This window comes from Mustela lutreola, chromosome 2, assembly GCF_030435805.1.
Source record: "Mustela lutreola isolate mMusLut2 chromosome 2, mMusLut2.pri, whole genome shotgun sequence".
Classification (NCBI taxonomy): domain Eukaryota; kingdom Metazoa; phylum Chordata; class Mammalia; order Carnivora; family Mustelidae; genus Mustela; species Mustela lutreola.
The window spans coordinates 2,118,659-2,220,678 of record NC_081291.1 but is presented as its reverse complement, the minus strand read 5'-3'; the positions used below and the strand labels follow the sequence as shown (position 1 = coordinate 2,220,678).

The 102,020-nt window shown below is 61.4% G+C and overlaps 4 protein-coding genes, 2 long non-coding RNA genes and 1 other non-coding gene across 31 annotated transcripts; 4 read left to right on the top strand and 3 right to left on the bottom strand.

Moving 5' to 3' along the window:
* Positions 1 to 238: 238 nt before the first annotated feature.
* On the top strand, positions 239 to 3,631 carry LOC131823278 (uncharacterized). 2 transcript variants are annotated; one of them, XR_009350543.1, is made up of 2 exons: positions 239 to 339; positions 2,718 to 3,631. It is a non-coding gene; the product is annotated as an uncharacterized LOC131823278 (long non-coding RNA). The 2 variants fall into 2 exon arrangements; XR_009350544.1 differs by lacking the exon at positions 239 to 339 and adding an exon at positions 608 to 853.
* GNA11 (G protein subunit alpha 11) lies at positions 3,412 to 24,237 on the bottom strand. The gene is made up of 7 exons (XM_059159421.1): positions 24,034 to 24,237; positions 12,897 to 13,081; positions 10,667 to 10,821; positions 10,103 to 10,231; positions 7,189 to 7,318; positions 6,958 to 7,111; positions 3,412 to 5,867 (listed from the first exon to the last, which is right to left on the bottom strand). Exons 1-7 carry the CDS (start codon positions 24,167 to 24,169, stop codon positions 5,677 to 5,679), a joined length of 1,080 nt encoding a protein of 359 aa, XP_059015404.1. The 5' UTR covers positions 24,170 to 24,237; the 3' UTR covers positions 3,412 to 5,676.
* Positions 24,238 to 29,521: 5,284 nt separating this feature from the next.
* Positions 29,522 to 34,219, bottom strand: LOC131823275 (uncharacterized). Of its 2 annotated transcripts, none has more exons than XR_009350542.1 (4): positions 33,925 to 34,219; positions 33,548 to 33,707; positions 31,482 to 31,654; positions 29,522 to 30,365 (listed from the first exon to the last, which is right to left on the bottom strand). It is a non-coding gene; the product is annotated as an uncharacterized LOC131823275 (long non-coding RNA). The 2 variants fall into 2 exon arrangements; XR_009350541.1 differs by having other exon boundaries at positions 33,993 to 34,215.
* A 5,794-nt stretch (positions 34,220 to 40,013) lies between these two features.
* LOC131826228 (U6 spliceosomal RNA) lies at positions 40,014 to 40,120 on the top strand. The gene has a single exon (XR_009351483.1). It is a non-coding gene; the product is annotated as a U6 spliceosomal RNA (small nuclear RNA).
* Positions 40,121 to 43,448: 3,328 nt separating this feature from the next.
* TLE5 (TLE family member 5, transcriptional modulator) lies at positions 43,449 to 55,282 on the top strand. Of its 3 annotated transcripts, none has more exons than XM_059159419.1 (7): positions 43,449 to 43,517; positions 47,932 to 48,029; positions 50,758 to 50,821; positions 52,107 to 52,151; positions 52,659 to 52,721; positions 53,985 to 54,059; positions 54,144 to 55,282. In XM_059159419.1, the coding sequence occupies exons 1-7, from the start codon at positions 43,464 to 43,466 to the stop codon at positions 54,363 to 54,365; spliced, it is 621 nt and encodes a 206-aa protein (XP_059015402.1). In that variant the 5' UTR covers positions 43,449 to 43,463; the 3' UTR covers positions 54,366 to 55,282. The 3 variants fall into 3 exon arrangements, with proteins under 3 accessions (XP_059015402.1, XP_059015401.1, XP_059015403.1); XM_059159418.1 differs by lacking the exon at positions 43,449 to 43,517 and adding an exon at positions 46,171 to 46,206; XM_059159420.1 differs by lacking the exon at positions 43,449 to 43,517 and adding an exon at positions 46,646 to 46,844.
* Positions 55,283 to 68,185: 12,903 nt separating this feature from the next.
* Positions 68,186 to 88,438, top strand: TLE2 (TLE family member 2, transcriptional corepressor). 6 transcript variants are annotated; one of them, XR_009350539.1, is made up of 22 exons: positions 68,186 to 68,502; positions 68,577 to 68,674; positions 69,114 to 69,177; positions 69,579 to 69,623; positions 71,703 to 71,765; positions 73,301 to 73,375; positions 73,869 to 73,943; positions 74,173 to 74,356; positions 74,711 to 74,730; positions 77,275 to 77,382; positions 78,554 to 78,598; positions 79,166 to 79,315; positions 80,737 to 80,875; positions 81,953 to 82,113; positions 82,624 to 82,700; positions 83,407 to 83,656; positions 83,895 to 84,142; positions 84,264 to 84,411; positions 85,485 to 85,576; positions 86,107 to 86,257; positions 86,778 to 86,854; positions 88,129 to 88,438. XR_009350539.1 is itself a non-coding variant. In XM_059159398.1 (21 exons), the coding sequence occupies exons 1-21, from the start codon at positions 68,479 to 68,481 to the stop codon at positions 88,234 to 88,236; spliced, it is 2,274 nt and encodes a 757-aa protein (XP_059015381.1). In that variant the 5' UTR covers positions 68,188 to 68,478; the 3' UTR covers positions 88,237 to 88,438. The 6 variants fall into 6 exon arrangements, 5 of the variants coding, with proteins under 5 accessions (XP_059015381.1, XP_059015378.1, XP_059015379.1 ...); XM_059159398.1 differs by lacking the exon at positions 85,485 to 85,576 and having other exon boundaries at positions 68,188 to 68,502; positions 81,953 to 82,077; XM_059159395.1 differs by lacking the exon at positions 85,485 to 85,576 and having other exon boundaries at positions 68,188 to 68,502.
* A 1,550-nt stretch (positions 88,439 to 89,988) lies between these two features.
* Positions 89,989 to 100,378, bottom strand: TLE6 (TLE family member 6, subcortical maternal complex member). Of its 16 annotated transcripts, XM_059159402.1 has the most exons (19): positions 100,249 to 100,338; positions 99,859 to 99,977; positions 99,563 to 99,655; positions 98,980 to 99,038; positions 98,585 to 98,630; positions 97,518 to 97,559; positions 94,106 to 94,168; positions 93,764 to 94,019; positions 93,645 to 93,673; positions 93,134 to 93,194; positions 92,920 to 93,035; positions 92,787 to 92,824; positions 91,968 to 92,220; positions 91,623 to 91,873; positions 91,228 to 91,369; positions 90,930 to 90,998; positions 90,688 to 90,838; positions 90,382 to 90,458; positions 89,989 to 90,233 (listed from the first exon to the last, which is right to left on the bottom strand). In XM_059159402.1, the coding sequence occupies exons 2-19, from the start codon at positions 99,925 to 99,927 to the stop codon at positions 90,129 to 90,131; spliced, it is 1,920 nt and encodes a 639-aa protein (XP_059015385.1). In that variant the 5' UTR covers positions 99,928 to 99,977; positions 100,249 to 100,338; the 3' UTR covers positions 89,989 to 90,128. The 16 variants fall into 16 exon arrangements, 15 of the variants coding, with proteins under 15 accessions (XP_059015385.1, XP_059015388.1, XP_059015384.1 ...); XM_059159405.1 differs by lacking the exon at positions 99,859 to 99,977 and having other exon boundaries at positions 100,249 to 100,378; XM_059159401.1 differs by lacking the exon at positions 100,249 to 100,338 and having other exon boundaries at positions 99,859 to 100,036.
* Positions 100,379 to 102,020: the final 1,642 nt, after the last annotated feature.

Here is a 102,020-nt window from a genome sequence, read left to right as displayed (position 1 = left end):
ACTTGACCCACTGAGCCACCCAGGTGCCCCTACAGGTGACATTTGGATCTATGATCCTCCTGCTCATTTTTGTGTAGGTCAAGGTTCTTCCTGCTTCCCTCCTCTCCTTCCTCCCACACCCCCTCCCCCAGCCCTGCCCTGCCTGTTGTCCCTCCTCTGCCCTCCCCCCACTCCTCCTTCCCCTCCCCCCCCACCTCTTTCTATACCACTTCTTCTTTTCCTCCTCCTCCTCCTCCCCTTCCTCCTGGTTAAATTCCAGCTTGGGGCTGCCCTGAGGAACCAGTCGTGGGCACTCGGCACACACCGTCTGATGACCGTCCTCCATCTGACTTTCTGGGGGTAAATATCTACGTGTGGCAGGGCTAGGTTATGAGATATTTCCCAGATACTATCTTTTCTTTTAAGATTTTTTTTTTAAAGATTTTATTTATTTATTTGACAAAGAGAAATCACAAGTAGATGGAGAGGCAGGCAGAGAGAGAGAGAGGGAGGCAGGCTCTCTGCTGAGCAGAGAGCCTGATGCGGGACTCGATCCCAGGACTCTGAGATCATGACCTGAGCTGAAGGCAGCGGCTTAACCCACTGAGCCACCCAGGCGCCCTCTTTTAAGATTTTTTTAAAAATTTATTTGTCAGATATATAGAGAGCGAGCACAGGCAGAGCGGCAGGCAGAGGCCGAGGGAGAAGCAGGCTCCCTGCCGAGCAAGAAGCTCCATGTGGGACTCGATCCCAGAACACCGGGATCATGACCCAAGCCAAAGGCAGCTGCTTAACCCACTGAGCCCCCTGCCGCCCTCCCAGATACTATCTTTTGCCAAAGTGCATGCACCGATTTGCACTCCCACTGGCTCTGGTGAGTTTTCTTGGGCTGCACTTACTTACTCCCTCTCTCTCTTATTCATAGACAACATACTCCTCGCTGCTTCTCTGGTATTAAAAATGTCCTTTTTGCTTGGGGCACATGGGTGGCTCGGTTGGGCGGCCAACTCTTGGTTTCGGCTCAGGTCATGATCTCAGGGTCCTGGAATCGAGGCCCTGGGACTCTGTACTCAGTAGAGAGTCCGCTTGGGATTCTCTCTCCCTCTCCTTCTGCCCCCCCACCCCGTGCTCCCTCTCCCTCTCAAATAAATAATCTTTTTCAAATGTCTTTTCTGGGGGTGCCTGGGTGGCTCAGTGGGTTAAGCCTCTGCCTTCTGCTCAGGTCATGATCTCAGGGTTCTGGGATTGAGCCCCACATCGGGCTCTCTGCTCAGCAGGGAGCCTGCTTCCCCCTCTCTCTCTGCCTGCCTCTGCCTACTTGTGATCTCTGATTCTGTGTCAAAAAAAATAAATAAAATCTTAAAAAAAAAAAAAAAGTCTTGGGACGCCTGGGTGGCTCAGTTGGTTAAGCAGCTGCCTTCGGCTCAGGTCATGATCCCAGCATCCTGGGATCGAGTCCCACATCAGGCTCCTTGCTCGGCAGGGAGCGTACTTCTCCCTCTGCCTCTGCCTGCCATTCTGTCTGCCTGTGCTCGCTCTCTCTCCCTCTCTCTCTCTCTGATAAATAAATAAAATCTTTGAAGGAAAAAAAAAGTCTTTTCCGCTTAATGAGGAATGAGATATTTACATCATTTCCAAGTACCTCCCACTCCTCGGATGCTGGGTGTATGGCCCCTGAGGGCCATGGCTGTCCGTCCCTGGACCCTGTCCTTGGCCACAGCTGAGGTCATGCGCCGCCAAGGTGGCCCAGAGGCAACCTGGGATACCAGGTTTTCAGTGGATGAATCATTTCTTTGGAGGAGACAAGAAGTCCTCATCCAGTGGCCCCACTGCTAGTTTTACACTTTAAAGACAGGTTCTCGCACACCTGTGCTCCTGGAAGCATCCTTCCCAGCTGCCCAGGTGTCCGTCCACCGGCCGGCAGGGCAGGCTTCGGGGGCGTGGGAACGCGGCTCTGCAGGCCTCCCGCCTTGAAATTCTCCTGATGGCTCGACAAAGGCCCCGCGCGGCCCTTGAGCCCCGACCTGCGCCAGGCGGGACAGCCGCGGCTGGTGCGCAAGTCCCGCAACCGCGGGCCCGCCGTCGGGGCAGGCGGCTGGCCCCTCCGTGCCTCGGTTTCCCTGCTGGAGCGGAGGAGAGGCCCTCACCGGAAAGACGCGGTCAGGCTGCAGGAGGGCGGGGAAGACCAGAGGCTGGCGAGCGGCGCCTGCCGGCCGCGGGGGACATGACGTCCAGGTGCGCGGACGCCGGGGCAGGGCCTCCCCCGCCTCCCCGCCGCCCACTGCCCGGATCCTGCCCCGTCCTCTGCCTGCACCGGGCCAGCCCCCACCGCGCCCTCCAGGACCGGCGCGGTCCCCTTCGCCCGGGATCGCCGGCTCCCGCCCTCGCCCCCGGTCCGGCTTCCCCGCAGCAGCCACCAGAGGGCGCCCACGAGCTCCCGAGTCAGGTTTCCTGCACCTGGCTCTGCCCACACCCAAGGCTCCCCACCTCCTGGGGCCCAAGTCCTTCCCCTGTGATCCCCTAGGCTCTGCACGACCTGACCCTGCCCTCTCCGTCCGCCCTCCCCTCCTCCCTCTCTAGCCCTCGCTCACTCTGCTCCAGACACACAGGGCCCCTGGCTGTGTAAGCCCAATGTTGCCCCAGGACCTTTGCATAGGTTATGCCCTCTCCCTGGAATGCCCTGTCCTCATGTCACTATTGTTGCCCACCCTGCCCTGCTACTCTACTTTTCTTCATAGATTAACCCCTGGTGATAAGTGCCTGCCACGACACGAAGGGACCCAAGGACACTGTTGAGAGGACCCAGACACAGGACACATCCCACTGGACCCCACTCCCAGGAGGGCCCCAGAGGAGTCCCATTCGCAGAGAAGAGACGGTGGGTGCCGGGACTCAGGCAGGGGTGGGGAGTCCGGGCTTCGTGGGGACAGAGTCTCCATGAGGGGAGATGGAAGGTTCTGGAGACGGAGGGTGGGGGTGTGGGAGTGCTTCACACCGCTGGGCAGTGCACTTGGGAGACGGTTAAGGTGGTGAATTCTGTTATGTGTACTCACCATTTTTTAAGAAGGAAAAAGGTCTGAGAGAAGATCACCGAGACAGACCCAACCTCCTCAGTTTACATAAGTAAATACAGAATGTCCAGGACGCAGGCTCCTCGGTCCCCGACCCCCAGTCAGGAGGCACGTCTGGCCAGATGCTCCAGCCCCCCAGTCTAGACGAATGAAGCGGAAGTCGGGGCCAAGTCACAGAACCTCAGAGCAGGGGGCCCTGGAGCCCAAGCAGGGCCGCTGTGGCCGCCGCACCCATGAGCTCACACAGCAGCCGGCCACGCGGGGACCAGGCAAGACTCTCCAGAGCTCGGGCGCCCCTGCAGTGCCCACCGCCCACCTGCTATGGCCAGTGAGAGGAAATAAGCCAGAGGGGGCCACAGCATTTAGGAACAAAATTTATTCCAATTTAAAACAGAATTCATTTCAGGAGAAAGATATGAAAAGTCAATTTCCATCAGCTCTCTCTGGATTAAGGGGTCAGGGCCCCGACGCGCGGAGCGGAGCCTGCTGCCCCGCCCCCGCCCCCACATGGCAGCCTTGGCCCCGGGAGGTTGGCACTGAGCTAACGGGCCTGTCCGCCAGCGCGCACAACAATACATGCATTTCAAATGACAAAAGGTTTAAAAACAGTATTTTTATATAATATTCTTCTTTAAAATAGGTTAAGGTTGAAACCGTCTGAAATCAGGACTGTATAATATACAAGTATAACCAGAGGGGGCCAGCGGCGGTCGCTCGGGGGCGCTGGCACCAGGCTGTCTCTCGGGCGAGCAGGGGATGGGGGACCAGGGCCCCTCTGCTGGGACCTGACACAGTCGGGGGGGGGGGGGGGATGGAGCTCCCCAAGGTGGAAAATGAGAAAAACAAATCCCACACAATGGGCGAGGGAGGGGCCCGGGCCGCCCAGGCCCCACTGGCACTGGCACAGAGTGGGTCTCCGACCCTCTATGGCACACAGCAGTGTCCCCATCCTCCGGCCCTGGGCCCTCGGGGTTCCAGAAGCGCCGGGCGGGGGTGGCGTGGCGGTCCAGCCAGACTTTGGCTCTGGGGTGCTTGGCACACTGCTCCCTCCGGGAAGAATGAATACTTTGGCCCAGTCACACCCTGCGCCCCCGAGGCCCAATCCACCTCCCTTGTGATCTGGGCCCGAGAGGCGCTGAGACCTCGAGGTGCCCACCCTGCGAGACCCCCGAAGTCCCTGGGCAGGCCCCCCCAGCAGCACCCAGGGCACACGCTGCGGACTTTGGCACGCCCCCTCCCTTGCAGGACTGTCCCCAGAGAGGACTGATCACTAGGAATGTCGCCGCCCCACCCTGCAGAACTGCCCGCAGTCGCCGCCAGCCCCCTCCTTCCTGTGACAGCGTCAGGAGAGCGCAGGGAGCGAGGCCAGGCCTGGCGTCCTGGCGTCCGGTTTGCTGTCCGAGTTGCTTCTCCTGTGGGCGGGCGGCCCAGACCAGGCTGGGGGGGGGCAAGGCATCACTGGCAGCTCGTTCCCGCTACGTTGTGCAAATCAAAACAAAACAAAACCCACAAAAAACACTGTAGTGCTCAGTCTGCGTCAGATAAAAACGCACCCCCCCAAACACAGCCCCCACTTGTTCCCACCCTCCGAGCCCCTCAGAAGGAGGGGGCCCAGGCAAGGCAGCCCATGGCTCTGGCTCAGTGCGTGGCCGTGGCCGTGGCCAGGCCTGGAAGCCACGCGGGGCTGCGGCACCAGCAGCCGCCGGCCCTCCACGGCTCCAGGCAAAGTGCGCGTCGTGCTGCGTGCTCGCCTCCCGGGGGCCGGGGGCGCGGGGGGGGGCAGAAGTGGGAGCAAGGGTTTGCGCCGGAGGCCGCGCCTGGGAACCGCCGCGGGCAAGTCCCTTCTCTGCCGCTCGGGGACTGACCTGAGAATATTCTGAAAGAGCCCCCTGCCCCCACTGCTTCCAAGTTGGCTTCAAAACAGAACACATCGAAACCGACTCCCAGTCCGGCTCCCTGGGCGCAGCGGGGTGCCCACGGCCCTTGGCGGTGTCTGGACAGCAGCCTTTGGGGCCCCAGGAGAGCCCCCAGGCCTCGACGTCTCCTGACCACGGAGCCTACGCGCTGCCTTGTTTCCTCACCAGAAGCAAAGGTTAGGCACTTCCCAGGGCGGGCAGCCGAGGGCGCCGCCCACCCCCACTTCTTGGAGTCCAGGACGTCAATAACTTAGGGAGCGAGAGAAAGAGAAGTCACAGTCCTGGGGCCTCGGGGTGAAGGCCAGGAGGGGGGCGCAGGCCGGCGGGTGGCTCTGTCCCCGCTGAGCGCCGGGGGGCCGCCGGCCCGGGCTGCGGCTGCGGCGGGGGCGCGGCACTCGTGGGTCTCTTCGCTGGTCTTGTCTTTCTTTTCCTTCTTTTTCTTTTTTTCTTTTTTTTTTTTTTTTTAATAGAAAAAAGCGAGCCACGAGTCAAGGCCAGGAAAAGGCGGCCTCGCCGCTGACACAGGTGAGAAGGTGCACGAGGTGTATAGAAAGAAAGACGTAGGTCCCCTGATAACTGTGAAATAAAAACCCTTTGTTAAAAATATGCAAACAAAATCAACTCTTCGGCCAGCAGAGCCGGCGGCCGAGCTGTCCCCGCGGCGGCCGAGCTGTCCCCCGCGGCGGCCGAGCTGTCCCCGCGGCGGCGGCTCAGACCAGGTTGTACTCCTTGAGGTTGAGCTGCAGGATGGTGTCCTTGACCGCCGCGAACACGAAGCGGATGTTCTCCGTGTCGGTGGCGCAGGTGAAGTGGGAGTAGATGATCTTGTCGCTGTCGGGGTTCAGGTCCACAAACATCTTCAGGATGAACTCCCGGGCGGCCTGCGCGTCCCGCTGTGGCCCTGGGGAGGCGGAGGCAGGGGCGGGTGAGCGAGGCCGGCCTGCACCTGCCGGGGGGCGGGGGGGGGTGGTCACAGATACCCACGGGGCGCAGACTGATAGCTGGGCGCGTGCAGAGACACCCACCGGGCACGGACAGACACAGGGATAGAGACTTGCAGTGCAAGGACTGACACCCGTGGTCTATGCACTGACACTCGCCGAGCACAGACAGGGCACTGGCCAAGCAGGGGTGTCGCCTCCTGCCTCCCCAGTGGGAGCCCCAGGGCTGATGGCCAGGCCCATAGGGGAGCTGCTGTCCCCCGAGGCCGCTGCTCTGCCACCGCCGGCCGGCCTCCACCCGGGGGCCCTCGGCCTCTCAGCCGGCAGCTGCCCACAGACACCCCGGACCACCTCCAAACTGCCGCGAGCTTCCTGCCCAGCCCCACGCCCCCCCACTGCACTCCCACGGCTTCCCCCCCAACACCCACACCCAAACACGCACGGGTGCCCACACGCGGGCACACACGGAGCCACGTGCCCCTGCTGCCCTGGCCTTGCGCACACAGCCATCGGGCCACGGGCATGTCCCTGAGGCTCTGGACTGACCAGGCCCGGACTGCCCTAGAGTCCCGTGTCATTTCCCCGTCCTGCGTGTGTGGAGGCAGCAGCGGCGAGGCCACACAGCGAGAGTGCCGGAGAGGGGCCTGGGGATGGTCCGTGCTGTTCTGGCTTCTGTTAGAGCTCAGGCTAACTCAGAGGGGAAGAGGGTCCTGGGTCACCCCCCCAGTCCCAGGGCCTCATTCCCCCCCACTCAGGCTCCAGGCAAGCAGGGACCTGGGAGCAGAGTGGCCCCGTGCACCCCTCTAGTGGCGGTGTCCACGAAGCTGCACCCCTGGGAACATAAAGACCTTCCGCTCACCGAGGCTGGGTGGGGGCGGCACTGAGGTGCGGAGGAACACGGAGGCTCCCAGCCCCCACCGGCCGTGCCACCAGCCTCCACCAGGGTCCGCATCCCCCAATCACCACCACACGAGGCCCAGAGAGCACGGGGGGGGGGGGGGGGGGGCGGCGAGCCCGGCCCCGCCCCGGCCCCCGCGGCGCGCCGCTCACCGTCGAACTCGGGGAAGTAGTCGACCAGGTGGGAGTGCAGGATCTTGTCCTCCAGCAGGTCCTTCTTGTTGAGGAACAGGATGACCGAGGAGTTCTGGAACCAGGGGTAGGTGATGATGGTCCGGAACAGGGCTTTACTCTCCTCCATGCGGTTCTGCGGGAGGAAGTCGTGAGCACCACGGGCGCCCAGGCCGCAGGGTGGGGACGGGGGACGGGGGACGGGGACCTCACCTCGTTGTCCGACTCCACCAGCACCTGGTCGTATTCACTCAGGGCCACGAGGAACATGATGGACGTCACGTTCTCGAAGCAGTGGATCCACTTCCTCCGCTCAGACCGCTGACCCCCCACATCCACCATCCTGCAGGAAACGGGGGGCTCAGCGCCGCTGTCCCCAAACCAACCCCTGCCACCAACAAGGCCGGCGTCTGCTAGAGCCTGGAAGGCCCCCGAGTCTGTGAGAGCCAGCAGAGCCCCCGCGCCCGCATGTGCCAGAGCCAAGAGGACACGCCGCCCCCAGCAGCCGCGCCTGACGGAGGAGTCACAGGACGGGAGTCCGCGAACCCGGCGCTTACGGGGACCAGATACAGGCCAACCCCTGGACCCGAGGTCCCACATCTGGAGACCCAACCCCTCGCCTGGGCTACATGCACGACCGTCGGCCAAGCACCATCCGTGGAACGCAGCAGAACGAGATGAACCGAGGACGCCCGCACGCCACGCCGGTCCCGCCTCGCCACCGAGGGGGTGGCCCACGGAGCGACACGCTTCCCCTGCTGCCAGGAGCAACTGCAGGTCGCAGCTCCCGCTGGCACGAAAAGCACATGCCATCTGATAGTCCGGAGGCTGGGCTCCTGGGCAGAGGGGGCAGCCGGGGGACAAGAGCCGCACAGACACGGGGCAGGGGCTTGCCGCCTGCTACGGGGCAGCTCCTCGGCTTTCTGCGATGTGGGAAGACGCTACTTTTTAAAAGACGCCAAGAGCAGGCAGGCAGGGTGGCCCACAGGAGGCAGGGGACCCCAGCCAGGCCCTGCCAAGGGTGGGGGGTTGGTGGACATCAGGGTCGCCCGGGGCACAGCCAACACCAGTGCGGCCGCTTGGCGGGGCTTGCCCCGAGGAGACTCCACCAAGCACAGGCGGACGGTGGACGTGCCAGGACACCGAAGGGACGGCCGGGTGGTGACAGGAGAGGGAGGTGATGGGCCAAGGGCCCCATGTGAGGCCTTAAGGACCGCAGCAGCTGTGGCCGGTCTGGGGCATGCCACAGGGGCAGACAGGCACTGGGCCCACGGCCTTTCTGGGCCACATGTCTCTCCAATTAAGGTCCCCTGTCCGGGACCAGGTTCATCTCCTCACATGGCCAGGGCAGCTGGGCCATGACCCAATCCCGCTCCGGTCAGGGGACCCTATGGGCGCCCAGCTAGGGAAGGGACTGGCCGGCAAGGGACTGGCAGTGCCAGAGGGTGTGGACCCACGACAGAGCCAAGTGCAGACCGGGGAGGGGCAGCAGGGAAATCCCGCCGGGAGGAGGTGACACGCACAGCCTGAGCTCACAGAGGGGAAGGGCGGGGGCCGGGCACTCCGGGCAGAGGACCAGCAGGCAGAGGTGGCGCCGCAGTCAGGGGGAGGCCCGGGGGAGAGCCCACACGGGGGCCGGGGGCGTGCTCGGCCCAAGCCCCAGCCTGTGCCCCACAGGCCTCAGCTCCGAATTCAGAGGTGGCAGCCCCACCAAGGACCCAATTAGACAAGAAAGAAAACCCAAACCCCGAACCCTCACCAGGAAAACGCACATCGGACCCGCACAGGGCGGGGGCGTAGGGCTTCCGAGGCTCCAGGGACTCACACAGGGATCTGGCAGAGGCCCAGCCGGTGAGGGAGGGTGCAGGGGGCCAGAGGGGCACCCGGCTCTCTCCCGGCAGGTCCCTGTCGTGGGGGGGGGGGGAGTCTCAGGCCAAAGGCTCCTCAGTGCTCTCCAGAGCCAGTGCTCCGAGGCCACAGGGCAGAAAGCCATGGCCAGCGACAGCTGCCACAGCTGCCCACCCTTCTGGGACCCCTGCTCCACCAACTCCTTCCCCAGCGGGAGCCTAAGCAGGGAAGCGGGGGCACCATGATGGGGTGCTGCGGGGCCCTCCCGGCCGGCAGACCCGGCGGACCCGCCCCTCCTGGGCCTCCGGGCACCGGGCTGAAACCTTTCCTCCAAACTCAGTGCCCCCAGAACCCGGGGCTGAGTCCCCGCGGATGTCATCAGTTAAACGACACCAGGCTAGAGTGGGGTGGCCCTGCAATCACCAGAGGGAATTCCGGACACGGACACACAAAAACAGGCCGTGTGACCGCGGGGGCAGGGATGTGACGGAGACACGGAGGGCGGCTGACAACCCCGGGCAGCTGGGAGGCACGGGGAGCCGGAGACGCCCCTCCCCGCCTCCGAAGGAACCGGCCCCACCCACGCCCTGATCCTCGGCTTCTGATGCTGGGACCACAGAAATGCCTGTGGCTTCAGAACGCCCATCTGTGGTCACGCGCGGTGGCCCCAGGCGACACGCTCGCCCTCACCACCCAGCGGCTCCGTGGTCTCACTGCATGGCGGGGCCCGTGTCCTCGAGGATGGCCCAGGTCTACCCAGGCCACACCCCCTGCCAGGACGGGGCCCCGTTCTGCCCACATGCCAGGAACCCCCATGGGCCCAGGAACCGGAGTCTGGAACCACCCGTCACCTGGCTCCGCACGGGTCCCCAGGCCCCTCTACCACCTGTGGCACCCACAGCTCCGGCCCAACTCCAGACCCCCTGCCCCACCGACACACCCTGGCGCCCTGCCCCAGCCACAGGCTCGTCACAGAGGTCCCCCAGAAGGCCCTCCCCTCCAGGCTGGCTCTGGCCAGAACCGCCATGGCCCTTACTGCTTCCGGGACATGGCTCACTGCAAAACCTAGCGACATTCACGAGTCTATCTCCCGTCCTGGTTCGGAAGCTCCCCGAGAGCAAAGACCGAGACCCAGCCAACCTGTCGTGGTCCCCACCGCAGGTGCGAACAGCCACCACCATGGCGCACGGCACCCACAGCAGCCCCGGCGCATGGCCCCCCCGCGCACGGCCACCCCGGCACATGGACCCCCCGCACACGGCCACCAGGCCACAAGTACCTGAAGATGATGTTCTCCAGGTCGAAAGGGTACTCGATGATGCCAGTGGTAGGCACACGGACCCGAAGCACGTCTTGCTGGGTGGGCAGGTAGCCCGAGGTGGCGATGCGGTCCACGTCAGCCAGGTAGCTGCGACACAGAAGGCACCGGGTTGCGCGGGCTGGCAGGCAAGGCAGGGGATTGGGGGGGGACGGCCCGGCCACCGTGGTCCCTGAGCAGCAGGAAGGGGCCCAGCGCTGAGCCTCACCAGCTGGGGCGGAACAGCCGGGAGCACTCGGGATAAGGTGGACCCAGGACCCTGCAGAGGCCTCCCCGCCCCGCCCCGGCTCTCATGGGACAGAAGTCAGGCTGGCTCCGGGGGACCCCCACGGGGCTACCCGAGGACAGCCGCGGCGGCGGGAGAAAGGGGACTGGCCGGGCAGCCGGGCTGCAGCCTCGCTTCTCCAGATGAACGTCCCTGCTCTGGCACCGGCGTGGGCTCAGAGAGGGGCCCACCAACGCCGTCAAGCACGCCCGGCCCTCCGGCCCTGAGCAGCGTCCCCGAGCCCCCCGTGGCCTACTCACTACTTGGCGGAGTCGGAGAGCTGGTACTCCCGCCGGCGGTCGTAGCACTCCTGGATGCCGGGGTCGTCCCACAGGGTCTTGATGGCGTGCACATAGCGGTGCTCGAATGTCGTCACCTTCTCCACGTCCACCTCGCGGATCAAGAGCGCGTTGGCCTGCGGGGAAGGAGGGAGAGCCGTGGGCTCGCCGGCGCCTGGGCCCCACGGGGCGCCCGACCAAGCGGGGACCTCCGCCCCAGAGCAGCACGGACACATGTGGGCACGGAGCAAGAGGGAGCCGCAGGGGCTGTCCCTCAGTGGGAGGTCCCCGTGCCAGAGCCCGGGAGTGAGGGGGCTCCTGGCACCAGGCCGCGCGGCTGTGTGCCCCACACGTGTGCCCCAGTGTGGGGGCGGCAGGCGGCATGGGAGCAACCACGTAGACGAAGAAGCAGACTCCGCGAAAAGTGACCGAGGGTCAGACCCAAAACAAAACAGGCACCGCAATGAACCCACCCCCGCAGCAGCCCCCCGCCCCGTTTCGCAGGTGAGGCAACAGGACCACCTCCGATGTCCGTCGGGCCTGCACCCCTACCCCCGGCCCACGGCTCCTCAAACCCCAGCAACCTCTGAAGGGAGTGGGGGCAGGGCAGGGCGCTGGCCGGGGAACCTCCGGGGCTCGAGACTCGGGAGACCCCGCTTGTCCACTTGCCTGTCGGGACAGGGCAGCCCAGCCGGCCACAGCGGAGGGTCTGGGGAGACACACCTGGGCAGAAGCCGAAATGGGGAGTGGGGGAGCCCTAGCCCGCGCTCTGAAAGCCAGGAGAGATGCCCCACACCGGTGCCTGCAGCCGTGGCCTCCAGCCCTCACCTGCCCCACAGTCTGGACCTGCAAAGGCCGACGCCGGCCCAGGAAGACACCCCCAGCTGTTGACGTGTGACAGCCTCGAACACCCCAGAGGACAGTGCCTTCGGCTTTGTGGCCCCAGCTCCGTCCCTGTACCCAATGCCATCAGGGACGACACGTCAAGGAACAGGTACCGTGTGCAGCAACAACACCGTATGGACCAAAAGAGGGTGCCGTGGGCGGCCGCTGCGAGACACGGAGGGACACGGATGGTCCACACACCGGCCTGCGGTCGGACGCTGCAGCGGACCCCAGCCGAGCACACAACCCAAACCCCGCCCCAGACGGCCGCCCACCCAACACCAGGCCCGGCTGGGGGTCCCTGGTCATCTGTGACCTGGGGACAGAGGGAAGAGGGTGCCAAATGGAAATGTAGCAGTGGCCTGGCGGACGGCCCTTCTTAAGCCTGAAAGCGAACGGATTCACTGAACGCGCCCTGTGTAAGTACGGACTCCCGTGCCTCACATGAGCCCAGGGCAAACCTCCAGGGCTGACCAAGAAACCCCCAAAATCAGATCTACAAAAGCCAAGCCAAGAGGGGCCACCAGCGAGAGCCCACTGCCGCCCGGCCGGGGGCACACTGCATGGAGGGGCCGGTGGCTCCTCGCGAGGGCAGACCCCCTGCTGCCCTGTGAGTCCCCGTCTCCCGGGGACACGGCCGGGGCAGTGGCGACAGGTGTGCACACAGATGCTGCACGTGAACGTCACCGCGGCAGCCGTCCAGGAGCCAAACGCGGAAACCCGGCGCCCGTCCGCGGGCGAGCGGATGTGCACAGCACGTCCACCTGCACACGGAGCGTGACGCAGCCCTCGGGCGCCGGACCGACAGACGTGTGAGAACAGCCGGAGCAGGAGCGAGGCCCCCGCACAGCCCCGAGGACGGACCCTGAGCCCCCGACACACAGGAAGGGGACCAGACACAGGAGGCCACAGGGAGTGTGAATCCACGCGTGCGACACACCCTGACCAGGCCCCTCCACGGACAGGAAGGGGCTCATGGGGGCTGGGGGCTGGGGGAGGGGCGTTGACAGGTGACGGGGACCTGGGTGCCTGGTGGTGATGGAATGTTCTGGAACTAGACAGAGGTGATGGCTGCACAGCTGTGTGTGTCAGAAAGCCGTGAACTACACACTACGGGGAGACCTGCCCCGTGAGTGACTCTGGTCTCGAGGAGCCGTTACTCTGGAAACAGGAGGGGAGAGGCCCTGCCTACCGGGAGGCACACAGAGCGGACACGGCGCTGAGGGCTCCCGGCCAGGAGGACCGAGGCGCGGTGCCCGGCCAGGAGGACCGAGGCGCGGTGGGGAAGGCAGGTGCCGGCGGGTGCAGGGCGGGCCCCAGGCCTCACCTTGTTCTGCTCGTACTTGTACAGGATCTTCAGGGTCTCCATGGCGCGGATCATGGCCTGCATGGCCGTGAAGATGTTCTGGTACACGAGCTTGGTGAAGCCGCGCTTGTCCTCCTCCGAGTAGCCCGCCCCGTGGATGATCCGCATCTGCTTGATGAACGTGCTCTTCCCGCTCTCGCCGGTGCCTGCGGACAGGGCCGTGTGAGCGCCAGGCCGGAGCCCGCCCGCGCCTCCTCGTGGAGCAGGGTCACTAGGGGTCGGAGCCCGGGGACTCGGTGCTCAGGGGGCCGTGGGGCACCCTTGGCCAGCAGCGGCCGCTCTGCAAGGGGCATCCCCACTACGACCTGGTCACACCCCAAAGCGGACGGCCCTTTGACCCAGCGGGAAACCGAGGCCCAGCGTGGGCAGGGGGTGTCTGCAGGGCACCCAGCACTGAGGTGCGGAGCAGGCGGGTACCCCAGGCGTCCAGCCCGGTCACACGGCAGACGACGGGCCTCCACACGCACTCAGCGCCCCAGAGGCCGCCGTGAGGCGCCGCCGTGCGTCTCCGCCAGGCGCCATGGCCTCCTTGACAGTCAGGCCCACCGGCCCCGTAGGACCTGCCCACGCCCACGGTGGATGGCACGTCCAGTCTGGCAACGTCTCCGTGGACTCCAACCACACTCCTCATCCAGGGCCCCACGAGGGTCACCTTCACTTTGGGGCAAGAGTTTAGTTCTGCACGGAAGCCAGGGTGGTCTGAGGACAGAAGCTGTCCCTCCCCATTAGCTGAGACCTCACAGACCCACCCACCCGGACGAGTCCTAGACCCGCAGTCCACGCACGGAGGCCCCCAGCTACCCCTGAGCCCGGTGTCTGCTCCCTCCCGTCCGCCGGTGCACATGGTGTCGGACCCCCTCCCTCTGCAGGCGTGAGGGGTGCGGGGCTCACCGGGCTCTTCCAGGCCGCACGCTGACCCCCACCTCAGCCTCGAGGGGTCGGGGGATCGGCCGACAGGCGGGAAGGCCCGGAAAGCGGCCACCCATCCACTGTGCCCTCACCCAGCCCCCCCGGCGCCCTGAGCCACGCGCTCTGCTCTGCTCCCGCTCCCCCACAGTGCGGCCCGGCAGCCCCTCCCCACGCTGGTCCAGGGGCCAAGCGGCACAGGGTCTTCCATGCCACACAGCTGGGCCCCAGGTGGAGACGGACCCCTGCAGGAGGGCGGGCTAGACTCCTCGACTTGCTTCCAGCTGGCAGAGCAGGACAGACGACGGGTGTCGCTTCCAAGACTGGGTCACAAGACGCACGGCGGCCTGTGCCACGCTGTCCGGCACCACGGGCAGAGGGGGATGGGAAAGGGCAGCCGCCAGGCCGTGAGGACTGCAGCAGCGCTGGGGACAGGGCCACGGCTACTCCAACCACGGGAGGGACTCGGAGCCCGGGTGGCCCAGACCCCGGACCCTCGGAGACTGTCCGCCGCGGGAGGCCGAGCTGGGGAGCGAAGTGACAGCAGAGCAGGAGACAACGTCCAACGTCCAAGCGCGCGTGGCCTCCGACGGCCGCCCGGACCCCCCTGCTCACAGGCTCAGAAGCCCCCGCCTCACCGCACCTGCTGCCGAGGCTTCCTTCCGCCCCGCGCCCCCGTCAGCCCCGTGGCTGCTCACGTCCCTGCACGGCCCGGGCGGGGTCCTCCGTGCGGCCACTGCCGGCTCCCACACCCGTGACGTGGACTGCACTCCGGAAGGCCCCGGCACCCCGCGGGCAGGCAGCCCTCCCAGGCCCCTGGAGTTGTGACCGTGGCCCGAAGGGGAAGCCCGTCTGCAGGCGTCTGCCGCTGGCCTGCTCGACTGACCACGGCCTCTGGGACAGACCAGTTCCGTGGGCCTCACGTGTCCCCCGATCCTGCAGCCGGGAGGCACTCGGTCCACACCCGAGGGACCGACCACACTCGGGGAGACCTGAGCCCCAGGGGCCTGGGCTGTCACACCCGCGCCTCTCTGGTGCTTTCACCAACTGCTGCGGGGCCTTCCCGGGATAAGCACAATGACCGTGGGTCCATCATCAAGGAAGGTGGCTGCCTTCGCGCCATCCCCTGTCTGTCCTACTTCAGACGACTCACCTCTGCTCTCCAGGTGACACAGGACACCTGCTCGCTCTGACCGACACCCCTGAGAGTTCCAGGGACAAGAAGAAGTGGAAGGGACGTGCACAAGACTCCACATATGCCCAGAGGGACCCACACTGTGGGGACTCCAGGAATGCAATTTCCAATGCAGTTTCCTCTTGACCCGGATCTGTGCCCCTGGGTCTGTGGCGCTGTGGACCCCAGGCACAGTCATTCTTCTGGGGGTGCAGCGGAATGTCCCGGGTACTGCGGGGGGCTGAGCAGCGTCCCCAGCCCCAGCCCAGGATGCCTGGAGCACCACTGGTGTGCCAAACACAGACCTTCCCAGATACTGTCCAGGGTCCTCTGTGAGGCAGGATGGCCGAGGGTTCGAACTCGTTTTCGACAAAACTCTGTTACAGAAAGGAAACCGCCCCGCCGGTCCGTCAGGCCATGTCCATCTCAGACAACGGCCGAACAGATGCACACACGCGAGCCAAACCCCGAGACACAGCCCACGGGTCAGGCCGAAGGGGAGACGAGGCAGGTCCCAGGCGGAGGCCACTCGCCACTGGGAAACGCAGGCCACGGCTCTCGCCACAAGGGGTGGGGAAGACCCACCGAAGAGGGTCTGCGAGCACGTCTGGTGGGAAAGGGACTGGCCTCACCCCTGCTTTTCAAAAAGGAACTGGGAGGCACCACTGGTTAAGCTCTACTCTTGGTTTCGGCTCAGGTCGTGATCTCAGGGTCGAAGATCGAGCCCCAGGTCAGGCTCTGCGCTCTGGGTGGTCAGCCTGGGCTTCTGTCCCTCCGTCCGCCCCTCGCCCTCAAGTGTGTGAGCTGCTCTCTCAGAAAAATAAACCTTGGAGATAGAAACAGCCCCCGCTGTACCACTCCAGGGGCAGTGCACGCCCGCGGAGGGGTCGCGCACACGCACGCAGTGGTGTCGGTCAGCGTGACGCCTGCCCTGGGCCCCAGGAGGCCATGGAAGGTGTGGGAGGCACGTCTGTGAAGCGGCCCCCGGCCTGGCCAGAGAGAGGGTCAAAGGGAAACGGGCGTCTGGGGCACCGCCCTAAAACTGAAGCCTGACATGCGGGATCAGCCGCGGGAGATGTCAGGGGGTCCTGGACAAGGGGCATGGCCGAGGTCACGCGGCGTCTGGTCTGCAAAAGAACCAAAACGCAGACACACGGCGCGGCCGTGGGAGGTGATGGGTGTGCGGCCTGACCTAACGGAGGTGACCATCCCCCGGCACCTCCACGTATCAAATCCGTGGATCACACCCCACGAACTCGCGTGATACTCATGTCAATCAAATGTCGATCAAGCGGGAGGGGACGGAGGATGCCAGCGGGCACACCAGGCACCCGTCTCGGTCTGATCAGTGACCCCGCCCAGGGCAGCCACCCCTCTGCGGGGAAGGACAGAGAAGGGAGGGCGTGGGGGGGCGGAGGCAGGGAGGCGCCACCCTGGGAGGACAGAAGCGCGTCTCATGGTGGGTACGCTCCGGACCAACGTCAAGGCCAGGTGCACGGGCGTGGCGGGCAAGGGGGCCCTCCACCCTGGCACAGGCCAGGCCTGCTGCCCACGAGGCGCTGGGCCATCGCAGCGTCCGGGAGGGAGGGAGAGAGACCAGGAGACTGGGCTCGGCGCAAGGCTGAGTCGGCCAGAGCAACCCAGTTAGCTTTCCAGATGCCCTGCTTCCCGGGCCAGCTGAACCACGGCCATATCAGTCATCTGGGAGCTGGGACTCAGGCCTCTGACAGGATCCCTGGCCCCGGGAACTGCCGCATGTGACCCAGTGTCCACCTGCCCAGAAGGGTCTCGGGGCAAGGCCTGCCTGGACCTTATGGCCGGGCCCCCGCAAGCCGCCGCTCACCCGCCCCCTGGGGCCCGGCCACCCCTGCCCTCGCCTCCCGTTGGGCTCTCTCCTACAGACACGCGTGGGGCCCTGGCCCTCCGCCTCCGGCCTCCAACTCAACCTACCTGACCCTCGGTCACGCCCCCCCGCAGAGACCTGGTCCCACGTGCCCTTCCAGCTCAGAGCCCTTGACGGCTGCCCAACAAGTAGAAAAGCAAGCCCCCTCCAGCTGAGATATGGGAGGCTCCCAAGCCTGAGCCTCACTATGCGCACAGGCCCCCGGCCCCGCCGGCGCAGCTGCCCCAGACGCACGAGCTCCCGAACTGTGCGCTCAGCCAACACCGATGTCCACGCCAGCACATGTGTGACCGTCAGAGCAGCGTTCCCAGAGCCCGAGACGTGGCATCGGCCCAGGGGTCCTTCAGTCCAGGCAGATGGTCACAGCAATGGCCCAGCCGTACCGTGAGGTGCTGCACAGCCCCGAAAAGGAGCCCCGTGGACACAAGCGACAGCCGGATGGGGCCCAGGGGCCTCTGCCATGCGGGAGGGCGTGGAGGACATGCTGCTGGGGGTGGTGTGGAGAGAAGGATGACAGGAGGGTCCCTGCCGTGGGGGGACGCATGCACCGGGACGAGTGGTGAAACCCCAGCCCCTCCTCGGAGGGAACCGTGGGGCTCCAGGTTCCAGCTGTGCACATCCCACCGCCGGGCTGCCTGGCGTTCACAGACACATCCGCGACCCCCACCCGACCCGGAAACAGCCTTCCCAGCATGACTGGCACCTCCTGCATAGAAACTCAAGCTCCCGCCTCCAAGAAGCCCCCCAGCAGCCGGCACCGCACCTGATCCTTCTCCAGAGGACGCCAGCCCAGCCGCCCCTCCGTGAGGTCTGCCCCTCCCGGTGTGCACACTGGGCTGGGGCTCTGCTCGCAGCCCCCGCCCCCGGCCCCTAGCACAGGCCGGCTCATGGAAGGCGCAGCACGAGTGTTTTATGAATGAGTGGAATGAACTTGGTCCCAGCCCAACGCGCCGGCTTGTCAAGCATCCCCCACGGGGCCTCCGCACCCCTGCGCCGGGCAGGGGACTCGATGGGCCGTCACTCCAAGAGCAGGGCCCTAGCATACAGGCCAGCCTGGCGCCTGCCCCGCGGGGTCAGTGGGACACAGCAGGGGCAGGGAGCCTGTGGACGCCCTCTGGGCACGCTCTGACACATCCCCCTCAGGAGTGATGTGTGCCCAGCAGAGACCAGCTGACGAAGATGGAGGAAAGCAGAAACCACTGTCCCACCCTCTCCAGGGTGGGGGCTGCTGGGGAGAAGGAGTCCAAACCCAAGCCCCAGGTGGGCAGGGAACGGACTCCAGAGGCCAAGGGCCGGGGCCTCTAGGGCAGGAAGCTGGTCTCATCTCCCTGAGACTCAAAGTAAGCCACGGAGCCCTGGACCCCAGGGGCAGGCAGCCAGGCTGCCCATGACTGTGGGGTGTGGGTGAAGCCAGTAGCCGCCAGGACCATGGAGAGACAATGAGAGCCCCCCGGGGACCTGGGACTCCTGAAATCCAACAGGGACCTTGAGCTGTCTGGACAGGCCTGAGATCACCGACGGGACTCGGACGGCGGTTCCTGGCTCCTCCCTTGTCACACGCCCCTACGCACTCATTCATTCGGTGACAGAGCTGTCACGGCACTGCCTCTGGGGAGGTGCAGGAACTGAAATGCAGAGAGGGTGGGTGGCTTGGCTGAGGTCACGCCACCAGCGACCTCGACACAGAGCCACCTGGCCTGGGTGCTTGGGCGGAGCACCCCTCCGGCAGCAGCGGCTCCTGAGAGAGCACAGGTGCCGGGGGCAACCCCCCCCAGGAGGGAAGGGCGCTGGACACCCAGCCGTGTCAGCGGGGGCCTCCCCTTGACAGCGGCCGCCCTCCGGGTAGGCCACCACGCCTATTGTACCCGAGGTCCAAAAGTGGGAGTGGCTGTCCCTGCTGGTTTGGGTGGGTGTCCTTCACCTGGCCCATGTCTTCTGAGCCCACACTTTTGTCCCCAGGTTCCTACTGCCGCCCTTCCCGGGGCACCCAGGCAGCCGGGGTACTGTGACCCCCCCCCCGGTCCGGCCCAGCCCCCCATCCACCCAGCTGAGGCGTGGGGACAGAGCTCATGACACCTCCTCGGAAGTGTGGCTGAGGGTCAGAGAGACCCTCAGGAGCCCGCCGGCCCCCCGCTGACACTCTCGCCCCAAGGGCCTCCTTGAGCGGCCTGACCCGTCCGCTCCCGCCCGCTGCTCCCGACGCGAAGCCCCGAGCTCCCACTCGGCCCACTGGAGGGGTTTACGCTGCCCCCCCCCGCCCCGCACTGGGCACCACCAGCCAGCAGCAGCCGGAAACCGTGAGGAGGAAGGACATCCTGACTCCCTCACCTCTGACGACCAAGCTCGAGACAGGAGGCCCTGCTCAGGCACCGAGGGTTCTGCTGGCCAGGACGGACCATCCCGGGGGCACCCCCTACCCCGACTGACCCTCGCAATCATTCTGGAAGGTCACCGGGATTCTCTCCATGTCATGGGAGTCAGACGGGAGCAGACACCGCATTCCAGCACTTTCTGGCTCGGCCCTGGTGGGGCATAACGCCTCCCAGGGCGGTCGTGGTGGCTTTCGCAACGGGCTGCCACTAGCAGTGACCAGACAAAACAGCTCCCTCTACCTGCTGAGTGCCTGCCGTGGCCCACGGGCGTCCGTGGCACCATCTCACTTAACCCCATGACCGTCTTTCGGGCCCAGGGCGCCATCCCACGGGATGGACGGGAAGCAAGGCTGGAAGACACAGCCTCACCCCAGAGCGAGTGTGCCCGAACTGCTCCGAGCCGGCTCCACGGGGAGCCCTCAAAGCCAGCCCCCCCCCACGGCAGGAGGGCCTCACGAGGAAGGCGGCTGGAAGCTGTGTCCCCAGCGGCCCCGTCTGCTTACATCAGAGCAGAGCGCCGCACACACGGTGGCAACGGGCATGCCCGCGCAAGGAGTCGTGCATCCCGGCGGGCTGCGAGCGGGGGCAGCGGCGGTCCACGTCACTCCCACCCCACTTCCCTGGGGGCTTCGAGTCCCACTAGCTAACTGGTCACGGATAGCTCTGCCCTGGGGGCCAGGCTGGCGGGGACCCGGAAGCGGGGAACCGCGGCAGGAACCAGCAGGAGCCCTGCAGCAGGTGAGCAGGGGGACCAGGACGACCAGTCAGACGCCCTCAGGAGGACAGACACACGGGCCCCCTAGGAAGACAGGGAGGCCCTCCCGGAGCACAGCAACTACAAACCCCTGTGAGTGGGGCCACAAACTCCCCGAACCAGCGAGCCTGGGGGCTGGGGCTGGGGTCCTCTGGGAGCAGCCTGAGTCCTGCCAAGCCCCCCACCGAGGAGCGCCCCTCGTCTCCCCCCCAGCTGTCAGGGCCCCGGGCAAGCAGGCCACCGAGGCTGCATGTCCTCAGTTGACAGGCCACCGCCACCGGCCGGGACAGCAGCAGCCAGCAGGGCACGAGCGTGGCGACCACTCCTCCCGCTGCCCGATGGCCATCAGGCTCTGGCCACCCCGCCCACCCGGGGCTGAACTTTGCACCCTGCGCCATCTGGGACGGAGAGAGACAAACACCACCCACCCTCCTCCCCGAGTGCTCCTGGAAGCTCTGTCTGGCTTCACGGCTGCGCCCCAGACACCCGGGGCCGCCCACCACAATGCCCGGGGCCACGATGCCGGGCTGCTCAGAGCAGGGCTCCACCGCAAAAATACGAAAGTGAAACCTTCTGCGGTCGAGTATCCAAGACAGAACGCTTCCTCACCGCCCACCGCAGCGACCAGCCCACGAGCGGTCCCGGGCACGCAGGGAGGGGGCAGAGCAGGAAGCAGGGAGAGATCACTGTGCCAGCGGAGTTCGGAGGCTGGGCCGGGCCCCAGCAGCCCCAGCGACCCCAGCGACCCCAGCGGCAGGACATACCCGGCAGCTGAGCCCAGGGGGCCCCACGCTAGCTGACCTCTACCAGGCCCCACGGCAAGGCGGGGAGAGAGCTGTGGGCGGGCGCCGGCATCCTCCGGGTTCACGCAGGGAAACTGAGGGAGGGGAGACCTCAGGGCAATTCTGCGACACTTCCAGACACTGTCCCCAAAGAAAGAGGACCATTTGGACAAAAAACCACAAAATTTAAATTCGGGGCACATGGCACATCCCGGGGGAGGTCACGGTCCTACCACAGCCCAGGGGTAACCCAAGGGGGCACGAGAGGCTCCCCGAGGGGGCTTCCCGCTCTCCCAGGCAGCAGGAGATGCAGCCCCGCCCCCCCTGCCCGGAGCCAGCGCCGCCGGCACGGTCCTCCGAGCCTCCAAGCACTGGGAGGCGCGCCCTTCCCACCGCGGCCACCACACCCCATGCCAGATTCCGGGCCTTTTCACTGCGCTTTGGGGGCCGGCGCAGCCGACAGGAAGCCTGTGGAACTGACCGCCCTGCTTTATTTAGAAGTCCCAGAGCCGCCGGCTCGGCCGGGCCAGCACGCTGCACCCCCGCAGTAACACGGTTCCCATGAAGACCGGTTTTCAGACAGGAAGCCTGCCCTAAGGAACAGAGAAGGCGCCTCCGCCGTGGTTTTCTACCAAGTGACAGACCCACGACAGCAAAAGCCTCGCCCAGCAGAGGTCACAGGAGGCAGAAGCCAGCCAGGCCGGCCTGGGACCCCTGTCCAGGAGCTCCTCACCGGGTCTGCGGCCCCCCCCCGCTCCCCAATCTAGAGTTCTCTTCCATAAAATGGGGGGAACCGTAGCTAGTTCTCAGGACCGCAGATCCGGGGCCTGGCAGGGCGCACTCGCTGCCCGGCCGTGCTCTCTACTCCCGTCCCCAAGCAGACAAAAGCCGAGCAAGACCCCACCTGAACAACAGCACCTACAGAGCCGGACGCCTGCCTTCTACATGTTCACACGCACAGTGCGAACCCCGTGCACACACACACGCGTGCACACACACAGCTTTGCACACACACGCCCGTGCCCACTCTGTAAGCAGGAAACAGCCAACAAAACAACGTGCACGGTCTACACCCCAGCTCTACAAAGCGCACCTGAGACCCTGTACTCCCGCGGGGCACCGGCTGGCGGGGGGTGGGGGGGGTGGGGGTGGACAGGTCCCAGACGGGGGCGATTCTGTCTCCAGGGCACTCCAGGTAGTACCGGGGACGTCTGTGGCTGTCACCACCGTGGGTGCTCCTGGCGTCCAGTGGGTCGGGCCAGGGATGCTGCTCAGCCCCCCACTCCAGCCTTCACGCCCGTCTTCCTGCCGCAGACCCCCCCCTTTGGACCTGCAAGCTCACTTCTTCCTCCTCTTCCCACTGCCCCCCCATACTCAGAACAATCCCCTGAAACGGGGGCATGACTCCCCATAGCGCAGGCTGGCAGGGAGAGGGCCAGGTGCCTCTCTAGGGTCACAGGGCAGCGGCAGTGCGGGACCAGAGACAGGTGGTGCTGCTGTCCACACCCCCTCCCCCAGGCAGGCACTGGGACCCTTTGGGCAGGTGGCCCCGCTGGGTCTCTCAGTCCAGGGAGACTGGAGACACACACCAAGGCTGCAGGAGCGTGAGCCGTGCACTGCTCCCGGAACCCCATGTCCATCCAAACCTCGGGTGCTCAGGGCGAGTGGCGGGGCATCCAGAGGCTCACAGGCCCCCAGGAAAAGGCCCTCTGGCAGTATCCTTAACACGCCAATCACTTCTCCGGTCCCCTTCCCATAATAAAGTCCGCGTCATGCTGCAAAACCAGCCACAGCCACGCCAGCCTCCCAGAGGCCCCCCAGAACCCACTGCAAGTCTCCTCCAAACTCGAAGCTTACTCTCTGCCTGGATTTTCTGCAAAGCTGGCGTATTTTATAGTCTTTGGGTAAACTCAACGCGTCTGTTTAAAAAAAAAAAAAAAAAAAAACCACAAAACAAGGAAGATATTTCATCAAACGGAGGGCCCAGCAGGGCCACTGCAGCCAGGAGAAGCAAGGCATTCCCGCCAAGACCAGCGGCCGCGGCCACGGCCCGTTCCCCGGCAGACGCGGCTCCTCTGGACGGCCCCCACCCCGCAGCACAGCCCTCTGAGCCAGCGCCTCCTCCCACCCTGGGCCCGGCCACGGCCACGCTCCTCTGACCTCTGACGGCGTGTGAGCACTTCCAGCCTTCCCTGCAGTGCGGGAACCGAGCAGAGCTCAGAAGGGCAGGGCAAGGGTTTCTGTTTTGTAAACGACCTTCCTGCCTTGGGCAGTAGAGTCCTTCAACAACCCTCCTCTGGGCGACAGCACTTTGCCAGCAGCTGGGCCGACGTGCTCCCTACAACAGGTGTGCCCTGGGGAGACGAAGACTGGGACCCTGGTGACCGGGACAGGAATCTTCCCCAGGACGGGGAGGACCCGGGAGAGGGGCTCCCTGCAAGACGAAAGGAATGGGTTTGGGGAAGGGTGATGAGCTGGCTGGCTCTGAGGACCCCCGCCCCAAACGGGAGCCCTGAGGGAAGGAAGGGCTGTCCTCTCCCGCAGGTGGTGGGGATGGGGTGCTCCGGGGGGACAGACCCTGCGTGTGCGAACAGCGCTACACCTGCTGGGAAGAACCAAGGCGAGATCCTGGGAGGTGAGGGGGTACGGCTGGTGGACTGCAGCCCAGAGGTCTGGCCCTGAGCAGATGCAGGGCCAGCGAGAAGGGGACATCCCGCAGCCCAGGGAGGAAGGGCCGGCTCTGCACGGGCAAGGGGCTTGCGGGCTGAGAAGTGGCATAGGACCCGCGCTCCAGGGTTCTGGGGAGCCCCCACCCCCGACAGTGGGGGCAGGGGTCCTCGGTGGAAGGTGCGGGGCCCTAATCTGGGCAAGAGGGGCAGGGCCGTCCCCACGCCTGCTGTGCACACAGAAGCCGGGCTGGCTGGCCCCGGGGGGACTCCGGAAGCCCCGCACGGGCAGCGCAGGCACGGCTGACCCTGGAGGCGCCCGGGCTGACCCGCGCGGCACCGGCAGGGCCGACCCCCGCCGCACACCTCCCCCAGGGGCCGGGGCTGGCGGGGGCCGGTCCCCCCGGAGCCCCGCGCGCGCTGCGGACGGCGCGGGCGGGGAGCGGCCCGGGCGGCGGGCAGCACGGCGGGGGCGGCCGCGCCCGGCCCGCGCCCACACCCGCGCCGCCCGCGGGACCCCGGCAGGCCCGGCCGCACTCACCGAGCAGCAGCAGCTTCAGCTCGCGCCGGGCGTCGCGCTTGTCCCGCCGCAGCTGCTTCTCGATCTCGGCGTTGATCCGCTTGGACTCCTTCACCTCGTCGCTGAGGCAGCACGCCATCATGGACTCCAGAGTCATCGTCCCGGCCCCGGCCGCCCGCCGGCCGCCCCCGCCGCCGCCGCCGCCCCCTGGCCCGGGCCTGGCCCGGAGCCGCCCCGGCCGCGCCCGCCTGGCCCTCGGCGTTCGGCCCCCCGCGCCGGCCGGTCCACCTCGGCCGCCTGCGAGCGCCGGTCCCCGCCTGGCCGCGCACCCCCGCCCCGCCGCCCTGCGCCCGCGCCCGCGCCGCCGCCGCCGCCGCCGCCGCCAACCGCAGCCGCCGCGACCGAGCGACAGCGCCGCACAACCTAACCCGCGCCGGGACAGCGCCGACGGGCGGGCGGCGCGGCCAATGGGAGGGGCCGGCGGCCCGCGCGCCCGCGGCGGGGGCGGGACTAGCGGCGGCGCGGGGCGGGGCGACGCGCGGGCGGGGCGGGGCGCGGCGCGGCGGGCGCGCCCGCGGGTTAGGTTGCGCCGACGTGGGAAGGGGGACGCGCAGCCGGGAGCCGGGCGGGGCCGCCCGGGATTGTGGGAATGTGGCGGACTCGGCGGGCCGGCTCGGCGGCGCTCGGCTCCGCTCGGCCCCGCTCGGGTCCCTCGGCCCCGGGCCGAGAGGTGTGGACCCCGCCGCGGCAGTAGCGGGACCGGGCGACCTCGCGCTTCCCTCCCCCGGGAGGCGCTGGGGCATCAGCCCTCAAGGTCTCCGGGGAGGCGCCCTGGCATGGCCAGACCGGAAATGAACCTTCCTCTTGTCCGTTAAGCATTAAGAGGACGCCTCCTGTATACCGGGCCGGAGTCCAGCATTAATGCAGCACCTGCTATTTACCAGATGTGGTCCAGACGTTAAGGAGTGAACTACCAGACACGGCCAAAGCCTTAGGGAGTGCCTACTGTAAACCCTGCATGGGCCAGGAATTAGTGCAGTGCCTGCTGTGTTCCAGGCGGGGAACAAGCATTAATGAGGTGCCTACTTTATACCAAGCCCCGCTTTAAGCCCTTTAAACCAGCCCTACTACCCGGCTGATTTTATTGGAACGTCACCAAGCCCTTCCCTGTGCACACGGAGCCCGAGGCTTTCACCCGGTACCCACCCAGTCGTGCGGTTTCAACAGCCCTAAACCACTTGCCATCTGGCCTCGCACAGAAAGCGACCTGGAGCAAGGTTCAGACACAGAGAAGGCACAGAGAAGGTGCTCAATCAATGCGTTTTGAATGACGGAAAGAGAAAAAGAGAGCCTGCAGGGTTCCTAGGACAGCAAACCCATTCTACAGACAAGGAAGCTGAGGTTCCCCTGGGCACTGTTCTATGCTATGGCCCCTCTCCCAGCCCTGACCCCGTGGGACGCCCCCCACACCTGGCCGTGCCCAGACCCCATCACACACCTTCCGGGCTGCACCTGCTGTTCTTGCTTATATTGAGATAGGAGGTAAGAAGAGGGTCAAAGTCTCCATTTATTAGTCGAGCGGGGGTGTCAAGATTCGCTCCTTGAAGCTTCCACCTCTGGGGCTTGCATCTGCCCCTTGCTGGACACACAGCCAGGGCACGGGGGGTGGGGGCATGGGGCTCCCCCCACAAACAGAAACTCCACGTGTTGAGGGTCGTTCCTAGTAACCAGCAGACCATGAGCTCCAGGAGGGCAGCGACTGTGGAGGTCCAGGTCACGGAGGGGTCCTCTGCCCCTCTGCAGCGACACTCCCGAGCACCAGGTCCTAGATGGAGGGAGGCAAGCAGAACCCCTCACCCCTCGTGCAAGTCCCAGGCATGCAGGGGACTTTGTCCGTCTCGTTCTCTGCGGCATCCCCGGCCCTAACACGGCACCTGGCAAATACTCCGTATTTGTGCTCTGTAAACATTCCTGAAACCGGAGAGGGAGCCCAGCTGTCTTGCATGCTTCTCGTCTTTCTCTGGAAAAGAAGAAATCACTGTACTTTCTTCCCTTCTGTGCTCCTGGTCTTGCTGCGGTCGGCCTCCTCCTCGTCCAGGGCCTAAACCTCACCACGGACTCCTTTTGCCACTTACTCTGGGTCAGTCTGTAGGTGGCCGGCTCACCTTCCCCAGGCCTGTGTCCCCACCTGCCAAGTGGGGCATCATATTAGCTCTTGCTGAGAGAGCTACGGTAAATAACCAAGGAGGAGATTCTTGAGAGTAGAAGTTTAATGTTTGCTTCAATATATCAGTCTTAAGGGATGGTGGTAGGTAACCTCTAGACTGAACCACAGGGAGACCTGCTTCCCGGTATTCTTGGCCAACCCCTCTCCCCGCAACCTGCCCAGCTAGGATGTGGATTGAATGTAGTGAACTATGAAAGATGGGACTTCAACGATTGGGTGACCAAATATTTCTGGGTTCCGGGGGGCTCCTGTGGGGCTCCGTCGGTGAAGCGTCTGCCTTTGGCTCAGGTCATGATCCCAGGGTCCCGGGATCGAGCCCCGCATCTGGCTTCCTGCTCAGTGGGGAGTCTGCTTCTCCCTCTGCCTGCCGCTCCCCCTGCTGGTACACTCTCTGTCTCCCTCTATCAAATAAATAATTAAGTAAAAATAAAATCTTTAAATTAAAAAAATAAAACAAAATTCTGGAAAAATGTGGATTTCGCTACGGACATCCACACTGACTAAAAGGCAGGTTTCTGGCTGCCTGGGGATGGGAGTCGGGACGGGCAGGAGCACAAGGGAACGTTCTAGGGTGATGCAAGTGTTTTCCCCGTTTTGACTATGCCGGTGGTGGCACGGGAGTCGACACAGGGCAGAACCCCACTGACGGTGGCTCTTACACATGGGCAAATCATTGCCCGTCAGTTACACCTTTATAACGCTGCAGAAACAAGGAATGTCCGAAGAGGTGGTACTTGGAGAATACACAGTAGGTGCTTAATAGATGTTTACATGAATCCTGAGGCAGGAGCAGGGAGAGCCGTTGCATTTTCATTCATGCCAGCCTCTCCCGCCTCAGCTCTGCCCTGGACACCGGGAGGAGGAAGTGGGAGAGGCGGCAGGGAGCAGATCCACAGGGGCTGGAGGGGCTGGGGAGTGTCTCCTCCTTCTCATCCACTTGCTGCATGCCTCCCACGGGGCCGGGAGCTGGGCAGGCACCAGGAAGGCCCCGATGGGTAAGATACGGAAAAGAGGTCTGCGGAGAGATGGTGAACCGGCCCGGGGCCCAGCCAGTGGCTAAACGCTGACTTTGGCTTCCCCACCCAGAGGCCCAGGGACACAAAGTCCGCGGCTGCCGCACCTTGATGGCTGCGAGGCCCTGCCTTCCTGGCTCCCTGCAGCCTCCTGGCCTCCTCTGTCCTTGGAAGTTGGCCTCTCATGCCTTGAGGAGTTCAGTTTTATGAGGGGTCCAGAGGCTGGGGAGCAGCCCGTCTCCTGGCACGGAGCAAAGGTGAGGGGGCCCAGGCGGGGGCAGGCAGTTTGCTGGGGCCCCCCAGGCTCACTGTGCCAGCCCTGGGATTGGGCGACAGGTGTTCCCGCACCCCAGTGCCTGACCTTCTCCAGGGCTCGGTACTGACTTTCTATGAACGAAATCATCCGGATCACGTGGACACTTGGTATCTGAGGAGCCTGCGGGAGCCTCGTATCCTTGTCCTGCCGGCCCTTGGCAGCGTCCCCAACCCGCTATCATGGAGACTACTGCTTTGTTTACTTCCCCCCACACACACACACCAAAGATAATGCCTGAAATAAAGACTGAACTAAAGACTGAGGGGCGCTGCGTCTGTGGGTGCTCCCAGCACCCGACCCTCGGCCAGGTCCGTGCCAGGCACGCAGGGCACCTGCACAGCTCCGGAAACCTGAGTTTGTGCTCTTTAACAAAGAAAGACATTCAGAGGGCCCAGGGGCACTTAGGAAAAAGCAAATTAAAACCACAATGAGATGTCACCTCCCAGAAAGGCTAAGACGAAAAGTGCATGCTCTCCACTTTCTCTGGAGAAGAAAAAACCCCTGCACTTTCCAAAAGGCCGAGACCATCCTAAGCGCCGCCGAGAATAGGAGGGAACGGGACATCCCATCGGCAGCGGGCAGACGTGCAAGGTGGTAGAGCCACGTGGGAAACGGCTGGGTAGGATCTGAAAAGGTGGAGCCCTGACCTCTCAAGGGATCGAACTGGTTCATTCCTCGATTGGCCAGCGACAGATGTCAACACATCTGTCCCTACAAAGACTTGCCCAAGGATCCTCAGGGCAGTCCCACGTTAAGTGGTCAGCGAATGAGAGTCAGACTGTCCGTCCATCCCTGCGGGCTGCGGGACACTCGGGAAGTGGCTGTCCTTCTCCGAGTCCGTTTCTTCTTCTGTTAACATTGCAGGGGGTGGGGGTGGTGATAAGAATTTCCACCTACTGATAAGCACGTGAAAAGGAGCTCTGCCCACTGTGAACACCCCATAAATGCTGGTTTGTGTGATTAAAAAAAAATGATACCCAATATCATTTGTTATCAGGGAAATAAAAATCAGGACCGCACTGAGACACCATTCCACACCCCCAAGGAGAGCTATAATCAAAAGTGCTGACGAGGAGGTGGAGAAACTGAGTCCTTGTGCACCTGCTGGTGGGGCTGGAAAAAGGTGAGCTCACGCGGGAAACAATTCGGTCGATCTTCAGAAGGAGTAATGTGCGATTAGCGTCCCACCAGCAACTCCGGTTCTAGGCATCTATCCGCGAGGATCGAAAGCAGTCGTGCAAACAGAATTGGGCACACGCGTGTCCCCAACAATGCGATTCATAAGGGCCCCAAGTGTCCATCAAAGGGTGAGCACCTCAATACTGAGTTCCCCGTGCGTGGGCACACCCCCTCTGCTGGGAGCAGGAGCGAGGCCCCCACGCACGGCCCCAGGGACGGACCCCGGGCCCGCGACGCCCGTGACATGCCCAGACCAGGCTCCTCCATGGACGGGAAGGGGGTTCGTGGTGGCCAGGGGCTGGGGAGCGGATGGCTAATGGGGACAGGGCTGCTTTTTCAGGCGATAGAATGTGCTGGAATTATTGGTAATGGTTGCACAACATAGTAAATATACCAAAACCCACTGAATTATACTATTGAAAATGGTGAATTTTGGAACAGCTGGGGGGCTCCATTGGTGAAGTGGCTGCCTTCAGCTCAGGTCGGGATCCCGGGGTCCTGAGATGGGCTCCTTGCTCAGCAGGGAGCCTGCTTCTCCCTCTGCCTGCCCCTCCCCCGGCTCGTTCAGGCACGTGCTCTCTCTCTCTCTCTGACAAATAAATAAAATCTTTAAAAATAAAATAAAATGGTGAATTTTATGGTACGTAAACTATATTAAACGATAGCTTAAAAACAGATATATATATACAAATCAGTGGTGAAAAGAAAACCTCCCACACGGCCGCACACACAGAAGGCACGCAATAAATGCTCACAATTACCATTACGATGGGCTGGATGAACAGAGTGGAGCCGGTTTTTAATTCAACCAACATTTATTAAGCACCTGCTGAGCTGGGTGCTAGGGACACAAATCCATGCCCTCAGGGAGCTGGCTTGCTTTCTCTCACTCTCTTTTTAAGATTTTATTCATTTATTTATTTGACAGAGAGACACAGCGTGAGAGGGAACACAAGCAGGGGGAGTGGGAGAGGGAGAAGCAGGCTTCCCTTGGAGCAGGGAACCCAATCCTGGGCTCGATCTTAGGACCCTGAGATCATGACCCGAGCCGAAGGCAGACGCTTAATGACTGAGCCACCCAGGTGCCCAGGGGCTGGCTTCCTTAGTGGAGACACACAGATAATAAACATAAATAATTAAAAATACAGTCTATCCTTGGACACAGTCTATCCTTGGGAATAGGGAAGGGTTCTCTGAGGAAGCAAGCCAGGCACGAGTATATCTAGCAGAAGAGCATTCTAGTAGCAGAAAGAGCCAGTGCAAAGGTCCTGGGGCAGGACTGGACCTGGAGTGTTGGAGAAAGCGTGAGGGGGCCCCTCTGGGTGGAGCACAGTGAGCAAGGGGGAGAGAAGTAGGAAGGGCGGGCAGGGAGGGGCCCAGGTAGGTCCTGTAGGGTCTTGGGAGCCTCAGGGAGGGTTTGGCTTTCACCCAAAGGGGTGGGAGCCCTGGAGGGCTGTAGACACAGAAGGTGGAACCCGACTCAGAGGCCCGCAGGCGCCCTCTGCTGGCTGCTGCTGCAGGGAAGATGGACACCGTGGTGGCGCTGAGTGGGATCAGGATAGAGGCGACTCTGCTGCTGGTACAGGCTGGTAAGGATGAGGCTGGACCAGGAAGAGACCTGGGAACGACCGGAAGTGGACTGGTCAGTAATGGCCCAGATTCTGCACCCACAATTTCTGGACCCACATCGCAGCTCCATGACCTTGAGCCATGACCTTGAGACCTCAATCTCTCTCCATTTCCTTTTTGGCAAAACAGATAGAGCAGTTACCTATCTCAGGAGATTTAATTTTGCAAAATGCTTAAAACAAGGCCTGGTCCACAGTAAACAGGCTGCAAGTGTTGTTTCTGTTCCAATAATAATAATGATCGTGATTGTAACCACTCCTAATGTCAGTGGTACAGCTGTCACCCCAGGACCTGGCTCACACTGACCCCTCCTCCCTCAATTTGCCTCCTGGGGAACCTTCAAAGACCATTCCCAGGCAAATTCCTGGAGGACAAAGACCGGAGCTTTGTCCTTTTCGTGTCCCCAGCTCTCAACTCTGGGCCAGTATCGGAAAGGAGGCACGGCAGGAAGGGAGGTGTCCCCTGACTCTTGCAAGCAGAGCCCTGCCTGCCCCTACCAGACCCCACCTGGGTCCCTTTCTATCCTGGATCTTTTCACACAAACTTCCTCCCTAGTTCAGAGGCTGCTCAGAGGGACTAGCAAACTCCTACTCATCCTTCAAAACCTCGGCTCAAATGCTTGGCAGAAACTTATCCCCTCCCCACAGACTCCCTAATCCCCAGACCCTCCCTCCACCTCAGTCCTGCATGACCAAGCTCCCGAGAACGTTACCACCCTAGCATCCCCCAGAAACTCCCATCCTAGCCTCTTTCCTCTCAATTAGACTGAACTTACTACAGTCCCCACAAACTCTCAGTACAGGCTCATACTTTGAGCATTTGCATATGCGATTCCGTCTGCTGGGAACATCCCCTTCACCCTCCCTGCTTTGCCAACATCCAATAGCTCCTTTTCCACATCTCCTCCTCCAGGCAGGCTTCCCTCCCTACCCCTGCACACAGAACCCAATCGTCCGCTCCTAAGGATCCCAGCCCCAAGTCCCACCCTCTGCTCTAGGCCCCACCCTGCAGAGCTGGGAGCATCTGTGACTGACTTGGGTTTCTCAATAGCTAGAAGTGGCGAACTTTTATTTACCCTTCAAAACCCCAACTTGAATGGACCCACCTCTGCATCATCTTTGCCAGTCTCCTTCTGACAACTGTTTCATTCTTTCCGTGGAATCTCTCCAGCCTCAGGGGTCGCACGTCGGGCTCCACGCTGGCGTGGAGTCTGCTTGGGATCCTCTGCCTCTCCCTGCCTCCTGCTTACTCACTCTCAAATAAATAAATAAGTAAAATCTTTAAAAAAAAAAAAAAAGGGACACGATTAATGTAATCTAGGATCCTTTTGTAGGAGGACGGTATTTAGAGCCCAAATTCTGGGTACTAAGGGTGCTCATCGGTCCTGGGGTATCTCTCCCAAGGCCGTCTCAGTGAACAGAGCTGGAGAACACATCATTGGAAATAAATGTATACAGAGCTGGTCTTCATTATTCATATATTGTATGCTTGCAAATTTGCCTACTCACTACCTTTCATTGGCAGCCCTAAAATCACTACTCAAGGCACTTCTCAGTCACCTGCAGGTGTGCACAGAGAGGCAAAGAGCAGCAGCTGCCCCACAGGCATATGCCCACCTGGGGTGGGCAAAGGTGACACTCTGCCTTCTTGCTTTTTCTTTTTCTTTTCTTTTCTTTTTTAAGATTTTATTTATTTATTTGTCAGAGAAAGAGAGAGAGCACAAGCAGGGGGAGCAGCAGGCAGAGGGAGAAGCAGACTCCCCGCCAAGCAGGGAGCGGGATGCCAGACTCTGTCCCAGGACCCCAGGATCATGACCTGAGCCGAAGGCAGGCACTTCACCCGCAGAGCCCCCCAGACGCCCCTGCCTCCTTGTTTTTCCAGTCCAGACTGTAAACCAGCCTCCTTTTCATGGTGCTGAGTGCTACACTGTTTGCATTTCTCTGCTTTTTGTGGGTGATTTTGCTCCCACCATGCTAGCTGGTGTCCCTAAGCTCCAGAAGGTTGTGACTTGTCTTACAGAGAAAGTGCCACCCTAGGACAAGCTCCATTCATGGAGAGCAGCCACGCTGTTGGCCGCAGGTTTGGGGTTAAGAACGCACAACCCGCCTTAAATAGGGACTCTTTAAACAGACGCACACACGACCCAAGGTTCCATATCGATGGGTTGACGAAGTGTTGGGACTAGAGGCTCATCGGAAGCATACCCCAAACCTCCTTCTGGAGCCCTTCTTCCACACTCACTTATTCTGTGTGGGCAGCGACTGGACTTGGCCGCCAATCACAAACACGGACTCTACTTACATCTTGTCTGGCTATGGGACGACCCAGAACAATTGCTAAACACCCACCGACCTCCCACCACCGTGTGCATCAGAATCAACACTGCGCTTCCGGGATAACCGTCGCTCATCCCAGAGCACAGTGGTCTCGCCCTGCCCCATTCTCCAGGGAGGGAAACCGAGGCACGGAGGGGGGACCTGAGCCTGGCCCGGCATCTGTCCCCAGCCAGCTGGCCGGCCTGGGAGCTCTCCAGGGTGTGACTGCAAAGGCGTTCGTTCGTTGCTGGGCTTCCTTAGGACTCCTTATCTGTGACCCCTACAAGTCACCGAGGTTCATGCGCGGGCAGGGCGGCGCCCAGATAAGGACAGACCCTTGCGCCCTGTTGTCGCAAGCTTCCCCGGAGCTCTCCCACTGGCCACCTTCCCCACAACCACATCTCGTCCTGAGGACCGCCGCGGGCAGCGGCCGGTCTTCCCTTCTTGCCCAAGAATTAGGCCCGCGAGGGGCTCCCGCGGAGTGGGTGCACGGGTGGGCGCAGTGCAGCCTTGGGAGGACCGCTGGACTGAGCCCGGAAAATCTACTGGACGCCCAGTTACAGGGCGACTCCAGATAAGCAGTGAATAATGCTTTCGAGTAAGAACATCCCTTGCTCATTTAACCGGGGCCCCCGTAGTCCATCTGGCAGCCAGAAGCCCAGGCAAAGTCCTTGCCCTGCCGGCACCCCACTCCAGCCGCGCCCCAGCCGCACCCCAACCCCAGCCCCTCCCTCGAACCAGCCTGAGTCCTACACAGCTCTTTTCCCCTACCCAAGAAGGGTTTGGGCTTCTTCTTTGTGGTAGTTTTTCTTAATACTGTTAAGTTGTAGTAAAATATACATAACATAAAACTTACCGCTTTAGGGGCGCCTGGGGGGCTCAGTCGTTAGGCATCTGCCTTGGGCTCTGGTCATGATCCCAGGATTCTGGGATCGACCCAGCATAGGGCTCCTTGCTCGGCAGAGGGCCTGCTTCTCCCTCTCCCCCTGCTGTGTTCCCACTCTCGCTGTCTCTCTCTGACAAATAAATAAAATAAAATCTTAAAAAAAAAAACAACACCAAAACTTACCACTTTAACCACCTCTAAGCGCACAGCTCAGCGGCAAGGAGCTCCCTCACACCGTCCTGTGACCACCCCCAACCTCCGTCTCCAGAACTTTCCATCCCCCCCACGGAGACTCTGTCCCCACAAAGCACAGACTGCCCCACCTCCTGCCCCAGTCTGGCTCCCACCCTCTGCTGTCTGTGTGGACGACACTCCTCTGGGGCCCTCCCGGGAGTGGGGTCCTGCGGGATGAGACCTTCTGGGCCTGGCCGCTCTCGCTGAGCCCTGTGTCCTCGGGGTCCCTCCGCATCATGGCAGGGGTCAGGGTCCCTTCCTTTCTGAGGCTGGACCTGCGTGGGATACACCGCGACGTGTGTGTCCATCTACTTGTCGACGGAAACATGGTTTGCTTCCGCCTCTCGGCTGTTGTGAGTCATGCTGTGGTGAACACAGGTGTGCAAATATGTCTTCAAGTCCCCGCTTTCTTGTGGGTAGACACCCGGACCAGAGCTGCTGGGTCAGACCGTCACTCTGTTTACTCTTTCGAGAGACCGACCACCAGACAGTTTTCCCCAGCGCTGCGTGGTTTTCCATCCCCGGGACTCTGGGTGCTCACCAACCCTTCATCCTTTCTGGTTTTTATTATGTTATTATTATTACTATTTCTCTAGCTGCCCTAGTGGGTATGAGGTGGAATCCCTACCGTGAGGACTCATGGTAGTGAACATCTTCTCGCGTGCTTCTCGGACCTTAGTAACCCCTCTGGAGGAAAGTTCCTCGCGTGCATTTTAACCGGGTTAGCCCGACTTGCTCTCGAACCTCACGAATGGGTCACGGGGCAGCCAGCGTGCCTTTGCGTCATGTGTGCAGGACATGTCCACGCGGTCGCCCCATCACGCCGGCCTCTCCTGCAGTCAGAGAGCTTCTGGCCTGGGCTCCCCGTTGGGGTCCCAGCCTGTACGCCGAGCTGTCGTTTTTGTCCATCTGCTGGTCAAGGGATATACGTCGTGAGTCGAGACCCACCATTTCTCTTTGAAATGACATAGACGAGAAACCACCCCAGGGCGTCGAGCATCACCAGGGCAAGCGGCGTCTCATGTAACTCTTCCTGGGGTGACCCATGTGCTGAAATGTACGCCCCGTGTGAGTGCCCATAGGCGTGTATATATGTGTGTGCACATTTTTAAAAGATTTTGTTTATTTGAGAGAGGGACCCGATGCGGGACCCGATGTGGGACTCGATCCCGGACTCCATCCGGGACTCCAGGATCATGACCAGAGCCCAAGGCAGCCGCTTAACCAACTGAGCCACCCGGGTGCCCCTGCGTGAACACATTTTTAACTGAGTGGAGAAGGCCTGGCGGAGAACAGCTTGGAGGCTCCCTGCCCCCCAGCTTCTTCTTGCAGAACTTAATCCTCCCGCGTCTGATGGGCTGACTCACTCAAATGGTGATTCTCTGCAGAGACAGTCAGCGATGTTCGTGACCTTCTGACCTCCTGATTCTGCCCGCTGGGGACTCTGGGGCCACCGTGTCCAGGAACATCCACGGTCATCACGACTGGGGTGCTCCAGGCATCCGGTGGGGGGCGGATGATGCTCGGTCCTCCCCAGGGCCCACCCCAGGGGATGTCCAGCCCCAGGGTCCAAGTGCAGAGGGGAGGACCGGGGACCAGACTGCCTGCAGCATGGAGCCCCCACCAGGCTTGCGCCAACCGGGAGACTCCGGTCGCTGTGCCACGCTGCCCCCGTGTGGACAGTCATGCACACGCCGCCTGCACGGCCTGACCTGGGGAGGGTCTCCCCACCCCGCTGCCCCTACCTTTCTCCCTGGATGGAAATAATCCAGCTCCAGGCTGTCTGTCCTACATGCTGGGCTCTCGTGTCCACCAAGCCCTTGCGATGTGGCCAGGGCAACTGAGGAACTGAGCTTTTAATTTCTTTTCTTTTTTTTTTTTAATTTTTTTTTAAAGATTTTATTTATTTATTTACAGACAGAGATCACAAGTAGGCAGAGAGGCAGGCAGAGAGAGAGGAGGAAGCAGGCTCCCCACTGAGCAGAGAGCCCGATATGGGGCTCGATCCCAGGACCCTGGGATCATGACCTGAGCAGAAGGCAGAGGCTTTAACCCACTGAGACACCAGGTGCCCCATTCTTTTTTTTTTTTTTTTTTTAAGATTTTATTTATTTGAGACAGAGAGAGACAGAGGGACAGAGAGACAGAGCAGGAGCAGGGGGGAGGAGCAAGAGAGAGAAGCAGACACTCCGCTGAGCGGGGAGCTGGACACGGGACTCGATCCCAGGACCCCGGGATCATGGCCTGACCTGCAGGCAGATGCTTAACGACTGAGCCCCGCAGGCGCCCCTGAGTTCTTAATTTCTTGTCATTGCCATTCATGGACGTTTAAGGGCTAAGAGCCGGGGGTGGGGGGGCCCGTGGGGACCCAAGCAGACGGAAAGCGGACGTTCACCCCTGGGCAGCCGGGGTCTACGTGTGTGTGTGTGGCTGTGGCGTCCCAGGGTGGCAGACACGCGTGCGTTTGGACCCACGTGTTGGAATTCTTCTATATTTTGCGCGCCCTGGAACCAGACCGTGTTCTGAGCACTGAACTCCCATCACCTCACGTCTCGACTCAGATAAGCCCTGACAACACGCCCATTTTATAGAAGGAGAATCTGAGTGTCAGAGAGGACAGCAGCCCGAGTGCTCCTGCCTCGGGTCTAACCCTCCGGCTTATTTCGTTCCATTCCGCGACTTTCTGGAGCTACGGGGATGACTCCCGTTTAGCAGAGGGGAGACTGGGGCCCACTCGCTCAGCAGATAGAAGGCCCGCGGGACGGGCACCGGGCGGCGTGGTCGGAAGAGTGTGCGACTCTTGATCTCGGGGTTGTGAGTTGGACCCCCATGTTAAGGGTAGAAGTGACTTAAAAATAATTTTTTTTTTTAAAGAAAAGAAAGAAAAAACAGTGCCAGAGGGAGGATTACCCACGAGTCTATTAACCATGGCGCTACCTGCCTCCCTGGAGTGGTCTGCAGGGCCCTGGGGAAGGTCGCGGGGTGGGGGTGGGGGGGTACACACATGGGACCGAGAACGAGGCCGACTGGCGTTGGAACCTCACCTCTGTCAATTCCTAGCTGTGTGACCTTACCGAGGCGTCTTGCCCTCTCTGAGCCGCTGGGCCTCCTCAACTGTAACCATGCGCTCCTGGGGCTATTCTGGGGATTAAATCAGATAACTCGTTGTCTTAGTTTGCTGGCCAGCATACCAGGCTGGGTGGTTTAAACAACCAACATCTGTTTCCTCTTGGTTCTGGAGGTCAAGGAGCCCAGAGGGCCGTTGCCTTTTCGCTGTGTGCTCACATGGAGGGGTCCCTCATCCCCTTCCCAGGGCGCTAATCGCCACCGGTCCCCAGCCTCATGCCCTCATCTGAAGCTCAGCACCTCTCAAAGGCCCGACCTCCAAGTACCAGCCCCCTGGGGGCAGGGCTTCCACACAAGCCCATGGTGGGGGACACAATTCACGACACAGCGCGTGTACGGCTGACCACGTTCCGTAGGCATCACAGGCTGGTGGGCCTGGCACGGTAACTGAGGTTCTAATCCTGGCTCTTCCATTTACCAGTCGTTGTGCTCTGCGGCCCGGCCCGTGGCTCAAATTCTCTGGGCTTCTGGGTCTCGGTTTCCTCAGCTGCAGAATGGGAGAGAAGACTGTGCCCACCTCGAGCACTTGGAACAACACTGCGGGCACTTACGTGGGCACTTACGATGGAGGGGGTGTTCACAGGCTGGGGGCGGGTGGAGGGCATCTGGGCACCAGGGAGCCAGGACTGGGGCACTGGGTCCTGCGGGAGAAGCACTGGCTTCTCACCCACTAGGTAGCTGAGAAAGACGCCCAGAGAGGGACAGACCCTTATCCAGAGCCACACAGCCCACCAGTCGCAAAGCTGCAGGTGGCCCTTGCCCGTGGTGTCTTTGGGGAGGCAGCAAGGCCCTTTGGAGGGCAGGGCAGGTGGGCAGCCACGCCTCCTGCTCCCCGCAATCCCCGCATGTCCCCACAGGTCCCCAGAGACCGGGCCCCTGGCAGCAGCCTCCTAATCGCTGTGCCTAATTACCCCACAGCCCCGGGGAAATGCTGGGAACACCTTTTAAAGGCTCTTAAGCACCCCAAGAGCAGCTCCCGGCCCTGCCTACGCCTGGCTCCCGAGGGTGCCCCCAGAAGCTCCAGGGAAAGGCGGAGGCAGGAAAACAAAGCCCAGTCATTGTCAAGGGCAGCCGGGCTGGTGGCAGCTGCCCTAGAGGCTTCGGTGCCCCCCACGGCCCCCAACCAGGTGGGGTGGCCCCCAGCTGGGCCACACTCTCCCTGAGCCTCTACGGCTCTCACGTGCAAAACGGGTTACTAGTGGGTGAATTAACACACGGAGGGGAAGTTGAGAGAGGCTCCCGGCACGCAGGAGACCCAGGCCCCCGTATCATTCGGACTGTCGTCTGTCTGTCTGTCCCTGCCTGGCAACTGTCGTCTGTCTGTCTGTCCCTGCCAGCCACCTGCCTCCTGCCGGCCCCTCAGGGCCTCCCAGCACGCACTGAATCTCCATGACCCCGGCCCTTCCCTGTGCCCTGTGCCACCCCCCCAGCAACCCGCTCCCCTCTGCTCTCCGGGCGCTCTTCCTGCCGGCCCAGCAGGTCCACGAGGCAGTGCCCGGGGCTCATAAGAATTTAGGGGCCTATGAAAACGCTTTCATTTCCTCCAGAATCGGAGGCAACAGTGAAGACGGTAATCGTGAGTCTATCATCACACATCCGCCCTGGGCTGCTTCCGTGTATATTCGGATGCTGTCATGAAACACCATCTTTAATGTATTATGTGGGGGCAGGGACCCGCGGAAGTCCTGATGGCCCCGCTCCCTGCGTCCTGCTCTCCTGGAAGCAGCCAGAGGGAGGTTTCGAAAGCCAGAGGGACCGTGTTGCCCTCCTGACACCTGAAAACCTTCCGTGGCTCCCCAGCAGCCTCCAAAGGAATGCAGTGTCCAAGTTCCTGAGTGGCCTGTCCCCTCCTCTCCTGTCAACCCCGTCTCCTCCTCTCTCTGGCCCCCTGCCCACTCCTCTCCAGGCCCTCCTGCTGCCCCTGGGCCTTGGCACGAGCCATCTCTTCCAGCCCATCACTTGTCACCTACGTAACCCCCACGCCCTTCATTTTGGGGGAAGCACTCCCCACCAACCTCCAGCCCACAGCCAAGGTCAGTTCCACTGTCATAAACTCTCCTGGAAAGAAGCCCCCGCCCCGCCCCGCCCCGCCCCGCCCCACAGCCCCCTTCGCTCAGTTGCCATTTGGCTCTCCCTAGAACCACAAGGACCCCACTCCAGTGCCGCCGACACCGGCAGGATCCCTCTCTGGGGCGCACACCAGGCTGCGGGAGGGCCGAACGGTGTCTCGGGCCCCACCCCTGTCATGCCAGGAGCCCGGACCAGGGGGACAACCACAGAGGTCCCCAGATGTTGCCAAACGTGTCCTGCAGGCAGAACCCCCTGGGGACTGAGTTTTCCACCAACCTCACCGGCCACAGGCACCTTGATCATGGACTCTCCAGGCTCCAAATGGTGAGAAATCAGTTTACAGTTGACGAGCAGGCGGGCTACGGCGCTCGGTTACAGCCGGGGGAGCGGGTGGAGGGGGCGGGCAGCCTAGGCTGACCGAGACTCAGCCGGCTTTGCTGCGAGGCCTCATCCTGAGGAAGATGATCTTCTATCGATCAAGACTCACTGAGCACCTACTGTGTGACAGGCTCTGTGCGGGGAATGAAAAAGCTTCAACCCCCCGCTTGGGGAGCTGACCTCATGGAGGAGACAGTAAACACATACAGGAAAATGTCAAGACAGAGCTAGCTGTTCCTATCAAGAAATATAGAGACAGAAAAAAAAAAAAAAAAGAAAGAAATATAGAGACAGAAAAAAAAAAAGAGAAAGAAATATAGAGACAGGGGACTGAATGCAAGTCAGGCTATTTTACGGAGGATCACGGCGGCCTGCGTGAGGAGGTGTGGGTGCCCGAGGTGATCTCAAGAGGAAGAGGCTCCCAGGTATCAGGAACAGCTGGTGCAAAGGCCCTGGGGCAGGACTGTACCTGGTGGGTTGGAGGAACAGCAAAGGGATCCGAGTGGCTGGAACAGGGTGAGCGAGGCAGAGAAAGGCAGGAGGGGAAGGCAGAGAGGGGACGGGTGGTGTGCTGAGGGGCCTTGGGGACCGCGGGGAGAACTCTGGGTCTCGCTGTAGGTACATCAGGGCGCTCTCTTCGGCAACACACACACTAACACCGGACTGATATAGGGAAGATCAGCAGGGCCCCTGCCCAGGAACGTCACACAGACACATGAAATGTTCCACATTTTTAAAAATTTAAGTAAAAAAAAAAATTTAAGCCAAAAATTATAGGTTTCTTTATTTTTCACTAAACGGCCCATTACGATACATGGTATAATGAAATGGATGCGATAAATATTCATTTCGTTTTCCTTCCGTGAGAATCTCACAGCAAAATCAGGTATTTGGTCAAAAGGAAAGAAAGTCATGAAACCTAGGAGGGACCCAGGGAGGGACGCCGCCTCGTCTCTGTGCTCCAGACGCTCCCTCGGAGCCTCGACCCCCTGCCGGAGAAGGGGTGAGACTACCGAAGGGAGGGTAGGACTCATCCTGGGGCCGGGCAGTAGGACTGCAGTGAGCAGTGGGAACTCGCTGTTCCCAAGACAGACAGCCAAGGGACAGAGGGACGGCCAGTGGGCAACAGATAATACAGTCAGTGGCCGGTGGCCGCAGAGATGGTCCTTAACCACATGATGGACAACAGATAAAATCAAAAGATGACTGACATTGACAGGCAGGTCGTCGAGGGAGAATAGGAGCGTGTGGACCCGTGAACTCCCCTCTGCTCCCCGGAGACGTCCGGGAACAGCTAATCCCCGAAGACCGAGCTCACCCAGCTCCCCGTTCTTGGTTCTCAGTTTCCAAACACCGTTCTCCAGGAAAGGGAAGCAGGCTCTTGGAGAGAGGGCCCAGGCCAGGAGCAGAGCGGGAGCCACAAGCAGGGCCCAGAGAGTGGACCCCAGATCCCATGACCCAGTGGGGACAGAGTCGGGGACAACTTGATTCTCAGTGTATTTGCGAAGCTGGACCCACTGGGGTCCAGGGGGTCGCTCATGGATCTGAACAGTTTACCTGCTTTTGGTACTTAGTGAACATTAAAGGGGCACCTGGGTGGCTTAGTCAGTGAAGCCTCTTCAGTGGGGAGCCTGCTTCCCCCTCTCCCTCTGCTGCTCCCCACTCTCTCTCTGCCAAATAACTATCTTTTAAAAAATAAATAAAATTTTGAAATTTTGTTCATCATGGACATTTCTCCATTAACTTTGATTTGTTCAGATATTGCCGGACGCAAGTCAAACCGCAATGAGATACCACTCTACACCCACTAAAATGGTTATTGTATATATTTTTTTAAGAGGACAACAGGGGCACCTCAGTGGATTAAGCCTCTGCCTTCGGTTCAGGTCAGGATCTCAGGGTCCTGGAATTGAGCCCCGCATTGGGCTCTTTGCTTAGCAGGGAGCCTGCTTCCCCCTCTCTCTCTGCCTGCCTCTCTGCCTACTTGGGATCTCTGTCTGTCAAATAAATACATAAAAGCCTTTAGAAAAATAAAAAAAATTAAAATAAAAGAGGACAACGGGGCATCTGGGTGGCTCAGTTGGTCAAGCATCTGCCTTTGGCGGAGATCATGATCCCGGGGTCCTGGGATTGAGCCCCGCATCCAGCTTCCCGCTTAGTGGGGAGCCTGCTTCTCCCTCTCCCACTCCCCCTGCTTTTGGTTTTTCTCTTTCTCTCTCACAAATAAGTAAATAAAATATTTATTTTATTTTATACATATTATTTAGATCTTTATATATATATACCCTAATATATGTTAAATATATATTTTTAAAATATTTATATTTATTTTTTAAAAAATAAAAATAAAACACGGGGCACCTGGGTGGCTCCCTTGGTTAAGCGACTGCCTTCTGCTCAGGTCGTGATTTCAGGGTCCTCGGGCTCCCTGCTCCGAGGGGAGCCTGCTTCTCCCTCTCTCTGCGGCTCCCCCTGCTTGGGCTCTCTTACTCTCTCTCTGTCAAATAAATAAATAAATAAACCATTTTTTAAAAATAAAAAAATAAATAAAAACAAAAAGGAAACAGCAAGTGTTGGCAAAGATGTGGAGAAATCTAACCTGCCTGCCAGCCTGGGGGGCGGAGTAGGGCTGGAGACGGGCCACCCTGCGGGGAAACAGGTGAGCCGGTCCTCACTATTGAAAGCAGAATTACCATGGCGACCCAGCAATCCCACTTCTGCATGTATAGCCAAGAGAAATGAAATGATTCATCCCCGTAAAGACAGAAACAAACAGCCACAGGATTCACAGGACCCCAAAGTGGGAACGGCCCCAGTGTCCGTCAGCTGGTGGATGGACAAGCACGGCCTGCGCACCCCCGCCGAGGAGGTCTCTCCGCCGGGAGCAGGGGGGGTGAGAGACGTGGGAAGCAGACACAGGAGGCCACACGGGGTGTGAGTCCACGCGTGTGACACGTCCAGGCTCCTCCACGGACAGGAAGGGGGCTCGTGGGGGCTGGGGGCTGGGGAGGGGATGGCTGATGGGGATGGAGCTTCTTTTTGGGGTGACGGAATGTTCTGGATCTAGGTAGAGATGATCACTGCACAACATGGTGAATGGATTAAATGTCTCTAATGGTGAATTTTATGGCTATTTTACCACAATCCAGAAAAATAGATTGCCCTAAAATAGTGTGTCTCATGGATGGAGATTTTTGGTGGCCCCTTCGACTTTATGCCTGAAGGAAGTTTCTCACCAGGAAGGGCACTTACCCTAGTCCCAGCCCTCCCAGAATTAAGTCGGGAAGTCACAAGGAGGCCTCACGGAAGGAACTGGCCAAAACACATTTGGAGATGCCTATTGGAACAAAGGAAGGAGCCCACGCAAAGGCCCTGCGGCAGGACGAGGCCTGGCGTGTGGGAGGCACAGCAAGGAGGCCCGGCTAGAGCAGAGTGAGTGAGGGAGACCAAGAGGAGAGGAACGTAGGGAGAGGATGAACCAGCTGAAGCAGGGTCCTGGGGGCTTTTATCCCAGGGAGGTCGGAGTCCTGGAGGGCTGCAGGCTGAGGACAGACAGACAGGACTTGAGTCAAGTTTTTAAGGCCTGTTAGCTCTGCAGGGGGAGGGGTTTTCTTCCTCCCTAGTCAGCGCCCTAAACCTCCACTTAGAACCCTACTTGGTACCCGGAAGGTGCAGCAGATCCTTAGGGAGGGAGGGAAGGAGGAAGAGCCCCACGTGGACGTGGGGAGGGAGGGGGAAGCATGGGGTGGGCGACTCACACCGCCCCCAGCCACCAAGCCTGGCTGCGGCAGGCCAGAGGCTCAAACCCAGAGCCCGGACAGCTGAGGCCCCTGCCCCACCAGGCCCACCAGAGGGAGGTCCCCAGCCGAGCCGCCGGTGGCCACCTGTTTCCTCCCCAGCCTGTGATTAATGACGCCGCAGTCCATCCATCACGCACCAGCCAGTGCCTGGCTCTGCCCCGGAGCCTGTGGGGCCCTGTGCTCATTTGTAAGCAGGCTGCAAGCCTGGTCTCAGACGGTTGGATCCGTGAGACAGATCCCCGCCCCGCCTTGCTCCCAGATAGGGCCCTGGAAGCAGGATGCAGGCCCGGAGTCGGGGGCGGCGGGAGCCGAGGGGCATGCTGCCGGACACAGTAAGACACGAGCCCCAAACCCCCTGTATTAATTATCTAGTCAAGACCGTTCCGTCCTGGTCTCCCTGCCTTGCCCTCACCCACCGCGCCTCCCCGCAGTGGCCCAGCCGGGCCTGGCCCCTCTCCTGAACCCCAGTGCGGGGCGTCCTACCCCATCGCCCGCCTCCTGCCTTGCCTTCCTCCATTCTGGCAACCAGCAGCGCCTTTTGCCTGGCAGACCCTCGGTGCTGCTCTAAGCCAGGGCTTCTCAGATGGGGGTGAGTTGGCCCCCAGGGACACTCAGCGACGTCTGCACACGCTTCTGCTTGTCAAGACTGGGCTCCGTGCCAGGAGCGGGGTGCGGGGGGGGGGGGCGGTGCTGGGGATGCGGCTCAACACCCCAAGTGCCCAGGATGGGCCCTCACAGAGAAAGAGCTGGGCCAGAATGCCAGATGTGCAGAGGCTGACGGAGACACTCTGCTCTAAAACCTTCCATGGCTCCCTAGTGCCTTCCATGCAAAAAGCCAACGTCTCAGTCCAGAATGCAGGGTCCTGCTTCCTCCAGCCGTCTGGCCCTCATACCGACATACCCCACTATGCCCCGGCTTCATGCCCTACCTGGAGGAGCTGTGTCACCCAGGGCTAAAGACCCAAGGACCCGACTTTTTTTTTTTTTTTTAAGATTTTATTTATTTATTTGACATAAAGAGAGTACAAGCAGGAGGAGCAGCAGAGATAGAGGGAGAAGCAGACTCCCCCCGCAGCTGAGCAGGGAGCCCGATGTGGGACTCAATCCCAGGACCCTGGGATCGTGACCTGAGCCGAAGGCAGCCGCCCAACTGACTGAGCCACCCAGTCACCCGAACCTGACTTTTACACCCTGGCCCTGTCACCTTCCAGCTGTGTGATTTTGGCCAGGTCTCTACCTTGTGGCGCCTGCCTTTCCCCGTCTTTCAAACGGTCCGAATCCTTAAAGCAGAGCCTGGGACATAGTCAAGTCATGTGAGGTTGATTGGTTGAATCCTACTCATGGTCCGGGACACAATTCTGGGCCTTGTCTGCCTGCAGAGAGGCCCAGCCCTGACCCCACATTAGGCGGGGCAGGGGGGCGGGGGCAGTCTCTTGTGTCCGGCTCCGCCACTGCCACCCTCTGCCAGCCTCGCCTGGGGTCTGCAAAAATGGGAGAGTTTGGTCCCCAAATGGCTAAATACGACGTCAGGCTCAGACACGGGCTGAAAAAGGGTGTCCCAGGAGAAAGGGTATGTGGCATGGGGACTCATGCTGTCCCACAGGACCTGAACTCTGTTTAATGCTCTTGTCAACATCTCAAAATTCCTAAATTCCTAATAACTTTCCAACAGGAGACCCTGAATTTTCATTTTGCCTTGCCCCAAAATTTGATAGCCCATCTGCTTCAGGGACTCTGGTACAATTTGCGGGGCCTGCGTGTTCCAGAACCCAATAGGAATACTGAAGAACTTTCCAAAAAGGTTTTCCTTTCTTTTCTTATGGCATCGGGACGAGGGGGACCCACATTTTTCTTCTTATCTTTGCCCCCATCGGGTGCCATCTTCAATTAACACACTGATATTCTGCTCATGATTTTTTATCTTTTTGTAGGAATTTTTATTTTAAAAAACATCCAAGTAGCATTTATCTGGAAGGGTTTTGTTTGGGGGGAGCGGGGGGGGGGGGTAGGAGGAACCTTAAATTTTGCATATTCATCTCATTCCTGTGCAGCCTTTCATCTGCCCAGGAAGGGTATCTGGGGTCCTAACTCTCTGTTTCACAGTTCCGGAAAACCCAAGGCCCAAAGAAGTCATACGCACGGGGAGGAGGGGGGGGGGGGCACGCGGCGGAACTGATAATGATGGCGATGGTGGTGGTAATTAAGAGATTGCCTTTAGCCTTTGCCGGGTTAACTGCACATTCCTTCACCAGCTTCTTTGGGGCCTGCGCTCCACATGGCAGCAAGACAGATCCTATCAAAATCCCGGCTGGGCCGGGCCCTGTCCAGGGCTTCCGCTTCCCTGCCTCTCTTGGAGTAAAAGCCCAAGTCTCCCCCCACTCCCCAAAGCCCTACATCATTGCTCATGCCCCTGGCACCAGCCACAGAATTCGCTGGGCCCAATGGAGGACAAAACCGCCAGACCCCTTGTTCAAAAACTAAGGAATTTCCAGCCCACAAGGGCAGGTCATGAACCCAAGCACAGACCCTTCTGAGTGCAGGCCCCCTGGGCCAAGGCATGAAGCTGCTGGCCCTGGCTCCCCGAGCTGCCTCAGGGCCCTTGCACTTGCTATGCCTGCCTCCTTGACTAAGCCTCCCCTGCCCCCACCCCTGGCGGGGGCTCTCTCTCACCTTCAGGTCCAGGAGGCCTCTTGGCCTCTTGACCTCCGTGCTGCCTCATATGCCCCAGAGCCGTTACCACCCGCTGACCTGCCGGGGATTTTGGCCTGTGCATTTGTGTGTCTCCTGTCATCTCGGCCCCCGGGGGCCGCTGGGACTTTATACCCCCCACCCCCATGCCACCCCCAGGTCTCGGGGCAGGGCCTGGCACACAGTAGGCGCTCAATCCATGCGTGTCGAAGGGCCGGCGCCCGCGAGGTCGGCGGGGTTACCGCGGCCTTTCTGCAGGAGAGGAAACCGAGGCTCGGAGAGAAAACAGCCGGCGAGCCAAGGTTACAGAGCATGTCCCTGGCACTCGTCCAGGTCGCGCCATGACTGAGTCGGCGGTTTCGATGGGGGCGGCCGGGCCCTTTCTCTGCCGGACGGGGAAACCGAGGCCCGGCGGCGGCCCGGGCCCACCCCGCCGGGAGGGGCCGCGGCCCCGGGGCGGGGCGCGCCGTGCCCAAGGTCACCGCGCTGGCCGGCGGGGGAGGCGGGCTGGGTGGGGATCCGCAGGCCTCCCCGGGCGCGCGCCCCCCTCGGCGGCGCGCACGGGGCCCGGGAAGCAGCAGCGGCGGCGGCGGCGGCGGCGGCGGCGGCGGCGGCAGCAGGTGGAGCCGGAGCCTCCGCGCAGCCGAGGCCGCGGCCACTGCCGGCGTCGCCGCCATTAGACAATAGGAGCGGCGGCCGGGCGTGCGGGGAGGCGGGCGGCGGGGAGGGGCGGGGAGGGGCGCCGGGCGCGCAGGAAGCGGGGCCCGGGGCGCGCCGGGGCCGGGCGCGCGGGGAGGGGGCGCAGGAAGCGGGCGAGGCCGGGCGCGGGAGGCGGCGGCGGCGGCCCCGGGAGCTGCCGATCGGCGCCGGGACAAAGGCGCGGCCGCCCGGCGCCCCGAGCCTCCCGAGCCGGGGCGCAACCCGCGCCCCCCGCCGCGACTGACATGATGTTTCCACAAAGCAGGCATTCGGTAAGCGGGGCCCGCCGGCCCGGCGCCCCCAACCCCCACCCCCAGGTCCGGGCCCGGCATCCCCCTTAGGTCCGCGCCTGGCACCCCCAGTTCTCGTGCGGGCCATTCCTCCCCGTCCCCCCGCCCGGGTCCGGGCCCCGCGGACCTCCCCCAGGTCGGCGCCTGGCACCCCAGTTCCCAGCCGGGCCATCCGCCCCCCCTCCCCACACCCGCCGGCTCCCTACTCGGCGCCTCCCCCAACTCCTGGGCCGGGTCCCCTCCAGCTCCCGGCCCAGCGCTACTCCCCCGCCCCCACCACCCGGGCTCTCCCCCACCGACGCCCCGTAGGTCCCGGTCCCTCTCCCAGCTCGCGACCCGGATTCGCCCCCTAGTTCTCAGGCCCGGTCCCCTCCAGCTCCCGGCCCGGATTCCCCCTCCCCCAGCCCCTGGGGCATGCTTACCCCCCCCACCCCAGCCAGGCCGGGCCTCGGGCGGCCTTGGCCTCGGGCCTGGGGCACCCGGGGAGCCCCACCGGGCACCTCGAGCACCGCAGCTGGTTTTGGGGCCTGGGAGTGGGGGGAGATCCGAGGCGCACCCCTCCCGGAAGAGCGCGGCCGGGAAGAAGGGTGCTGGGAATCTGGGGTGGAGGCCCCCCTCGGGTAATTTGGGGCGCTGGGAGAGGATCCTTCCCCAAGGCGACTTTGCGGGGAGGCCTTGCGCCCCCACCAACTTGGGGAGGGGGACTCTAGGACGCCTTCTCCCCCCTCGCAGAGGCACTTGGGGTTCTCGGATGTGCACCCCCCCCAGCGCTCTGGAGGGGCGGTAGAGGGCGCACGCTGCCCCCCACCAAGGGCGGACCTTAAAACGCACCCCCACAGCCTGGAGGTGGCGGGGAACGAGGCGGCTCCGGGCGCACCCACCCCCTCGCCTTCCCCCGGGAGAGGCGGGGGCAGGAAGCGAGGGCGGGGGCCGCGCCAGGGGCTGTAAACACGGGCCCGGGAAGTGGGGCGAGAGGGGGGGCCGCGCTGCAGCTGCGCCGACTGGCCCCTGCCTTGGGGGTCGCCCCGCCCCGCCTGGCCCTGACCGGGGCCGCTCCCCCGCCCCGCAGGGCTCGTCTCACCTACCCCAGCAACTCAAATTCACCACCTCGGACTCCTGCGACCGCATCAAAGACGAGTTTCAGCTGCTGCAGGCTCAGTACCACAGGTGAGCAGGGGCCCCCAGCGGGCATGGTGGACGGCCCACCCCCCAGCCTGGAGGGGAGGTTGTGGCCACAGCTACATACTCACATCTGAAAAAAATGTAGGTAGAGAGCGTCCTATTATGTGGTAGGCCCTGCCGTGAGCACGTTCTAATATTAAACTCGCATAGACCTCAAGGCAGCCCATTTGACAGGTAAGAACACTGAGGCGTAAAAAGTTACAATTATTTGCCCAGAGACTCCGCTATCTGTGTGGCTTCAGAGTTCCTCTCCCCAGCCCACCGCCCCTCCCCCCAGTCCCCCTTGGTTAAAAGACCTCCCAAGAAGTTGGGGAATGGATGGACCTTGCCATGTCCCACCCCCAAAAGAAAACCCTCTGTAGCCTGTTAAAATCTTTCTTCGTAGTTTTGGAGAAGGAGTTCCTGGCGTCCTAACAGATTCTCAAAGTCCTAACAGATTCTCAGAGGCGGCTCTTCCTCCATAATTTAAGGTTCTCGCGTTGTAAAGGGCTTGCCACGTGCCAGAGCTGAGGGGAAGGACCTAGCATTATTTTCATCTCACTGTTAGAGAAATTTAAGCCCAGAGAGGTTAGAGATTTTCTGGGGGCTGCACAGCAGAGAAGGGGCAGACTCAGGTTTGCAGCCAATCTCTGGGTTGAAGAATGCAGATTCTCAAGGCTCTGTTACAGAGTCGGGGGGCTGTGCCTGGGAATCAGAAGGGAGTCCTTGGTCACGGTCACAATTCCCCACCGGGCCTTGGGCCCTCTCGGGACCTCAGTTTGCCAACACCAGAGTGTTCCAAGAAGGATCCTGGGTTTTCTCCTGAGAAGAAAGAGAAATAACAAGATACAGATTTATAGATAAATTTTCAAAAACCCCACCTTTTGGGGGGTACTGGTTGTGCTCCCCACGCCCTAAATACTGAACTGACATTCTCTTGTTCAGTCTTCCTTGTTGTCCTGTTAATGTGCCCGTTCTTCAGACCGGGAAACTGAGGCACAGGCAGTTGAAAGGCCCCATGAACTTTATTCTGGGCCCCTGGTTGGTTAGGGACTTGGCTTGGCGAACTTGGCTCTTCTGAGCCCCTCCAGGGGATGCTTCGCTCCCAGCCTGGCCCAGGCCCATCTCAGTGAGCACTGGCGCGGGTCCAGTCCCGTAGCTCCGAGTCAGAGTGCTGTCCTGTGCTGGGTGACTTTGGGGAAGCCAGACACCCTCTCTGAACTTTGGGGTCTCCATCCACTGGGCCTGGGTTTCTCTGGGACAGTGAGGGGTCCTGCCGCGTTGGGGGCACACCCAAGATTTGCCAGACCCTTAAGAAGCGCCAGAAATTCAGAGTTTGGGCTGAAATTGCCTGATTGGGGTTTTGTTGTTTTTGTTGTTGTTGTTTTTTGCTAATGGTGTCAACAAATAGCGTTTTTTTTTTTTTAAGATTTTATTTATTTTATTTGACAGACAGAGATTACAAGTAGGCAGAGAGGCAGACAGAGAGAGAGGGGAGGAAGCAGGCTCCCTGCTGAGCAAAGAGCCCAATGCGGACTCTGGGATTGTGACCTGAGCCGAAGGCAGAGGCTTTAACCCACTGAGCCACCCAGGCGCCCCACAAATAGCGTTTTTTAAAGAAAATGAGAGAAAACAAACTCACGGTGGGGGGGTCCACAGCAACAGAAACTATGGCTCATCTCTGACTCTGGGCATACAAGTCAGCTTGGTGGAGTGAAGCGCCAGGCCCCTAGCAGGACTTTAAGACCAAGCATTTATTGGGTGCTTGCTGTATACCAGGCATCGTTCTAGAAGATTTTTTCATCTTTTTTTTTTTTTTAAGATTTTATTATTTGACAGAGAGGGAACACAAGCAGGGGGAGTGAGAGAGAGAGAAGGCGGCTTCCTGCTGAGCAGAGAGCCCAACTCGGGGCTTGATCCCAGTACCCTGGAATCATGACCTGAGCCAGAGGCAGAGAGGCTTAACGACTGATCTGCCCAGGCATCCCCAGATTTTCTTGTCTTAATCCATTTCCTTCTCACCACCCCACCCTGGGAGGTTGGTACTTGGCGATGCAGAGACCAGGGCACAGAGAGGTAGAGGGGTTTGCTTAGAGCCACACAGCATCAAGGGGTTTGGGCTGACCTTTGAATCCAGTGCGCCTGGCTTGAGTCCGTGCTGTCAGCTTTCTAGGTCTTTCTCTGCCCTTCTCCTTGGGGACAGGGGTGGGTAGGCTTTGAGAAATGGCCTAAGCTCATCCCTGCCTGAGAAAGGCCTGCGGCTCCCAACAGTGGGAACTTTTATCCCCTAGTGCAATCAAGGCTTACGAGACGGACCAGACCCCCTTGGAGATTCCTTGGTGAACCCGACCCAGAGCCCAGCCTTCCACCCTCCACCCTCTCCCCACTTCTGTGGTTTCCGTTCCTTCCTCCCTGGCTGGATAGTTTTCCCCAGGGATTGGGACTGTGGCCTCGGAAGCCAGCTTTCTGGCTGTGTGACCTTGAGCTAATTACTCAGCCTCTCTGGGCATCCATTGCATCATCGGGAAATGAGGGTGACACCAATAGGACTGATCTCATCGAGTCTCTGGACAGGGAAGAGTTTTCTTTGAGTCCCTGGCTGAACCGGAGTCTGCCTGTTCTAGGAAGCCTGAGCCGCGCCCCCCAGCCCCCTCGCATCGCCAAAGCTCTGTGCCTCCCCCACCCCTGCTCTGCACAACGGGCCCCTGGTCCCTCTCCCCTTGTTCTTTTTCAGCCTCAAGCTGGAATGTGACAAGCTGGCCAGCGAGAAGTCAGAGATGCAGCGTCATTATGTGATGGTAAGCTGGGCTCCCGTGGGGAGGGGAGGGGAGACCCCTGACCCTCCTGCAGCCCTGGCAGCTGCCTGAACCCTGGCCACCTCCTGTGGGATGGACAAGGCTGCGGGGTCTGCTCTCCATTCAGCTGGGCCCCTGGGGCTTGGCCGAGGCCGCCTTGCTGGCCTGGCTGCCAGCCCAGGCAGTGGCCCAGGTGCCAAACCACCGGGTTGCAGCCTGGGCCTGCCAGGTCCCCCGGCTGTCCTTGGCAGCAGAGGAGGCAGCCGCCATGTAAGCCAAAGCCAGGAACTGACTGGGGTAGCAGCCGGATCCTTCCCTGCCCCCACAGTTCGGGCATCTCAGCCCTTAACCCCTCCTTGCCCGAGCTTCAGAACGAGGACTCCTGGGGGTTGGGGGGGCATCGGGCAGAAAGCTGACATCCTTTGAGGTTGGAGGGAGGGAAGGGGTGACACCCGCATTCTTTGCTTGACATCTGAGACCCTGCCTGTGAGCCATACCAGAATCCCCTGCTGGGATTTCTACCCACCAGTGGCAGTTCTACAGCAAAAAGCCCCTGCCTCAGTCCAGCCCAGAGCCCAGCTCTCCCAGGCTGCGGGGGAGGCAGAGCCAGACGCTGACCCTCCTAGCTCTGGAGGGCTGGGGCTAGGACAGAGAGCAACCCAGGATGGGCGTGTTTGGCGGGGGGGGGGGGGGGGGGGGCACCCTGCTCAGGAGGCTGCATGGAGGATGGGGCATTGAGGCTAGGGTCTTGAAGAATGAGTAGGAGCTTGCTGGGCAGAGGAGAAGAAACCATAGAAAGTCCTGGGAATGAACTTGGCTTCCCCAGCCCCACCCCCAGGGATGATGGGGAAACCACGAGGGGCTTTCGAGGAGGGGAGGAGGTAGGGTCAGATCTAGGGCGTGAGGGGGGGCTGCTGACCCCAGAGCCAGACCCCGCAGGCTTCGTTTATCCTGGTTATTTATATCCAGGAAGGCAAACTTCCCCGGAGTCTGGGGCCACCCGCAGACAAGACACATAAAGATAAAAGATTAGGAGTCCTGGAATGTATGTGTGTTGGAGAGGGGGCTGGATAGTTATTCCAGAAACCAGGGAACCAGGCCTGGCTGGGGCCCCGAAGCCCCCCACATGCAGCCCCGCCAGGTGCCCGGGCTCCTGCTCCAGGTGTGGGGGACTCCTGCTTGCCCTCCTGCTCTCGCCCCCCAGGCATGTGTGTCTCTGTCCCTCTGTCACACAGCCCAGTCTCCCCCCCCCCCCCCATTTCTCTTTCTCTGTCTCTCCACCACGCAGTACTATGAGATGTCCTACGGCTTGAACATTGAGATGCACAAGCAGGTATGCTCCCCCCACCCCCTGCAACCCCAGACAGGTGGGCCCGGCCCCTTGGCTGTGCCCCAAGTCCAGTCAGGCCTCCGCACCTGATCCTGTGACCTTCCCAGCCCCTCCCCCTGTTGCTTCTCAGGCCTCCCTGGGAGGTTTCTCCCTCCCTGAGGGGGGGGCCCAGACCTTTCCTACCCACTTACTCCCCTTGCTGGCAGTGGTGGGGGGGACATGCCAGCTCCCAGATTGCTTCGCTCCCTCCGGCCTTTCTTTGCCTGCCGCCGCTCCCCCCCCTGCCCACAAGCTGCCCTCTTAGCTGTGGGGCTGAGAGCTGGCCTCGGACCCCACCTTGGCTGCTGACCCAGTGCCCGTGGGCTCCGGGTGTTGGTCTGACCCTGGGCTGAGTTGGCCTCCTCGGAGGGAGCACCTCACAGGCCTCTCGGGACGGGTCTGCACCTGCCCCCGCTGCGGCCCTGGGCTGAGGCGTGTGTGTGTGTGTGTGTGTGTGTGTGTGTGTTACAGGCTGAAATCGTCAAGAGGCTAAATGGGATTTGTGCCCAGGTCCTACCCTACCTTTCCCAAGAGGTGAGTGGCGCCCTGGGGCTGCCGGGAAGAGGAGGTAGTTGGACCATGAACTTGCCCCAGGGCCTGTCTTCCCCCCCCCCCCCCCCCCCAGCAGCTTCTGGGGCACACACCTCCACTCTGTGGACCTTCCAGACACAGAAGAATCCCCAGGCTGGAGAAACCCCAGGGTTCAGGGCGCTGGAGGGAGGGGCCTCACTCTGCTGTAGAGTTCCCGGCCTGAGTGAGTCATTCCACGGGTAAAAATGTCGGATATGCCCAAGACCGTACTGAGATTTTTTTTTTTCCCCTTCTGGATTCTGCCTTTTACCCGCCCGAGGTTTGCTTGCCAGGCTCTGTGAGCCGCCTTAGGCCAGAAACCAGAGGCCAGGTGTGTCGAGAGGGCGCTCAGCTCGTGTCTGCAGACAGACAGACACGTGCAGGTGCAACACAGACCGCGGGGACATGTGTGCCCTGGGGAACCACGTGCCGAGCTTTGCTTTTGTTTTTTTGGGATTTTGAGTCTTGGTGTGAGGTCCACTCTGCATTCCCCGTGCTGCCATTCCTGCCCTCCGCCAGGTTTCCTGTCTGTTATTCATCGTTTCCTCTTAATCCCTGACTTTATCTTGGGGTCCTTGCGGGTGACCTGCATGCCCAGAAGGACACTATGAAAACCCTAGAGGAGGAGGTTCTTGAGGCCCTGAAGACCTAGACTTGTGCTTTCCTTTCATGACAGGGGCTTCCTGGAAGGCAAGGCGAAAGGGGAGATTGGCAGAGTCCGGCATCTGAGGGCAGGAGAGATGGACTCATAGGGAGGGCTGGGGTGTGGGCGGCAGATTGCTCCAGGAAGGACTGTCCTGAACCTAGACTCTTACCCTGTACTGCCAGAATCCACTGGGCCTTCCCCAGTTGTAGTAGGAGAGGAGCTTAGATTAACAAATCTCAGCACAATGTGTAAGTTCTTAGGATCAAGACTTCCCTGTACAGTTGGCCAGGTTGTGCACTGTACATTTACTTCTTTGTACTTGGCATTGAATAGGTCATGGTCCAGGGTTTCTCTCAGACTCGCACAATGGCGTTTTCTTAAGTATCTGGCACCAGTCCCTCTGAGTCTTCTGCGAATCTGGCTTGGTGAACAGAAGTGGCTGGAGGGAGGGGTTTTCTGGTGGGATGGAAAGCCATAGTGTGTGGGGGGGGGTGCTTTCCCCTGGGCTCTGTGCCTCAAACCCTCACAGAGATCAGGGCATATAGCTCCTGGCTCCTCGCTTTACCCCATCTCCCCTCCAGCACCAGCAGCAGGTCTTGGGAGCCATCGAGAGGGCTAAGCAGGTCACCGCTCCTGAGCTGAACTCCATCATCCGGGTATGTCTGCGTCTTGGGTCTTGGGTCTTGAGTCTTGGGTGGGAGGCCCAGGCAGCTCATGCTTCCCTCCCGTCTGCCCTGCAGCAGCAGCTCCAAGCCCATCAGCTGTCCCAGCTTCAGGCTCTGGCCTTGCCCCTGACCCCACTGCCCGTGGGGCTGCAGCCGCCCTCGCTGCCCGCGGTCAGCGCTGGCACCGGCCTCCTCTCGCTGTCCGCGCTGGGCTCCCAGGCCCACCTCTCCAAGGAAGACAAGAATGGGCATGACGGGGACACCCACCAGGAGGATGACGGCGAGAAGTCGGATTAGCGGGGACAGGGAGGGTGGGGGGGACAGAGGGGAGACAGACACGGAGAGAGAGGAATGTTTAGTGCAAGACACAGTGTAGCTCGGGTTCGGCCGAACGTGGTAGTATTTATGGTAGCCGCCTGCTGGGGTCCTAGCCCTGCCCGCGCCACCCCTAGCTTCGCTCACACCCCCAGCTCCCGGCCTCCCCGACTCCTTTCTCCTCTCCGCCCTCCCTCATCCTCCTTCCCTGCAGCCTGAGTGGGCGAATGCCCGCTCATTCCACGCAGGAGGCCAGCTGAGGCCTGGAGGCACAAATGGGAGGCCAGGTCAGAAGACAGCAAAGCCTCAAGAAGCCCAGCACCTCTGCACAGCCCTGTTCCGCAAACGTGCACCTGACCGCAGGGCCGCCAGGCCCCTCAGGGCACACGCCCCCCAGCCTCCCACCCTGGCACTGCATGCAAACACCACTGCTAGCTGCCCCCTCCCGCCCCGCACCCCACGCCCCTCCCCACTCACCTCCTCCGCTAGTTCCAGAGCCCACGCCCACCTGTCCTCTCCCAGAGTGGGGGCGGAGACAGTGAGCCTAGCCAGGAGCAGGGGTGGGGGTGGCGGGCGTCCCAGAATTCCCTTTCTCCCCTCCCCGAATAAAGATGAGGGTACTCAAGTTGTCTTGGTTTTTATTTTATTTTTTTTTCTCCTTTTTCCAGTATACTAGCTTGTCTTTTAAGAAAAGGGATATTAAAAAAAAAAAGAAAAAAAAGACAGAAAAATGTTTAAAAAAAAAAAAAACAAGCAACACCCACACCTGTGTCTGTATATAGCCTCTTAGACTGTCAGCTTTTGTTGTGTTCAGTCGTTTGATCGCTGCGGAGAGAAGGCAGAATGCTGTATGGAGGGTGGGCTTAGCTGTGCCTTTCAAATAAAGATGTGAGAAGGTTGGTTTGCCTTGTTCCTGCCTCTGTGTTGCGGGCTGCCGCCGCGGTGCCCCCTTCCCAGGGGAGGAGGGGGCTTCCCTCATGTCTGAGCTCCTCCTTATAGGACTGGATAGTGAGATCCTCCCCGCCCCCGGAGTCCGCCTTGCCAGCGTGGTCTGTCTCCCCAACTTGATGCGCAGACCAGAGAGGGTCTCCTGGAGGCTCCAGGTCACCCAGCCAGCCAGGGCCAGGTGCGTGCAGCTGAGCAGAGCTGATCTCTGATCGCCAGGCCAGAGGGCTCCCAAGTGGTCTTCTCTTTCCTTAGAAGGTTTCAACACTGCAGAATCCATCCAAATCTGAGAACACAGACACCCCCACCCCCACCCCCAGCTGAACCTGACCCTCGAGGACCTCTCGGTGGTCTCCCTGCCGCAGCCCAGCTGGGCCACCTTGGGGAGCCAGAAGGAAAGGAGAGACCCCCAGTGAGCTTGGCACTGGGCCAAGATGCCTCAGGCTGCCCACCAGGACAGGGGGCCAGGCTGAGAATAAGGCCCAACAGTCTGGGATTCCTTACCCCAAGGACCTGGGCACCTGCGGACTTCTGCTAAAGTCAAGAAATTCTCACCTGCCCCCCCCCCCCACCTAGTGGCTTCTCAAGGTGCACCCAGGGCACAGGGGTGTGGGGATGGAGTGCTTCCCTCTGGGGAAATGGCTCGCAGGGGAAGAGGAGGGGGAGCACGACGGGGCGGGTCCCACCAGCCTCCCACCGCGTCCCACGGCACCTCCACGGCAACCCGAGCGCTAAAAAGGCCCGTGTGATGGGGTCCCTCCCTGCCTAGCCCTTATCCTTGGGCCAAAAACCAGAACTCACCCAGGACACTCGGAGTAAAAACTCACACCGCCAACTGTCACACCCTCTTGGAAGGCTGTTTGGCACCCAGCGCTTCCCCTCTGGGTCCACCCCCCAGAGCCACCCTGCCGGTCCTCCACAAAGGCATGGGGCAAGGGTGCTCAGAGCTGCTGTCCCTCCTGACTTCCTCCCCCCGGAAACCACCCACCACCCATCAACAGCAGAATGGCAGGCCTGGAAAACACTACGCAGCCACGAAAAAGAGGGAGGCACCGCTCTGCTCAACACCCGGGTCTCGCCATCCTGCCCACGGCTCGCTGACCCAGAGAAGCCAGGGACGAAAGTGCACCTGCTGAGTGATTCCATTTATATAAGGAACAAAATCAAGCCCAAGAGCCCTATAGTGTCAGGTGTCATGGGGTCACCTTTGGAGAGGGAGGTGGAGGGGTAGAGGGGGCTTCACACCCGGCTGTTTCCTAACTCGGGGCCCGGTGAGTGTGGTTCACTTGCAATGTGCGCCCTCTTTGGTGTGTTACATTTCACAATTTTAAAATCCTACAAAGTGGATTTGGGGGGTGTCCACGGCAGTGTCCTGCTTCTCACTCCTCCAGTGACTCCAGACCGAAACATCTTGCTGTTCCTTGCTTGGAGAGTGTTGCATATGCTGTTCCCTCTATCTGGAACAGTGTTCTCTCTCTCTCTCTCTCTCTCTCTCTTTTTTCCCCCTCCCCAGGGTAGTAAGCTTCCAAGACTTCCAGATGTCACTTCCCTCAACTCCTCCCCAGACCCTACCCCAAAGCAGAGGTCTGTGATCCCTCCACCGGGGTCCCGTATGTCACATGATGGCTGCGGGCACCGGGCCTCCAAACTCGATTTATTTTATTTTTTTAAAAGACTCTATTTATTTATTTGACAGATCACAAGCAGGCAGAGAGGCAGGCAGGGGGCAGGCGGGAAGCAGGCTCCCAGACAAGCAGAGAGCCCAATGTGGGCCCATGCTGGGGCCAAGCGGGACAGATGCAGCGCTCCAACCCAGGACCCGCTCCAACCTGAACCCAAAGATGATGCCCAACGACTGAGCCACCCAGCCGCCTCTCCAGCCTCGATTTAAATTCTGGCTCTTGACCTCTCCGGATCTTGGATTCCCGATCTGTAAAATGGGTATGATCTCAGAACAAACCATTGTGATGAAGACCAAATTACTTAAGCCACCGTAATGCTCCTAGTACGTTCATTCATTCATTCATTCATTGGGACCACCTCTGAGCCCCAGGGACTCAGAAGACAGAAATCCCTGCCCTCTGGCTGGAATAGACAGATAACTAGGAAAATCCAGAATGTGTCAGCACTCGTGTTGATAGACAGCAAGGCAGAGAAGGGATGGGGAGTGTTGGCTGCATTTTTTTTTTTTTAATTTCCTCATAGAAGCAACTCAATAAATGTTAGCAAATTTATTGAGGGCAGACCTGAGTTTGTACCCGTCTCAGACCCCAACTAGTGATTTGAGACAAGTGAAGTCACTTGTCTGATCTGTTTCTGGGAAATTGTTCCCGGGAATTAGCAGGAAGCGAGCGAGGGCTCACAAGCTGTCAGCTGATGTTACTACTGATGTTGCTGGGAGAGGAAAGGCGCCGTGGGTGGGTGGGTGGGGGTCACAAAACCGACACCCCTAAACCAAGGCGAAAGGGCGCCCTGCCCAGCCGCGAAGGGTGTGTGACCCAAGGGGTCTTCCTGTGGGCCTCGGAGCCCCTCCCCCCAATCCCGCCTGCAGGGTCGGGCTGGCTCCCCCGAGGGTCCAGGAGCCCCCGGTGGGACATGGGGACCAGAAGGTCCTGGGGGCGCGCGATCGCGGCGGCGGAGCCGGGGCGGGCGGAGGCGCTGCCTCCGGAGCCCCCTCCCCGCCGCGGCCTCCCGCGCTTAACGACCGCGCCGCCGGCGACCTCGGCTAATTGATCCGCTAATGGGCCCCGCGCCGCGGCCGCGCCTAATGAGGCGGGAGGAGGGGGCGGAGGGGGCGGTGGGGAGAGCGCAGGGGAGGGGGTTCGCGGGAGCAGCGCGGAGAGGAGGAGGGGGCGGCGGGAGAGAATGCAGGGGGAGTGGGGCGAGGAGGGAGGGGTGGGGGCGAGGCGGGGAGGAGGGGGAGCGGGAGGAGGAGGAGAGGGAGGGGTGAGAGGGTGGGGGGAGGAGAGGACGGAGGGGCGGTGGAGGTTGGGCGGGGGGAGGGGAGACGAGGAGGGGGAGAGAAGGGAGGGAAGGCACGGGAGGGGGTTCGGGGAAGAAGCCGGAGGAGGGGAAAGGAGATAAGAGGGCCCGGGAGGAGGGTGCGGACGGGAGGAGGGAAGGTGGTGCGCGGGAGAGACGCGGAGACGGGGGAGGGGGGGGGCCCGAGACGCTGGAGGAGGGGCCCAGGGAGGAGAGGGGGGAGGGGCGAAGCCCCCAGGTCTTTGGACCTAGGACCTGCGGAGAGGGGAGCCGTGGGGATGGACGAACCCCCATTCTGACTACCTCAGCCCCACTCTGGCACCACCCCTTCGGGGGGTCCCGGCTTCTCAAAAGCTCCTCCCCTTCTCCTCCCACTCCCCTTTGGAGAGTCTTTCTAGCAGGGGGATCTGGGCGCCTCAGGGGTGTGAGCCCCCCATTTCCTGTCCATACAATGGTCCTAACATCCTCAGTGTCCCACAGTCCCCAGTGATCTGAGCTGGACCCAGCCCCCGGCCCCTTACACCCCTGGGCATGTCCATAGACCCCGAGATCTGAGCACCCCAGCCCCAGAGAGCCAGCCCTCTTCCTCCTCCTCCTCCTCCTTCTGGTTTGAGCTGGAACTCCCCGCATGACGCACGGAATGGCCACAGTCCAGGCTGGCCGGGGACACCTGCTGCCTTCCTCCTTCCTGAGTTCTCTGGGCAGCTTGGACACAGTCTTGAGGGAGAAGCAGAAAGGAACCCGGCGGCCACCGATGGTGGAGTCTGGGACCTGGAGATGACGTCACTCTGCCCATTTTGCAGACAACAAAACTGCGGCAAATTGCCAAGGCCACAAAACAGGGCAGAGCCACGGCAGGTCCCCTGGCTGCCACTGAAGGCGCTCCTGGCCCTACTGAGGAGCAACCAGAAATAGTCAGGAAGGCCAGGCGGGTCCTAAGGGTAACAGAAATCATCAACAGCTATGCTTTGAACCTCTGTTCCGCACCGGCCTTGGCTAAGGGTTTGGAGTAGTCTCTGTTAATTCCTTTATTATTATTTTTTGGACATTTATGTATTTATTGTTATTCAAACCTACGCCCAATGTGGGGCTTGAACCCACCACCCCAGAGAGCAAGAGTCACATGCTCTTCTGACGGGAGCCAGCCAGGTGCCCCATCCCTCAATTACTTCTTGAAAATAGCTGTGAAGGAAGGACCGTTTTACAGACGAAGAAACTGAGGCTTGAGGCAGGTAATGACTTGCCAAGAGCACACAACCAGGAGCCTGGGTCCCGATGTAGGGAGGCCCGAACGACAGGGTCCAGGATCTTGGCGGGTCAAGAGAAAGAGGAAGCTTCTGGAGCCAGTGCTGGAGGGGTGGGCTTCAAGGCTAGAGGTGGCAGGCCGGTGAGGGTACAGCAGGTGGGGGCAGGGCTGAGGAGGGTGTGGGAGGTAGACGGGGTGCTCCTTGAGGAACTGCCCCCCCCCTTTGTGGAGGCCTTCATCCTAACCATTCTTGGCTTCTTTCCTGTGCCTGGGGGTGACCAAGCCTGATAGGACCTCAGGGCCTTTCCCTCTGCCTGGAACACACTGTTCCCAGCGCCGGACACTCGTTGCCATGACCATCACCAGCACACCCTGCTGTCCACTCTGTCTTCCCAGCATCAACCACTGCACACGACTTAAGTCAACACAGAGTCCCTTGTTCTCCCCCCCCCCCACCATCTGAGTTCCATGACAAAAGGGATTTGGTCTGATTTGGTCATTAGGGAAATCTCCAGGTTTAGCACCCCACCCCGTCCCCGCCACCCCCACCGCCCCCCGCCCGCACGCAGTAGGTGTTCAGTGAGGATTTAGGGAGCAAGAGACAAGATGGCAGAGGAAAAGGCCCCTGGGAGCCATGGCAGGTGTTGAAGGGAAGAGGGGCACACCCAGGGACACGGAGAGGCCTGGAGGGGAGACCGAGCCAGTGGCTGAGGAGGACGCCTTGTGCATTTAGCCGCTTTCTGACAGCAGGAGCTGCAGGAGAGCCCACGCACCCAGCCCTGCCCGCCAGGGCCGCCCTCCCGCTGCCCCCCCCCCCCGCCCCCGGTCCCCGCCAGGGTCCCTCCCAGGATCTTCGCCCTTCGGTGTGTCTCCGCCCTTGGCTCTCGGAGTCCCAGAGTCTCTGTCTCCCCGTCTCTCTCTCTCTCACCCGCCCCGCCTCCCCCACCGTCCTCGAGGTCTTTCCAGATCTCTCTCTCCTCCCTATCTCTCCCTCCTACTCTCCCCGTGTGCCCCCCGCTCTGTGCCCCCTCCCCGCCATCCCCGCCTGGAAGCCGCCCCCTGCCCTTGATTCCCCCCCCCACCCTCGCCTCTCCGCCGGGCCTCTCCCACCCACCCCTGCCCCCGGGCCAAGGAGCTGGGCGCCAGCCAGACCTGGAAGCCCGCCCCTCCCCCGCCCTTGACCCTCCGCCCCGCTCCCACCCCTTCTCCCCCGCCCGTCCGCCCCTTCCTTCTCCGCCCCCTTCACCCTTCCCCTCCCTCCCACCCACCCCCCGCCTCCCCTCCTTCCTCCCCCTCCTCCCCTTGTCCCCAGCGCTGCCTCCTCCCCGCACCCCACTCTCTCCTCCTCCCCTCCCCTCCCCGCCTCCCGATCCGGGCCCCGGGGAGGGGCGGGGCCCGCGCTCCCTCTGCCCTGCCGGGCCGGACTGGGCCTGTCGGGTTAGGAGAGGACGCGGCCCGCCCGGTTCCCGCTGGGTTTCCCGGCCTCGGGGGCGGGCCGCCAGGCACTAGGTCTGGCCAACCCGGGCGGCGGGGAAGGGGATGGCCTCGGGGCCCCCGAACAGCAGCCGCGGTGAGCGCACCCCAAGCACCGGTGCTGTGTGACCTTGGGCAGGCCCTTAAGCGTCTCTGGGCTCGGCTGCCTCTATTCTACTGGCTCTCAAGCCAGGCCGACTGGCCACCGGCCTTTATTGGAGGCCTGTTGTGTACCAGGCCCTGCGGTGGCTGCGCAGGGACCCGGGACAGAGGTCCTCTTGACCCTCATGGAACCCACAGCGTCTAGGGAAGGCAGATAACAAACCGGCAAATAAGAAAATTTCAAAGCAGAGTCAAACGCTACAAAGAAAAATCCAGCGGGGGCAGGAGACAAGAGAATGGCAGGGGCCTCTCCGCGGAGCTGAGACCCAGATGACAGGAACCCGCCCGGGAAGACTGTTAGGGGGAGGGGGGCGGCAGGGGGGGGGGAGACTTCCGGCAGGGAGGAGGGTGAGGGCAAGAGCCCCGAGGCAGCTGGCAGGTTCGCATCCCCTACTTTGCAGTCCTGTTGTGAGCGTCAGACACTAAGTCAAGGGAATAACCCTGGCGGCCCAGCGACCCTGGCCTCAGGAGGCCCTGCAGTTAGCCCCTTTGCAAGATGAGAACACTGAGGCCCATGAAAGGTCTCACAGCAAACCAGCGACTGGAAAAGCAAGATCCAAAATGCCCACACAGTCTGTTCCACACGCGCACATCTGTGCAAGGCCTACTGAGGACTGGGCGGATCTGGGGTCCAGCCAGGAGCACCCCCCCCCCCCCCGCCGCCCCAGAGTAGGGAAGGAGGCAGGGCTCACGGGCATACAGGTGGCCAAGGGTCCCTGCAAGCTAGGTTAGCAGTGGAGCCCCTCCCTAAGCTTGCCTCTTCGTCCTCCCCACAAATAGAGAGGGGGGCAGGCCCTGTGCTGGGCCTGGGCCGACCATGAAATCAGCAGTAAGTGTCCGGAGGGGGGACGGGGCTTTGCCGAAGGAAATCAAATGAAAGAGGCTGACCAAGTAGGAAGGTTGAGGGCTGCTGTATGGCCGGCCAGACCAGGCCTCACTAAGACGTGACGTTCGAGCCAGGGCTGGAAGAGGGGGGAAGAGTCAGCCATGGTCCAGGCAGAGGAAACAGTCCATACTAAGGTCCTGGGGCAAGCCCCTGCCTGGTGTGTTAGAGGAACGAGTGAGAGGCCAGATCGGCTGAGGGGGCGTGAGGCAGCGGACTGGGGCCGGATCACGCGGACAGAGTGGGGAGTTTGGGTGACTGGGAGCTCTGGAAGATTCTTGAGCAGAGGAAGGATGGGGTCTGATCGTATATATTTATTTTGAAATAAAGAAATATAAATGTCTGTGTGTATTTACTTTTTTTAAAGTAAATCTGTATGCCCAACATGGGGCTTGAACTCAGGACCCTGAGAGTAAGAAGAGTCACATACTCGACTCTACTGACTGAGCCATTTTAGTGAGTGGTCAGAGTTGTGGGAGGAAGTGAGAGTGCTGGCAGAGTCCCCCTGTGAGGTGTGAAGCTGGGGTGGGAGAGAGGGCCTTTGGGCCATAATGGCCTGACAGTGGGACAGTGGCTACCGCCCATGGAGCATTTATTAGGAGTCTTTAAATACTTGCTCAGGGGCGCCTGGGTGGCTCAGTGGGTGAAAGCCTCTGCCTTCGGCTCAGGTCATGATCCCAGGGTCCTGGGATGGAGCCCCGCATCGGGCTCTCTGCTCAACGGGGAGCCTGCTTCCTCCTCTCTCTCTGCCTGCCTCTCTGCCTACTTGTGATCTGTCTGTCAAATAAATAAATAAAACCTTTAATAAATAAATAAATAAATAAATACTTGCTCAGCCTTCACTTCTGGAAGATTCTGTCGTCAACCATTGTTCTGCCCAGTAGGGGCCCCAGTGGATTCCTGTGACCCCTTCTTTTCTCTCCTGAGAGCCACCCTTGCCAAGTAGGTGAAAAGGCCTCTCAGGTCATGGACGTGTCCACCTCCCCCAACTTCACAGCCTGGCCTGGTCAGAGGTCCCCCCTGAAAGGCAAGGAGAAGCCTCCAGGACTCCTCCATCCCAGGGGAGGAATTAACAGTTGAGTCTCCTTTGGGTTAGGAAGGTGTAAATGAACCGCTCAAAGGAGGCAACTCCTATGCGCTCTGCAGAACCCCAGCCTCCACACCTCCATTGGCCATCCAGGAAGCCTTCCTAACCTCCTGAGCAGGGACCTCACTTCTGCTCTGTGTCTGCCCCGGCCAGCAGTCCTGGCCCTCCCTCCACCTCAGCCCTGACTACAGGGGGCGGAGAGGGTGCTGCCAGGTCTCCCCTGCTTTTCCAAACTTGGGGAACCCCTCCTTGAATCCCCAGCATGGCCTAGCCAGACTGCACACGCAGGGGACAGCCGAGAGCAAGGGTTTCGCGAACAAGGCTTGTCCAACCATCTCCCCACACGGATGAGTAAACTGAGGCCCAGAGAGAAGTCTGCAAGGGTCTTAAGGTCACGGTGGGGGGCGCTAGAAGCCCGAGGAGGGCTCCCCATGTTCCCAGGTGGAAGGAAACGTATGTGACTCTTCTGACGGGGGCTCGCCGCCAACCTTGGCAGGAACAGAGGCTCAGAGGTCACCTGAGAGCCCTGGCCAGCAGGAGGGGACAGGCCTGGCTGGTGGCCCAGCAGCTCGGCTGGGGCCGGGGGGGCCGGGGCGGGGGGAGCGGTAGGCAGAGGTTGGCGAAGTCGGAAGCCAAAGGCTTGGCCTCCCCGAGGGAGCCGCTTTCCCGGCCCGGGTCGGATCAATGGGCTGTAATTATACCGCGCCGGGCCCGGAGCCGGCGGGGAGGGAGCGGGAGCTGGCAGGCGAGAGGCGGCGGGCGGGGGAGCGCGGGCCGGGAGAGGGACCCACGTTACTTTGATTGACAGCCCCGGCGGACGCAGCGCGGGAGCTTCTGGGGCTCGTAGTCTTTCCGAGAACCCCGCTCCCGCCTCCTCTCCCGTCTGCGCTCGGGGAAACTGAGGCACAGGAACCCGCGCGTCCCTCCGCCCGCCTACACGTCGGCTCGTCCCTCCCCGCTCCGACCCGGGGACGAAAACTGACGCGTGCTGGGGGCCGCCAGTCCCGGGTGCGAGTCTCCGCCCCTCCCGGGGGGCGGGATTGTCTAGCGTGATTTAAGGCTGCCTCGGTTTACCTATCTGTGAAATGGGGCGAAGGGCGCCCGGTCGGTCCCGCCAGCGGGCCGAGCTTTCGCAAAGTGGCGTGGCGGATCAGGGGCTCTTGCATTTAAAGAGAGACCCGCCCGGCTCAGGGGGTGGCTCGCTCCTCGGGGTTTTCGGATACTAATCGGACTGGACCCCCTCCCACCCCCAGCCAACAAGACAGAGTTCTGGCGTCCACGAGGCTCTCCGCGTCTCGGAGCTGGGGGGGGGGGCACACTCTCCAGACCGCGCTGGCCGCCTTCTGATTGGCCTAGCCCATCCTAGCGCCTCCTGCCATTGGTTGCGGGTTTCTTGCTCCCCATTGGTCATCGGCCTCCGTGACGTCACAGACCCATGTGGGTGCGCCGCGGGAGGATTGGCTGGCGCACCCAGCCAACCACCGCGGAGAAAGGAATTTCCACAGTAGCCGAGGCGGCGAGGCTGATTTAAGGTGGTCTGAGCAATCCGGGGTCCCAGCGCTGCTTCTCAGATTTTTCCTTTAAAAAAAAAACCCAAAAACCAAAAAAAAAAAAAAAAAAAAAAAAAACCCACATCATAAAAACCCAGCCAGGAACCGGGGCTGAGCCTTTCTGTACAGTGGGAGGAGAGAGATCAGAAGCTAAGCCCCTTCCCCCACGTTGCGGCTTCCTCCTGGATGGGGCAGGTGGGGAAACTGAGGCCGAGAGATGTGGGGCGCGAAGTCCTGGCGGGCAGCCAAGTTAGCTGGGCGAGGCCTTCTCGGGGGTCATGAGAAGGTTGTGCTAGCCTGCCTGGGCTGTGACTCGCCCCGGCGGGTGGTTCATCGCCTCCGTCTGGCTGTGTGGGGCATTTGGGTGGGGTCTCTCTTCTCAGGGCCTCCCTCCGCTGAGTCTCCCCAAATTCTCAAAGCTGCTCCCAAAGCCGGTGCTCAGAGCAAAGCGTGTGCTCCTTCCTGTCATCTCTCACACACACACACACAGAAATGATCCTGTGTGTGTGTGTGTGTGTGTGCTGTGGCTTCTCAGGCAATCCACAAATCTGTATTTACTGCCCCCCCATGCCCCCCGGAGGGGGGCGGTATATGCCTGGTGGAAACATCTAAAGCCTGTTGGGTAAAGGTCACCTCCTCCAGGAAGCCTTCTCTGGACTCACCAGGCAGAGTCCCTGTCCACCTCCAGGTGCTCGCTCTGTCCTGGAGCTGACTGCCCAGCGCCCTGGGCCTGGGCCTGGGCCTGGGCCTGGGCCTGAGTCCGAAAGCCTGCCCCCAGGCCCCCAGCCTCGGGGTGGGCCCTGTCTAGGAGCCCAGAGTCTATCAGCAGGAGGTAGGTTGGAGAGTAACTTCCTGCTGGAACAGCCTTGCTCCTTGCATGGAGAAGGTGAGACTCCTGGAGGAGATGCCTGCCGGAGAGGCTTCAGGGCTGGGCCTTGAAGAAATGGCTTTTCTCCAGGCAGAGAGGAGCAGGAGGGAACTCCAGGAAGAGGTAACGTGCAAGCAGGAGCCCAGAAGCGGGAGAGAACACGGAGCAGGTGGTGGGACTCGTGCAGCGGGAGCAGGGACAGCATGGGAGCAGGTGCAGGGAGGCCAGGCCAGGCCAGGCCAGGCAGTGCAGGGCAACTGATGCTAGCCCCGGGGTCTGAGGGTTTGTCCCAAGGGGCCATAGGGAGCCATGGGAAGGTTTTAGGTGGGGGAGGGCCAGACTCACAAAAGATGGCAAAAGTCAAAGCTGTGTGGATGGGGGAGCTGGGTAGCTTGAGCTCAGAGGGGAGACCCAGGAGAGCTGGCATGGCCCAGAGGGGGGCACTGTGCAGATAGGGAGCAGGGGTGCAGGGCGGGTGAGGAGGCCAGAAGAGGCTAGGTTGATGGAGGTCTTGGGGTAGCAGGATGGATGGGGTGAGGAACAGGTCTGAGAGGAGGTGCTCCATGCAGCGACCTGGAGGACATCGTGGGGAGGTATGGCACTTCGTGGAAAAGTTTTGGAATTAGGACTTCACAGAACCCCCTACACACACACCGGAACCTGGACTTCCTGGCATTATAGAGCCTGGACACTCTCATTTTTTAGACGTTCCCAGCAGGAGTGTGGCCAGTGATTCCCGGCTTTATCTGGATCAGCTGCTGCTTCTCCCCTGGCACGCATGGCTTGTTCGTTTATTGAGCACTTACTGTATGCAAGGCTCTGCAAGAGACCGGTTCTGCCTGCACACAGCCTAGCAAGGGAGACAAATATCAAATAGGACAACCCCCCGAGAAACGGGATCATGCCAAAAGGAAAGGAAACTCTGGTGGGACCTAGAAGGAGAGAAAACAGGATGCAGTGTTTTGAGAAGCAGTAGGTGGGATGAGGGAGCCCCCCTTAAACCGTCGGCCAAGAGGGGGCTTTCTTAGGAGGTGACATTTGAGCTGAGACTTGAAGGATGTGAGGCAGAGGGAACAGTCAATGCAAAGATCCTGAGGCAGACTCCTATCAGGCGGTTGGGAAAACGGTGAAGAGGCCAGAGTATTTGAAGCAGAAGGGAGGCGTGCAAAGGTGAAGGCTGTTGCAACCGGGGAGGGAAGGACAGGGAGGGGGTTTGCCCAGGGAAAAGGGAAGAATCTGGATTTTTAGCTTGATGGCCATAGGGAGCCTCTGAATACTCCAGTACACACACACACAGACACACACACACACACACACACGCACACACTCTCTCACAACCTTGTCCTCAGGATGCCTCTTCTCTCTCCCTGCCCTCGCATCCTTCAGGTCTCTCCCAGGGGGCGGCTCCCAGACACCCCAGATAAGCAGCTCCTATCCTGCCCCCAAACTCTTCCTTCGTACAGGCACAGAGTTGCCTGATGAGCAGGTCCTGATCTTGTCTGGTCCCCAGAGCGCAGAGGAGGCAGGAATGGGTTCTTCGCGCACCTTAATATTCCTGGTACCTGGAAGGATGCCTGGCGTATAATAGATGTTCCATAAACATCCAGTGGCTGGAAGGCGATGCTGTTCAGCCCCGTAGGGTTTCGTACACTTTTGTGCCCTCACCCTACGGACCCAGATGCGGGCATTAATGCTCAAGGCAGGGGTTCTCTCTGCTGTGTTCTCTGCTGCGCCAGGACTGTCTAGAGCTCTAGCTGGTCCCTAAGAGGTGCTCAATACATGCTTGTTGATTGACTTAACAATGGACCTGCGGTTTTTTATGAGCAAGATGGGAAGGAGAACGTCCCACCGGCAAGCTGAGTGTAAACAACGCTCCCTGGACGTCAGTGGTCTAAGGTGGGAGCAGAGCCGCGGCCTCGGAGACCGCAGTCTGATGGCAGGCGTTCAGTTGGCCGTTGTCAACGGGAATTCTGCTTTCTAGGCGCTCACAGTCCAAGAGGGGAGACAGCCCAGTCCGCTGGCGGTGGCAAGGGGAGCCCCAAGTCCAGTCTCTGGGAGTTTGCTCTGTGCGGGGCCAGGCCGAGGGCTGCTCAGGTACCATCGCATTTAAAAATGGCCCCGTCTCTGCCATTGTACAGATGGGAATACTGAGACCCCAGGGGGCTAGGGCTCCGGAGCCTCCTCAGGTGTCCGCACCGGGCTCCTCCCGGTCCCCTGGGAGGCCGGTTTCCGGGCCTCCTCGGGATCTTCAGGGCTTAGCTCGCTCCCTCAGAAAGGCCATTCTGACCCCAGCTGCCCCCACCCCATCACGCTGCTCCCCACAGCGGGCCCCAGGTATTTCTACGCTTTCTCGGTTCTCTCTTTGGGGCCCTTTTCGAGAGGGAGGGGGCGGCGACGGGGGGGGGGGAGCCGGGCGCGAGCCTCAGTTTCCCCACCGGGCGCCGGCCGGGGTGGAGGGGCGGGACGGGTTCCCGGGGGCGCCAGCCGGAGGCGGCGGGGGCGCAGCGGGCGGGCCGGGTGGGCGGGCCGGGGGCGGCGGCGCCACCTTAAGGCGGCTCTGCCCGCGGCTCCCGGCCGAGCCCCGCCGGAGGGAGGCGGCTCCGCGCGGGGCCCGCCGCCCGCGCCTCCGCCGACACCCGGCCGCGGCTCGCGCGACCTTCCGCGCCGGCCCCGTGCGCCCCCCGCCCGGCTCGCGCCCCTCGCGTCCCCGCCCCCCGCGCGCGCTCGGGGGGGCGCGGGCGCTCCGGGGTCCCGGCCCCGCGCCGCCGCGCCCCCTCCTTTCTCCGAACGGCCCCCCCGGCTCTCCCCCCCGCAGCCCCGCCACCTCCTCGTCACCCCCCACCACCCCCCCTCGGGATCGTCGGGCCCCGGCGGCGCGGGGGGCCTCCGGATCGGCAGGATGTACCCCCAGGGGAGGCACCCGGTGAGTGGGGGGCCCGGGCTGCGCCGGGCGGGGGCGCGGGCGCCCGGGAGCTCAGACCCCAACGTGCCCCCCAGACCCCGCTTCAGTCCGGCCAGCCCTTCAAGTTCTCGATCTTGGAGATCTGCGACCGCATCAAAGAGGAATTTCAGTTTCTTCAGGCTCAGTACCACAGGTGAGGGGGGGCGGGGGCGCCCCGCCCCGGGGGGCCCGGGAGCTCACCTGGGAGCTCACCTGGGAGCCCGGGGGAGAGGGGCCGGCCTCTGGGGGCCCCCGGGGGCGCAGCCAGGCGGGGGCGGGGCCTCCAGGGAGCGGGGAGGAGGGACCCCCCCCCCCCCAGGAGGGAGGAATGGCTTCCAGGTGGAAGGCAGGTGAGGTGCCTGGGGACACTCAGTACTGGGACACTTTGAGCCTGAGAAGGGGCGGGAAGGGACTGGGAGCAGGAGGTGGGGCGACGCTAGGGAAGTGGGGAGAGGGGAAAGAGCCAAACCCGTCACTTTGGAAAGTGGCCCAGAGGGGGTGTCCCCGTGTCCTTCCCAGGGTGGCGTGTGGTGGGGGCAGGGTGGCTATAGAGGCAGGGCCCAGCGGGACCCAATGCCCCATCTCCTTTCCAGCCTCAAGCTGGAATGCGAGAAGCTGGCCAGTGAGAAGACAGAAATGCAGCGACATTATGTCATGGTGAGGGGTTCATCATTGCCAGGACTGGGCAGGGGGGCTCAGCTGTGAGTAAAAGCGGGAGGGGTGTGAATCCGGCTCACACTGCCACTCCCGGCCTCATTTTGCGTGTCTGTGAATGGGGCTGGTTGGGATTCCAGGCTGCCTTTACGCCGGCCTTCCCAACTCGTACAAACAATGACACAAGGATGTCCTCTCTCTCCGTGGGCATCTTTGAGGGCCCAAGGTCTCCGGGCACCTCCTCCTGTCCCCCTCCCTGCTTCCTCCCCTGGTCTTCCCCTCTGGGCTCCCATGGGGCTGGGAGGTTCTGTGCCCTTCTGTGATTCCCCCGAGCCTGGGGACTCCTGGAAGACCCAGCGTTGGACTGGCCCTGTAGACAATCCCAATTGGCTTTTCCTTTGCAGTACTATGAGATGTCCTACGGGCTCAACATTGAAATGCACAAACAGGTAACTGTGTTAGGGGGTCAGAGTGTCCAGTAGGAAGGGCGAGGGTCTTGGAGGTCCCTTTCAGCTCAGGGAGTCTGATGTTTGGAGATAGATCCTGATGGTCTGAGGTGGAACTCAAGCTTCTGTTGGTGCTTTGAAGGATGTGACATGGGCCCAAATGCTCTGAGGTTCTGAGATTCTTGTCAGTTTCTGTGTGGGATTCAAGGTTCTAAGTTAGACCAGGAGGTCCTGAAGTGGACTCCAGCTGTTCAAGATCAACCCTGAGATGGGGCACCTGGATGGTTCAGCCGGTTAAGCATCTGACTCTTTGATTCTCAGCTCAGACCTTAATCTTGGTCTTGGGCCTTGAACTCAAGACCCACATTGCGCTCCACACCCAGCACAGAGCCTCCTTAAAAAAAAAAAAAAAAAAGATTAACCCCAAGAACCTGACATTGACCTCAAGTTTCTCTGATAGAGGAGCCCTGAAAGATTGGGAGGTTGATGGACTCTTAGATTCTGTCCCTTAGGATATCAGAATGGTGGGTAGAGCCTAAAACAAGGTGGCTTCCAGGTGGGTGGGAAGGGGTAGTGGGTGGGCTGAGAGTGTGGGCTGCCTGGGGGGTGCCTTTCTGGGTCCATGTGGGCTCTGTTGGCCCTGGTATGGGCTGGAGAGGGGTGATCTGGCAGGAGTAGGGTGTGGTCGCATGGGTTCATGAAATAGAACTCCTTATAGGGCCCCGAGTGGTGGTCAGGTGCTAGGGCCCAGTCTCCGCCCTCCCAGTGGGAACTCAAACCCCATCCAGCACCCCTCCAACCCAAGCACAAGCAAAGCTGACCCCACCCCACTTCTCTCTGTTCGGTACTCCTGGCCCAGACCCACTTCTCTCTGTTCGGTACCCCTGGCCCAGACCCAGTCCCCGGTGAAACCTACAAGTAAAACCGCAATGTCTCCACTCCAGTCCCTATTCTGACATCAAACACGTGGGTTTCTGCACACCGACCAGTTCTCCAGCTCCCACACCAGCAGATGTCCAGCCTGATTGGGACCCTGTGTGCCTGGTCAGCACAGACCCCAGCTTCAGGGCTCAGTCCCACAGGCCTGGCCTGTTTCAGATACCAAGCAAAAGTCTGGGTCTCCGGCCCAAACTTCTAACCACCCAACTCTGTGTAAATTGAGGGTTCCCATAATCCCTATCTTGGGCTCAATCATTTGCCCAAACAGTCCCCAGAACTCAGGAAAGCAGTTGACTTACTAGGTTACCCGCTTATTAGACAGGACGGAGCTCAGCCAGACGGAAGAGGGCAGAGGCCAGGCATGGGTCGCACAGCGTCTGTGGCCTTCCTGGGGGGCGTCCCCCTCCCAGCACCTCCATACTTGGACCGGCCCAAAGCTCTCCACCAACTCTGTTAGGGGTTTTTATGGTGGTCTCACTGCATAGGCCTGAAATCCTCGGCCACTGGTGATTAACTCCATCCCTCTAGTAAAAGCAGGTATGGCTGAAAGGGGGTTACTGAGAGCAGCAAATGATGTCCTGCCCCCACCAGGTCCCTTACCCATCACAGAAATCCCAAGAGTTTTAGGGGCTCTTTGCCAGGAACTGGGGACAAAGAGCGAAAGACGGATTTCTTCTTATGAACCCACCACCACAAAGCCCCTCCCCGAGGGTGGTGCGCTGGGGGGTCTCTGCCTGGTTGTGGCCCCAGGTTGCAGAGGAGACCCAGAGAGAGCCTGTGCCCAGGAGAGACGGCCTGGGAGGGCCACTCCTTTGTTCGTGATGACCCCCAGGCCCCTCTGAGTGGGGCGGCTGTGTGGCTGCTTCCCGGGAATCTGTTGATTGAGTCTGGCGGCTGGTGGATCTGTCCCCGCCTTCCGGCTCACGGCTGCCCTGGGCATCTGCTCAGTAGACCCCCGCTTGCTTCCTCGGCAGCCCCTTGGTCTGCCCCGAGTCTCTGCCTCTTCAGCTGCCGCGTCCCCCGTTTGCACCCGCTGGTGACGGCCCCCTACCTCCTGGCTTTACCAAGACTTCTTATGTCTGGAGTGGAGGGTCTGGACCGAGGGTCCTCCCTCCAAGCTTGCTCCCCACTGTTTCCTGCCAGGCCGAGATCGTGAAACGCCTCAGTGGTATCTGTGCTCAGATTATCCCCTTCCTGACCCAGGAGGTGAGTGGGCCCCGCTGGGGCAGAGGGGAGCTGGAGGCTTGGAGGAGGGCGGCCAGCTCAGAGTGGTGGGCACTGGTTCCGCTGGGTGGCCCGGGGGAGGGGGGCACTGGGTTGGAGCAGGGGGCTTCAGGCACCGAGGGGGCTGGTGGCTGAGGGTGAGGAGTGGGGGTCCAGCCCTGCCGCCAGGCCTCCTGGGTCCCGGTCCTGGCTGTGTGCCCTTGGCTGCTTGCCTTGTCTGTGCCTTTGTGGAGATGTTTAGACAAATGAACACAGCAGGGTGATAGCTAAGTAAGCACCCGGTAAAAAGTTAGCCCTTCTGTGTGCTCAGTGAAAGCAGCTCGTCACCAGAGGACAAGTACTGTCCACTTCCTCCCCCAGGAAGTCCCTGGAGGAGACCCATGGTCCAGACAGAGAGGAGATGGTGGGAGCCGGAACTGAGGGAGGAGACGGGGAGTCAGTGTTTTGGGGGGACAGAGTCTCCATTTGGGGAGGTGGAAAGTTCTGGAGATGGAGGGTTGGGGTGGTCACAGGACAGTGAGTCTGCTTCATGCCGCTGAGCTGTGGCCTTAGAGACGGTGACAGTGACGACTCTTAAATATCCATAACCACAATAATAATTTTAAAAAAGATAGAGCCATGGCAGGTGGCAGTATGAACACCTCCCTGAATCTTAAAAAAAATGTTCATCCTTGTAAGAATTCAAGTACGTGCCAGCCTCAGGACCTTTGCACCAGCTGTCCCTGCTTCTGTCTGGAGCATTCTCTCCGTAAGAGGTGTGAGGGCAGGTTCTACTGCAGGAGGGATAACTGGGGGGGGGGGGGGGGGCTTCGTTGTGATGGGGAACAGATGCTTATCTCGCTTTCCCACTGAATCTGAGATTTTTCCAGAAGCTTGGGATGGAGGGATATCCCAGCTACACTGTAGAGACGATGTCTGAGGCCAAGGGTAGGGACAGGGTGGCTGTGTGAGAACAGCAACATGGGGAGAAAGGAGGTTGAAAAGACTAGGAAGTGAATGAAGACACGCACGTGTACTCTGGCGACTCCATTCTAGGCCAGGAGTCAGCAAACCGTAGTCTGAGGGCCAAGTCCCACCCTCTGTCTGTTTTGTAAATAAAGTTTTATTGGTACACCATCATGCCCACTCATGTGCGTGATCTCTGGAGCAGCGTTCCCCATCAAATGGCAGATAGAAAATCTGCGACAGGCTTGCAATGCTGAAAGTACCTAGTCTGGGACCCTTCAGAGAAAGTTGACCAACCCTCGGCCTAGACACACTTACACACGGGTGTGCCACACACAGCAGCTTCCTGGTAGCCTCTGACAGGTCCTTGGTGGGGACAACCCAAATCCCCAGCCTCGGGAGTGTGCGTGAACAGCCGTAGGTCGTGTGTTCCCACGGGAGCTGCCAGCCACGTGTGGGCCCTCGCTATCCGTTCGTCTGTATTTCGATTTCAATATATTAAGTTTCTGCGGACATTTGTATTAAATTAAGTGAAACGTTTCGTTCTTCACTTGCACTGGCCACATTTCCAGTGCTCAGTGGCCACGTGTGGCCGGCGGCTCCCTTACCCAGCAACGCAGGTCGGGCACCGTCTGTCACTGCTCCAGGTAGGGAGAGGCAGGAAGAGGGGCCGCAGGATGGCGGAGGCACCGGGGCTCTCGGGCTGCCTGTTTCTTCTCTTCGACCCGGTCCTTTAGCTGGTGCTGATTAGACCGCAGTTCTTTGCCGGGGGCGCTGGGCAGTGTCCGAGACGAGGGTATGGAGTGGGTGGGGGCTGGGGATGCTGCTCGGCCCCCCGCAGCTCCCGGACCTCCCCACCCCAGAGAACGACCCCGCGTCCACAGTGCCCAGGGATGTCCTGATCCTTCGGCCCTGACTTACACTGACTGGTTTTCGCTGCCCCGTACATGCTTTCTTTGTCTCTGTGTTTGACTCACGACTTAAAATGGAAAAGGGGAGAGAGAGGAGAGAGACACCGAGCGCTGGGGACAAGGATGGGCGCAGGCAGGCGAGCTGGGGGTCAGGGGACTCTGCCTGGGAGGCTGGGGGCGGTCAGCAGATGGGGAGCCCGAGCACCCCCTTCCCGGTACCCCCCCCCAGCATCAGCAGCAGGTGCTACAGGCCGTGGAGCGGGCCAAGCAGGTGACTGTGGGGGAGCTGAACAGCCTCATCGGGGTGAGTCCCCCCCTGCCCTTCCCCTGCCCTCGGGACACCCCACCCCCAGGGCCCTGGCACCCAGTGGGTGCTCAAGCTGGGGGTGCCGGGTGGGCAGCCGGCCTGGGCTCTGGCCTCCCCGGAGACTCTGGGACGCAGACTCTGTGCGGGCTCTGGGCTGCCCCCGAGGCCAGGGGCGCTGCTGGGCTGCGGCCTGGCCCTGGCCCTGGCCCACCCCTCCTCTCTCCAGCAGCAGCAGCTCCAGCCACTGTCCCACCATGCTCCCCCGGTGCCCCTCACCCCTCGCCCTGCTGGCCTGGTGGGCAGCAGCGCCACGGGGCTGCTGGCCCTGTCCGGAGCACTGGCCGCCCAGGCTCAGCTGGCTGCGGCCGCCAAGGAGGACCGGGCAGGTGGGGAGGCCGAGGGACCCAGAGGTAAGTGGGCAGCACAGAGTGGCAGGGGCGGGGGGACAAGGGTGGGGAGGGGGACTGGCAGGCCACCCCGTCCAGAGCACCAGACGCACCGAAGCGTGAGGGAGTGAATGATAGGGCCTGCGACCCCCAGCGGCTGTGTGTTCTCGGGCCAGTTACTGCCCGTCTCTGGGCATCTATCTGGATGGTTGGGGGCGAGGAATAACCCACTGCTTTGCCAGGGTGTTGGAAAGAGAAGGGAGGTTCTGAGCGGGGGAGAAGGCTCTAGAAGCTCTGGAGGGGTGCGCCCTGTGGCACCACAGGCTATGAAACCCTCCTCTTGTCTTCTCTCTCTCTGCCTCCCCTGCGACCTGCCAGTGGAGAGAGCCCCGAGCAGGGTAAGTTGAGGGCGGCGGGGAACTTGGGGGATCTTCGCCTTGTACGGGCACGTGGCTGAAGCCGATGGTTCTGAGCTGATGGGGGGCTCGGTAGCAGACCCAAGCCGGGTCTCTCAGGCGCTGGGCCGCTGGAGCCTCGTGGTTGTGGGAGGGGCCCCTCAGGCCAGAGTGTTAGGGATCGAGTTTTCCAGCTCGAGTCTTTTCTTGCAATGAAGAATCGAATGCGGGCGGTGGTGGCATCCGCGCAGCCGTCCGTCCGGGAGTGTGTCCGTCCTCCCTCCGCGAGTTATCTGCCGGACTGCTGCCCGGTAGAGCCAGTGAGCCCCGTGTGTCATTTTTTAAGGAAGTGTTTAATTTTGGAACAATTATAAATGCACAGGAGGTTGCAAAGAAAAGTCCCTTGGCCCAGCGCCCCCGCGGTGCAGTCTCCTATAAAACGCAGCATCCGGTGCAGGAAACCGCAGGCGGTGCAGGCCCCGCAACCGACTCCGCTTCCCGCGTCCTGCGGCCACCTCTGTTCTGGTGCGCGTGCGCTGGGCGGGTCTACGCAGTTGCGTGACAACCGAGTTTGCGCCTGCGGGTTTTCCAGGAGCCCGGTTTAAAAAAGGCAGAGGCTGTGGACTCGGAGTCCGTTCCGGGTCTGTCAGCACAGCGCGTGTCCAGGCTGTCCCCGCCGTCGCCGTCGGCTCGTACCGGCTCTTGCCCGTGCGGGTCACGCTCTTTTCGTGGTGCCGAAGCTCCAAGATCCGAACGCATTTTGCGCGCAGAGCTCGTCCCAGCCTGCGCCCGCGCCCGGCCCGCGCCGCCATCCGCGGTGCCCGCGACGGCCGTGAGTCCGCCCTCCGACGGTTCCATTTCGCAGATGCAGAGCTGGAGGCCCAGATCTGGAGAACCGCGGTGGGGACGCTCCGTCTGGGCTGCGCCCGGGGATGGGCGTCTGTCTCTCTCTCTGTTACATGTAAAACGCGTGTTTGCACATGTTCAAGTCCAAGACAGGAGGTAGCAGGTGCCCCGGGGGTCCTGCTCCTTTGACAGACTGTGCCGGAGACCAGGCCTCCCTCTCATGGCGATAGCGTGCGGTGGACATCCCAGGAACCAATCACTTCTGCAAAGACCCTGTTTTCAGATAAGGCCCCATCTAGAGCTTCTGGCTGGACACGTAACTGTGGGGGATGCTGCCCAGCCCAGGAAAGGGACCATGGCGCCCCCCCACCCCCCATCCAAGTCCCCTTTCCTAAAACGACTCCTGTCCTCAGTGTGAAGGGCTGCTTCTCCCCGCTGTCAGGTGTGCCCCACAGGAAAGAGGGGATGTCAAATGAGACATTATGCCCTCAGGGACACCAGGCCCTGTATGGGGACATCTGTGGCTCTTGCGACTCAGGGAGCACCGGACATCGAGGGGATGGCGGGGGCGAGATGCTGCTCAGCCCCCCCAGCGTGCCGGTGGCGGCCCCACAAGGCCGAGGCGAGAGACCCTGGTGTGCGATATGGGTTTCTGTGTCCCCACACATACGGGCTGGTCCTCCAGAGAGCCGGGGGGGCACTCGCGGAGGGCCTGGCGCTGGCTTAGGTCCGCGGCTCGCTGGCTCTTCCCAGCAGCCCTGAAGCAGGCGCGGCTCCCATCCGCATTTCACAGCTGAAGACACAGATGCAGACCAGTGCGGGCGCTCGCGCGGGTCTCAGAGAAAGGCCAAGGCCGCGGCCACGCGCCGTGCTTGCTTTAGTTCAGTGATACGTGTGGCCAGCTTTCCACGTTGCCACGTCTCAACTTTCTTTCTTTTTAAAAAGATTTTATGTATTCATTTGACAGAGAGAGAGAGCGCGAGAGAGAGAACACAAGCAGGGGGAGTGGGAGAGGGAGAAGCAGGCTTCCCGCCGAGCAGAGAGCCCGATGCGGGGCTCAATCCCAGGACCCTGGAATCATGACCTGAGCCCCAGGCGGACCCTCAATACCTGAGCCACCCAGGCGCCTTTCTTTCTTTCTTTCTTTTTAACATTTTATTTATTTGAGATTTATTTCTTTATTATCAGAGATCGTATTGCTGGCGTGTGTGGGCTGGCTTTGAGTCCTGTCTCGGCCCCTAAGTCACTGTACAGCCCTGTCTTCCCTTAGGCTGAGTTTCCCTGTCTGTACCATGCAATTAACCATCACTTGCCCACAGGCTTGCTGTGGGGAAGCCTGCTTCTCCCTCTCCCACTCCCCCTGCTTGTGTTCCCTCTCTCACTATCTCTCTGTCTCTGTCAAATAAATAAATAAAATCTTAAAAAAAAGAAAGAAAGTTGAGACGTGGCAAAGTGGAAAGCTGGCCACGTGTATCACTGAACTAAAGCAAGCACGGCGCGTGGCCGCGGCCTTGGCCTTTCTCTAAGTCAAGGGCTTAGCACTGAGTCCAGCCTTGGAAGGTCCCATTTCCCAGATGGGGAAGCTTGAGGCACAGATCCTCGTAACAGTGTTGGGGACCCCCAGTCTTGGCTCAGCCAGGATCGAGTCTGGGGCCCCAGGAGCCTGACCCTTCGACTCACCCAGCTCTCGTATCTCTGCAGAGCGCATCCCCCTCACCCCCTGGGAGTGTGGTGGAAGAGGAAAGACCGGGCGGCCCAGGGGGCAGTGGGAAGCAGCGACCTGAGGACAAGGATCTCTCGGGACCTTACGTAAGTGGGGGGCAAGCAGAAATCTGGGGTGGGCCCCCAGTCTGGCTCCTCAGAGCCTCCCAGAGCCCAGCTCACTCTGCAGCCTTCCATAGCGCACCATTGCCCGGGGAAGCCCTGTGGGGCCGGGCCCAGCTCTGGGTGCTGTGTCTCTGGAGCCTTGGGACCGGGCATCTGTCTTTCCCCCTCCTAGCTTTGGCTCAGCCTGTCTGCAATTCCCCCTTCCCCTGCCTCTCTGTGAGGCCCAGAGTGCTCTCTGCTGCAGGGGGCTGTCCCGGGCCGGACCCCCTCCCTCACTGGAGGAGCACTGCACCTGTAGTTTCTGCCTCTAGCACCCAGGGCCCCCGCGGAAATGTGGGGGCCGGGACTGCGGCTGGCGAGGAGACACTTATCCCATCGGTAGGGACAGCCTCACTCTGGTCCCCACCGCCTGTCAGGCCGTCTCGGCCAGAGCTGCCTTTGGTCTTCAACCATCATCACAGCTTGTTCTACGTGTCAGCAACTCATTCTGTCTTAGAGAAGAGAACTGGGGATGGTTGGGGGGCCGTTAAAGAAACACCCCCCCGCTGGGAAGATGCGGCCTTCAGGCGGGCTTTGGTCTTCCTGGGCTTCTCAGCTAGACCAGAGGGCGGCCCCAGACAGCACTGTTCCTCGCAAGGGCGGTAGGGAGCAGCCGCAGAAGGAGGTAGAATAGATGTGGGGATAGGTGTTAAGAAAATCCTTCCAGAGCAAGCTTGGAGGGCTTCCTGGAGAGGGCAAGGCTGAAGGCCGGGAGAAAGGAGGGGTGAGGTCTCTGGCAGATGGGTAGACGAGACAGACCACCCTGACAGGACTGGATGAGTCCTGGCCTCTGGCTTTCCCCTCCCTGCACGAGCAGGAAACTGAGATCCAGGGAGGGCTGGGGGTGCTCAGGGCCCCGCAGCAAGTCTTGGGTGCGCAGCTCCGTCCCCTTGTTTTTCTCCACGAGGGACACCCCCCCACCTCCCCGCCGCACCTGAGCTCATGGCAGCCTTCTTCCTGAACCAAGCCCATGGGCCTCTGAAGCCCCGGACTCCCGGTCAGACGGGGGCTGGCCCTGTGTACACCCCCGCCCCCGAGAATGAGTCAGAGGCCGGGAGGCAGGGCAGGCAGAGGCATGGCCAGGGTAAGCTCCCTCCGCCCCGTACCCCTCCAGGAGAGCGACGAAGACAAGAGTGACTACAACCTGGTGGTGGACGAGGTGAGTCGGAGTCCGACCTCTGACTTCCGGGACTCGGAGGTTGGGGCACAGCGAGCGGCCGGCTTTCCTGAGGGCTGGGGGGCCTGGGGGAAGGAAGGGTCCTGCCCCCCTCCCGCCGTGCATGGCTGGGATGAGGGTGGCACGGGAGAAGGGGAGTAGGAGATGGGGGACACCTCAGGCCGACCTCCTCGCCATAGTGCAGGTGGGGAAACTGAGGCCCAGAGGACCCTGGGGATGGGCAGCAGAAGTGACCTTAAGCCCTGGCTCACTGTGTGGCTGGGGGAGTGTGCCCCCTGCTATGGTCTCACTTTTCCCCATCTGTTCGATGCGGGTGACGAAAGCAAGTCCTGACGTAGCCGTGACTCTGTGTGCTTATGGGCTGGGAACGATCAGTCCTATTTTACAGATGAGTAAAGTAAGGCACGGAGCCAGGGGAATCATAATCCTCTCAAGGTGGACCGTAGGTGCCCAGTCTGGAGCGTGGGATGGGGTTTGGGAGGGGTCTAGAGAGGGGCTTTCCTCCTTCACCCACTTCATCTCCACTTAACGTCACCTCGTCGAACCCAGGACCAACCCTCGGAGCCCCCCAGCCCAGCTACCACCCCTTGTGGAAAGGCACCCATCTGCGTCCCTGCCCGTCGGGACCTCGTGGACAGTCCGGCGTCCTTGGCCTCCAGCCTCGGCTCTCCACTCCCCAGAGCCAAGGAGCTTGTCCTGGTAAGGAGCAGGGGAGGCCTTGAAACTCACTTTGTTCATCCTGGGGACCTGGAAACAGATGCCACCACGCAGGATACGGAGTGGACAGAAAGCAGCCCGGCTCGGGTTCTTGGCCACCTTCTAAAACACCGCTTCTCCTCTATCTGAGTGTATTTCCCAAGTGGACTGGCTCTGTGGGTAGGAAGAGACCACTCACCCACCGCCTTGTAGAGAAGCCAGGCATCTCTCGTAAGAACTAGGAAGCCCCCTGGAGATGAACACAGGGACCTGGAGGAGGGAGGCTCTCGCGAGGGCCACTCCAGCCCCCCCAAGTGTTAAAGTCTTTGCCAGGTGCTGGAGACACACCAGCCCCACCTGAGCTGTCGTCCCGGTCCCCAGAGGCAAGAGGATCACTATGGGAACAATCTTGTCCGTGCCAGCTGTAGGATGCCCCCCCCACACACAGTCGAGGTCCGTTTGTCCCACCCCCTCCCTCCCCCAAATCTTCCCCAGACCCCTGCCCTGCACTTACCCAGACAGTGTGTCGGTTTCTAGGCCTCCCCTCCCAGCAGGTTGCTATGGCAACCGCAGAGGCTGGGGCTCCCGAGGCATCTTCGGTGACCTCCTCCACTCCAGGAGACCAGAGGGGGAGGGGCAGCTCTCTTCTCCCGGAGAAGCGCCCCCCCCCCAAGGCCTCCCTGTCCCACGTGGTCGCCACCCACACCCCATCGTGGGCGGGCGCCTGTGGCGGGTACAAAATGTGGGATTGTCTAGTGGAAAGAGGGGACAAGAATGGGAAGTTCTTGAAAGGCCAAGGAGATGCAGCAGAAAGAGGGCGGGGGGGGGGGGTGCTGGTCCCTGAAGGCCGGCTTCCCCTCCAGAGCCACAGCTGCGGCAGGTGGGGAGGGCTGGGAGGAGGCACACCCCGACCCTTGGACCCTTGGGAGCAGGTGAGGGGCCGGGCACCTGTCCTGGGTGCTGGTCCTTCATCCGGGAGCTCATCTGCCCGGGGGAGTTTCGCATTCCCTGTCCCCAGAGGACGGGACAACCTCCTGACTTCCTGTCCCCCTCTCCCTGCAGGCGTGCCCCTGCTCAAGGCCAGTCTACACCCGCACTCCTAACCGGGTATCTTATTATACAGGAGCACAGCCTGGCCGCAGGTGCTGGCTCCCCTCCCCCGCCTGTGCGCAGCCCTGTGGGCAGATGCCCGCCCCTTCCGCTCACACGTGCACCTGGTGCTCCCGTGTGCAGACCCTCACGTGTCCCCATGTTCAGGGGACCAGCCGAGGGGCCCGCGCCCCTGGAACCGCAGAGGGGCGCTGCTTGGCGCCCTGGCCTAGCGCGGATAACCCCGCTCTCTGCTCTCACCTAGTTTCCCACCCCCTCGTGGGCTGCCGGGTGCCGGGTGCCAGGGGGTGATTGGTCCTGACCTTTCTCCCCAGAACGACCTTCCCGCCAGCACTCCTGCCCCCAAGTCCTGCGACTCCTCCCCGCCCCAGGATGCATCCACCCCCGGGCCCAGCTCAGCCGGGCACCTCCGCCAGCTTGCTGCCAAGCCAGCGCCTTGCACGGACAGTGTTGGTGAGCCTCTGCTGGGGCCTGTCAGAACAGGTCTCTTCTGGCGGGGGTGGAGGGGTGGTTCTAGAAAATGGTAGGGAGTGGGGGAAGCAGGAGGTTTGAATCCAGCTCGGGCCTGGCCTTGGCCCTTTCCATGCCTCTGAGCCCAACACTGACTCCCTCTGGACCTCTTTCTCCTTACGGTCTTGGGTTAACGGGGGGAAACTGAGCCCTAGAGGGGAAGTGATTTACTCAAGAGCTTTAGCCTAGTGAGCCCTGGCAAGACGGGCTTTGGATTCAGGCAGCCTTGGGTTGAGGCCAGCCTTGGCTACTCAGCAGCTGTGTGACCGTGGGCAAGTGGCTCAACCTTTCTGAGCTTCAGGTTCCCCGTCGTTAATGTTGGGACGACAGTGTTCCCCTTTTCTGTCTTATGGCTAGGCCCTGTGCTGGTCCTGGGGTCCCCCCAAAAATCAGCCCTGGAGCCTGCCCTCGAGATGCTCCCAGATGGTGGGGAAGGAGACCCAGACCCCAAAACTGGCCGTCCTGTGTGATGGTGGCTAGGGTAGAGGGAGGGGACCAGCGTGGGCAAGGTTAGAGGGGGGGTGAGGAGAGGAGGCTCAGTGATGTTCTTGAGATATGGTTGGACATTGGGTCTAGGTTGTTGGTTTTTTTTTTTTTAATTTTTTAAAGATTCTATTTATTTATTTGACAGAGAGAGAGAGAGAGACAGTGAGAGAGGGCACACAAGCAGGGGGAGTGGGAGAGGGAGAAGCAGGCGTCCTGCTGAGCAGGGAGCCCGACGCCGGGCGCGATCCCAGGACCCTGAGATCGTGACCTAAGCCAAAAGCAGACGCCTAACAACTGAGCCACCCAGGCACCCCTGGGTCTAGGTTTTGAAGGGTGAGTAGGAGTTTCGCCGCTGAGGAAGGAAAGGGGACAGCATGTCAGCCAGAGGGAACAATATATTCCCAAACATCTGGAAACAGGAGAGGCTGTGGTGGATGCCGGACCAGAGCACGGCAGCCCCGAATGACCAGCCACGGCTGTGGAAGGCGGGATCTGGGCCGGAGGTGTCTGAAGACCTTCCTCTCTCTCACTCAGCCCTGCGGAGCCCCCTCACGCTGTCCGGTCCCTTCACCACGTCCTTCAGCCTGAGCTCCCACAGCGCCCTTAACGGGGACCTCTCTGTGCCCAGCTCCTACGTCAGCCTCCACCTGTCCCCCCAGGTCAGCGGCTCTGTAGTGTATGGACGGTCTCCCATGGTGAGTCCTTGGCGTGGGGGCACCAGGAGGTACCAGCAGGGTGCAGGGGCTGGGGGCCAGGACGAGAAACCACTTACGTAAGGAGAGACAAGGGACTAGGGAAAGGGATGGGAGTCCATGTGCACGTGGGGAGGTGATCTGAGGGTCTCAGTAGCCCACAAGCTTAATACAGAGACACACCTATAACCGGCAGAGGCAACAGTGAGCATGCTGCCTTGTAAGGAGCAGAGAGCCCCAGCCACAGGGCTGAGGGTCCCATTCTGGGTCCTTATGACTCTGCGGTTCTAGGAATCCCTGGGCAGAGACTTTGGGGTTCCCGCAAGTGAAAGCCTCCGCTCTCCTAGCTGCAGTGTGGGTGGAGGACAGGGCATCTCTGGCCTCTTGGGGAGGGGCCCATGAACAGATTGGGGATCCTCTGATAAATGGAGAAGTATGGCAGGTGAGCTTGGGGAAAGGCACAGGTGGGCTGGAGTCCCCTGACCCGTGACACCCCCTCTGGCATTTTGGCAGATGGCATTTGAGTGTCACCCGCATCTCCGAGGGTCCTCTGTCTCCTCCTCCCTGCCCACTATCCCTGGTGGAAAGCCGTGAGTATTGGCTCTGGGCCCCCATTGCGGGGTGGGGGCTGGGGTTCCCCGGCGGCCTTTCCGGAAGGTCTCTTTGAGCAGCTCCCTGGAGAGAGAGAGGTGTGTAACAAGCAAAATGGAGACCACTCTTTCTTAACTGGAGGGGAGGGATTTTGCGCTCCCCCCCACTGCCCCAGCCCAGGACATTTGGCACTTCTGGTGATATTTGTGGTTGCCACACCCACGACTGACCCCTAGTGGGTGGGGGCCGATGGTCCGGCTGCCCACCCTGCAGTGCGTGGACCCAGGGATGGACCCAGCCCTGGGTGCCCAGAACTTTCTGCCGCGGTGGGAATGCTCTGGACGTACAGCTGTCCAGTGATCGCCATCGCTGCCGGCCACCTGTGGCTCTTGCCATGGAGGAACTGAAGTTGTAAATGTACATCTGATTGGCCCCTGTGGCTGGTGGCTACCCCTGGGTCCCATTCTCTGGAGCTCTCCCGGCATCTCCCTGGGTCCCCTCTACGCAGCGCTTACTCTGCACTGGGTGGGACGCCGGGCGAGGGCTAGGACCGCCCCCACCATGTACAGCGCTGTCGGGTCACCAGTGATCACGGGGCTCCTTCCCCAAACGCACCGGGGCACCGGGCAGGAGGAGGGGGGGCGAGGGCGCGGCGGGCGGGCCGCTCCCCCTAGTCACGGCCGTCCTCCTGCTCCTGGGGCGCAGGGCCTACTCCTTCCACGTGTCCGCCGACGGGCAGATGCAGCCGGTGCCCTTCCCCTCGGACGCGCTGGTGGGCGCGGGCATCCCGCGGCACGCGCGGCAGCTGCACACGCTGGCGCACGGCGAGGTGGTCTGCGCCGTCACCATCAGCGGCTCCACGCAGCACGTGTACACGGGCGGCAAAGGCTGCGTCAAAGTGTGGGACGTGGGGCAGCCGGGCGCCAAGACCCCGGTGGCGCAGCTCGACTGCCTGGTGAGGGCCGGGCCCGCCGCCTGGGGGCGGGGCTTGGCTGCCGGCGGGGCGGGGCTGGTCCGATGGGGGCGGAGTCCGGGAGTCTGCTGGGACGGGGGCGTGGCTCATCCGGCGGAGGCGGGGCTCGCGGGCCAGACGGGGGGCGGGACTCGCAGCCTCTGAGAACCGACCTGGCGGGGGCCGCCAGGAGGCCGGGTGGGAGGGCCAGGCCTACACCCTGGGCTGTCTTCCGTCCCAGAACCGGGACAACTACATTCGCTCCTGCAAGCTGCTGCCCGACGGCCGGAGTCTGATCGTGGGCGGCGAGGCCAGCACCTTGTCCATCTGGGACCTGGCAGCGCCCACCCCGCGCATCAAGGCAGAGCTTACTTCCTCGGCTCCGGCCTGCTACGCCCTGGCGGTCAGCCCCGACGCCAAGGTCTGCTTTTCCTGCTGCAGCGACGGCAACATCGTGGTCTGGGACCTGCAGAACCAGACCATGGTCAGGTGGGCGTCGTGATCCCCCTCCCCCCCACACACACCCGCCTTGGCATGTACGCTGTGGGGGGCAGATGAGTGGCCTGGGAGGGCCCCGCTCCTCGAAAGACCCTGGCCCTTCTCCCTGCAGGCAGTTCCAGGGCCACACCGACGGCGCCAGCTGCATCGATATTTCCGACTATGGCACTCGGCTCTGGACCGGGGGTCTGGACAACACGGTGCGCTGCTGGGACCTGCGGGAGGGCCGCCAGCTGCAACAGCACGACTTCAGCTCCCAGGTGCTGCAGTGGGTTGGCTGGGAGGGCCATAGAAGTTTCAGGAATCTGGAGACCCCTCCTCCCCACCCAAGGCACTCACTTCCACAGGCCGAGTGGGACCAAAGGCCTGCTGTCTGTCCTTCCTTCGGACAGATCCACAGGCCTTCCCCCTAAATTCTCCAGGGACAGAGGGAAGCACAAAGGAACTGATTGATTTTTAAGCTGTGGGCCTACTAAGACCCTCAGATCGCTTTCCCACATGCTTGTGCCAAGCCACTCCCCCATTCCTTCCTTTCTCCTCCTGGCCTTCAATCTCTTGGCCCTACCAAGAGTGTCTGACCGCTCCTGGGGCTCGCCATAGGGAAGCCACTGATTGGGGGGGACAGGTAGAGGTTGACATGGTAGTTGGGCAGAGAGGTCTCTGTTGAGGGCATCGTGGGAGTCCAGGCTGAACAATGTGGTGAAGGGGCCGAACAGAACCAGGGGGCTCCTCAGGGCTGAGCAGAGTCACCCAGATCCTCTCTCCCCCTGCCTTGGGGGCAGGGCGTGAGCTCGTGACTTGACATTTAAGGCCTCCACGCTCTGGTCTCAGCCACAGCATGCCCTGCCACACCTCGACCTCTAGCTGATATGCGTTCCTGTTCCTTTTGCCAAATGGGTGAGCTCCTACTCATCCTTCAAAATCCATCTCCATTTTGCCCCCTTCCTTGAAGACTGGGGGTAGCTAACTCCCAAACTCCTTTGGTTCTACCTTCTCTTCTCTTCAGCTTGAAAGTTGCTTTGATAAGGAAGTTGGGGTGCAGGGGGACATGTCTATCCCTTGTCCCTGAGACTTAGATGGGTGGTTCTCTGGGGATCCCATGGTGAGTGTCTCCCATCCCGGGGGTCCCCTGCCTTTTTTTTTTTTTTTTTACAGAGAGAGAGAGATCACTAGTAGGCAGAGAGGCGGTGGTGTGGGATGGGGGAAGCAGGCTGCCTGCTGAGCAGAGAGCCTGATGTGGGACTTGATCCCAAGACCCTGAGATGACCTGAGCTGAAGGCAGAGACTTAACTCACTGAGCCACCCAGGTGCCCCGCCCCCTGTCTTTATACAGGAACACGTCTGTGTGGCCAGGAAAGAACTTGTAAGCGCGCCCAGTCTTCTCTCTGCTCTCAGTTTATGGTTCTTCCCACAAGTGCCCTCTCAGTAAGACTTTGAGAAGTTTCTGGGGGGGAACAGGGCCTTATACCTCCCTGTGCCTCACTCGGCCTCGGGCACGGCAGGGTGAGGCCACTGAGCCCTTTCAGATCAAAGTCAGAGGACGCGTTGGCAGGCGGGGAGAGCTCAAAGCTGGAAGTCCGAAGGCCCGGATCCTTCACGGATCCATGACCTTGAGCTTGCTGGGGTCCCAGCTTGCTTCCACCATCTGCTCGCGGGGGGCGGGGGGGACGCGACGACTGTCCTCGCCCGGCTTCGTGCTCTCCCCGCTTCCCTCCCTCCCGGAGCTGTTGTGCGTTCGGAGCGGATAATGGATGTGAGGCCCCAGGGTTCCGTGTAATTCTGATTAATATTAATGATTCGACATGCAGTTGCCTGCTGCGTTCCAGGCCCTGGGCCAGCTGCCTCTCCGTGCGGGGCTGCGGCGGGAGAGCGCTGGACCTCTCCCCTCCCCTCCTGGGCGTCCTCCACCATCTGAAGGGGGTTCTGATCTGCCCTCTTCCCTCTGCACCCCCCAGATCTTCTCCCTGGGCCACTGCCCCAACCAGGACTGGCTGGCCGTGGGCATGGAGAGCAGCAACGTGGAGGTTTTGCACGTCCGCAAGCCCGAGAAGTACCAGCTGCACCTCCACGAGAGCTGCGTGCTCGCCCTCAAATTTGCCTCCTGCGGTGGGTCTTCGGGTTTGGGCAGGGCTCCAGGGCGCTGGGGCGGGCTTGCCAACGCCAGCACACCACAGACAGCCCACACGGCCAAACGCAGGATGCCGGTGGGATTTGAGTCTTAGCAGATCATTTGTTAGTGTAAGTTTTTCCCAAGTATTGCACTTGTTTGTTCGCACAAATAGATCCTAAATGGTGCGTGAGATATACTTGCACTTGGGGAAAAAATAAAAGCGAAACGATTTTTAGTGTAAGTATGTCCCGAGGATTGCCCTGGACACACACATACGCTAAAAATAAATAATAAATTGTAAGATACGGTGCATCTGTACCGAAAGCGATTTATGATTTTTTTTCGGAGATTTAAGCGTAACCGGACATCCCAGATTTTATCCGGCCGCCCTCTCCTGGGGGCTCCCCCTTCTCAAAGGCCAGGTGGAGCCCCAGGGGGGCCCAGTGTTCCCGTGCCAGAAACGAGCCCAGCGGCCAGCCCACGGTGGTCTTCAACATGCCCGCCTCCCCTCCCCAGGGCGCTGGTTTGTGAGCACCGGGAAGGACAACCTGCTGAACGCCTGGAGGACGCCGTACGGGGCCAGCATTTTCCAGGTAGCGCAGCGCTGGGCAGGCGGGCGGGCAGCACCGGGCAGGTCGCCATAGGCCTGGGGCCCCAGGGTGGCCTCGCTGGGGGGGGCAAACCACAGAACTTCCCCGGGTCCTCCCACCGCCCCCCCCAAACCCCCGGCCAGCAGGCACTAAGCAGGGTCTGCACACTGGCCCGCGGGCCATATCTGCCTGCAGCCCGGGTTTTTTTTTTTTTTTAATTATTTGTGTACTTAATTTTTTAAGACGTAAAATTTGTCATCTTAGCCATTTCAAGTGTACTGTTGAGTGGCACAAAGTGCATAAGCACCGTCCTGGAGCCTCCCCCACTGCCCGTTTCCAGAATTTTCCATCCCACCACACGGAGCCTCTGTCCTGACTAAGCTCGGACTCCCCACCCCGCCCCAGCCCCGGCTCCCACCCTTTCCTCTCTGGTCTGTGTGGACGGGACTCCTCTGGGGCCCTCCTAGGAGTGGGGTCCTGTGGGACGGGTCCTTCTGGGTCTGGCTCCTCTCACTGAGCGCCGTGTCCTTGGGGTCCCTCCGCGTGATGGCAGGGGTCAGGGTCCTTCCCTTCCTGAGGCTGGACGGTGTTCCCGCGTGGGGACGGACCTAGCGGTGTTTATCTGTCTACCTGTCGATGGAAACGTAGCACTTGCGGGCTCAAACCTGTCCACATCCTCACCGACACTTGTTAGTGAGTCTTTTTTGGTCCCAGCCGTCCTAGTGGGTACGGGGGGGGGGGGGGGGACTTTTACATTTTTTAAGGGCAGGAAAACAAAAGGGGAATCATGTGACACAGATTTGGCCTCTGGACTTGCTGGCTAGAGATGGATCTGGACCAGCCTGAGAACTTCATGCTGGGCCCTTTACAGGGAAGGTTTGGCGCTGCTGGTCATTGTGCCGTGAGCTTTAGCTGGCCCTCTGCAGTGCTGTGTGGCCTCAAGCCCGCGGCACACGCTCTCTGAGCTTCCTCCAAAGGGGCAGGGCTGCAGTTCCCTCCCTCTCGAGGTCAAGAGCACAGAGGTCCTGCCCTTCCCAGGAGCACGGTCACCTGTCCAGAGGCTCAATTCTAGTGGACCTTCTTCTGGAAACATGTGTCCCCCTCCCCCTAACTGGGAGAGGCCTGGCGCCCCACCGTGGGCTCCCGTGTCCCGTCTTGGCCCCGGCTCATCCTTGCGGGCAGGCCCTTACCCAGTCGCCCTGCCTCTTCCCTCTGCACATCGTGCAGGGCCCCGTCTCACCTCCCCCTTCTCGCCCTCTCCCCGTCCCTGCCCACAGTCCAAGGAATCATCCTCCGTGCTGAGCTGTGACATCTCCGGAAATAACAAGTACATTGTGACAGGCTCAGGGGACAAGAAGGCCACCGTGTATGAGGTGGTCTACTGAGACCCCCGCCATCTCCCGGCACCCCTGGCCCGGCTCCTGGGGAAGGGGCATCCCGGACAGAGACCCCGACACCCCCTCTCCATTCATACCTGTGAGTGCTAAGTCCCGTCTGCCTTCTGGCCGACTCCTTCCCACCTTCCCTGGCTGGACGTGGGGCTGGACAGGCAGGTGGACTTTGGGGAAATAAATGTATTTATCACAACTGCCTTTCTGTCTTGGGCTGAGCCAGCGACTGTGGCTTTTCTCGCGCACTGTCACTGGGGAGGGGTGAGTGGCTGCGGGCGAGTGGCTTGCCTCCTCTCCGCCTCCCGTTCCTTTCCTGGATGATGAAGGAGCCGGTCCTGCCTCAAACAGCGTGGGGTGCGCCGTGAGCAGCTGGCGTGGTGCAGGGCAGCACGGCTTAAGGGATACCCGCGGACCTCCATGGCTGAACACCACGGACCCTGATCACTCACTCTTGTCCCCGGGCTGGTAGGGCTCGGCTCCCAGTAGACACCCAGGGCTCCAGGATGGTGGACTTCCTGCCGTCATGACATACAGCTTGGGGGTCCAGTGTCACAGGGAGAGGAAGTCACACGGGCACTCGGGGCTCTGGCCCCAGAGAGAGCTGCCTGGGTCTCTTACCGGCCGCTCTCTGGACAGAGTCCTCCCAAGATGCTGCACACGTACAAGGGGCTGCAGAACATAGGGGACCACATGGCTCTTGGGGTGCTTGCCTTGGAGACCCCCGGATGATTCCAGGCCCACCCTCAGGGTCTGAGTGAAGCCCACGGTCCCAGAGGAGGGGATGGTAAGTGAGAGCTGACCCGGAGAACGGCCATTTGTGGGGGTCATGCAGGTCTGTGTAGGAACAGGGAGCGGCATGTGCAAAGGTTTGGAGATGAGTGCGGCCGGGTGGAAACCAGGCGGGCCGAGTACTCCTCCTCCTGGAAAGAAGCCTCCAGCCCAGGCTGAAGCAGCCTACAGGACGTGGCCAGCCAGGGGGCACGGTCAGCATCAGCAGGAGGCCAGGAGCCAGCAGCGGCAGAGAGGGGTGGGGGGGTGGCTAGTGGGGGTGGGGCGGGGGGCAGGGCGCAGGGCAGAGCCATATACTCTATTCTGGAAGCTCCCATGAGCCTGGGCCGCCGTGGAGGGGCTGGGTGTCAAGCCAGGATGCTGCTGGGAACCTCCCGGACGGAGATGGGAGATGGTGGGGACCCCAGGGCAAACAAGTCGCACCCGGGTGGAGGTTTGGAGACACTCTGGGGAGAGGGTAGTTCTCTGGGTAAGGAAAGCAGAGTGGTGGGCACCTTCTGGGACGCCTCTCCTGGAGGGACAGGTAAGCAAAGGTGTGAGAGCCCCCAGCGCGGAGAGGCTGGAGGAGAAGCTGTCGGCAACCCTCTCCCGCAGGGCACTGCCAACAAGGACCCATCACTCACTGGCGGGGGCCGTCCCAGGCACTGGGGGACCAAGCAGCACCCCCTAAAGTCATGACGACCAGTGTCCACAGATGTTGCCACATGTGCCCCCTGAGGGATGGGTTCACCCCCAGGTGAGATGCACTGGGATATCTTGGGAAGGGGGGACCCCATCCCTGGATCGGAAACCCCCTCTCTGGGAAGTGGGACAGGGAAATCGGTGCACGTGCACCCCCACTCCCAACAGGGGTCCGCGGCTTGAGGAGAGTCTCCGTGCCCGTGGGCTCCGGGCTGGGCTGCAAACCGCTACAGGACGGGCGGGCGGCAGGGAAGGACGCACCCAGACCCACTCTGCTTCTTCCAATTGCTTTACTACCCGTGCAGTGGGGAAGAGACCCGCCCCCGCCACCCCTCCACCTTGTTGGGGGAAAAGGACCAAAAAAAAAAAAAAAAAAAAAAAAAGGGTCCTGAGTCAGGACGACAGGGCCAGGCCCCTCAGTAGGTGATCTGGTACACTGAGGCGTGGTCCTCCGACCCCGTGACGACCAGGCGGTTGTTGGGGGACACATCACAGCACAGGATGGAGGAGGTCTCGGGCACCTGGGAAGGTGGAGGGCCAGGATGAGCTGACGGGAGCTCACCCACCCCTGCCCCTACCCTCGGCCCCGCAGCTCAAGCCTGGTCCGTCGCAGGAGCCCTGCACCCAGCACCCGGAGCTGAGCACGGCCCCCCTGCCCCGCGGTGGTACCTGGAACACCACGATCCCCCCGGGCATGCCGTAGATGCTGACCAGGTCATCCGTCCCAACGCTCACCCACCACTGGCCTGGGAGGGGGAGGAGGGGACCGGGTCGTGGGAAACCTGGCCGCTGTGGGCAGGGCCTCTGGGGACCTGGGGCCCAGAGGGAGACCCCACCTCTCTCCCGCCCCCATGGAGAGCATCACTGAGTGGTTTCTGCTGATGAAGGGCAAGGGGGGGCTTAGGGAGGGTGAGGCAGGCCCCCAGGGAGGCTGGGGGCCACAGGGGACTCCCCCGCCCCCTCCCAGCCACTCACCGGATGGGGAAAACTTGAGACCCAGGATGGTGCTGTCCTTACAGCCCACCATGTGCTTCTGGCCCCCTCGGGCGGGCTGTAGCCACTGTTGGCCACTGGCTGTGCCCACCAGCACCCAGTCTTCGTGGGGACTGGGGGACAGGCTCATTATCTGGGGGGGCAGGAAGCAGGGTAGAGGCCGGTCAGGTCCCGGCCGGGCCTGGGAGGTGGTAGGGGCACAGGGGCCCGCCCTGGGGGCTGACCTCCGGCCGGCTTCCTGGCTTCCTGGCCCTGACGAGCAACTTCACACCTCTGGGCCTCAGTCTGCTCATCTGTAAAGTGGGTTGGTCCTCTCTGCCTTAAGGGGTATCGCAGAGACTAAATGGGGCTACGGGCACCCAGTACAGAGCACAGACACATCTAGCGTTATCGGGGCCTGGGGGGGGAGGACATTCCTCCTGCCCCATTCCTGCCAGCACCGAGCAGACGTGGGGTCCCACTACCTCTCTCCTCCCAACATCCACCTCGTCTCTAGCCCAAGGCCCAGCCCAGCCCACACACCTGAGACTCGAATTGGTATTCCAGGGGCTCCCCGGGGGTCCTCAGGTCCCAGCACCGCAGGCAGGTGTCCAGCCCCCCCGTCCAGATGTTCTGGTCTTTGACAGCAATGCTCTTGGTTCCGTTTGGGGGCCCCGGCAGGTCCCTGGCCAGAAGGGGGACCGGCAAGGGGGCAGGGCCGAGACTCTGAGCCTGGGCCCCGGGAGCACCACCCAGCCAGTCACACCCAGGTGACCGATGGGGAAGCGGCGGCCACAATTGGAACTCAGGCCTCCCACTCTCTCAAACGCAAACCGAAGCAAGTCAGGGGCTTTTAGCCTTTGGACCGCTGCATCCCTGCTCGGGGCCGGGGGTCGGAAGGGGTTTTGGGGATGAGCCCATGCACCCCTGGGCCTCACCTGACAATACTCTGGTCCCGCAAGTCCCAGACCCTGACTGTGCCATCGGTGAAGCCCGCGAAGGCCAGGGTGGCCTCGGGGCCGGAGGCCAGGGCCTGGCAGGTGAGGCCTGCGCAGGGCAGCTCGCCGCTCACACGCAGGGAGGGCGCGGTCAGGTCCCACACACTCACGCCGGCCAGGTTGTGGCCGCCCGTCAGCAGGGTCGTGCTGGTCGGGGACAGCAGGCAGGTGCACAGGTAGGCCTGGGGGGTCTGGGGCGGCACGGGGGCAGGTGACCGTCCTCTGCGGTGGCCGGGGCTCTCCCGGCTCCCACGAGCTCTGCCCCAGAGCCAGCCCCTCCCCTACCTGTACACGCAGGTAGCTCTCGGGGTGCCGGTCCTCCAGCCCCCCGCCCACCAGGCTCCACACTTTGACACCGCCACGGCCGCAGGTGAACGCGTGTCGTGTGCAGCTGCTGACGGCCGTGGCGAGCACCGGCTCCCCATGCTTTAGCGTTCGCATCATCTCCGCTCTGCGCGGGATGGCTGCCTTCTGGGATTGCCAGGGCAAGGCATCTGGTCTCTTCCACGTGTCCTCGAAATCCTCAGGGTCCCAGCATCTTGGGAGGGGAGGCCTCAGGGTCACCGGCCTGCCTGTGAGTCTCTTTGCCCGCAGGGGCCCCTCCACCAAGCCTGAGGAGCTTCATTCTTCAGAAGTGGGGTTTTCACTCAGGCTCGGCTTCCCAACTACACCAACGTCCCCCAGGGGAAGCCCCTTCGAAGATTCTCCCTCTCCTAGAACCAAACATCATTGCCTTCCACCAAGAATGCTATGCCCTGTCCTAGCAAACTCCTACTCATCTGTCAAGACCCTAACCATTATGCCCCTTCCCTCCAGGAAAGCCTTCTCATCCCCCGGGGCTCCGCCAGCCTCCAACCACATGCTTGGGATGGTCTGGATCTCCCTCAACACCCTCTTTCTGTGGGAGTTCTCTCCTCAAATCCCTGGAACCCAGAGCTAGTCATGTGGGGAGAGACAGTGATGCTGGCCTGGCTGTAACTAGCCCCCTCAGCTCTGGGTACCGAGGACAGTAGCAGGGTGGCGGGGTAGAGAGGAGACACACTCTCCCCGTCCCCTCTGCCAGGAACCGAGGTACATGACAGGAGGGACAACATAGAGACTCACATGGGCTTCAGGAACCGGTAGGCTCTCCCAGCAGGCGCCTGGGTGGGACCGGGATCATGCGGAGCCGTGTCAGCTCCCACCGCCCCAGCCCTCTCAGCCTTCATGGAGGCGGCAGCTGGGGAAGGAACCTCACCTGGGCCACGCGGTGGGAGAGCGTCCCGTCAGTGTCCAGGCCTGGCAGGCCTGGCTCTGAGCTCTCTTCTCTGGAGCCCTCGGGGGAACTGGGGGAGGGCTCGGGTGGGCTGGGCACTGGGTGGAGACAAGGCAGATGAGTGGCAGGTGTGGGCTTCTGGGGGCAGGGTCCGCCCCCCCCACCCCCCCGTGCCCCCTCACGGCTCTGGGGTTACCCAAAGCATCTCCGCTCCGTGGTTCCAGTCCTGAGTCCTGTGGTCCTGCGTCCTGGCTCTCCTGCCCACGGGAATTGGGACGATCGGTTCAGACCAAGTTCAGTTCAGTCTTTTTTTTTTAAAGATTTTATTTATTTATTTGACAGAGATCACAAGCAGGCAGAGGCATGCAGAGGGAGAGGGGGTAAGTGGGCTCCCCACTGAGCAGAGAGCCTGATGCGGGGCTCCATCCCAGGACCCTGAGATCATGACCTGAGCGGAAGGCAGAGGCTTAACCCACGGAGCCACCCAGACACCCCAGTTCAGTAGTCTTAGACCTGGAAAACCTTGGGAAGGCCCAGGCAGTGTAGATAAGACTCTTAAGACTTGCCAACAGCCCCAAGTCCCACGTTGGGCACTGGCCTGAGTCCTCTCAGGGCACCCGGGACGGAGGATGGAAGCCATGGACGACCTCGCAGGAACCCGGACACCCCAACCTGAGGATCCCCACCTCGGGGTACCAGTTACTCACCAGGCCTGGCAACCGCTCTGTCGCTGGGACTGGGGGTGGGGTAGGACAACATGATTGAGTGGTGCTGTCCCCAGGCTGTTCCCAGGCCGCCCCCATCCCCCACCCCCAAGGAGACTCACTTCTGCAGCGCTGGTCCCTCTTGTGGGTCCCCGTAAAGATCTGCCAGAGCTGCTCGGTCAGAACGTCCTGCCAAAACCGGGGCTCGGGGTCCCAGGGGGACTGCGTGTCCGGCATGGGGGGCCCGGTGCCTGCTCTGGAGGGCTGCCGCAGCCAGTCTGAGGACCTCGCGGCCAGGACGTCTTCGAAGGGTGGCCCCTGGAGCCCGGAGGGCTGTGGGGTCTCGGCCTCTGGATGCAGGGAAGCCTCGGGGCTGGCCTGTCCCACAAAGTGCAAGGTTGCCAGGGGACGGGAGGCTGGGCCTCGGAGCCGGTCCCTCCCTCCTCCAGGGCCCAGGCACCCACCTCCGCAGGCTGGAAGCCCAGGGCCTGGCTCCAGGTCTCCACTGTCCACAGGAAGCTCTCCATCTGGATGGGGAAGGGGAGGGGGGGACACATCCCATCTAAGCCTTTGTTACGAGGCCTGAGCGCTCCTCGACCAGCAAGCCAGCAAGCCGGCCTCCCAGTGTGTGAACCGGGGACACACCACACAGCCTGCCTTGAAGGTTCTGGGGGTGGATTCACGATGATGCGGAGCCTACAGCCAGTTAGCTCTTCATACTCAGAGCTCCCCAGCCGAACCCTGAAGGCCGGCCATCACCCTCAAGGGGTAGAAAGCGGGGTCCCATCTGGGTTCCCCTCCAGTTGCTTTTCTTAGGGGGTTTGAAGACTAAAGCCTTGGAGCGCCTGGTGGCTCAGTCGGTGGAGCCTCTGCCTTCGGCTCAGGTCACGATCCTGGGGTCCTGGGATGAGCCTCATGTCTGGCTCCCTGCTCGGCGGGGGGCCTGCTGCTCCCTCTGCCCCTCCCCCCACTCATGTTCTGTCTCTCAGATAAATAAACAAAATTGTTAAAAAGAAAGAAATCAAGCAAAAGCTTCAACACCCCTCGCTTAAAATAGCTTCGAGAAGCAAAGTCGTCGGTACCTGTATTGCTCTGTGTGCGGACGTCTGAACTTGCTTAAGTGTGGGGAGCACACTCAGAAACCAGCGATCACTTCTCGGGGAGGAGGGCCAGTAGCAGGCCAATAGGGGACCCCGTGGGAGGGTCACAGCCCTTTATTTTATACTTAAAAATCAAGGCACGTGACTAGTGGCAATTCCAAATCTAAGTGAAGAGTTTCCATGGGCCTCGAAGGGCTTGAGGGCTCTAAGTTCCCCCCCAACCTGACCGGCAGGCATCGACCTGTGCCTTTAGAAGACACGCTCCTCCCTCGAGAGGCAGCGACCAGACACAGATGGTTATTGGATATACAGAGAAATCCGGTTAAAAATGCAGCGTCTCCAGCCCCACTCAAGTGCTCAACGGCCACGTCGGCCCAGTGGCCGCCCACATGGACGACACAGGCGCCAAGAGCACAGGTGCCCAGCGTGTGCCAGGCGGCCGGGCGGAGGGTAGTGTCGGTGATGTGGGAGCCTCCTGGCCAGTGTCCCCAGAAATCCAGAACAGAGAGACCAAGCTTCTTCTGGGTCTGATGAGCAGCCGTATGGGGACACGCGTGCGCAGCTCTACTTAGTGAGCGCGGAACGTTCTAGGCCTAACGCGGTAGCTGCTGGTTTTGCGTGGCTGGGGAGCACGCCACACGTGCTGGTTTGAAGGTCAACTTCAGTTTAAATAACACACGTGTCCCATGGCCACCGGAGATCTACCCGCCCCAAGCATCGCCCTTGGGCCTCAAGGAAGCACGCCCCTCGGGGGTGGACCCCCGGAAGCTCCCCAGAGTGGTCCCACCCAAGGCCATCTCCCCAGGCCTGGGGAGAACATCCCGATTCACAATTCACAAGAAAGAAGGAAGGAAGCAAGCGCCAGCGGCGGCCGGTCCCAGCCGGGAACTCCTGGCACTCCCATGTTGCAGAGGAGAAAACAGAGGCCCACGGTAGCAAAGCCAATTTCCCCAAGTCAGGAGGACCAGGGGCCAGGCCGTGTTTCCCGCAGCCTGGGCAGGCAGGCAGAATGGCGAGGGAAGAGGGGCCGGGCTGCGGGACACACACCCCCCCCTGCCCGCCCCACTCTGAGCCCACGGCTGGGGGGGCAGCCTCCTGGGGCAGCCGGTGATGGGTTCCCCAGCTGGGCCTCCCAGCAGCACAGACCCAGGGGAGCCTTCCCCGACCCGCCCTGGCTCGTTAATGCGCAATTTACTAGCACTTGAACGCACTCAGCATGAAAAGCGCTGCTCCCTCCTGCCTGCCGGCTGGCTGGCCCTCCCCGGGGAGCGGGGAGCGCGCAGAGCAGGCAGGGCCACGGAAGGCTGCTGGGATTTTAAATGCACGGCAGGGAGGCTGGGAAAACAAGGAGCTGACACCGAGGGGAGAGGACAGAGGGGAGTCTCGGCGGGAGGCCGGGGCCAGCAAGGCCCCCGGGTTGAACAGCGGCTATCTGGGGCAAGACCCGCCCCTCCGCACACCCCTGAGCCCCCAATCTCCTCTGTTCTCACCACCAGCTCCTCACCTAGACGGTCCTGTTCTCCTGCCCTGCCCAGACTCTCTCCTCCAGAGGGCGCCCGGGGAACACAAGTCAGGTTCCCCCTCCCCCCCCCAGCCCTAGCCCTCAGGACTCCTAGCTCCCTGGTGGAAAAGCCCAAGTCTGCTCCAGGGCCCCCATGATGCCAGGGCACCTGCCCTGTCCCCTCCTCACTGTTCCCACCACAGGGGCCTCCTCTCTGTCCCTCCAGCACAGCAGGTGCTGTCGTGCCCCAGGACTGTTGCACAGGCTGTGCCCTCTGTCCATTCTGCGCCTCCCAGGCCAGGGAGCTGCACGTCCTCTGTGATCCTTCAAGAGTTTGCTCAGATGTCACCTTCTCGGCAGGGCCTGCACTTCCACCCCTTCCCCCGTGTCCCCCGGGGCTGCCAGAATCCATCCCCACACCTTGTCTGGCCTTCACCATCTGACACTTTTGTTTACCAAGCTCCTGTCACCCCAAGGGCAGAAGTTTGCCCGTGTCCTTCTCCGCGGTTTCCCTGGCGCCTACAACGGCACTTGGCAAGGAGGGAAGGGCTAGGAGACTGCTGAATGGATAACCGTGTTCTGGTGGCTTCCTGGCCCCCCTCACTCTGGATCCGTCTCTCCCGGCTCCCCGCGCTGCCCACCCCGGGCCCTGCTGAGCTGCAGACACGGCCCTGGCCTTCCGCCAGTCACATCTGGCACAGACAGAGAGTCCTGCCAGCACCCAGGAGAAAGGGGCCAGGTGGCAGGAGGACAGGCAGGACTGCAAGACGGGCTTCAGCGTGGGCAAGGCGCCCCGTGCCGGGAGACGGCCTCCCCCCTCCCCGGGCCCGTGCAGACCTGCCTCCCCACCAACCCCGCTCACGTGGGAGACGCCCTCGAGAACACTCGGTTGCCTGGAAGGCCGTCATCCGGGTGCGCCTGGCACATGACAGGCCCTCCCGGTGGCAGCAACGGGCGCGAAAAAGTGCTGGAAAGGGCCCTGGCTTCAGCGGAGCCACAGGGGGAGCTGGGAGCCGGCCAGGAAGGAAGACACTCCCGGGGTTGGGGGGGACGGGACGGGCGATCCAGGGATCCCTGGGGCATCCCAGATCAGGTCCTGCCCCTCTCGGCCCGCAGCCCTCCAGGGCTCCCACTTCCTTAGGGGTATAAAGGCCTCCCCAGTGTCCCTGCAAGGGTCTCCACAACCAGGCCTGGTCATGACCTCTCGCCCGATTTTTCCCTGCCTTTCAAGGAAGGGGAGCCGTATCCTTCCTTGGGTCCTGGAGACCCACTTACCTGCTTGTAATGCTCCTGGAGGCCCTGCCGGATCTTCTGGAGCTGCAAGGGAACAGCAGAGATGGCACCGGGGGCTGGGGGCGGGGGCGCGATGGGGCCAAGGGGAAGGAGTCGCATGCCGGGCATGCTTCTCCCCAACTGTGTGACCCTGGGCAAGCCACTCGCCCTCTCTGGTCACTACGCTCATCAGCTGGAATATCCCCTACCACACAGTGAAAGCTAATCAGAGAGACCCTTCGTTTCAATTCAATTCTCAATGTGAAGTCCAAAGGCTCCCCATAACCACCAGGGCCTGCACCCCTGCCCTGTCCTCTCCCTGCTCTCCCCTCCTTCCTCTGCTCCAGCCACAGGGGCCTCCTTGCTCATCTCTCCAACACACCCAGGCCCAGTCCTGCCCCAGGGCCTTTGCACAGGCTGTGCCCTCAGCCTGGAATACCCTCCCTTCCTAGCTCTCTCAGAGAACCTCCTCACCTTCCCTATCTCCCTGTCCATATCACCTCCTCCAGGAAGCCCTTCCTAGACTCCTGTCCATCTCCCCATCTTCTGTCTTCGTCACAGTGGTTACATTTTGTGAATCTTTTCTCCACTTACTTGTCTCTCTCTTCCCCCTAGCGGTGCCCTGTCTATGGGGCTGGCCCCTAGTCAAGTGTGGCTATTTAAATTTAATCGAGTTAAAAATTTAGTCCCCTGCAAGTTCTCAGTAGCCACATGGGCCGGCCGGTGCCATATTTTTGGGCATAGTTGATCTAGAACATTCTCATCACTGCAGAAAGTTCTAGAAGACAGCCCCATATGGGCACCTACACTCCTCCCGAGCAGGGACCCCCGCTACCTATGGTTCTGTGATGAGCCCGTCAGGCACAGAAACGCTTCCTGTAAATACAGAATTTCTAACTTTTGCAGCAAGGTTAGCACTCAAGAGGAAAAAGGCTCTTGAAGAAGCTGGACTGTGTGGGTGACCTCGCGTGCCCAGAGGAAGTGGAACCGAGTCGAGGAAAGGGTGTCCCCAAACCCTGCTCCCAAGGCCTGAGGAAGCAGCCCCTCCAGGCTGTCTGGGGGCTGCTCACCGTCAAGTTCACGCTCTCCACCTGCGCTGCCAGGTGAGGGGGGAACCTGCGGGGAAGAGAACCCAGCAGAGCTCTCAGGAGGCCTCCTGGGAGCCAGCCCTGCCCCCGCCCAGCCCGGACAGCACCCCCTTCACAATTAGGCAAGTGCAGTGTTTTTAAACATATAATCAGTGCAAGTAAATTCACGCGAAACAAGGACAACTCGGAAATTTAAATGAAGGCCAGGATGGGTACTGGTGGCTTTCCTTTTGCTTTGGGCTCCCCCATTCCTAGTTCTGTCTTTCGGGCCAGGGGCTTCTGGCCACCCCCCACCCCACCCTGAGGGACCAGAGGGGAGGCTCTCCCTCCCAACCTGGGCCACACGGGGACCTCCAGTCCCCAAGAGTCGCCCTCACCTGGGGAACTCCTGCCGGAGCTGATCCAAGACAGCCTGACAGCTCAGTTCAGAAGGAGCCTGGGAAGGTGACAAGAGAGTCCCAGAGAGTCCATCGGATCCGCAACCACCCCTCCCCCGCCTCCCTCCTCCCACCCTCCGGCCACACCTCCAACCAGCCCCCCCCAGGGGGTGCGCTAGGACCTCCTGAAACCTGAAGGGACTTAAGTCCCCAAGGAGTAGCCTCCGTTTTGCCCCTTGGCCTCAAGTCTCAAATCCGGACTCTCTGGAGAGCCCTTGAGAGAAAGAAGCTGGCCCGGCTGGGCCCCAACTATTGAAAAGGGTCATCTGGGCAGGAGAGGGGCTTCTGCTTGCAAAATACTAGCAGGAACAATGTGGTCATGTGTTTTAACACCTGGGTGATGAGAGGCAGGTTTAATTTAAAAAGAAAGTGCCCTGGCACCTGTGAGTAGGTGTGGTGGGTTAGAGCCCTGCAGCCAAAAGGCCTGGCCACCTGCCTGCGTCCCTCCATCAGCAGGAGAGCGAGGTTTGAGCCCAGCTTCCAGGCTCCTACCCCCCACCACAGGAGTTAATGACCGCCTCACCAGAGTTCCTGGGGGCCCCATCATCCCTGGAGGGTGCTTCTGGGAGCTAGGATGGCCCCAAGAGGTCATTTTCAGGCAGGGGGCCCAAGGACTCTAAAATAACAAGGAGACACGCACGTCCTGAGAGCAGAAGTCTGGGCAGCCAGGGACAGAATCAATCCCACCCCCCCCACGCCCCCCACCCCACCCCTCCAATCCCCCCACCCCCCAATCTCCCCCAGCACCCCCCCCAGGACCCAGTCCCGGATCCCCACCCCCTCCCTGACTTCTAGCACCCCACTGGGTGCCCTATATACCCTCTGTTCCTTTGTCAAACTCTGGTGCCTCTGGCTGCCCCAGCTAGTAGTGGGCTCCAGGGAAGTCATTCTGTGATGCGGAGGGAGACGGTGACAAGACTCACACTCCCTGCCAGGAACTGTCACCGCTGGGGGACCGCAGGTTAGGACGCCAAAACTCAACCTTGGTTTTGAGACAACTTCTCATTGGGGAGGGTTTTGAAGGATGAGTAGGAGTTGGCCAGGTGACTTAGTTGGAATTTCCAGACAGGAGGAAAGAGACCTCTCTCCACCCGTCACTCCTGCGCTAAGCCCCTGCTTTGCTTCGCTTCTCCCCTCCACGGCCTTCCAGCCTCCTCCCCCGCCTGGGGGGACGCTGGGGTCCTCCAGGAGACCCTCCTGCCTACTCACCTCCCTTAGGATGGAGGCCCAGGACAGCGAGGAGGAAACCGCGAAGGGTCAACGGAGTTCAGGCCCAGAACGAACGCCCCTCCACACCTCCCCCTCCTCCCGGGGACCCTTTGACCCGTCGGGCCCCGCCCCGGCCAGCCCCGGCCCCGCCCCCGCCCGCCCCGGCCCCGCCCCGCCCCGCCGCCACCTGCACCACGAGGACGATCAATGAAAGAGCAGCAGCTGCACGTGGGCTCGGACACCGCGGGCGGCCGCTGCAGGCACCGGCCAATCGCGAGGCCGCTTACCCACGTGGGCCGCGGGCGCTTTCGCTGATTGGCGGCTCTCCCCAGCCGCCGGCCGGGCTGTCAATCAGGGCGCCCGGCGCCCGCGCTTAACCCTCGCGGTACCGCTGTGGGGAAGAGCAGCGTGCAGAGCCAAAGGCACTTTGGGGTCCAGACTGAGGCGAGGATATGGAGAAGGTCTTGGGGCTTGGGGTCAGAGGGTGCAACCTGGGAAGTGGCTGGGCGGCGTGTAGTTGCATTGGGTAGTGAAAAGCTGGACCGTTTTTTAACGTTGCGGGAGGGAGCCGCTTAGGGCTAGGGGTGGGGCTGCGCCTCTGGGCAGAAACCTTAGCCCTCATTCTGGTGCTTCCACAGGGGCTGACAACGTTTTCCTCAATATTAGTAACGCAGCTCAAAGGAAGCTTCAAGCCTCTGTAGTGGGGAAAACTTAGCATCTCCCTTTCATCGGCAACAAGCCTGGGGCTCTGGATTTCTGTCCATGGATTCTCCCAGCTGTCCCCCAAGCCCAGGATCTGAGAACCAAACGCAGAGACTGCAGAGGCCTTGAAACTGGCACAGTTCGTCCAGGCTCAAGGCCAGGGTAGGAAGGGGCGGTGGGTATTCCAGGCCTGGGGACTATAGAAAGAGAAGGGGCTGGGGTTGTGGGAGGGTGTCCTGGCATTCTAGACTTGTGCTCTGCCCCCGCTGGCAATGCCTACCTGCCCACCGCAGGGCCTTTGCACTAACCATTCCCTCCTCTACCAGGAATAGTCTCCCCCTGACAGCCACTGGCTTGTTCCCCCGGCTCAGAGGTCACCACTTCTGAAGGCCTCCCCACATCCCTTTTAAAAATGAAATTCCACTACCCTGCCTCTCCCTTATTTAATTTTTCTCCAAACATGGTTTGAGGTAGCCCTAATCTTGTTGTAATCTTAGTAGCTGTAAGTCCTGCTGTGTTCAGAATTCACCTGGGGAGGGAGACTGCGGTGAGAGCCACAGGAGGAAGAAGATGCTCTGCTTGCCCCTCTTCTGTGCTTTGTCTGGGGAGGTGCACATGGCCGGTTCAGGTCTTGGGATGCAGTCCCTGGAGGTTATCATGTAAACACACAACTGGGGTTTTGCCGCCGGTCTATCCAGGGCAAAGTGAGGGCTGCCGTGTGTGAGCCACAAAAAAAAAAAAAAAAAAAGAAAGAAAGAAAGAAAGGTTTTCACCCACGATCCCTCCACTGGCCCTTAATTGAAGCGTATTTTATTTATGAGATGGTCTGCTAATTGCCTCCCTCTGTGCACTTGGCTCTCTTCCTCCCGTGGTTGCTGGGTACACCAGCTTATCCACGGCGGCCTCACCCAGTATCCGCTGGGTACCTGTGGCTATTTAAATTAAAACAAATGAAAAGGAAACAGAATTAAAAACTCAGGTCCTTGGGCTCAGTGTCCGCATGTCATTTGCTCAGGGGCTGGGGATGACCATCCCCACGGGAGAGTGCAGATCTAGAACATTCCCACCCT

Excerpts from the sequence above, each read along its gene's own strand:
- GNA11 (XM_059159421.1), bottom strand. The coding sequence starts at position 24,169 with ATGACTCTGGAGTCCATGATGGCGTGCTGCCTCAGCGACGAGGTGAAG. Across the intron at positions 7,112-7,188 it reads TGGTGGAGTCGGACAACGAG|AACCGCATGGAGGAGAGTAA; the intron begins GTGAGGTCCCCG and ends TTCCTCCCGCAG. Across the intron at positions 5,868-6,957 it reads CTACTTCCCCGAGTTCGACG|GGCCACAGCGGGACGCGCAG; the intron begins GTGAGCGGCGCG and ends CCGCCTCCCCAG.
- TLE6 (XM_059159402.1), bottom strand. The coding sequence starts at position 99,927 with ATGACTTCCCTGGAGCCCACTACTAGCTGGGGCAGCCAGAGGCACCAG. Across the intron at positions 94,020-94,105 it reads TGGGCTTCCAGCCTGCGGAG|GCCAGCCCCGAGGCTTCCCT; the intron begins GTGGGTGCCTGG and ends TTTGTGGGACAG. Across the intron at positions 92,221-92,786 it reads TACCGGTTCCTGAAGCCCAT|ATGCTGGGACCCTGAGGATT; the intron begins GTGAGTCTCTAT and ends TCCCCTCCCAAG.
- TLE2 (XM_059159395.1), top strand. The coding sequence starts at position 68,479 with ATGTACCCCCAGGGGAGGCACCCG. Across the intron at positions 73,376-73,868 it reads ACCGTCTGTCACTGCTCCAG|CATCAGCAGCAGGTGCTACA; the intron begins GTAGGGAGAGGC and ends ACCCCCCCCCAG. Across the intron at positions 80,876-81,952 it reads GCCTTGCACGGACAGTGTTG|CCCTGCGGAGCCCCCTCACG; the intron begins GTGAGCCTCTGC and ends TCTCTCACTCAG.
- TLE5 (XM_059159419.1), top strand. The coding sequence starts at position 43,464 with ATGCAGGCCCGGAGTCGGGGGCGGCGGGAGCCGAGGGGCATGCTGCCG. Across the intron at positions 52,152-52,658 it reads ACATTGAGATGCACAAGCAG|GCTGAAATCGTCAAGAGGCT; the intron begins GTATGCTCCCCC and ends TGTGTGTTACAG. Across the intron at positions 52,722-53,984 it reads TACCCTACCTTTCCCAAGAG|CACCAGCAGCAGGTCTTGGG; the intron begins GTGAGTGGCGCC and ends TCTCCCCTCCAG.